The 113,848-nt window shown below is 38.3% G+C and overlaps 1 protein-coding gene and 1 long non-coding RNA gene across 18 annotated transcripts; one reads left to right on the top strand and one right to left on the bottom strand.

Moving 5' to 3' along the window:
* Window positions 1–2,590: 2,590 nt before the first annotated feature.
* Window positions 2,591–107,330, bottom strand: mycbp2 (MYC binding protein 2). 17 transcript variants are annotated; one of them, XM_015363796.2, is made up of 88 exons: window positions 107,255–107,329; window positions 105,769–106,011; window positions 105,213–105,482; window positions 97,343–97,418; window positions 86,885–87,100; window positions 85,630–85,783; window positions 85,203–85,399; window positions 81,250–81,492; window positions 80,810–80,881; window positions 80,056–80,152; window positions 78,909–78,982; window positions 75,836–75,974; window positions 74,702–74,778; window positions 71,722–71,926; window positions 71,198–71,362; window positions 70,617–70,775; window positions 69,933–70,137; window positions 68,912–69,057; window positions 67,393–67,479; window positions 65,169–65,276; window positions 63,249–63,368; window positions 62,816–62,897; window positions 62,241–62,358; window positions 61,749–61,953; window positions 61,485–61,638; window positions 59,891–60,063; window positions 59,170–59,295; window positions 58,767–58,894; window positions 57,770–57,861; window positions 56,536–56,670; window positions 56,159–56,242; window positions 55,703–55,799; window positions 55,225–55,417; window positions 53,796–54,070; window positions 52,607–52,828; window positions 50,202–50,393; window positions 49,540–49,746; window positions 48,872–49,009; window positions 48,207–48,385; window positions 47,695–47,837; window positions 47,176–47,276; window positions 46,028–46,246; window positions 45,623–45,845; window positions 44,930–45,048; window positions 44,345–44,432; window positions 44,038–44,087; window positions 43,238–43,410; window positions 42,711–42,855; window positions 41,910–42,116; window positions 40,276–40,331; window positions 38,686–38,801; window positions 38,495–38,592; window positions 37,554–37,670; window positions 36,593–36,733; window positions 35,033–35,107; window positions 33,839–34,063; window positions 32,487–32,619; window positions 31,714–31,833; window positions 23,534–23,701; window positions 22,615–22,713; window positions 19,663–21,306; window positions 19,381–19,550; window positions 18,243–18,487; window positions 17,623–17,790; window positions 17,243–17,400; window positions 16,633–16,832; window positions 16,258–16,407; window positions 15,703–15,863; window positions 15,414–15,570; window positions 14,990–15,214; window positions 14,608–14,673; window positions 13,710–13,949; window positions 13,230–13,319; window positions 12,794–12,874; window positions 12,267–12,533; window positions 11,488–11,771; window positions 11,135–11,231; window positions 10,770–10,889; window positions 10,098–10,199; window positions 9,194–9,322; window positions 8,343–8,475; window positions 7,400–7,503; window positions 6,922–7,110; window positions 6,613–6,720; window positions 6,230–6,439; window positions 5,731–5,838; window positions 5,282–5,447; window positions 2,591–3,423 (listed from the first exon to the last, which is right to left on the bottom strand). In XM_015363796.2, the coding sequence occupies exons 3-88, from the start codon at window positions 105,479–105,481 to the stop codon at window positions 3,308–3,310; spliced, it is 14,313 nt and encodes a 4,770-aa protein (XP_015219282.2). In that variant the 5' UTR covers window position 105,482; window positions 105,769–106,011; window positions 107,255–107,329; the 3' UTR covers window positions 2,591–3,307. The 17 variants fall into 17 exon arrangements, with proteins under 17 accessions (XP_015219282.2, XP_015219283.2, XP_015219288.2 ...); XM_015363797.2 differs by having other exon boundaries at window positions 16,633–16,829; window positions 105,213–106,011; window positions 107,255–107,330; XM_015363802.2 differs by having other exon boundaries at window positions 33,947–34,063; window positions 105,213–106,011.
* Window positions 106,533–111,182, top strand: LOC107079455 (uncharacterized). Its single transcript, XR_001480404.2, has 4 exons — window positions 106,533–106,710; window positions 109,455–109,541; window positions 109,949–109,972; window positions 110,924–111,182. It is a non-coding gene; the product is annotated as an uncharacterized lncRNA (long non-coding RNA).
* The last annotated feature ends 2,666 nt before the right edge of the window (window positions 111,183–113,848 follow it).

The following is a 113,848-nucleotide window of genomic DNA, read 5'->3' as shown; positions in this document are numbered from 1 at the left end:
CAACACCTACAGACCACTAACGTTCTACGCATAGGTTGTTTGAAATAACTTCTAATATTACAAGTAATGCTTATATACATATATGGTTTCAGCTGAATATGTACTCTATAAAGACTAATGGCAGTACTGGCCGTTTTTTTAATTGAGCATTTTTTGGAAAATACGGCTTGCGAAAGGTATAATGTCTTCGTGGAGAATACAAGGTGCGCAAGCTGCGACTTTAAAAGTGAAACATCATCCGAAACACTACAACTGAATTTACTCTGGTGACCTAAAAATGTGTAATGATGAATAGAAGTAGTTGACCGATCCATTGCATAAATTCTGCTTAAAGATTTAGCAGCAAATTTAGAACGATGCAATTTCGACTGTTTTTTCCCCTTTCACATAATTACTATAGACAATTATGTCTTCAGAAAATCATAAGCTGAAAAAACAAATCTTAAACATCTTACTTGCAGAGTTTTCATTGATTTTTTTTTGTACAACAGCACAAACATTCAGAAGCAGGTAAATGCTACACTGAAAGTAATATTTCATTAAATTTGAATGTGTAGAAAAGCCATGAGAGGTATTGAATCAAACTGTTGGTTCACTTCTCTACTAAAGTTGGGCAGTATAACCTCTGTTGACTGTACTGTATATACATATATACAGTATATACTAATGTGCAATGATATTCATACCCTCAATGAAAAAGGAACTAAAATAGCATTAGACAAACATGAACTCATTGGATAATGTCTTCCATAAAACAATTCTAAAGCTTTTATATTATAATTGTAATAGCATCAAACTGAGTAAGTTTATATTTGTTACAATTGCATTCTAGAAAATTCTAAAGTCACATTTATTCATGCCTCTACGTTTTCCTAATTAAAATTCAACAATATCATTCTGCTCTCTGGGAATGCAATTGAAGGCTCCAGAACTATATAGAGGCCTGCAAAGATTTCCTGCATACACAGGGTATTTTATTTTATACATTTTGTACCCTGGGGTGCAAAAGGAACGAACACAGTGAAGACAGCAGTAGACACTGTTGTGTTCATTCTTAAGACATACCTTAAAGCAACTAGTGTAGAAGCAACCCTACCATGAACAGATATATAAAGAGTATATCGCCACCATACTGTAGGTTTGAAGACTGGAAGCTTCTGCTGGAAAACTAAATTCAAAGGCAACAGCTGGAGAACTTTAACACAGTCATCTTTTGTGATATGAGGTATCAAAAATTGCCATTCTAAAATCACCTGCATGAATGTAATGATCATGGCTGAGTGGATCTTCTTCTAAGACTTAACTACACAAAAGAGGTCTCCAATTTGAAACTATCTGAATGGAATTTGGAAACATCTGTTAGAACAAAAACCAAGTTAATCTTGATTTCTCTTTACATTATGTTAGATGTAAGGTGAAGCTCACGCTAAGAAAATACTCATGACCGCTGTGATATATTGCCGAAGGCCTGTTATGTTTTGTGGTTATTTTGCATCTGTGGGTGCCGCAAACCTTAAGATAGCGGTAGCTGTGACTGCCAACACATACCAAGACATTTTGGGCAAACTCTTCTGGCAAGGAGCTCAAACTGGGCATTTTCACATAAGAATCATCCAAAGAATACATACAGTAGAAATCAACAACAAAATGGTTCACTGTACACAAATTAAATGTGTGCTAAAAATCAACTTGCCATCTCAATCTCCAAGCCTGACAAACCTGAACGTTTGTGGTCAAACTCATGAGAATTCGAAGAGCCTGGAAGAATGGAGACCCCCTACCTAAGATGTACCAGAAAACCTCCATCCATACACTAAAGGAAGTGTCTTGTCATTGTAATCTATGCCAGAGTATTTACAAAATAAACTACTAACTATAGAAATACAAGAATGTCTTGTCATGTAATGTCTTGATTTACAATACATTTTGCCCTGTGCACGTTTGTTGTTGTCCCTACTTCATCAGGGGTATGAATAAATCTGCACTTTAAATAAAGTAACAACTTTTTATAATAAATTCTTTACAACGTGTCTTAAAGGTAAAAATACAAAAATCTTTCACCGGTGTAAGCAGTGATATCAAATAAAGAACAAAAATGTCACCTATCAACAATTAAAAAGATTTAAAAACCCATATAATTCTTGAGTACACTTCAAACAAATTACAAAAACCCTGAAAGTGAAGTCTTAAAGAGGGTTTCATTTTTAAGAAAAAACAAAAAATAAACAGGAATGGAATTCATCAATAAAAAAAAGAAATCAAGGAGTAATTTTTAAATCAATAAGAGTTTCTAATATTAAAATATGCTGTATGCAAAAATGTAGTGAAAGAGGACATTTTGTACTTTTGGTGTGTGAGGACCTTGTTTTCAGAACAAACTGCAAATATAGATTAATCTGAGCATGATATTATTGATCAATCATTTGTGTAGCTTTTCACACATTGTTTACCATTTCTAAAGGTTTATTATTCTTTGAAGCAGAACAGTAAAGGACTGTGAATAGATTACCGTTTTTGTCTCTGTGGATGTGAAAAATTAAGATGCTTGCAACTCTCAAAACACACTGAACAGACTTCACAGACAAAAACATTTTTTCACTGTATAAAAATGTACAGCGGCTTTATTGACATATACATTCCATATGTTTACAGCTGCAAGATAGGAGGCACACCCAGTATTGCACTTCATTAAAAGTTCAGGCTCAAAACATAACCCAGAAGATTAAATGAAACTGTAGTGTAAAAGTAAAGTGTAAAGTAGCAATTTCAGATTACACCTATTTTTGATACCATCATTATATACAGGATGAGATAAATCATACACTATTTGCCTTCCTAACATAACAATCTTAACAGTCTCTTTTCATAAACCATACGACTTTATTTTTTTTTCCACCCATGGTGCAGTCAACAGTGGGGAATACTGTACAGAATTACAAAAAAAAAAGTCAGTTTACATATAACATTATCATTTGATTTTTAGTTAGGAAGCTGGCATTGCTGTCTTCATGTGTTTTTGTATGTTTATCCACAGTTGCCATGAGCAGGTTTTATTCTGAATGCATCAATAGGCGTCAGTGACTAGGAGGTGTGCAACGTTTATAGGAGCCGAGGGTTACAACGGCTGCATGCAAACACGCCACAAGTTTCTCTTTCAATTCCTGAATGCGCAATGGTCTGCACTCATTCAGGGCTTTGTCCGTGTCCCGTTAATTCCAGAGGGTCTTTATCTGAGCTGCCCCCAAGTAGGGAGCGCCTGAAGGCTCGAGTGAGGAGGAATGGCTCTGCTGGGGGACAGCGTGCTGCTTCAGAAGGTGTGAGCGTTTCGGCACACCCCACAGCCCAGGGCAAACTCCTCTCCTGTGGGTGGGTGCACAACGTGCAGCGGGCACTCTGTTCCCTCCAGCTGTTTACCTTTAGGACCTGTCGGGAAGAAATAGGGGTTTGAATCTGCGCTCTGTTGGGAGCTGTCTGGGACATTCCTCAGTCCTAAAGGAACCTTACTGGAGTATGTCTAAATAAGAGTAGCAAGGCCAATTATAACAAAACAATCAAAAGACAGAGAATCCAAGTTTGTTCAATTAGATAATGAGGATTTGCACTTTTATATTTTTACATCCCAAGGTAGGCCGAACATCTTCAGGATGTGCTTTTTTGTTATTGTATTTTTTAATTCGGTTGTCGTTGCAATCAATTCACTGCCATTAATTTTTTTATATACATTACAGAGACTTCAATAATAGCCCCAGAATTAGTTTACATGGCATGGTTAATTTATGTTGAAGAGAGTATCACTCAGGAGGCTACTTCTTAGTGAGGAAACTAACAGAAGTATCATGATTAAACAAAGAGCAGGAAAGAAATGCGAGTTAAAATGGAGAAATGATTAAGCAAATAAAACTGTCTGTAGTCCAAAGGAAATAGTGAAACAACCACAGTCTCAAGATATGAAACATGATTACTAATAGAACTTTGATTTATAATGAACAGCCTTTTCTAACTTTAAATATGAAATCGGATTAACAAATATAAAAGGGCACCGTGTGACTTTTATTATATAAAATCAAATATATATGTACAAACCTAATATAACACTAATTTAACTCTTCCAAACCCCTGAAGACACCCACACTGGTTGGTCTTTGTAGGCCTAGACTTACCTGCCAGGTTTTATTTTTTTAGTTTAAATTCTGGAGTCTTTTCAGCTATTCTCATAAATTTTTAAGCTCTAATAATAAGTAAAATTATTTATAAAATCCAGTATTTTTGGTTATTATATTAAATTTAAATACAGCGATGTCTATAATAGATTGCAAGTGAATTGTTAAATACAATAAATACAATACCTACACATTCAACATCACAATACATAAATCACAGCTGAATACTTCTTTCATTATAAATGTGGCCCTCCTCTTTACCAAATAAAAAAGACAGTAAACCCTCAGTTTAACAGGCTTTACTTTAAAATACTTCAGATTTAATGGACAAAATCTGCCAATGGAAATTTATTTGTCTGTAAAATCAGAAACACTGAACTTACCCCCACAATAATAAAATACTAATAATTACTACATAGGTTTAAAATTCAGGAATATCAATGTTGTGCTATAGGAATATGTAAATTGCTTGTGATGGATGTTATTTGTGTTTCCTGTGCTTAAGAGAATTGTATATATTTAAAACACATGAAATGAAGAGCTTATATATTTATAAGAAAGGCACAGGAACAATTGCAATCGACTGTGTTGAATGTAATTGTTAAAAAATAAAAGATCCAGAATGCATATATATAGTACTTCTATATATTGTCTCATATAATTCTGTATTTTGAGTTACAAATGTCATTAGTGATTTTAACAGACATTTAGCAATAATGGAAACCACTAGTCCATTAAACCAAGGGTTTACTGTAATACACTGACAAATGCTACTGTATGTGATCCACCATGTATCCATATAAATTAAAGATTGGCAGCACTGTCATGTATGTTCAAGCTTCCCTTCATTTCCTTTACAAAATGTTAATTTTCATATACATAATTACCAACACTTATGCCCCAATGCCTCCCACATCTCTGCACTCATGACTGTTTTTCCAGTATCAACAGCGTATTCTAAGGAAATATGATGGGTCAGGGTCTTTGTACAAAGTTTATCCTGAAAGTTTGAAAGTTGCCATCTTAAGGTGAAAGCGCACAGTTAATACTTCATTAAACATTTTGCCAATACAGAGCTTTAATGGTTTAAAAAAAAAATGTGCCAAGCCCCATTTCACTACCTGCAGGGCAGTGAGGAAGCTCTTCCTTGGGGACACTTGTCATCCTCTGGAAGTCATCATGGCAGGCGTTGCAGAAGTGTGTTGTTCCAAAGCAGAAGAACACGGCCACTGAGCAGCAGTAACGGCATTTGTACTCCAGGAAGTCTGTGCCATGCTTGGAACACATCTGCACAAGAAGAACACATGGCTGCTGAAGGAAATGGCACTTCTCAACATTTGATCTGTTTTCAAAGAAGACCAAGTGGTCATAACATTAGATAGCAGAATCATGATCTTGAGTCATCAGAAATGAGGAAATCCAAACAAGACTGAACTACATACACAGACTGGATGAGTATTACCAGGACCATTTCATCCTAACACACCATGTTTTGGGCCTCGCAAAAGACAATATGGTCAAAGAGCCTTATCGATGCATTATTTTAAAGCAATTTTACAGCCGCCTTTACCTGTGCCCTTGAAACATCTGAGCATGCTCCACAGATAAGCTCTCTGGGGTCATAGTCATCCCCTTGGCCAGCCTCTGCATCACAACGCGCTTCGCCACCAAAGTAGGCCTGGAGGAATTGCCACAAAACAAGCATACTTCAGGTTTAGAGCATCCATTTAATTGAAGATTTTATGTGCAATTTAGATGTTCACAAGCTTTTTTGAAGGCACAAGCACTCCTTTTCCACTCATCTTTTTCAGTTAGCTAGGAAATGAACCCAACTCAACAAAAACCCAGAGATCACTGCAGCTTAAGTCCATACAACATAACATTTTTGTTTCCAATTGAATCCTAGAGAAAAAAACACTTTAAATATTTATAAGGAGTAAATAAAAATACTAATTATACATAAAACCTGTAATTAGAGACACTTTAATTCTCTAATTATACTAAATCCTATAATTCAGGACACTTGAATTATCCAAAGAAACAACAACAACAACAGCTTTCAATGATACCTTTTTGCACTTGTAGCAGACATAATAAGCATATCTGTTCATGGCAAAGCCAGCCGGATCATTGTGGAACCGTGCACCAGGGGTAGTTATCGCTTCACTTTTGTGAAGTCCTTCATATTCAAGTCTCATTAAAGCTTTTCTTCTGACATCTTCATAAAGCTCCTTAATGGGATCCAGCAAATCCTTTATCACTTGATGATTGATTTTGTTCTGAAACAAAACAGACTCCATTACAGTTAGCCTGTTAGTAATCTGGGAACGTAATTTAATAATGTTCCCTCACACTACAAAATGTTGCATTTATGATATATAATGTTACATGAGGATCTGATGCGTCCTTAAATACCAACACATTACCAAATCCATACCATTGAGAAGTTTACCTTGCAAATTGGACAAGACATGAATCCAAAGGTTATCCTTGGTCCAAGCCAGCGATTCTCCAAAACACGTCTAGTACACTGAAGGTGGAACACATGACTGCAGTCCAACTGCAGAAAGGACACAAAACCAGTCTTTTGCTGACCCAAAGAATAGCGTCTTTGAAAAAAATAACTAAAAAGGAGACACATTATGAATCTGTACACACAGAATGCACATTTGATCTAATCTCAAACATCCTGACGTGGCCATGAAGAATTCTGCCCAACAAGTGACATTGGGAGCTGTATGATAAAGAGAAGTTCTCTTACCTGAATGGCTGGAGCCGCTGAAAGGGCCTCTGTGAAACAGATCATACACATGTCATCGGCATCCTGCTTCAGACACGAGGTGCTCTTATCACAGCCGTGGAGGCATGGCAGACACTGCTCCTCGTTCTTCACCCCTCCACACAGGTGTCCGCAGGGGTGAGTCTTGCTGCATGCAGACTTGGCATATTCCTGTGACAGAGACAGTACGGGAGTGTTACGTCTTCATAAAGCTCCTGTTTTGTTACCTTTGTTCCACTATCGTACAAGAAATTAAAATTCCCAGTTTAAGTGTAACATTTGGATCATCGTCTTGAAAAAATCTTTACTTCTCCCCACCTCCAGAAAAGACAAAACGTTACACTCTTTTCTGTCTGTATTAGTTACGTACAACTATATAAGCAGCACAGTTTCACAAAACGCGTCAAAAACAAAGGAAAAAATATGGTTCCCCTTGCAATTTGGTACATAGTTTTCTTACCTGACAGTCAAGGTCTGAACACACACTTCCCACAGCTGAGAGCTCAGTCCCGTTTCTTGTGCCACAGAACCGACAGGCCTCTGAACTGCTGGAGGCTGGCTTTCCTGGAAAGACACATGCTCCTATCAGAAGACTGACAGCGGCAGACGGCCCACAGGATGTGCGTTCAGACTGAATGATGAAGCCCTCCTTTAACGGGGCTTGTTATGTGCACTTTAATGAGCCTGTTATGGTGACCTTGGTCTTGAGATCTCAAGAGCACTCCCCCATGCCAGGGAACCTGGGGTAGAGGGTTTGAGGTTTGTCTAGGCTTTGCAGATCATGCTCAGAGGCATGCTAGATAAGGACAGCTTGAATACGGGATCTGACTGCTTGTGCTACAATCAGTAAACTGCAACTGACTTCTTTTTTTTTCTAATAATGGCACACAAATTTAATAGCACCATTCATTAGCCACAAATTTCCATCCTGAACATTTACATTGGAAAATTGAAACAATACCTTTAATAATTGCTAAACGTCTTATATGTCAATACAAGATGTTTGATATGTTTTGAACAATAAAACGACCACGTCAAACGTTTTCCAATGAGTTTTTCGTATGGATTTAACTTATTTTTTGTATTCTGCATGTCGCGGGGAAGAAAAAAAATATGGCAACAACAAATCCAACAAAATGTCTTTGTTTCCAGATAAAGGTGGTGCTATTATACCAATTATTTGTGAAACATTGACATTTTCCACAGCTCTTCCACTTCAAAACGAGCAGCCTTGACATACTGTAGATTTACACACAATTTACAATCTAAAACAGACAACAAAAACACAGCAGGCATGCGCTGTCCGCAGGATTTCCCGCTATATTCTGCAGTGGTCACAGTCTGCAACCTATTTCACTTTGGACCCGAATGCAAACGGCCACTTGCTACTGCTCCAGTGATACCTGTGTGTTCCCTGAACTCCACCATGGCTTTCATGGTTTTGGAGTCGGCGAGAGCCATCAGCCAGAAGAGTTTTGTTCTCCCACAGCCCTCGTGCAGGTCCACCTTAATGGCTTCTTCTTCCTCTTTAAATACCTGCCAGGGGGTAGAAAATAGAGATCCAAGTCTTGAGAGTGTTTCTAAAAGACTGATATCCTCATTTAACAGATGAAAAAGGCTTAAAATGTCCCTGTCCAATGTGTCAAATGGCTATCGATGACAATAACAGAAACAAAGGACTTTGAGAATACACTGAAGCACTATACAGGAGTTGGCATTTATAATATTCTAGTAATATACTATATAATATACTAGTATATTACTAGTATATAGAATATTATACTAGTATAGGTAAATTGGTATATCATGAAAACATACATAAAATGCATAAACAAGCAATCAATTGAAATTAATATTTTTTTCCAGATTTCACAAATATCAAGGACCACTTTGACATTTTGCTATACATGAAATTAAGTTGATGCCAATTAGTGCTGGTGACAGTCAGAATAAAACAAAACAAGTAAATATATTCAATACATTAACAATTATGGTCAGTTATGATTAGTCATGTATAGATCAGCTATATGGATAAGAAAACTCCATCCTCGTTAATTTCCTATTAGTTATGATCTAAATGCATAAAGCAGAGAAAAGCAAACTATTTTATATTGTATTTAGAATGGAAAAATAGTATTCATCTCACCCCACAGGGCCAGACTGAAGGCTAAATGTTCAGAAAATAAAGCCTAAATGATCATGATGCCATCTGCATTTTCAATGCAGACACCCTTAGTGGAGCTGCAGGACATACTTGTCTCTGATGTGAGCGAGTGCGCCGGTGTAGGTGGAGGAACCGGTCACAGTCAGTACACAGGTTCCCACAGACATTGCAAAGGATGATTGCAGCTGTCTCTCCATCATCATGGTTGTCACACATGGGCTATGGAAGAACGGGAAGGGGAAATATTTGGAAAAATAAAATTAGACTGCAGGAGCTTGCCTTTTCAGCGCAAGCTTTTAAAATATTTGCAATGCCTCAAAAGAAGTACAATTGTTTTATTGCAAACAACATACTAAGTGTAAACCTATAGACTTCACTGAGTTTGCTGCCGAGCAAATTAACAATTTACTGAAAGGTCTGTTTGTGTATAAGATAGTCAAAATTCAAAAGCAAGTTAGTCTTGTCAGACACTACCATCCTCACTTTTATATCTTTCATTACCCCTACTGCCTTGGAATTGTGTGGTCAGCCACCATCTGCCAAACAGATTACACTCATGTCTTCTCGCTAGTAAAACATCACACAATGTCATTACACCTGTCCCCCACACAATACAGAGCTACACGGTCATAATGCACTGCAGTTTTTCCTCTAGGTGTAAGAGTTTTTAAAACTTGGATTACAATTATATACCAATGCCATACAACAATACAAATATCAATTTAAAATTTAGAATGAATTTTTTAAAAATAAAAACTTGTTAGTCAGTTAGATTCTTTGTGCTGTGCAAGAACTGCCTGCTTCCTATATGGAATATCCTGTAATAGTTCTTCATATGTACACATATTTTTCAAAAACATCACAGCTCTATCAGTTGGCTCAGACCTGAACTGACTGATGCCAGAGATTTGTATTCCCTTCACTCAAATTCCTCAATGTTCCTGTCACTGTGGATGCGATTTAGAGCAGCCCATGGCCTGAGACTTCACTTTACCATTTGCTTCTGTTGCCCATCTTTTCCCATCCACCTTCCAGAGGAAAGCCTGTCCACGTGGTCTTGATCCAGAACACAGAGTGAAGCCAGGGCCAGCCATAGCTGCAAAAAATGACAGTTCAAATCAACTGAAGCTTCAGAAATATCATTTAGGGGCCCTTGTGGTATTCAATTCGAGTGTGCCGTATACACAAAGATCAGTCATCCAAGGCACTTTTCTATACACTCCACCAGCTATATTTCTTAACTTGCCCAGTTTTTGAATCTCCAATTGTGTATAATTTCACATCTTGGCTTCAAGTTAGATACAGGGGAGAATGACAAAGTAAATCACTATAAGCCAGTAGTGATTTAACAGATCACAAGCCCAACAGCTCCATGCTGGAGGTTCATCGTGGACTGAAGAAGGCTTTCCCTCACTGACAGCATGTTTGCAAGCACCCAGGAGGCTGCAGAGGTCGCTGTGCTTCTGAGAGAGGAGAGCTCTGGCCAGCTAATCCTACCCAACCCTCAGTGATGGCTTAGCCAATTGTGCGCTACCTGGAGACTCTTGCTTACAGTTAGATAGAGCCGTGACCTAGATTCTCTCCCCTAATCATAGAGCTCAATATTCCTAGAGATATTCGGAATGCTCCAGGCATATCTTTTAATAGGTATAAACTGCAGACTAACCCTGGTGGTGGCAATGCAGCGTGCCGGGGATCGGTGCTCCTCTTCCATTTTGGTTAAAGCAATGATGGTCTCTGCAATAGCATTCTTAGTCACTCTGGACCAGGCCTCTGACAGATGTCCCTGATGCAGAAGCACACTATGTTTACCTCTCTTTTCAATGGTATGATCACAAAGTACGAGTAAGGAAGAGCATAATTTCATTAAAACAATCAGGAAGCCTCCCAAAACACACAGACCTTTCATTTACTGTTTGTTAAACCACAGCATCCCAGTGCCATGAAGAATAAATATGCATGTGTCACAAATTAGTATTCATAGGTTAACATTCAACAGGTTTGTCTCCTAGCCTGTAGTGTATAACTTACTGCAGCCATGTCCTTGACCAGCTTGATGATGATCTCGGCTATCTGAGTGGGAGTGGACCCCTTCATCCACCAGTGACTCTCACCCCGCCTAATATAGCTGGACGAAGAAAAGGGAGAACAGAATGAGTTTACAATATGTATCCACTCAGTCTCCTCATAAGATGTGAGGAAGACATGATGAGAATCTATGTGAAAAGAATACAGGGAATTCAAAAGTAATTCATTCAATGACATCACTTCACTTCATACTGCAAAAACAGTCATTTGTGCAAAAGTACATAGAAATACACACACATTAACTCCTTGAAGAGCCTAGCCCAGGGGAGCAGGAGTGTGGGAGTCTGAGGCCCTACCTGGAGTTAAAGATCATTGGCAGTGTGACAGTTGTCACTCCTTTCCCTGCAGCTGTGCCCGCAGTCCCAGAGATAGTGGTGCCTTTGGCTTTCAGTTGAACAGTCAGCGCTTTGGCAATGCAGCCCAGGAACATGTCCAGGATACCCAGCTTGTTCCAGTCCCCCTTCTCCGTGGAGTGAATGATGTCGCTGATGTCAGCTGGGGGAAGGGCCTTCACCCCAATGATACTGGCTAGACGAGCAGGGGTCACCTCTGGAAGGACTCGCCTCAACAAGGAGGTCACCTATATGGGCCAACAAGGAGAGGTCAGCTGTCTATACAAATCTTCTGCAGCCTAAACTTCAAGGTAGTGTTTTCTAGGATGATGGCTTCTCAAATTTGTAAAAATAAAAAGACATCTGTAGTTAATATTTTAATTTTTGCAACGTGACAATACTAAATTAAAAAAGTTAACAAATTTGTTAATACAGTAATCCATCAACACGTCATCATTACAATTAAGGGACAAGTTAAGGTTAATTCCATGCTCTAGAGCCTTCTTCATGTGTCAATGTACACACAGCTAACTAAACAAAAGTCTAAAGAGTCTGCATGCATTACTACACGCCTATTACTTATCGCCTAAATACCAAAAATATTATGATGACTCGAGAACTTCAATTAAGGTTTCCAGTTCTGAAAAGAAGCTTTATGTAGGGAGCGTGGTCAAGGCGACAGCACTCAAGTGGTCGCAGCCAGAATGCGGCGATGCCGGTACGACAGTGGGGTGAGGCCTGACCTGTCTCTGCACCCGCGGAGAGGCCGTGTGCAACAGTGAGAAGAGGTCCTGCAGCAGGGTCAGCTGCTGTGCCAGGTACTGGCGCCCCACGTTGGAGCCGCTCAGCGCCAGGACCATGGACAGCAGCTCAAAGCAGTAGGCATCCGAGGCGGCGTCCTCGTCGCTGGGCTGGGAGTTGGCGTTCTCTTTGCTGGAAATGGCGTGCTCCCACTCCTCACGCACGCGCGTGGCCTCCATTCGGATTGCCTGCACGATGTGAGCACACACCTGCGGGGGGGGTTAAGCACTGTGAGCAACTCCGCCGTTTCCATTTCATTTTAATACATCCGTTTACTGCTAATTTAAGGAATCTAGATATTTACTTTAGCACTGGTCTAATCCATTACCTAGTGTTGATCCTGAACAGAGATTAAAATAATCCTGGTGAGTTATGCTAAAGCAGTTGAACTCAACTAAGAACAAAGTGTTCTATCTGTGAAAAACAATTCACATCTGTAATTTTTCCGTTTTCAGATTAGTGCTCTTACTTGTTTCTGAAGATTCGTCAACTTGCTCCTGCTGAATATAATTCCCACCATGTGCTCTTTCAAATCAGCATCGGATGGAGCCTAGACAAAAAAAAAATCAGTATCGCTCAATCTGTTTATGAAGTAAATAAACTTGCAGGGAAGAAGACATTTCAAGCCTAATAACGTGAACAGTGAAATGTTTCACATAACAAAATGACATGACTGTGTAGAGGTATTCCCCTGAATACCTCTATCTGGGATTCTGAAGGCCAAGATGACCTTTTTTGGGACAATGTAGTCAGTTCATGAACACAGCACATTACATGAGGTTTTTGACAACAGTCAATTAGAAATAACTTTATTTGGAACAGACTGGAAAGCTGGTATGGAATTTAATTTGATGTTTTTCCATATTAAAGAGTGCAGTTATTATTATTATAATATGTACTGTTACCTTGTCCTCTCCTTCAGGGGAAGATAGCAAAGCCTTCTCCTCCTGCTCCGGTGTTGGCTCAGCATCGCCACAGATCAGCTTCCCAAACACCTACAGGAGAGTGAATAAGAAAGGTTTTCAGATGAATGTGCAAAGACTTTAAAGCAGTTACAAAGTTACTAGCATTCTCATACTGTGGGGCCGCAACATGTCCTGAATTCAAAGAATTTATTGATTACAAATTAAAATCAGACAAGAGCATCAATAACGCGTTTTAATTTAAAAGAAATATGCTGATCAATACGGAAAATATGAATTTGGGGCTTCTTGATTAAAAACGGATAATATGCTTATGCACAGCTACGAAATGATTTACACAAGTCTGCAACACCAAAAGAGCACTTATAGTGGTTAAGAGAAGAATTACCAACAGAACTTCACGCCTTATTCAATTATCATTCTCCCAGATCGCAGAAGGACATGGTCAGGCCCCAGCCATACCTGAGATGTTATGAGCCGGAATACCCGAAGGGTTTCTCCCTCGCAGTTCTTCTGCTGTGCCACACTGGAAGAGATCTGACCAGCAATCTTGATGCTCTCCCCATCTTTCCAGCCCAGGACTTTGACCTGTCGCACTCGCAGAGTGTTCTCCGGTCCTTTCAGCTCAATTTTAATGATGTGGTTATCGCTTCCTGGAAGTTCACTTGTTATCCAGCCAATATGCCTTGAATCCAAGTCCACCTATTAAAAAAGAAACTCAAATTTTGGTTCCGTGGACATCATACCAAAACATACTCTAAAGTCAATGATATTTCCATCTGATCATTTTCAGGAGAGAATGTACAGTAAGCTGCAACAGGATAGCCCTGCACATTTTATAGTCATTATAGAGAATGTTTTAGCAATTAAAATCCACACAAAGGCCATACAGAAAATCCCAAAGATAACTCTACAGAATCTGCTTTTTTATTTTGAATATAAATCTTGATTCTTTAACAGTACATTACTATCCTTTGATTTTTTTTATTGCTTTCTTGTGGTATTTGCCTTAAAGTGATTGTAAATGCCACAAGACCACGCAACACCTTTGTACTGGATCACTTGAAAAAATTTGAAAGCAACAGCAATTAATACACATATCGATTTTTTTTAATGTTTCTAGAACCAATATGAATTCGTTACATCATAAACCTTTGATGTGCTCTGAGGAAATGTCAATACACTAACAGCAAAAACGATTATGCATCCTTCAGAAGACAGAATGCAAAGTTAAAAACATGTTTTGATCAGTTCTTTTTCCTGCTTTCAACAATAAATTAAGAGAATAAAATAGTATAAAAGTACATGATAAGATGATGATTGTTTGCCTTGTGTATATATATATGTAATAATAATATACCTGTTTAATTCTGCATAGATCTTCAGCTGTCTTTCCACAAAGGAAGGTCATTGATGTGACTTTGTTCTGCACAAGGAAGAAAAGTCATTTTAAGATCACAATTTTAAAACATTAGGCAAGCAAAATGAAGAACACATTTTGACTATTCATGGTTTGCTTAGTCTAACAAATTCACCAGGCTGCTGGAGTATAACGGTCCTTCACAAAGTGTTTTCAGTATAGCTCACATCAAGGAGGGAGCACAGAAGGAAAAAGAGAAGATCTTCACCCAGGCAGAGGAACAGCTAACTAGTAAAGTGGCGCCTCCAGATTCTAATTGCACATGAATAATGACATTTAAAGGCAATGAGGAATCGGAGCTCAATAAGTCAACACAGCTCACCCCGATGTCTCGTGAGTTGTCCACGTGAGCAGAAACGTAGCGAGCATTGATTCCCTTCACACAGCTGATCGTGACACTTTTGGTCTTGTTCTTGTCCTCATCCCCTGACTCCCAGAAGGTTTCTGTAGAGCCATCGGTGAGGCTGCCAATCATGGCCGGCCGGCTGGATGTCTTGATGTCCACGACGGCGGTCAGGTCCTTCAGGCAGGTGACGACACACAGCTCCTAAAACGACACACAATGGGATTCAGAGCAGCCACAACACTGAATTTAAGAAACTGGAATTTAGAAATCTCTTTGAACACAACACTGAAGACAAATGACGACCAACTATTACTTTAAGATGTTCTTACTTTACTTAGAAGAGGAATAGTGCACTGATGTGTTCCATTCTGTTTACACCCTGTTGTTCTGTTCCTTTTACCTGATTAATGGCTTCATATCCAGACTGAACACTAATGTTGAAACTCTCTTCACTGTCTCCATCGTCAGACTTGGAGAGGATGTTGTTGATATGGTGAAAGACATTGCTCTGGTGCAGAAACTGATGATCTGACTGCTTGAACTTCAGACTCCAGCATCTGCACAAAACAGTTTCCATTAGATTTTGTTACACCAGGAGCTGCTGTGTTATTTTGAAATATCGACCCAGCAGTTACTTTTAGAGGAGGTAAGAACTGCAGGGGTGTGAGACGGCTGGATTTGTACTCTACCTCAGGGCCATCTGCTGCAGAGAGCTGCCGCTGGGCAGTGACATCATGAGATCTGAGATGGTCTGGAGGAGCCGGTGGAAGGTATGAGGCAGAGGGTGAGCGGCTTCCCCTGCTATCACAATGTCTGACAGAGGGTGCTCGCAGACACGCGTGTCCTTGTCCTGCAAAAAACAAACTGTCAATTAAAACAAAAACAAGAAAAATAGCCAGCACAAGAAGTTCACTGGATCATATGTAACCAAAATCAATCTATAATTTTCCACAGAAAACTCAGGTAAGGCACAAACTACACGTGACTCCCTTACCAACTCAAAACAGCAATTGAAGAAATTAATTTTTACATTGCTGGGTTTTCAATAAACAATGTTATTTAATATGATATACACCTTTAAATCCCAAGATATGTATAACATACATTTTTTTATGAAAAAGCAAATTTGGTTACAAAGTAACCCAACTGAAAATCGAAAGGAGGAAAAAACGATTTACAAGAAACAAATCCAAAGCTGCCCGAGATAGAACTTCCTACTAAAAAAAACAAAACAAAATTAAGACCTGCTCAGTGTTTTCTTTATTTACTCTGTTTTCTTCCTCCTCCTCCTCCTCTGGTTCTGAAGGAGAGGGGGTCAGAGAGGCCACAAAGTGCCAGAGGATGTCATGAAGAGAAGTGGTTTGGATGACGTTGCACAGCAGCCAGTTAAAAGCCTAAGGGAAGAAAACCTTGTAAGATTAAAAGAACCTACTGCACAGCATCATATCTTTAACCTTCATTTTTTTATTAAAAAAAAGATTTTTTTAATTGGCGCACAAGATAAAGTCAGTTGAAGAAAAAAAAAAGGGAATAAATGCACTACGTTATTGAACACGGTGGGGGAAAGTGTAGCCGAGCTTCAAGTTAATTTGCTAACGATACGCCCCGAGCAGACAGACCTCCATGGCGAATACTCTGCAGGCAGACTTCCTCAGGGCGTGCCTCATGGCCACCTCCAGGCCCTCCAGGTCATGATGCTGGATGACAAAGGCGAGCACAGGCCACTGGAAGTTGCGCTCCCCTTTGCTGAGTGAGCCGTGTGCCGAGATGAGGCGGGAGAGTTCTGGAGAAGGGTGGCGCAGGAGGGAGGAGCCCACTTCTGAACAATACATTGGCCATGTGTTACAAACAGTAAGCATCAAGTATCTAAAAATCGTATTATTGCTCGACACAGAAATTTGTCTAGGATGTAGAAAACAGACTAGAATCAAGGCACGAGGTAGAAAAGGAAAGGGGGAAGTCAGCACTCGGGGTCTCCCTTTCAAGCCCGTGCGGACAGGATCCTGCCCGCCTATTTTAGTGTTGAATAGCTTGGGCACCAAGCTTTTAAATCATAATGTACACAAAACCAAACCCTACAGCACAATCAAGAAAAATCCACTGAATATCTAGCCTGACCAATTCTATAATCGTACCTGTTTTATTAAATGCTGCACAACACAAATCTGACATTGATCTCAACATGTTGGCATTTGTAAGTGTGCACTGGGTTAAATGTAAGCGATTCACCTGCATCGCCACTGTTGACTCTGCGACGGGGCACGGCCTTGACTCTGGCTGGTGAGGCGGAGTGCTGCTTGTCATACTCTGATGCCACCACAGAGTAGGACCTTTGAAAGACTGTGCGTTTTGCTGTATCACTGTCTGTAATGGGGCTGGTCTCTAAACTGATGAAGGCAAAACAGAACAAGCTATATAAATAAGTTCTAAAGACAATCCATTGCAATTTCTTCTTCTTCAAAAAGTATTGCTAAAATTACTTTCGCAAGAGACAAATACAAAAATAGTAAAGGAAAAAAACTGTAGACATCTGCAGCTTTATTTAAAGCTAGACCTATATTTTTGACAGGCCATAATATAAATTATGTCAGAACAGGAAAAATGTTTACCTTGGAGGCATGGATTTCATGTTGCTCTCTGGCTCCTCAAAGACATTGGGGCTGGCATCGGGAGTGACAGATATATAGGGAGCTGGGACCGAGGTTGAGCGCAGATACCGCATTTCATCTTGGAAGAGGTTGTCATCCTGATATGCCCCAAAATTTTCTGAGTGATGCCTTCAAAGGATTAAAAAATATATACAACCATAAAACCTAACAGTACACTAACTGCATATCCAACGAGTTTCAGGCATGAACTAATAAATTACGTGATTAAGTAGTTTTCAGCACCCTATCATGTCAGAGGTTTCTTTTCAGCTGTTGAAATCCTTGAAACTTTTTGTATTAAACAACTTCTTACTTTAATTAGAGCTTTAATTGATAGATCCCTGTTCGACTGAAAACCAGCATGTGTGGGGATCTTGAAGACTAGAACTGGGAAACAGTAATCTAACTATAAAAGAAAAATGCTGTACTGAGAACATATCTATAGTACATCAACTATTTAATTTACTTAGGGCTCTGTGCAGTAGTGAAAGTAAAGCAAAATGTCTTCTGCTCAACCAGTAATATCTCATCTAAAGTTTTAAGGCAGATATCTTAAGTTAGAATGTGAGGTAGCCACATACCGTGCAAGTGTCTGTAAATAGAGACAGCCAATTTTGTTGGGCAGCTCCTCAGAGACGCCCTCCTTGAGGCTGGGGAGCTGCGTGTGGAAGGGCTTGGGTGGGTGGTGACAGAGCATGCTGGGCTCGGCAGCACTGCTCAATGACAGCAGGAACAGGGCGTTGGCTCTGATAACCTGATGAGCCTCCATGGTGGGCAGAGCACGCGGGGTCTTCACCTGCATCGGCTTCTTTCTCGACTGCTTCACCTGTAGGGCAGAGAACCAGGTGACTGAGTAGTGCATACCTGGAGCCCGGCAGCAGAGTGGCGATGCGTGAACAATGCTCTTCACATTAACTGGGATAATGGAACTTAATTCTAAATTGTTTTAGAATTTCCTTATTTTAATAAGGTTTCTGAATAATTTGGGCACAGAAATACTTTTTTTCTGGGCCAGCATAAGAATGACTATCTTTTGTGAAACCAGACTCACTAAATGAAATATGTGGAATCAATTAAAATGTATGTAAAAAAATCTCATTTTCTGGTTTTCACTTTTCTTTATCATGGTAGCTACTACCACACTGTCAAAAACAAAAAGCAAAAGCTTTGAAAAAAATGATATATAAAAAAAACACACAACTGAATGCAACCTAGCATTTGGAGTACCTGTTTTATTATCAGGTCCTATAACCCTCTGCACAGGAGTATCAAACTGAACTGAAAGATTTTTGGAAAAGCTAAATGAAGGCCACTGACATGTTGATATGATATATTGTTGAAAGACCCCCAAAAAAAGCTGATACAAATCTAAGAGTTTCACCTCTAGAGCAGACACGAGCTGAAACTGAAACAAAATCTGCTACAATGCCAATTAAAGACTTCAATGTTTCACAAAAGAGATACCCATATAAATAAAACATACATACATTTCTGGAACAGATTATTTTTGGAGAGGTCACGGTAAGCCAGAGATCATCAAAAAAACAGAGCGGCTCAGTGCACAGACAAAAACCGCTCAAACATGGGAAGCACATGTGTACTCTACATAGACACATGCTGTCTCATTTAAACATGTTTTACCCTATTTTCTAAAACTACTTCTGTTAAATAGGAAAGGCAGCGCTGTTGATTTTTTATTTACAAAAGACAAACACAAACCTTTTCTCTCGCTGCAGTCTGCTTCTCACGGAGATACTTTTCTCTGCAGCGGTCACACACCAAGTACCAGGTGCTTCCACCAATTCCTCCATCTCCACAGTTACCAGCCCAGCCGCCACAAAAGTGTCCAATGCTGTTATAGCCCTGACCTCCTGCATAACGTCCACAACCTTTAAAAAAAATTAAAAACTCAGGTTACCATAAAAGATTATTTTTGTAACTAAAGATGGAATATAGAAATTACATGTTTATCCCACGATATTCTGGGTGATGGTACATTACCTGGATGAGCTTGCCTCATGTGGTAGGTCACTGGATAAGGATGTGATTCCCCACACAGCTCACAGATGGTGTCCTTCTCTGGGCCTCCCATGGCAAGCTGGGCCATTTCCCCAAAAAGATTTCCTCTTGGCCTGACCTCAGCCTTCTCCTTTTTCTTCTTCTCCTTTTTGGCCTTCTTACCATCTTTCTCATTCTCCTTTTTCTTCAGAATGGCACTGGAACCAGGGCTGGGAAAGATCATGTTCTGCGTGGCTGCCTTGATGGTGGCCATGGAAATATCCTCCCAAAACGCCACCAGATGTTGAAGGGTTAAGGGAAGAGGGGATTTGGTCTTCGTGGCAGAATGACTGGTAGTATCAAAGGACACTGGCTCAGCCTTTCCATCCTCACACTTTTCCGGGAGTGGAGGTTCCTTGAGCATGGAGAGAACTTTGTTTTTGTTGATGCTTCCCATTTTGGAAATATCAGGCCCGTGAGGGGAGATATTGAACATGTTCAGGGCGGAGGAAATCTCCAGTGAGTGTCTGTTTTTCAGCTTGTTTTCCTTTTCATCCATGGCCTGCTGGCAGTTGAGACTGCTGCGTATGGGGGCATGCTCCTTAGTCAGCTCAGGGTTGAACTTCAAGAAGGAAGAGCAGGCCATGGCATCGTGGACTATTCCTTCATGCCACAAGAAAGCTGCAAACACCGCACGGGCACATTCAGCTACAGAAGGAGACATGGCTTGCTTGGCTGGCTCTGCCAGACGTACATTCTCGCCTTTGAATAATGGCCCAGACTTCTCTTTCTTTGGCCTCACGTGTCTACCAGATGTCTTACGGCTCACTTTTGGGGATGACCTTGTTTCCAGTTCATCCTTGACGGGAGCTTTTCCTATGCTAAAGTGCACCTTTGATGATCCTTCTTCTGCATTCCTCAGGTCAGGGTTCTCATCATTGCCTTCTTCACTGTTGGATAATGTGCTAGAGGTACATATCTCCACCACTTCACTGTGCAGGTTCTCTTGCACCACATGGGGGGATGGAGCTCTGTTTTCAGAGTTGTTACTTGGTTTTCCATCTTTGGGGAGAATTTTTGGTTTCGGTGAGGTGGATCGTCCACGTAAGGGCTCATTCAGGGGAACTTTTTTCTTCCGGAGCGTATCGGGATCCAATGTGTAGGAGTCGGACTTGGATCTCTCTCGGGGCGGATCTAACCGGGATTTTGAAGATGCGCTCACTTTCTGAGGTAGGTTCCTTTCGTGGGGTGAGGAAGAACGAGGGGAACTGGTGCTCGAAGGGCTGGATCTGCCAGAGGAGGAGCCTTTTTGTTTGGGAGAAGAGGACCTGGACCCTGGGGTTGGCGATTCTGCTCTCAAGCCCGATGTCCTGCCATCTGCCTTTAGGGCTTGAAGAGTATTGTGGTTGGGAGAGAGTGATCGGCTATGAGAGTCTGACCTCAGCTTGGCTGTGTCCGATTTCAGTATCAGAGATTCACTAGCAGACATGCCTTCGTTATTCTTCATTTTTCCTTGGTCAGCAGAGCCCCGGCTGGCACGCCCATCGGGTTTTGGGGATCTGCTCTCTGGCCGGTGCTTCCCTGGGTGTTCAGACTTCCCTGCAGGTGACATTGGCCGTGCGGCAGTGGCCGCATTTCCTCTTTCACCTATGTATTGTGAGAGACTCACTATTACACAATGTGAAAACTTATTTTTATGAAAAGAAGGCATTTGGAATAAATAGAAAAGCATCAAATCCACAAATCTTCAAATTGTACTTCATCCATAAAAAGAAAGAATGATAAAAATGTATCTGGCAATTTGGAAACTGAAATGTGGAACTGGCATAGAAGAATCATGTGATCCTTTTGGTCCCTGTGATACTAAGAAATGCCAGGCCTCTTACAGATTTTACAATGTGTACTTTCCAGAGAATATCCAGTTTAAATATTTTCAATTCTGACAGAGTCAGGGTGGACAGAAAATAATTAATTTGCTTGTTTATGCATATTAAAATGATTTATATACTGTAGGTCCTAAATAAAACATTTTGATAAAGTTGGACAGAGCACTAGGTTTATGTTGTTAAATTTGGTTATGAAAGCAGAAAGAAATGTTTAGCTAACAAGTGGAACATATCAGAAGCAAGGGACCATTTAAACTCAGAGTTAAGCAATATTAATCACTCCATCTTGCTTCTCAGCAGATCTCACATTACCAGTCCAAACACGGAAAACAACTTATTAGTCTATTTACTGAAATGTTACAGCAAATTTCATCATCTAAAAGCTGCTGAAAGGGTAAAAAACAGACCCTTAAAAACTCAAGTACTCTAAACCTTTCTTGCAATTTTAAGCAATTTATTTCAAAATCCTATAACAAATGAGAAATATAATTGACATATTTTAAATAGCAGAATTGAACCTTTTACTTTGGTGACTAGATTGTAACAGACTACTGTTTGTTTATGTGAAGCATTCCTCAATATATGGACACTTGTCAAATTACACCAGATTTTTTTTTCACATCCTGTGGAGTGATGGATGAATCGTATGGGGAAGATGAATGACAAAAAAGCTAAAGTGATCTTTACAGTTTTAACCATTTGGTTAAATTTGGCCAATTTTAACAAATTTGAGAACTGCTATCTGAAGGAAGTTAAATATCCACGGGATGATTAGTGAAAAACAAGAGCACAGCTTTGACCTGGAATATGACATACAGTACAAATCTGACCAGGGCGGACACTTCTGTGGGTACCCCTGTTTTACTGGAGATCAAAGCTGAACAGGACACTCGGTTTTTCATCACTCATAATGTATCGCACACAACGAAAGGAGCTGTTTCTCTAGGCTTTACGCTGAATGCCATGCCTAAAAGTGCAAGAAACCAAATAAGTCAGGATCTGAATGGGAGCAAACGAAGCAGAGAGCAGCAGTTTTGATTTTTCGCCCTGTGATGCCATGCATACCCACCCTTTTGTTTCTGAGCTAGAGATGAAAGAGCAGTGCCTGGCCCAGCTACACTGCTTTTGTGCACACGCTCACGTGAAGCAAGGCTGCGAGATGAGGTGTCTACAGCGGAAGACAGTGCAGGTAAGCAACAGAGTTTAAATGGAAGAAAACTATTTCACAGGATATAGAGAAAAGGCAGAAAAAAAGCAATAATAAATGCATGGATTGGTGGCAGTTTTGTGTTCACACTGTGAATTGTTCATGACCTATACTGAATGACTCCACCTGAAGGACCCCCATCTATTCTAAGTAAACATGAAAAGGGTGAAATACTGTAGATCGTGGGCAATTTTCTATTTTCACATGCACTCTCGGGCACACCTTTTGAAATATTTAGCGACAGTACAATTTACCACAACCAGAAGAAGTCCTGTAACATTCAAGCGTTAATAGATGTTAACTGAGACCACAATAACGTGCAAGCTACAAAACCTTTATTAACAGGAAGTCCCAAGTAAGAATTTTTCAACTCAGGCTAAAGATACTTATGGGAAGAGTTGGATAAGAATTTTTGAAAAACGAATTCCCTTAAATCTGCTCGACTGAAAACCACAAAAACCCATGAAAAAGAAAAAGTGCATTCAAGTTGTTGTTAATTTTCGGGACGTACAGGAGTGGATATTCAGCCTCATGAAGTATAACACTCGGGCAGAAAAATCTATGCAGAGAACAGTAGGCCAATAACCTGAAGGAGGTCTAAAGCAATGTTGAGGAATTAATACAAAGCTCACAGCAAAATGGATGTGGGAATGAAAAGGGATGGTGCCGCTGCTACTGAACACAGGCAAGCAACTGAAGAAACAGCAAAGGTCATTCACCTAAAGGAAAAACACAAACCTGCAGAGGCAGCACAGACAGACATTCAGACAGACAGACTTACTCGGAAGCTGTGGTTGAGGCTGAGGCTGCTGGAAGGAAAGGGACTGTCCAAACACAAATGGGCTGTGGACAAGGGAAGAGGGAGGTTTGGCGGCTTGCTCAAATACGGAGGGAGCTGGGAGGAATGGCCGAGACTGAATGGAATTCAGTATGGCACTCAACTGGTCACCTGCAATGTGGAAGACACGGAAAACTAGAGCTTTTACTACCCTCTGAGGTCACATAGCATCCTAAACCATTTACCTCCCACTCACGGGAACTGTATTTCTGCAACTCAGGGCTTGCGTTTGGACAGGAAGAGGGACAGGGGGCTCAGGGACGTGCTACATGTTTTAAGAAAAACATTTTGCTTTCTGAATGCGGTCACAGCCATGCTCTTTTCTCATGTGATTTGCGCATTTGTGGTTTGACCTTTAGAAAAAGGTTGTATCGGAAATGCTGCAGCACCAAGTTAACATTAAATCGGTAATGGCAAATGACATTCTGACACATAAAAGAGAAAACATACAGTAGGATAAAAGAGACGAATGCCAATCAGATAAACAGGACCATTACTTTAACAGCCAACAGCATGTCCAAATTTAGTGTTGTAGCACTTTAATGAAACAATGATAGACATGTTCCAGAAAGTACGTCTTCTATATTCTATCTAATGTTTAATGAAAATAATTTTGCAAGAGGTAAAGGGATATAGAGGAATACATAAAATATAATCACTGAAACTGAACATTGGAGACAAGTCTCACACAGTAGCAGTCAGCGCTTACATACAGTTCAGCTACTGGAAAGAGCAAGGTGTAAACTTTGATGTTCCTCTAACACACACAGAGGGTGTCCTGCCCATGCAAAGAGAGTGATACTTCAATGACAAATGCATAATGCACAACAAAGAACGGAAACCATGCAGAACTCAAAATAAACCTGAGAGTGTTTTCGTGGATTTACAACAATGAACAGATGCTATTACGACCATCTCAAACTACCTTGAGATAAAACTGAATTGCCATGACATTTGAAATAATAAATGCTAGATGCAGCAACACAAGTAACACTTGAATTACTGGCATACAATGTTCAATGGAAAGCTTTTCAAAAAACAGTACCAAGGCAACCATATATTCCCAAGTAGCATACTTATGTTTTGGTCTTATAAATATTTCATTAGACTTTAGGTCTCTTTCCATTGTTTTAGGTTTAAGCAGACCCTTTTGAAAAAATAAGTACTCCACATCTTTAACCTTCATTAAAGCAGAGCCTATTTCATTTAATTTTAAGGAATGACTGCAGGCAGCTCAAACTTATAAAAGAAAATCTTAAAGAGCTTGAGAATATGGAAAATGTCATTACTGTCACCTCATAAACTTTGTATTTTACAACACACAAAAGCCTTATGTGATGACTGCAACCTCCAATGTTATTGATCTAACTCCTTTTCATTTAACATTGTGTGGCAGAGTCTAATAATGTTCTTGAATACTTGAGTCTGTGTTCCTGGAACAGAGCAGCTGGTGCGAAGTGCTGAAATCAGGTTAGACCACCAGAGGGCAGTGTATAGAGACGCACCAGAATCGAGGAAGAGCTGCATTTCTACGACGTTATTAGGGGAAGGGCGTCACATGTGTGAAGCCTGTGTTCCGGACAAAGGCTCAGGTAGTCCTTGTCTACTCAGAGGGGAAGCTAGACTAGGAATCATCTGCATAGCAGATGAAGCTGAAGCTAAGCAGGTGTGAGCCTGGTCGGTACCTGGATGAGAGACCTCATGGGAAAAACTAAGGTTACTGCTGGAAGAGGTGTTAGTGGGGCCAGCAGGGGGCGCTCACCCTGCGGTCCATGTGGGTCCTAATGCCCCAGTATAGTGACAGGGACACTATACTGTAAACAGGCGCCGTCCTTCGGATGAGACGTAAAACCGAGGTCCTGAGTCTCTGTGGTCATTAAAAATCCCAGGGTGTTTCTCGAAAAGAGCAGGGGTGTAACCCCGGTGTCCTGGCCAAATTTCCAATTGGCCCTTACCAATCATGGCCTCCTAATAACCCCCCTCTATGAATTGGCTACATTACTCTGCTCTCCTCCCCACTGATCGCTGATGTGTGGTGAGCGTTCTGGCACACTATGGCTGCCATCGCATCATCCAGGTGGATGCTGCACATTGGTGGTGGTGGAGGGGAGTCCCCATTACCTGTAAAGCGCTTTGAGTGGAGTGTCCAGAAAAGCGCTATATAAGTGTAAGCAATTATTATAATTATTATTATAGGAAAGAAGTGGTAGTCACCTGTACAGATTAATGCTATCTCGGTGGATTTCTTCTTGTGGCTGTTACAGGCACAAAGCTGAGCTTTAGCTGAAACTGGGGGAACCACAGCATTAACTCCACCCAGTTACACCAATAATCATTTTGCCAAAGTCTTGAATGTTTTGTCCATGATTTCAGTGAACTTTTGCACTTCTAATCTGCAATAGAGTACTCTCCAAAATTTTCAGATGGTGATGATTAAATTATTAATATACTTTTTGTCATGGAAAAGACAAGTACAACAAGTAAAGTCAGTTCCTAACGCTTGGGTGTAGTAGTGTTCAACCTCTTTGTATAACTCCCATAGTATTGGGACGATTGATGATTAGAAGTCACTTGTTGGATAGGATTTTCTTGGAGGTGACTAGGCACATAAAAAGCTGTGAACATCTTATTAATCTTTCTTTCTTGGTCTTTAGTGTCAGCAGAAATACAAAGGCTATACAGGGAAAATGCAAACCTCTTATCAGCACCAAGAACCCCACTTCAACTGTGAAGCAAAGTGGAGGTAATATCAAGATCAGAGCATACATGGCCTTCTTGAAATAGCTCACTTGTCTTTACCGATGACCTAATGATGGCAGTATCAGAATGAGTTAAGATATTCATTGACACTTTGTCTGCTTAAATAGAAGGAACTACGTAGAGTATATACCTACAGGGCACTGCTTGACTATACAGAACTACAATGACCCAAAACATAAGGCCAATGCAACCAATAAGTTCATTAGGAGAAAAATGAATAGAAAATCTTAAGACTGGGCAAGTGAATCTCCAGATTTATATCTAATCGAGCGTGTACTGTACAAGCTACAGAATAACACTCCAAAAAAGGTCATTCAAATTGACTACAGCAAAATTATCTGAAATGACACAAAGAGTCCAACGTGTTAAAGGGTTTGCAGACTTCATGCAGCTTTTGCCTTATAGGAAAATGCTTACTACATATATACATTTATCTTTTAAAACTACTAATCATTGAACACAATTTTTAAATAATTGTTTCTCCAAGTATCTCCTACGGCCCTGTGGTGTCTTCATTAATGTTACTGGCTGGAGAAGTGAAAAAATGATTTTATGCAACAACGTTTAAAGAAAGTCGTAACACTAAGTTTTTTTTCCCCCATCTAAAGTCTCAATTAATCCAGATTCTACTGCATAAGGCATTAAAAAAACTAAGTAAAAAAAATTGAGGATTCTAAATATAATGTAGTTCATTGTTTGTCTTATTATAAATAATTCACATTTACCTTCCTGTTTTTCCACCCACTGATGGAAACACTAATCAGGAAATATATATTACCATATCCTCTGGCTGCAATACTTAGAAAGTGTGACTTGAATAATAACTGAGGCTTAAGGGGACTAATTGTAAGAACTTTTTGTCTAATACATGTACTGTATATTAATATAGCCTCCTCCCCAGCTAAAGCAAATCACTGTCAGTGTAGAGAACTTAAACTCTCCGTCAGAAAACCACCATGAAAAACTGAACTAAATGTAATTTACTACATACTGTATACACATTACTCAGTACTTGATAAACTAAACAATTAAACCATGAGTAACATGCAATAAAAAAATGTTTCCATCACACAGATCACCCCCATGGCTCAGAACCTGTAGCATCAGCATTGCTTGGAAAGATGTACTAGTGGTATAAGAATCACACCGCAAATCAAGTTACTCACACAGAATTCTGCAGCCTGAATCCTGACCGGGTCACGTGCAAGTGATCACATTAAACCTGTCTTGCAGTACTTGAATTAGCTTCCCATCAGGATTCAAGTTGACTTAAAAATCCTCATGCTCACCTATAAGGCTCTATACGGCTTGGTACTTCAGTACCTGTCTGACTTATCTGTGTACTATCCACCTTGCAACCTTCATTTGTCTGACTGGTCCTCTATATGTCCCCCAAGCTCATTTACATTCTATGGGTGACAGGGCCATCTCGTGCTATGCCCCAAAGCTTTTCTTTCTCCATTTTCTTTTGCTCCATTTTCAAATGACCACGTGCCTTCTGCTGCACATTTTTCTGCTTGTTTCTCATGTTTTAAGTAGCTACTGTAAAGCACTTCGAGACGTGTTAATTATTATGATGATGATGAAAATGTGTTGGATACAAAATTAAAACCTTTCTTATTTTATTAGTGCATCACTACCACTATCTCCAGTGCATTGTAATGTTGTAAAGCCCATTCTGAAAACTACAGCTTTAATTAATCAAAAAAATAACATAATGCTTTAATAAACAGTTAAAGCTTCTGGTAGTTGTTGGCATGAACAGTTTTGGTTTAAATCAACAACGACACTGCTGTAATTCCTTGTTAAAAAGGACAAGCAGAAGAATGTGCTAGTGCACCTACAGTATGTACAGTATATCTGAACTGCCATAAACACTGCATGGCCTTAAGTGTCTGATGCAGGAGCACAAACATCTAAAATCCATGCATACCTTAACCTTTACTATTAATAGCTGTTCAGCTCAGATGTATTAACTGTGTGACAGCAACATACAGTACAGTGACAAGAAGGAAAAGCATATATTTAATTGTATTTGTATAATAATTTTATAATCAAATACCATCTTCATTTATGATTTAAAAAAAGGAAAAATACTAGAAAAAATAGAAATGCATCTTTAAATAATGTACTAAGAAATCAAAATTTAAACAAAAAATCATTACCACTCAAAATAAAATTCAATGGTATACAGACAACATCCCTATATACTAAAAATCCAAAGCACTGGAAAACACCTATTTAAACGTATATGCGAAACACTTAAAACTAAATATTCTTTGAAAGACTACTGAAAACCAGAATCCCAAATTATGCAATGACATTCTCAAGTCAAACAGATTCTTTAACCGCTGTATTCATATAAATCCAAAGCTACAAAGGGGGTCCAAAATTTCTAAATCTAAAAGAAAACTGAATGATTTAAATATGTAACATCAAAACAACTGCCGGCATTCACTTCAATCTAGAACATTTTTGAAGGCAAAAGAGTGAGCAATATAAAGCCAACTTGTTTCAAGGTGAAGTTAACTTAGGCAATATATGAAATGATCAGTTAAGAGAACTGATTCAAACAGGCCATAAAGAACAGCGTATGCCAAAGTGAAAACAGGATGGACGATTGACAAGCAAACCAGCTGAGACAGATAATGAAGTGCCACAAAAAACTGATTTACAACAAAGTCAGAGATGGGTATACACGTGTGGGGACAGGAAAAGAAATTTGGAACCAAGATCATAGCATTATTTAGATGTAGGTTGATCGACTCCTAGTGTGCTTTCAGATACATTTCAAGATATTCTTCAGCAGTATATCTCAGGAGCTCAGCACGGTTGGATCTGATCAGTGCAGGGATGGGAGACCTCTTAGGAAAGTAAGGTACAGTGCCTACAGAAAGTATTCACCCCCCATTGATTATTTCTCGTTCTGCTGTGTTTCAATTAAGTCAAATTAAAGCACATTTAAATGGGATTTTGTTCCACTCCAGTAGAAGTCATTCTTGATAATGTTAAAATGAAATAAAGTATTTAGATCTTCAGAATCATATTAAAAATAAAAATCTGAAAATTACTTAATTGATAAGTATTCAGCCCCTTTGTTTTAACAACCTAAATTGGGTGAGGTATTCAATTATCTTGAGAGATCACACTAAATACAGTACATTAACAAGGTACACCTGTATTTGTTTGAAATCCACCTGTGTTCAATTTCTTGACTGCACAATAAATATCGCTGACTTTTGGAGATCTTAACTAAAACAGCAGATCAGATCAGTGCTGCTGTCATGAAGACCAAGGAGCCACCTGTGGAACTTCGAGATGACGTTATTAGGAGGAAAAAAGCTGGAGAAGGTTATAAAAAGATTGGCAAAGCTTTGAACCATCCTAGGAGCACTGTGAAGTCCACTGTAACAAAATGGGAAAAAACATGGCACAACCCAGACACTTCTAAGATCAGGCCATCCTACCAAATTGAGCAACCAGACAAGAAAGGCAATTGTCAGAAAAGTGACCAAGAGGCCAGCTACAACACTGACAGAGTTGCAGAGCTCTTTGGCTGAAATGGGAGAAACTGTCCAGACACCAACAATCTCTTCAGCACTTCACAGATTCGGCATCTTTGGGAGAGTGGCTAGAAGGAAGCCACTTCTGAGAAAGGCCTACATTAAGTCACGCCTGAAGTTTGCTAGAAGCCATGTGACAAAACCTGAAACCTTTTGGAAGAAAATTTTGTGGTCTGATGAGACTAAAGTTGACCTCTTTGGCCTGACAGCAAAAAGCTATGTTTAGCGCAAACTAAATACAGCCCAACACCCAGATAACACCATCCCTACCATCAAGCATGGTGGTGGCAGTATCATGCTCCAGGGTTGCTTATAAGCAGGAGGAACTGGAAAGCTTGTTGCCATCAAGGGCAACATGGATGGAGCCAAATACATGCAAATCCTTGAGGTGAACCTGTTTCAGTCAGCCAGTGATCTGTGTTTAGGGCGAAGATTCATTTTCCAGCAGGACAATGACCCAAAGCACACGGCACAGACTATCAAGGAATGGCTTGAAAAAAAGAAGGTAAGTATTCTTGAATGGCCCAGCCACAGCCCAGACTTAAATCCAATTGAAAACCTGTGGTATGACCTGAAAATTGCTGTCCACCAACACTCTCCAACTAATTTGGCAGAGGTGGAGCAAATTTTCATTGAAGAATGGGTAAAAATTCCACAAGCTAAATGTGCAAAGCTCAAAACAGACATACCCAAGAAGACTCACGCCTGTAATTGCTGCTAAAGGACTTTTGTAAATGAGAAATGTAAGTCTTTCATTCTAGAGAAACACATGTTCTTGAATAAAAAACATTTTTTATTCATAAGTATTGCATTTATTGTGTTATTGAAGGGAGAAAAATGTATTTCAATATGTTAAAAGCTGGAGGTGTAACAGGAACATAATGCGAAAAAATTCAAGGGGGTGAATACTTTCTGAAGGCACTGTATACCAATCTTTTCTCTAGACGATAATTTCCAAACTAATGCCCCAGTATGAAGATGGGGGACTCTGTGCTGGGGACAATGTCCTCTGGATGAGATGTTAAACCAAGATCCTGATTATTAGGTTATCCCTAAGATCCTTTAGCACTGCTGGTATGAATAGTGGTGTTAATCATGGTACCCAGTTAGATGCCATCTAGGGCTGTATAATGTGGCTATCCTAAATTTTCTTCTAAATCCAATTGTGAAGCGATTCTTCACTTTTCCACTTGATCTGTGCAGTGGGCACTATACATCGGTGGTGGATGCAGTGGGTCTCGTCCTATGTGCAAAGCATGTTGGATAATTTGTGCTATGCAAGTAATTTTATTTTCCTTCATTCTTATTAAACCCACTCTGTAACATTAATTCTTCTGAAATTAACCAGAGTACTTATTGCTGATAAACGGCGATTGTCTTGGAGGTTTTAAAGAAATCAGTCGGAAAGGGAAAAGGGCATTAGGATTAAAATTAAAGTACATCCAAGAACAAGTGATTAACAGATTGAAAAAAAATCTCTGGTGATCCAGGCAGGTGGCAAAGCTCAGTGGAGACAGAGTATCGAATGCTGAATGTAGCATGCAGTACTTGAAAGGGGGTCAGAATATCAAATAAAAATATGACCTTATCAACAGAGAAATTCTCAATTTAACCAAGACAAAAAACCGAGAGCAAATTTCAAATGTTTTAAACAAAAAAATAACAGCAGGTTAAATGCCTGGTTTTAATCAAACACTTTAACCATTACCTATGAGTCCACGGTGGTTCAGCTTCAGCTTTGCTCCTAAGGTTGGATAAAAAGCTGTGGTTAGGCGCTCACGGTTTGTCCTTTTGTCTTACCTTTATTATTTGTGATCCCGTAATCGAACCCTTGAGCGCCAGCAGCACCCCTGCTGAAGGCTTGAACAGAGAAAGGACTGGGCGGAGGTGTTTGTGCTCCATGATCCAGGATCACTTGTTCTATCACAAAAAACAGCTTGCTCAGTTTAATACTGAGTAAAGAGGAAAATAAGATCTGATCATTTCATATCAATAATAGTAATGCTGTTCCTGGTTGGTCAATGCATTCTTCTTTAGATAAAAAAAAACATACTGGTCATATTACTGATACAGTAGGTTATATTATAGTGGTTTGCATTCCTTGCAGAAGTAATGTTCACAGACAAATACACCAGATATTTTTAGGATAGAAACAGACTTTAGGACAGACAGACTTTCACTGCTGGTTGATGCGTAAAAGACCTGATTTTATTACCCAGTTCCTTGTTTTATTTCATAGAATATAAAACAGATATTTATACTGTAAACTGTATAAAGAGTAAACTACTGCACATCTATTGGAGAAAGCAAGACATTTGGTAGCTAAGCACTGAACAGAAATTCATGTTTTGCTTTTTTAACTGAAGAATACATAGTCTGTTACTCAGGAACACAAAATCTTTTTGGTTATTTACACATAGAATAAAACTGATATTGTTCAAAGAAAGCAAAAATATCCAAAAGCACTTGGATGTAATGATTCATGCTTCTAGTTCCATTCCAACTACAATCCTTTAGTGCATCTACAAACAAAAGTACTGAACTAAAAGTGTTATTTAACACACACGTCTTACCCTCTTCATGACGGAGGTACTGATTGCCTCCACGATCCCTTGCAAGAGACCAGGCCTCTCCTTCATCACTCTCACAAAACTCCACTACACTGTTCTTATCCAACTGTACCCAAGTGCCCTCCGAGTTAGTCACCTAGTACACAAACAATGCTTTTTTTATGTTGAGCCACAAATGACCTGTATTCTCTGGTTATAAACACATTAATATAAAAAGTACTTAGGAAATATCAACTGCAAAGCCAAATACTATGAAGTACTTAAGAACAGTTAACAAATGTTTACAGCTGAAGTGCACATATATGTCTTTAAACTGGTTCAGTTTGGAAAAAATGTCTCTATGCAATCTTGCCCTGATTAAAAATAAGGGCATTTTAATATAGTTTTTTTTCCCCCAATACAAAACATTACAGCACCATTCATTTTAAGCAGCTCGGGGTAAGAAAGAATGATTAAACAATACATGTAGATATCTGTAACTACAAAGGAATACTTTAGTATTGCAACAGGCACATTACAAACCACTGACATTTGTCAAACATTTGCATATAAGAAACTGGAAAAAAGAACTGTTAAGGATTAGTTTGAAAAGAACCATTCAGTGAGTTTTAGAGAAGTCATTCGAAGGAACAGCATGACACACCACATCCTCAAATGAAAGTTTTAGCTGTAAGCAGCACATTTTAATACCTTAGAGCCAAAAGCATAGTCAGCATTAAAATGTGCTAAACAAAATAAACATAGCAATTCTTCAAAAGACTTTTAAAAATCTTAATCGTGGCTCCAACATTTCAATTTAATATCAATGTATCCTACGTTCTATTAATGAAAAATTTAATTGGAACATGGCAGACTTTTAGATTACCTACTGTAAGCCTGAAAAACGGCTTCACTACAAACTGATCAGAAGGCACACGTTTAAAGGCATTTATTCCCAGTGAATTTTTAATTGCTTTTGCTTTGCACAAACATGATCATGCATAACCAAAACCTATTTTTAATTCACTAATTCAGACTAACAGTTTATTTAAGACTTTGCCAAACATTTCTAAAGGAGACTTTTTACAGAGATCAAACCATGACACATGATTGCACCATTTGGAAACAATATGTTGCCTGTTTTTGATGAAGGACAAAAAAAAACTGAAATGTTGCAGCCATTTTGTTATGGACAGAAATCCATACCCAGGAAAATGAAAGAACGTACATTAATTTCCAGCAGAGAACAGTGCATTAATCTCTTGTAAAACGAATTAAAGAAAATGTTACAGAGTTTTCAGCATTAGCAACAGAGCAAAATTTGGCCAATTATGAAGTGATGATTTGTAGCCACAAGAACACACTTGGATCCATACCTCGCCTACCGCCTTGACCTTGTTTCCCAGAACTAACATTCCAATAGGGATACCCCTAAGGTTAGGGCAGCTTCTGATGTTGTGACCCGAGGGTCCAGTCTTCACTACCTTATAAACACCTGGTCCACCTCGCAGGCACAACCTGTCCTGCTCTCTCATTGGTACTTCATGGGAGCGACGGGCACTGACCTCCTTTATATACTCATCAGAGTGCGATCTGGCCTCCTACAAGAGCCAAGAGACAATAGTTAAGTCTTCATTTCAGCATGTAAGTTTAGTGTATAGGAGTAAATGACATAGACATGCATTACAAGCAATTCATCTTAATTTGCTTATCTAGAAACAACGACACAGAACATGCAAAAAAACCCTGCATTATTGTTTCTAAATACAGTAAAGAAACAAAAATAATTTCTCAACGGACTTCATAGGGCTCCTCGATCAAAAAAAACTGCAATAATTAATTTCCTTTTGACTTTCCATGGTGCACCATGCGCTACATTTACTTTATAAAAAGGTATGCGTTTAAAAATACAGTACTACTTAAACACTGTATTCAAAAAGTGAAAGTATAAGACATTAGTGCTTATATTACAATTTATAACGATACAATTCAAATTAGATGAAAGAATATAGTGTCCATAAAATAATTTATAAAATAATAATGAATGCTAGAAGAGTAGTACATGCAATTGAAATGTGAGAAAAAAAAACTGTTACATGGCCACATCGCCATTTCCACAAGTTTATTTTTTATAGAACAAACAAGGCATGCTTACAGTAATTCGAATTACTGACCATGCAACAGATACAAATCCCATACACTAAAAATATACTATTAACTGATGAAAAGCTTTTACTGGCTTACAAATCTGTCTGACCAACCCACTTTTCCCAAAAAAAATATGAAAACTAAAGGACACCCACTTCAATGATTTCTGATGTTATTAAAGGAACGCTGGGGTGAGGAAAATGAAATTCTACATTAAAAAAATCTAGTTTAATTCATTTAGTGGCTGATTCCAGTGAAAAGTAAACACAAATATCATGCAAATGATGCATTATCAAGATCATGGCTCTCCAGAGTAATCAAAGACCATAAATTCACATGGCTTTATAAACACACAAAGCACACTTATGGTGAAAGCAAAAGAAGTGCTGCAAAGCTGTGAATGTCCCTTGTGTTTAACTCACCTGTGGACACAAAGATAAGGAAGTCCAGGATAAAAAGTCGATACCCCTGACTCCATGGCTAGCATTAAAGACATTCTAAGTAACAAAGTTTAAAAATGTCAAGCACCATCAGAGCATTAATGGAACAAGAAGTGTAATTTTTTGGAAGAAGTTTTTTTTTTCTTAAAGTTATTGTGATTGGAACTTGGACTTGAAATCTATCATAAGATCGACTGCCATGACGTTTTTTTTAATTAATCCCTCCATAGCAAAATGAAATTCTGCTAAGGGAAAGGGATCTAAGCCGGAATAGATACAACTTTTACAAAGGTTTGTTTTGCCGTTAGAAAGCATGGACTCATGATGATTTCAAACATAAAGCTCCCATCGCAGCTCACCGCCAAAAAATGTTTTTATTCTGGGGGTTAATTTTACTCGTTGCCAGAAAGGAACACTTCTGTTACATCATTGATCCACGATATGAAAATAACAGAATATGCAAAAGAAGACATACTCGTTTGATAGAAAAATCTTCCAAAAAAGATGTAGTGTGTCATGCTGTTTACATTAGTACCCTGTATGAAAGCCATATAGTCCTACTGCAGCCCACTGCACCCTAGGGAATGCTGACCAATATAAAAGCACAATTCCCCAATAAAGCAGTGTTAGAACAATTATTTGTTTCACGGCAGAGTACCCTCCCAATAAACGCAAACATTGGGAGTTACTGATTACAAACAGATTTGATTTAAAGATTCAGCCCTGACCTAATTCAAAGATGTGTAGCCCTTCCTGTTAAAAGCGCAAGATATACCGTGTGCCGTGAAACAAACAAGGTGACTCAAAAGAAGCCCCTATACATATGCTTGGTGCCTTAACTTGTGAAGCAATTGTGAAAAGCAATGAAAACCAAAAGAATTGCAATTAAGCAAGTGTCATTACACCACACTGAAATTCCTAAACCAGTACCTCTCTTTTGTCATTTGTTGATTTGGGCGGCTCATTTTAACCGATTGTTTTTTTAAACAGCCAGTTGTTCATTAGCAGTTTTTGGAAGTACCCATACAGATTGTAATTTTGCTGGGACGTATTCTTCTCTTTTCAAAAACACACTGAGGCATGCGTTTGCTCTTGCACTGCACCCCAGCCCTCATGCTGTCATTTGCTTTCTTCTTAAAAAAAGTTCTAATTAGTACACTTTTTGCAATCTTTCAGAAACTATCCAAATGGATGCTTCTCTTTCAAGGTTCTTGAAAAGAGTTGGGCAAACGTTTTTTAGACAGAACGATATCCGACACATATAATCAAAGTACAGTTAAGTTACACTGCACTTTATTTCATGCACAAGACCTTTCAAAGAAAAATAAATGAATAATATATACTGATACACAGAAGTTGCATTTATAATGGGATTTCATATTTTTCATTTGCCTCAAGTGCTAATCTCACACTGAATTTGAAGTCAATTTAAGCCTAACCAAAAGAAGAGAAGAGATTTGATGTGTGCAGAGGTCTGTTTTTCTTGATCAAATGACCAGCACAGGGGCCCTTGCTATTCTGCTGAGGGTGGCCTTTACTTACGTCAACAGGGACCAGAAGGCTCCTGCCCAGATGCTGGTTAAAAGAGAGGCACCAGGCTTCAGTGTACCCATTCATGTTGGGAACATACTTCTTTACTGTCTCATCATTCAGTCTCAGCCACACACCATCATCATTGTGGATCTATGGGAAACAAGCAACAGAAACGAGCCATGCCCTCCTGTAACTGCTAAAACGCCTAGCAAGGACTCGGAGGCTGCAGGCTGCCAGAAAATGGAGGATGCAGAGTAGACATATCAGGGTAAGGACTTGCAGAAATTTGAAAACTAAGAGCAACAGAACACAGCAAAGATGAGGAAACAAGTTTTCCAAGAGATTCTGCAGAAATAGTGCAAATTATAATAAAGGCAAGGTCTGATCTAAATCACCAACAGTGTTTATTGGTGCCTTTCTGTGTACTGTTGAACAGATTTTCTTTCTATCTGCACAGGCATTTATTGCTGGATAATGTGCATCATTGTCAAAATGTCCTCTGCATGTCATTTAGTCAGAAAGGTGGATATTTCACCTGATTTGACAATATGCCATGATGATTAAGAACAGAATCTTATGTGGTAAATCTTGTCTCGAGTAAAGTGATGCAGAAAACAATCATGCAGTGGATTTCTAACACTGGATCGCCAAGGTGACAAAGTGGACGTTTGCATCACCCTCTCTATTGGGATTTGGATTTTCGTTTTCATGGGGCATTTTTACACAGCAGCCTCAAAGTTCCTTGCGTGTGTATGAAGCAAAATTAAACCAAAGTAAAAAAAAGCATTTATCACATAAATTAGGAAAAAAAATAGAGTGGCACAAACTATTCAAAAGCTTGATGATTTTTGCTAGCTAAGTATTAAAAAGTAAATCAGATTAATATCCAAATGTAGTGGTTCAGTGAAAAAATGGAAAGACAAAAATGTCCTCACTATCCCTCATCTACCGTTGTTTCCTTGTGAATTACCTCATCAATGAAAGTGATGGTCCCATTGACCTGGACTACGCCTATTTGTTCGCTCTGAAGAGAGGGGTGGCTACGGACACGAAGGCCTGCGCTGTCCTTGGCCACAAATTTGCGAACCTGAGAGAAGCAAAGGGAAACCATGAGACGGAAGAAAAGAGAGCTGGGAAAAAGCTCCAGAAAGGAAGAAAGCCACAGATCAAAACAGATGTAAAATGCATGGTTTGAAGAAAGCAGACGTATTTCCCTTTTGATCATGCCAATCTCTTATAGGTTAATATATAACAGATAGGTTAATAGTGACTGAAGTACATTTGGCAGTTCAACTATAAACCCATATAGACTGCTTCATAAGCTGCCCATATAATTATTTGACTGACGGGCATAAATTAAGAAGGGAAAGTGCTTAAAGGAGTTACAGGATAGTTGCTTGTTTCCCATTTTACCTGATTAAATGTCAGACTCCACACGATGACAAAATCAGCACAACTTTTTTGCCATATGGAGGTGAACAGATGAACCAGCCACAAGGAACTAATACATTTTTGACTCACAGCAGCACAGCACGAACATTAGATTAACCAATGAGGGAAAAAAGGTAATAAAATAATGTTAATAATATAGCTTTAAAAGCTCATGTGGCCACTGTCTGGAATATTTTTCTATTAAGGAGATTTTAAGCAAACTGTTGGTTTGGCAGCAGGGACTGAAATGCGGCATTTTAATTAAGCTACCACCCATTGTGAATCCTCCAAAAATTAAATTTCTTCTGCACTGAGGCTGAAAAATGCTGCAATTCAAAAGCTGAATCAAACAGAAAATAAAAAGAGAAAAAGCCTTTCTATTTTGGAGGCCAACGTAACAGTTTCTTTAGTGCTCAGAAACTATTTTGTCTGTCCTTGGCAGTATGTTAGTGATAGATCACACTTCTACGAAAAACTCACCTTGCTTGGCTGAGGCTCAGCTTTCGGTTTGACCATCTGTGAGCCTGGAGGAATCATACCCTTTGGAGGATCTTTAACCTCCACTTCCAGTCCAGCATCTGAAGAGCAGGAAGACAGGTTGCACTCAGAAAACTGCTACACCTACCACAGAAGGCACGTATTTATTTTGTTCTCTGTGTGATCACTGTTACCTATTTCAATGCCATCGATTGTGACGTGGATTGTGTAAAGTCCCACCGCACCAGGAGTCCAGTTCGCACTGTAGGTACCATCAGTATTAGCTCTGATCAACATATTCTCACTGGGTCTGAAACACAGGGAAAAACGGGATCAGAATGCAATGCTATACACCAGGAATGTCAAACCAAGGCCTGTAGGCTAAATACAGCCCCCTCCAATGATTTTCATCTGACCATAAAGAAGATGATTTATTATAATAATCATCTGGCCCCTCAGCAAGAGAAAATTTTATAATGAATAAAAGGAAGGTTACAAACAAATAGGAATCTAGGGTATCCAGCTTCAATACCATGGCTGGTAGTGTGCATAGTGTGTCTCCTGTTCTATGTTGAAAATGCATTTCTGTGTTTTGTATTGGGTGTATAAGATGCAAATACCATCTGTCATTTCAAGCATGAAGGAAGTGTTAAGTATTTCTGTTCTTTCGGCACTCATAACAAAGATGACGTTTACAGAAAACAGATATAGCCAACAAAAAGAAAAAACCTTCTGGAAGGGAGATTATTTCAGAAAATGTGGGAGTAGAAAGTTTTTCGTTGAGCAGAGGCCTGCGAGCCTCCTTTGATAAGATAGTTTAAGAGTGAAATACAATTTGGTGTGGTACAATCAGACTAAACAAAGAAAAATTTAGGTTTTGGTTTGAAAAGTGAAGGATGCAAAAGGGGGGATTAAGCCTTGGGTTACAGGTGCATGTTTAAAAGGACAAAAAGGCAAGAGTGACTCTGCAATAAAAGCATAATTAAAATAAAGGTATATTGTGCTGGACAATATTGCAAATTGCAATATTCTTGGCCTTTCAAAATTCATCTTCAGAGAAAGAACTTTCTACTTAAAGTTTCTTTGTCCAGAGAAAAAGTAAATGGTAGTAAGAGAAATATAGTTGTCAAGATGACATGGCTGTCTTTCTGAAAGAACGGCTAACTGAAAAAGCAAGTGGTTCCACTGAATTCTTGCTTGTTGTTGAAGACAGCATCAGTATAATATACAGAATGCAGTTATCTGTGTTCACCAGGGAGGAAATTCAGATTTCACTGCTGAAGATTTGACAGTTCAAGCTTACATGGCATCACCACACCAAATAACATTTCAGCAACAGAAAAAGATGTGTAAATTGAATTATACTGCAGTGGGAGAAAGCTTGCGATGCTGCTTAGCAATTACACTAGACTGTATAGCTATATCTAACATAAGCCTGACCACTGACAGAGCACCAATATTAAGCAACAAATAAACAGGTCTGTTTGCTCTAAAAAAACTACTTTTTAAAAAATGCCTACTGGGATATTGAAAGCATTCCACACCAGAAAGTGCATTCGGAGTAACAACAGCAAGACTACATTAAATATGTAAAGGACATAGTAACAGATGTTGATTTAATACATTTGAATCAGGAATTTCACCGACATTCTAAGTAGGTCAGAAGAAAAAATCTATGTGGCCTGAGGATAAAATCTTTACATTTTCATATGGTCTGTGGTGAAATTCAGTCTGACACACCTGTTGAGCAGACACACTAAAGACTAAAAAAAAACGTATCAAACCTCTTTGGAGTTGGAGATGCAAATCGGAGCTCCTCAAATGAATAGTTTTCGTAGGCCTAAAAGACAATTTTAAAAATATGAAAACATCCTTTTTTTAAATTTTCTTTCATGACAACCAAATCAAACCCAAACCACATGAGCCAAAAACACACGCAGATACCAGCAGACTCAATTAATTAATAAGGAAAAACATACTTCAGGTGAAATTAAGTCAGTAAATTGCAGTACTTGCAACAAACATTGCTTAAGAATTACATTTACATTTACACCAGTTTGGTGTATCGAACATAATTCTCTACCTAGCCTATCAGCTCTCTTCATATGGAATTAAAGTTGCTTAACATTTTTATCTTACTGATAGAAATAAATCATTCAATAATGTACAAAACACAAAAATAAAATGATATTGAGATGTTAACACCTTTGTTTCAATAAGCTTGAACCACTGTAGAAGTGCACTCTTTAAATCACTGCTTTTCTCCTTATTAAAGTCGCTACTTTAATATTGTCAGTTCAACACAAAGATCGGATGTTTAAGGTTTTTAAAATCCTACATTGTAAATGGCCATAAGGCGGGAAAAAAAACACAAGGTATTGGTGTAGCCTTTTCCAACAACTCTACCATTTATTCTTTCAATACTGATTAAAGTTTATGCTTAGCAGCATTATTAATCCTTCCACACATTCAGGGACAAAAAAAAGTAAATAACCAAAGAATAACGACAGCTAGGACTGGGGACTGTAAATAAACTTTAGCAGATTGCAAACTGGACCCAAGCACAATAAGCAGATCTGCCTAAAATAATGTAATTGAAATCACTATAAATGTTGCAGTTACCAGAGAATACTGGACTAGAGAGGCTCAACCTGTACTAAAATCTTTTTACCATGAGGACTGGTCTGCACTAAGTATACAAAACCATTCTCCAACACAGATTTGTCCAACAAATTGGATTATGCATAAAAAAAATCAACAGGGACAAATGTGTCAAAAGCAAAAACACATACAGTGCACCAAAATCCAGTACTCTCTCCAACATAGTCTCATACCACCACTCACTATCCTCTCAGTCAAGTATTCTCCTTATTGTTAGAATGAGAAATCTAGTTAAGACAAGTCAATTGTGCCTTTTGACACTTTTTAGACTTTTGTTTTGGTAAATAGCTTTGCAAACCAATATAAAAATTCAAATGTAAGGAGCGTGAAAGTGGCAGTGAAAAAAATAAAAAAAAACTCATAAGGTTATAACAGCAGAAATATGGAAGATGTCAAAGCCTCAAACAATTAAATCCTGAACATCCAAGTGTATGCTTTTGTCATACAACATTTACCTCCTATTTTATTTTCAACAGATCAGTATAGACTGGGATATTCATTTTTGTGTAATATACAAATAAATGTCTGACTTTACAAGGCCACGTTCACGTATCCCTGTTTATTAGATGAGGTGTCAAGATTCTCTCGTGTGGATTTGCTAAACATGCTTTGGAAGGACAGAACACCCATGTTGGACAAGGATCTACAGTTAGGTCTTTATTAAATATTATGTCTCATCTTGAATTGAAGATTGCATTGAAACCAGATGTGCGAAGACATGTTATTCATGCTTTGAAAATAACTTCACTCAACTGACCTTCATCATAGTGATAGCAATGTATCGCGCCTCCTTAACAATCATGGGCTCATAGCTGGCCTCCAGTTTGGGGTGAGGCAGTCCACCAAAGGTGAGGTCTGTCCCTGGTGGTGCTGAGGCAGAGCTTCCTGGGAGACGTTGAAGTTTCTTGATGCTCTCCTGCTGCAAAGACTTCTTCTGTGACACAGGCACTGCCTTCACCTCCACCTACGGAGACGCCGGCACAAAAGGGTTGTATTGAGCTTTCTTTCCCCATCAGGACAGGTGACGCACATGACACACAGCTACAAGCCAAGGGGCATTTAGCCATCCATATAGATAATTCTTACATTATCCCATTAAAATAACAAGACTTTAGAAATGTAGATTTTTCCTATTGTAAATTTCTTCTTGCACACGTCATGAGAGTGTTTTCAAGTTCACTCTACTTCAATTATTTCTTACTTTTCATCAACCAAAGGGCCAGAAATAAGATGAGATCATTCAGCCCAACTTGTGCATTTTATAGTAGAGAAATTAAGGCACAACGGCAGTACTGGAAGAGCAGTTGCGAGAGGAAATCGGAGAACCTAGCAAGGACCCATGCAAAAATAGGAAGAACCAGAAAATCTTCCACAGAATTGTCCCTAGGTGAAACTGAACCCGGGACCCTGGACCTGAGCAGCAGTAGTGCTCATCACCATACCACTATGCTGCCTATCATACCACTTGGGCATAAGCAAATAGATTTTCCTACAGGTTTATTGTATTTATAAGTCATTCCAGATGCATTAGCCGCTTTAAATAAGATAAAATACTGACCTTCATATTTGGAACATGCACCACATCTCCATACTGGTCTTTGGTCTGCACTACGACAGTGGTTGGCCACCCACACCTAATGTCATCCTTGTTGAGAATCAGTGATGTTTTCTGTGGGTCTGCATAGGAGTCTGGTTGTAGCCACCTAGTCAAAATGAGAATATGACAAAACTACAAACACTATCTATTACATTTTAAGGGTCACATGTGTTACAGATTTAAAAGTCTGTGTATAGTTTAGTGCTTGCAGAGAAAGATTGTGCAACTGAGAAAGATTGTATCCATGGAACACAACGGCCAAGGACAAAACGGAGCAGACTTGAGTACCATGCTGGACTTGACGACAGATTAAGAGGACTGTTAACTACAATACATCACAAAAATGGAAGTGGAGTGGGACAGTTCTGCAAAGAATTCAAAATACTCAATGGTAGGAAAAATATTATTGGTGAATTATTATTTTATTTTTGAATGATTTATATAATATAATTATTATTTTATTTTTTAGTTTATCAGCTTAACCTCACCTGGCCAGACGTCCACCACTGGAGTTCTGAACACATGTAATGAAGTCTTCCAGAAAGGAGTGCTCGTTGCTCTGCAGGTGTAGTGGAAGATTGCCTTCTAAAGCCTCCAGGATGGTGGGGGAACGCGAGAGAGCCAGGCCTTTCCCGAGAATCCCTGCATGTGCTTTACACACCTGCAATAAGATCCACAATTATTCACTCTTAACCACAGCATTGACCAAGTTTTCTGCAGGTTTTATATGAATGTCAAACCCACTACACCTGGTTATATCAATAATAGGGGTCTTCTACCCTTCAATAATGAAGCTTAGGTTTGTGTGATTTACAAATTCCAAACATTTCGTGAATCCATTTCCATACTCTCTGAAATTTCAAGTCAACAGGTCATTTAAGACACTTCACTTGGGGACTGCAAGCACTGATATGCTGCCAGATTATTAAGAATTCATTTCAGCAAGCTGGTGTGTGACAATATAATTCTACCAACTCTAAGATGGTGAAATTATTAATAAACCAATGTTAAAATCATAATTTACATTAAAACAGTTATATCAGTTACAATAATTGAGAATGTTATGAATTAGCCCACTGATGGTAACCACCAAAATAATAAATTATTTTACTCTAACATGTATTTAAATGTGTTGATTTTAGCCATTATTATGCTAAACCACTGTAACTTGTTTCTAATAGACACAATCTGCTCCCACTAAACCAGTGTACATCACTCATCAATATAATTAACTCAGTGATATCACAATGCACTAAGTATGAATAATTTAACTTTAATAACTCCGTACCTGCAAAGATGCCTCTTCAAGAATTTCAAGGTCTTCCTCAAGTTCATTGCCTATCAAATTATCAACACAAAAGGGCACTGATTAAACCTGAAGAGTTTTGTTTCGTAAACTAAACAGTACACATTAAAAAACATTGATATGAAAGAGAAACATACGGGAAATTTATAAAAGTATAAAAACAAAATGACCCTAGGTCATAAACAATTGATCAAATTAAACCATTTTAATTGACTCTGAGTTTTTTTACTCCTCGAAAGGGAGTGGGAGTAATTTTCTTCAAACTCAGCCTCAGTGTTAGGTCACTTACCAATGGGTAAGGCCAGATCCTTCTTCATCAGGGCAGCAGCACACACACTCCCTAAATAAGCAAGCTCTTTCTCCAGCTGTATGGTGCCCTGGAACACAAAAATCAGTGAATTAATACTCAATGAGTAGCTACAAATTAGGATTATTTTGAGCAACTTTTAAGTAGCACATTTTAAATACTAAAAATTATGATGAATTTCCCTAACTAAACAGTTATGTGATTGTTGTTATAGTTCTAACACTCTCCCACTTACACAAATTAAAAATGTTGTTCTTCTTTCAAAATCAATAAGTCAACATTGATCAACATACCTTAAATCATAGCTTTAAGTTTTTTTGCAAGGTATGTTGATCACTGATGACTTATTGATTAACAATCAAAATGTGCAAAGGTATAGAGTCAGTTAAGGGAAGGATGCTATGATGTAATGTATTGGTCTATACAAACCAGCAATTATACATCATTAAAGACACTAGTATTTCAAGATAACCTGAATACAAGGGGCCTGGAGCTTCACACCTTGTAATTCTCCTCTGATCATTTAAAATTGAAATACTATGCTATCACTAGAACAATGACCCATACCTCATCCGGGCCTGGGTTGAACTCATAGCCCACAGCAACACACTTGAATCCGTAGAAACATGCTTTCTCATCTTTCACATAATCTGATGCAGTCTCCAAGGAAAAAAGGGCTTCATTTCCTAAAATAACCCCCAAGCACAAGCACAGTCAGAATATCCTAACAGTAGTGGGGCTGCAGATCATGCCAACGCAACGTTGATTACTTCATAACATCACTACAGTGCTAAATAAAAACAGGGTTTCCTCATCGCATTAATAACAACCTCAATAGAGTTACAATGATGTAACATGCACAAATAAAAGAGACACAGATCGCCGCAAGAAAAAATAATATGGGCAATACTGCCCCCCTGCTCAGTAATACTGATACATACCAAGATGAAATGTCATTAAGTGAAAACCAAATCACGCTGAAATATTTGCTTTCTGAGTTTCCTCCAAATTGACCTAAACACCTTCGATTTTAACAAGCATTTTTGATTAAAAAAACATACACGGGTGTGTTTCAAGTAAAAATAGACAAACAAATAATAGGAATCTCGTTATTTTCACAAGGCAAGAATGCAGAAGAAATAAAAACAAATATACCAACATTGATTTCAGAAATAAATGGAATGCACCTTCATTGTAGAATCTTTCCCCTTGTTTCTGCACTAACTACTAATTATTTCAGTTAGGAATGATTCTTTTTACCTGGGAGCACTAGCACCATAGTAGGCCACCCATTTGAACCAGAGAACTTCTTCAGTTCTGTCCAGGTGTTTATGCTTTCATGTGCCATTTGTCTGTTGGTAAAGCCCGAGAACTGCAATGACTTGCTAGGAATCAACAAGCGCAGGACGTCCTCAGGTTGAGCAGTACCACACTGGGGGTCAAATTCAATGGTCATCCACCGTACACAGTCTGGAAACGACACCTGGGGAGGTCAGAAAGAGATGTTTTAGCACGAAGAGCTACATCAAATGAACATTCATCAAGTTCAGAACCACTTCTATTCATCTTGCAGCTCTCGATGCATGGGCTTTCCAGACCATTGGCTTTGATCTAAGGCAGTAGACCGAGCCGCACTGTTGGCGTCTTCATGTGTAGACTGCTTACCTTGTACTGTGTGACTGCAGCTTGTTTGTAGGGGTGATCACTCTCAAGGACAGCGTAGTGACTGGAGGTGGTACAGGCCGAGAGGCCCTGCTCAGGCTGGTTGCCAGTGGTGCTGTCAGTGGACTGGTTGGGGTTGAAAGCGGGTGGGGCATATTTCTGGTTCAAAGCAGACACAGCAGGAAGCAGCTCTTGGACCAGACCAAAGACCTCTACAGCAGCCTGCATAGTGGAATATAGGACACCATTTCATTTCAAAGGTACAATTCGACAATCTGATTGATGACTACACTTGAAATTAAATAAAGCATAAAAAGCATATGAAACAGACTTATTATGCAACCAACCTGTCAACCTTCAAAAGGTTTTTTGACTACTGACACAGACATAACAGTAAGAGGCCTGGGGCTGTTTCATACCTCCCAGGAGTATTTGCAGCTAAATATAATTAATAGGTAAATGCAACACTATGAAGGCTTTATACTACAATATACATTACACAAAAATATAATCATTTCCTACATTCATCTTACATTTACCTTATTATTTCTTATTTCATGTCTACCAACCAAAATGTAAAGTACAGAGAAATATCTGTCTGTACTTTGTTTAGTGTCAAAACACAAAATATAATTAAGCATCTCATCTCGCAAGTCAAATACTGCTAAAACTATCATGAATATATTGCAATATTTCAGATTCATCCTGAAAATAAATACCATAAACTGTACAGACTTCAGTATTCACAGTAGGCCGTTTATCAGTGATTGCTAATTTATTACTTCTAGAACTAAAGATGAAAGTACAGTGTGTAGGTCAACAGATAATAGTTTGCAAAGATGACAAATCTGTTGAGTGCAGGAATCTTTATTTTTAACTAATTCACATTGAACTTTGATTCTATTACTGAAAATGTGGTAAAATTTATCTTTAACACCACTAAAAGACCTCAAGCCACTTTGAGCTAAAAGATAAATATCAGAACACACAAAAGCAAAACCAACCAGCTGGATGACAAAACACATTGCTACCGTTGTATGTGCTCCTCTCTGAAAATGCACTTGACCCCAATGTTTGCTGCTGTTCATGCCCTTTTTTCCATTATATTTTGGACCTCAGGAATACCATAACTCAACTAATACTCATCTCACCTTAGGAACGGAAGCAGCAACTGGTCCAATATAAGCCAATATAAGGGGCAGCAGCATTGAAAACAAACTGGAAGAACTTAACAATTCTGGAATGTCTTCAGCTGAAACGACAAAACAAAGTTCTAAAAAACCATTGCAGAAATCACAACATATATTTAAAACCTTGCTCCAGAATATTTGTTACAGGACTCTACAGCTGGTCATCATTGGGACTTTCATTTTACTTCAGTCCTGGACTTTGTTCCAACAGTACTTTACTCACTTAAGTGGACCTTAGTGATTGAACTGACTCCACTATCCAATGTCTCTTAAATATCTCATATTGTAAAAGAAAACCGACTTGCAAGGATAAAGAATTGCCGACCCTTGCCCTGTTTTCTTTTAACACTACTGCTCTTTTCCAAATGGCTTACAACTCTTTTTAAATTCCTTGCTTCACTGACACCATACAGCTTTCATTCAGGAACCCTACGTAAAGATAATTGTGGGAGGGAAGTCGCCTCAAGAATGGTCTCTTACCATCGACGGCAAAGGCCCTGTGCAAAAGATCCTTGGCTGCTCTCACAACAGCACTTACGACAGACAGCGCCCTGCTGCAGTTCTTATCCTCCTCGTTGGCCTTACTCAGCAGCTGGGACTGCAAGTCTCCGTCATACTCACTCCTGCACCAAAACGCAAAATGAATTGAATTCAAGGACATATAATCTCTTAAATATTAAGTGTGATCCAAAATTCATCATATTAGTCTCTGGGTCTTATTCTGCATTTTCACCTGCTCCGTTATTTTAAAACTCGGCACAGGAAAGATTGGGGGAAATATCTAACCCTTTACACCCATTTTGACAAAGCTTCCCCACCTTTAAAAGTCATCTGGTGCAGTCTATCTTGTCACGTAAACTGTTTAAGAAACAACCGCAGGTACAACAAGAACAGGCCCACAGAAGGAGAGACAGTGAATCCTTCTTTCTCCAGTGTTGACACAGAATGTCAATACGGTTCTCATGTGATGGATGCAGCTGCCTCTGGCTCACCTGTAGTAGAGAATCTGTGGAATCTGCCCACGGGTCTGATTGGTTCCATTGCTGCTGAGACTGCAGGTGCTGAAAGTGAATGTCACCCCATCGGTGCACTGCACTGTTGTCATGCCTCCATCCCCATTGGCTGTACGGCTGCCGTAGTTGCGTAACCTCACTGCATATTTCACACTCTCCTGTGGAAGACAGCGAGGTCTTAGAATATGGGAAGAGCACTGGAAAATATGAAACCTTACTTAGCTTCTTAATTCTTCCTACGTTTTACTTTAGTCTTCCATTTTGAATTCTTATTTGTTTTTGCCTTACACATCTTACAATTTCTTTTTACTATTTCTGAGATGAGAAAAAGGGATTATAATGTTTAGAAAATGTTTGTTGTATTAAAATTTTAAAGCACTGGGTAAGTAATTTCAGTTTATATGCATTTAAAACAAAACCAGGTTATCCTCAAAGAGCAGAAATTCAGTTTTTGTATATTAAGATAAGGTTCTAAATTAATATTTTTTTTACTCTTTGAAAAAGCAGCATATATTTTCTTACTTTCAGAAGGATTCTGAAGAGATAACTCTGGCAGATAACCTTGCATAAACTGTGCCAAAGACCTTTGCAGTGAGGCCAGTATAGCCAAAAACTAGATCATGAAAACAAAGGGCTGAGGATACCTTCAAAGGCACAGCTTTGTCCAGCCTGATTTCAGCAATATCACTGGGGGAGTCGTCAGTGCTGTATGTCCCTTTCACCAGCTCCAAAGATGTCCATCTGTGAGAATGAGCCGAATCCCCTGGGTGCTCAGTTTGGGTCTGCAAAAAGAAGCAAAGGAAAAACCCGAGGACTGTTTTGGCACAGATGTTCATTTCATGTGCTAAATAACTGCTAGGCTATTTGCACTGTAAGGTGTACTAAACTATCTTCATTATTACAGCAGGCATGGATAAAAAAAGCCGTGTAAGTAAATTTTGCTATATATATTTTATGCAGTTCCTGTCTTTAATACAGAAAGTGATTGAAGATTCCTCATGTACTTCCCCATTCCTTTTAATTGGGGTCACAAAGCAACTACATCGGGCTTTTCTTAAAAAAAAATATTTATTATCATCCAAAAGAATGGGCACCTTTTCATTTGTTTTAATATACATGTATAACTAGATTTATTTGAAATATGGAATGAAACGTTTGAATATGATCAATGGCCTTCTTTACTTTTTTCATTAAAAATCAATATCAGGTATATTCATTATTTAAAGATACACAAAACTGGAAAAACAAAGGGACAAGAGATTAGTTTTAAGTGATTAAAACAAGGAATTATTAGAACACAGTTTAAACTTACGTCATCAGCAAGAACCTCAAGTTCATATTCATGGATCCCTCCTCCGCCATAGACACAGAAGCCCACAAGCACCACGCCATGCTTGTCGACCGAGAAGCAGATTGCATCCGGAGAGCCATTGCCAGTGTTCCAGCTCCGTCCTTGGCTTGTCTTGGTGAAGCGGTTAGGGGTGGACTTCACAGAATGTAGGGAGTTCAATCCATCAACCTGCACAAAAGTCCAGTTTCAGACGGGGTACAAAACCACAAGTCCTCCTTCAGCTGCACTCGTCAGAAGCATGCCGTTTTCATAGCAAAACGTTTCGCTAACACTGGTTTTCTAACAAGTGCTACTCATCTTCAAAGCTAGATTGTCGCCATAATAACGACAAAATGACTGCTTCACTTTATGAAAAACCCAGCTACTCTGGAAAGATTAATTGAAGTCAAATGCAAGGCCACCTGCAACAGTGCCTCGGTTTCCATATTTTAAATCATAATTGAAAAAAATATGAACATTTTTAAATATATGTAATCAATATTCCATCTAAAAGGGTCTTTGTATTTGTCTGTCAACTTAACAAAAGCAGGTTGATTACACTAAACACAGATGCCATAAATCCTATTTTTATTTCACAGAAATACAAAAACCTCGTTTGATGAACTTGAGATGCTGATATGTACCTCTGAGCCCAGTGCTGACGAGGTCAGCTCGCTCACAATGCTCGCTAGTAGGCCACACGTGTTGGAGACTAGGTGTGGGGAGAAGAGCTCCATCTCCTTCCGTAGGCTCTTCCTCACTGGATGGACAACAATCACCAGCATTTTCTCCAAAACCTCCCGAAAACTGGTCATGCCCATCAGGTTTTCTTCACTCTGCATAATACCAAAGAACAAAATCAGAACAGGATCATGAGACATTTCTCCTTCATTTGCATTGGAACACGTGAAAGGTTACAAATAAAAGGTAATAATTTGGACCATTTAGCCCAGTGGTTCTCAAACTGTGGTACGCGTACCAGCAGTGGTACGCGGAGTGCCGCCAGCTGGTACGCCATATGACCCTGGAACTTTGTTGTGTGCGCTGAAAAATCAGGACAGGTTTTCATATTTTCTATTTTAATACGTGTTGAATATACGCAGCATACGTACTACGATACAGTGCGCGCTAATACTTCAGTGGACACAGAGCTACTATGTAATTCTATACCATTCTATTGGAATGCGAGCTATGGACACAAGTGACCAATTGTATTTAAAAAAAACTTATCTCCAGCAAATAGAGAGGTAGGAGAAGGAGCGTGATTTTGGAACAATGCCAATGTTGTAAGCACAGGAATGCATAGAAATGCGTGCTAGAAACGCTGGTAATCTTTTGAGCACGGGAAAGTGTGATAGAGAACAGAAAAATATTTAAGAACTGTTCTAAGTTAATTTGAGAAAAATACACCGAGCGTCCCTGTGTTTTGCTCCCATGCGCAAAAAATAAAAAAAAATAAAAAAACGGAAATGCAGAAAAATGCAAACTTGCGGATTGCTAAAGCAGGTAAGCTCCACACTATTTTTGAAGAACCTTATTTACCGTTGGCAAAAGAGCTGACACGTATTATGTGTGGAGAAAAACCTGCTGCCCGCTCTGAAGACACAGTCACTCATAGAATTATTGATATGGTGGATGATATAAAAAGTACGCTGATAGAGTGTTAAGATGAGCAGATGCTTTTCACTGCAATTAGATGAGTCTGTAGTCTATTTGGCCAATTTGCTCATTCAGGTTAGATACAAGTTTGAGGGTACGTCCCATGAGGACTTTCTGTTCTGTAAGCCGCTACCAACAGGAACTACAGGAGAGCACATATTTCAGCTTCTGAATGAATTTATCGAAGAGAATGTCATTGACTGGATAAAATGCGTCTGAGTTCGTACAGACGGTGCTAGAGCGATGACAACCCAACACAGCGGTGTAGTTGCACGAATTAAGAGAGGTTGCTCCAGAAATTAATGGACGCATTGCAACATTCACCTACGACCTTGGCAGTCAAGAAAATGTCTGACGATTTAAAATCTGTTAGACTCTGATGTGAATTGTATCAAGGCTCGAAAAATTAATTCACATCTGCTTTGCTCAACTAAACAGGCTTTGAGAAGCCACCTTTAAAGGCGCTATATCAAATAAAGTTTATTATTATAATATTTATTATATGTATGTGTGAGTGTGTGTGCACGTGCGCTCATGTTGGTCATTGAGAATTTCTGGGGTTCCTATGAAATGATGACTTGTAATTGGTACTTGGATGCTTTGGTTGGATTAGGGGTGGTACTTGGTCCAAAAAGTTTGAGAACCACTGATTTAGCCTATTTGGTTATTCATTAAATGGTTCAGGAATTTCATCCAGCCATTTCTGGAAGGAAACCGCATGTCTACCACATGGCTGGGCAGCTTATTCCACACTCCCACAACTCTTTGGGTAATGAAGCCTTTTTTTCTTGGTTTTAAAAGCTTTTTTGTCAATGCCTTTGAGGATTTTCAATACTTGTATCAGGTTGTTGTATCACTTGTTTCACCATTTCTCAAGTTGCCTGAATTATTCTTTGGATGGTTTAAGAAACATGTAAGTATAGCACACACTAAAATGTTTAGAGGTCATTATTCACAGTTTTATATTAGTAGCGTTATTAAAAACAACAAATATTTTAGATAGGTGGAAAAGGATTTTAGCAAGTTGAGGAAGTTAAAATACATTAAATAACTTTTTGGGGAATACTGCATTCTATAACCTTTAGTGCACTGAGGGATAAAGTTACATTTTAAACAAAATCAATAAGAGATCTAAGAAGTAGAAGAAGCAAAAAAAGAAACCAAGACAAAAACATTACAAGAAACCATTTAAGTCATGTATAATCAACTGCATTTGTTCCACAAAAGATAACTGAAGATAAGCACGAAAAGGGTAATCTCTCACAGTACAACGACGCAAAAAAAAAACCTTGTTGTGGCTTGGTGTATTTCCCAATTCACATAATAAGTAGCTCCTTTTGACTGTTCATCTACTATCTACCCACCCAAGTCTCACTGGGTTCGTACTTACATGGCTGAGCTTCTCCATGTGAGCCACCAGCAGGGGGAACCTGTGAGCCAAGGCTGAATCGTTCTCTGTGCTGGCCTGCTTGACCAGGGAGCGCAGCAGCACCTCCCCATCGTAGGCGATGGGCAGAATGGATGTCAGTTTCACCGAAGTGTTGCACAAAGCTGACATCACTGCTGCAAGGAGGCGACTGCTGGAAGTGCGGAAATTTGCATCCTGGATGTCCTACAAAATAACAAAAGTTATTAACATTATGATTCTCAATTTTACAGAAATAATACACGTCTTCCCTTCTACCTCATGATACTTTATATGCATTATGAACATTTACAGTGTGCCACATTTATTCAGTAATTTTGTTTTATAAAATGTTCATGTTCAAATGACAGTGCAACTGAAATATAGCCAGAGAATGCAGATATCCAAAGATTTAAAAGAATTTAGATATCAAAAGGAAAAATGCATCTTTTTCTCTGTATTATGAATTAACGGTGCCGTAAACTGAGCTAATGTATGTCACCCATCATTATTCAATTAGCACTTTTGTGAAAACATAAATCATCATTAAAGCAAACTCCTCTGACAGTAACATTTAAGTGTTCTGATTTTTGTGACAGCAAAATGATAAAAACAAAAGGTTGAATTAAATGTAAATCTAGAAAAACAACTGCAGAAAAATCGAAGTACTTAGGTGTTTTCACAATTCAGCAGCATCTGCATGGCAACAATACTACTGCATGAAAGAGCTGCTTCCTCATGTCTCAATATGAGCTTTTACTAACAGCAGGCGTTATGCTTGATTTGTAGTCTTTGTTTTACAAGTCTAGACAGAATAAATTAAGTTGCCAAGGATATCATCTTAAGGGGAAGCTAGAGTAATTCTCCGTAGTGAATTCCTCGATGAGAAAAAGCAGCTGAAATTCCCAATTTGAAACTACAGGTTGTAATAAATGAGGGAAGCCTTTTCTGTCATTTTAATTTCACAATTGCAATTCTGAGGCAAACACACAAATGCCAAATGCTAAAATACATACACAATTATGTACTGAAAACAAAAAACATACATAATGGTCAAGATTCAGATTAATTTATTGTAAACACCTGGAATCTGATCATTAACACGTAATGAAACCATCTCAAAGAGCCAAGAGCTCTGCTTTCTGGTGATGTTGTGCCTCGTGGCTGTCCTCACCTGGTCCAGGCAGTTGAGCAGATCACAGAGACAGGCCCACTGCAAGGCTGGGGTGGGGTAGAAGGAGTGGAAGCAGGCTGTGAAAGTGTTGTGACATTCCTGCAGCACAGCTTCTAGCAAAGCGAGGGGTTGGCTGAGGTAGCCCTGTGGGTCATTGTCCAGTTTAATCATGCAGTTGTCCATTCCTTCAGACAGGATCTTCCTCAGGAGACTCCTCGTCTTCCCCACACACTCGGCCAGCTTGCTGGACTCCTCCACTATAGCCTTGGTGTTGGCTGAAAGAAACATTCAACAGTCCATACAGTTATGGGACAGATGTTCACTAATGGACCCAATTATGACTAGAATTCAGACAAAAACCTGGAGGAAAAGACCAATCAATTTAGTGCATTATTACACGCATTGTGATTCACATTAAACATTACTTTTATTTTACTGTTAGGACTGAAAGTAGTTTTAATTATATGTATTACTGCAGCGATAATAAAAGCATAAGTTTAGCCACTACACCTGTGTGAACATATGCTTTGATTAGTTAAGTTAACTAACATTTGAATTCTTAAAAAAAGAGTGATTGAGGTTGATTGAGTGATTGAGGTTTAACTTTTTCCCCCTCTGTTAATTTCCAGTTTTAATGATATGTAATAAATTGTGCCAGGGAAGAAATGCCTCAGAATACCAGAGTAAACCAAAACTATGAAGATTACAGAAGCAAGCTTCATTGTACTTTTAGTATATAACTGGTTTCAAAAACACAGTAATAGTAATGAAACATACAGCCTAAGGTCCTTTTATGTTTTTCTACAGCTATATCCTGTGGTCAACAGGACGTGTACTGTGAAAGTCACAAAATAGGAGTATGTGTGGCCACGACTGGAATTAATACATTAAAGGTGTACATCTACAGAACATGCTACAAACGAAATCTTGTAGGATTATGTCCCATTCCACTCAAAAAGCCCAGAAACGCCTGTGTCTGTTCACTGATCTCTCAAGCCCAGTTGTCACATGTTCAACATACAACTGTTTTAATGACGTTCAGATCTGATTATTAGTGTACCAATATAACGGTCTCCTAGAATGTACCAATGGGAAGAGCAGCAATGAAAGTCCCAGGATCTGACCACCATAGCACTGTGCAGTGAGGTTACCTTCAGTCTGTTGCTACAAGACACCCATTTCCATGCCATCGCACTTGTCCCCATGTCCCCATCAATCAGTCTCTCTTACACAATAGTAAACATATCATTTGGCATGTTTTAACCACACTTGTCAACTTCCATCTATAATAATAGATTATTGCAACAGCTCAGGTTCTTGCTCATTAAGTCACCTTTTGAAAGATACTATTAGACAAAATTCTGGCTGGCATCTGGGGACGTCTAAGCCAGCCCCTGTGCATACGAGATGAAGCTGCAAGCAGCTGTACCTGATATGGGGTAAATCTCACAGATGTACACTCGCAGCAGGCGCAGGCAGCAGGTCCCCACGAAGCGCAGTCGCTCCAGGTCCAGCAGGGTGGCCGTGTACTGAAAGCCTTTAAGCCCCCGCAGCTCCTCCACACCCAGCACCAGTGTGGTCCAGCTCCAGTGGAGGATGCTCAACAATGACTCAAAACACTCCTGCACCACATCAGAAGACAGTGAACCGCATTAATGTCCGTCCAACACCTTTGTTTCACCTTTTGATGATTCTTCTAAAAAGAACCCAAACAGATCTAATTCCCCTGAAGCAGCTTTGTGCTTTCCCCGATTTCTTCTCATCCAATCTTTGTAGCTAACAGGTCAAAACACAAGGCGTGATGCAGAATTGTTTTATGTTCCTTGTGCTAAAAGAATATCTGTGCCACCTAGTTACAGTCTACTAGTACAATTTCTCAGTTCTAACTTCTGAAATAAAGTGCATACCACTGATACAGTCCTTGCAAACGATCTCTTCAGAATGTGCACAGGTTCACTGGTCTGCTGCTTTCCTTTTGCAGCGTTGCCATCATTGGATGGAAGCCTGAAAGAAAAGGCAAAACGTTCAATTAGAAATAAAAAGCATATTACAAACATACGTCATCACTAAGGAAGACATTTTGCCCTGGTTTCATGGAAAGAAGTTTATAATGGAAAAGGCACAGAAATAAAATCCTATAGTCCAGGCACAATTAAACTCATTATGAACTAACTAGTGGCAAAGCCCCAGCTGTTTACCATTGTACATGGGATATATGTTGAACCATAAAAAATACTTCACTGACATGGATAAGATATGAGGAACTGAGTTATTATAAAATATGAAAAGGAAAACTTTTAGCCAAATCTTTAATCATTACATCTATGCATACTGTATATACCCAGTAGAGGACTTCCACATACCTGTATAGCAACTGAGGTATCTGTCCTGCATTTACATCCGTACCATTATTTGATTTCTTGGAGCTTTTAAACTGGAAAACCACGCTGTGAGAAAGCAAAAATAAAATATATAATAAAGGCAATCTTTCACCACCTGTGATGTAGCCTGATTATTCACACCTTTGATCACGGGTTTATGCAGCTAGAAACTTCATGTAGATGCAGTAAAATGTGTAAGAGTAGTAATGTCACTAATTTTCTGCAAAACCAAAAGTGTCAAAATAGTGTGAACAATTTTAAAAACTGTTTTGTTCACAAAGCCCTGAGACTCAGGTTGCAAAGCCTGGATTGGGCCAACAGAGTAGGAGAAAGAGAGAGGAGGCAGAGGTGACACGTGCCTGTCATCTGTGGTGATGGTGGCCTGTCCATGGGAGCCACAGTCGCTGCTTGGCCCCGACACCCGAGCCCAAGCCACGTACCACCAGCCAGACTGCAGCAGCACCGGCTCATCAAACATCATGGCATACTTCTCCCTGCAAACACAGGCCCACGTCAAGACACACCGCCAGGGCAGTCGAACACCCTCAGCTGTCACAGATCTCAGGCATGCACGTCAGGGTGGAGGTGCCAATATTTTGTTTGCAAGAAAGCAAAATAAAGTCTACAAATTAAGAAAATTACTATGTAGCACGAAATGAACTCCTGTAACATCACAAAAGATTTGTCACACTAGCAGAATTTTTATCACATTAAACCTCATCAAATACGCTGCTCAAACACCTCAAGGACTCCTGTGCACACCATAGCTTCATTCTGAGGTGGTGATTATGTGAACCTGCTAACAAAGCAGTTGTGACAGCAGGGAGAACAGCCGTCTCACTTGGTGTTACCTCCATGCTGATACTGACAAATACAAACTGACTACTAATAGGGAGGAGCGACACAAATCCGCACAAGGCAGAAAAATATTCCTGCTGAACTACAACTACATAGGCACACTATTTCGGCACAAGGTTAAAATAAAATCTAAAGATAAAAATGCTGAGTTTCCTATTTTGCTATGTAATTGATAGTGTTTCTGATCTCAATATAGAGGGATCCACATTGATCATCATCATGCAGCAACCATTATCATTTGGGTGACTTGCAACAACCGTTGAGTACCAGCAGCCCCGCTTTACAGCAAACGAGGCAGAGAAGCAAGAAACCACGCTGCCAATTGATTGCACCAGATTGCGCAATCCAGGACACTAGAGTTAATACCTCTATTCTTCTCTATGGTATCCAATATAGTCCTTAAAACTTAGTTTATTGTCTGATTTAAAGAATGACACAACCTAACTTCATGTTGTGTTGAATAAGACAAATTGGACTGCATTCATAAATCTTGCCTTTGACAATGATAAGAGAGATATCCATTTAACCCAATGAGCTCAAGTGGCAGTCAATTTATTCTCGTCATCTGGAGACTGAATCTACACTATAATCCTATAAAATGAGAAAGTTGCAGATCAGGCGTTTAGAATCAGTACTGAAAACACCTGCGCTCATTTTGTCATAGTCACTGTTTCGCCGTCCTCCCAGCATGAGGAATAAAGCATATATTCTTTCGGGAGATAATGCAAACATTACCTAGCTGCACAGTCATAAGCTAGGACATCAGTCTCAGCCAGCAGGTCTCCATCTGTTTCATGATCTCCTCCATCAGGGCCCAGCTCAAACAGCTTAGGAACAGAATTCACAAATTCCACAAATTTAACCACTACAGTAAGCCCTCCGTTTAATGGACTAATAGAGGGGAATGGGTGCCTGTTATTGTAGAATGGGCATTAAATCATGAATGAGATTTTTTCAGCCCCAAAACACAGTTACATAAGGAAAAACATACCAAAAATATATGCTTTCTAGATCTATTGACTATTTCTTCAAAAACTGCAGTCAACTCAGTAAATGAAAATTGTTCCTGTCCTTTTTTCCCCCATAAACATTTCTTTTACGACATTAAATATTTTTAACGTCGTAAATATACTGTATAAAATTTACTGAAGCATTCATAACATGAACATCACCCATCATAAACAACTTCCATATCCCTGTACCACCTGTCCTATCCCTACATTGATTCCATTAATATTCATGCATTTAAAGGCATGCTGTACAAAAGACATTTGTTGTTTTATTATTTTTGCATTTTTCAGCCATTTCTTGCAATATGTCTCATTTTCTTCACATTGGTTTACTTTAATTGCTTCTTGGTGCATTCATAATTTACTGAGTCAGCTTACTCCTTGATTCAAACGATGGGGAACTGTGAAGTAATCACTGCTCATTTCATGTACTTAAAAATTATTATACATTAAATGTATTTTGCAACTCATTTCTACCTTTTGTTCTCCCTGTTATAAAGAATAAACCAAGCCTTTGGTCCTGACTGCCCTGTACAATACTATTTAAGATGACAGTAACTTTTTAGAATCTATTCTGTAAATTATTCTGTTATATGAAAACATCATATCTGATATATCTACTTCATCAGGAGTATGAATACATTTGAAGGGCACTATATGTACACGAATGTGTTACAGAACTTAAATGACACAGCTGGCAACAAGCAGACAAGTCAATTTACCTTGATCTTTGCAGTGTATTCTCCTCTACCCCCAAAGAGCCCCAAGCCTCCCAACAGGATATCTGCATCTGCATAGAAGCGAATGGCTTCCACAGAATGCGCTGAATACCCCCAGCCACCACCATGACCTACAAAAGTAAGATTTAATTTCATGTGCAACAATTATAAAATAAGAGTTGGCAGATTTTCAGTCTCCACAAAAAATATTGTCTTCAAAACTCCAATCAATACAAATACTCTAAGCACAAAGATGGAAAAGAAGAAAAAAAAAGAAGAAATCCTACAGAAAAGGGATAAAGGAAACATTTCTTTATGACAAACCTGTCCCTAAATAAAAATAGTGGAAATGGATATGCTGGTACCTGCAGTTCCAAAATTACACACTGTGTTAAAAAGCACTCACTTTCGAAACGGTTGACAACGCTGTAGTCTTCTTTAGAGTAAACTTTCATGACTGCCTGCGTCTCTTCCTCTGTGCTGGCAATTCCCATTTTCAGCTCTTGCATGGCAGCCAATGTGTCCAGACATCCTAAGGATGGAGAATCCACAGTTAAAGCCTTTTCTTTCAAAACGCAAAAGAAGAAAGTGCTTGCTTTTATTACTTCCTGAAATTATAAGAAACTTGTTCTTGGCATAAAGCACCTGGCAATCTCAAGCAAGCCACAGACTTCCCTGTTGCAGGGATCAAAATGCCTTTCAGTCACTAGTGATTCTGCCATTTCCAGCATCCAGGATGAGAACCAAAGTCATTAATTAACTCGGCTTCCAAGCTGCACACACCAAATCCACATGGCCACTTCTACCTTGTAAGATGAGGATACCCTGGCAGACTCATACTTGCAGGACTTACCCAATTCTGCATCACCCTCTGGGAATGATGATCACAGTCGGCACATAACAGCCCAGGCTTAAACTACCAATGTCTGTCTTGCCTGCTGGGCTCAAACTGTGCTCTTTGTGACCGTCTTTATTGGTCTACAACCAATAAATGATCCTTTAAGACACAATTATCTAAATGAAACCTTACCCTTTCTGTCCATTACACAACAAATATACCCCACTTGAAATATAGTGTCAGGGAAACAAAAACATTCTCCAAAAAATACATGTTGACAATAGCTTACCTAGTATATGCAGTGCACCATGGGACCTTGTTGTGGTGGCGCATGATCCTGTTGGTAGAGCTAACTCTGGACTCAGGATACTGCATCTGGACTGAATATCTGTGGCTGAAGGCATCCGCACATCAGCAATCACAGCATTGTAACACCACATCTCCCGGGATGCAGGCAGGAATCTGAGAAAGAGTGAAGTGATTTGAATAAACTTGAGTTTGTCAACATCCCAGTAGCTGTTCCCTTTTTTATTAACAAAAGCTAAGAAACAAAAAAAAACCCAAATGGAATAGAAACACTTAAAAAATCAACAACAACAAAACATTCTAGCTGAAATAAGACAAAAGTCAAGGTCGATGATAAAGGTCATCACAGACAGTTTGGACATGTAAAACAAATCGAGAATATGCAAAAAAACAGCCTTTTTCTACATATTCAAGAAAGGGACCCCAGATCCTATTGAATCGCTCCACAGTGATTATCCCACAGAAGCAAATCCTCTCCATTGAAATTTCCAGTCTTATGAACAATTTTTGGCCACACCATTCCCAACATGAGTGCTGATAATTCTTGCTTTGCTTATCTGTGAGTTGCCTCTGAACAACCAGAGAGGGCTAGTTCAGCATATGGGGGCATATGGGGGTATATTCTTCCCAAGAATATACCCCCATATGGGTACTTTTGAGTACCACTGTAATATTGCTGCCTAAAATTTTTAAGAACTTGGGACCGAGCCAGTAGAAGCATGTGAGAGTGACATCAGAAGACCTGTATCTGTCACACAAAGGAGAGAGTGAAAGATATATCTTGTTCAATTTAGTTCCTTACACCAAGTATCTTTCAGATTATTTATCTACAGTATTTTTAATTACAATTAGAAATTTATCAGCATTGCATTTAATCTTCAATCTTACTTTCTTTTCATCTTTTTAGCAGGGAAACAAAATATACAAGATGCTCTACAAAACACTGGTAAGGCTTCATTCAGACTACTGTGTTTAACTACAAGTGCTATATAAAAAATGGATACTGAGACCCTGGGAAAAGTTCAAACAAGGGCAACGAGTTTTCTTTCTGCATTTAAAGAATGTCATACACAGTCAAGCTGTATGGACCTAATCTATTTAGTGGTAAAAAAAGATTATATGTATCTAAAGCCCTAAAAGAAAATGACGAACAGTATCCTGTATCCAAATGACAATGTCAGCATGAGTTGTGAAAGATTGACCCTAGGATACAAGTGGAAAATAAGAGTAGATACCCTTTAGGACTGAAAAAAGCAGTCAGTTCTTTACACAAGAAGGCTGAAGATATGAGACAAGCCACTGAGCCATGATGCTAAAAGCAGACACCCTGGGATCATTCAAGGAATAGCTGAATGAGATCCTTGAGGTCATTAAGTGACTAGCATCTAAAATAAGCAACATCTGCTCAAATCATATTTTATTAATTTATACCTTATCTTCTGTTAAGATAATCAATTAAACTTCCCCAAAATAAAAAACATTGTACTTAACCTAGATGTACTCAGAATTCAGGATGTCTTGATGGTTATTAGTAATCTACTATCTCAACTACATTCTTACCATTGAGAAAGACTTACCTCCAGATGACATCATAGACTGGATCCAAACACACACCAAAGCCCTGCAGGTCCTCTTGTTCAGAGTCATTGAAGGTTCTGCAACTTCCATCAACCTTATTTATCAGAAGGCATTTGAAAGGCGTGGGCTCGGACATAGATGCAGGTACCAAGCCTAAAAAATAAATTATATTATATATTTCAAACAACTTTTGATAATAAATACACATTGGTATTTGGAAACTTTCAATTAAGGGGAAAAAAAAGGCAAAAGCTGATCTTTACCTATGATGTGTTTGCTGGCAAAGATCTCTGAAGTGGCTAAGACATGCGAGTTTATTAGTGCTTCATCAATCCTTAGGAAAGTCTGGTCTCCGCTAGCTCCAATCCAGGTAGCTTTTCGCCCATACTTAGCTCCAATATTCGGCATAGGAGATGGCTTTGCATTCCAATATGGCATGTCTACAATTGGCCTCCCAAGTTGTCCTTTCTGCCAAGAGAAAAGCAATACAAGCCCATTTATGTTGAGTGTACCATGCATTAAATACAAAGTATAGTTTTAAATGTAGAAAAATGTTCATATATGTTAAATTCTGCCATTATCATTTAATGACAATGACAAAGAAATCTGAGAGGAAGGCAAGTGCATTTAAAAAGGAGAACAGGAGGCTTTTTTACACAAATGGTTGAGAGTCTAGAATAAGTTATCGAGCCAAGTTTTGGAAACTAAAAAACAGGACATTTTGCTAAAATAATAATCTTTTCGTTTTTTCTTACCGAGAAACTCCCGAAGGTGAAGACTTGACCGTCCATTAGGAGAACAGCAGTGTGGTTGCTCCCAGCAGTCACCTGGATACTGGGGCCTGGCAAGGCCTGCACCAGGGTTGGAGATCCCCTGATGAGCAATTAGAAATAACAACAATAAGAATAAACTCATTGCATATAAGCAGCACTTTTCATCCCAAGGGATCCCAATTGCCTCATATGAAGGAGAGGACCCACTTCATCCACTACTGAAGTGCTGTCCCACCTATGTCACTCAAAGGAATCAAAAGGTGCCTGCAGCCCCACTACACTACGGATCACACAGAGAAGTGGAAAAACTGCTTCATCAAAGGAATTCACTTAGGTAGGCTAGAGTGCTCAACTCAAAGTGGAATTGAGTCAGGGCAAAAAGAGTAAACACTAGCCACCACTCTCAATTACAGTGTCAAGACACCTCCTACACCTTGGCACGTGCTGAATTATTAGTTTGGGAAATTTTGGTGCAGAAATTTGGTCTACCACAATTAAAATCAATAAATATTTAAGCTTTTGCAGTGTAACTAATACAAATCTTTGCTGTGCATTACCTGGAATTAACATCTCCATGGCCCAGTTGTCCATGCTGCCCATAGCCAAAAGTATACACATCTCCATTCTCCATCAACACCACTGGAACAAAGCAAATGAGACTTTTACCTCTTTGAGGCTTAATACAGGCATTCATACATGTACAAAGATTAATAATGGAAACAATTTATTTGTTCATCAGCACTTGATGTATTTACAGTACAAGACGCACACTGCCTGTGAATATTTCTATGTTGAAAGCTTAAAGGAAAGTTTTTTATAGTGCCCTTCAAAACATGATGTCATGGATGTCATGATGTGACCCTCGGCCTACACTACATAAAATGTGACTTTACAGAAACTTAGAGCACATGTTATGTTATGCACTGAAGATACTGGCAGATTCCTGGAGGAAGACTATAAAATTCGCCTGATGGAAATACGGGTACGTACCTGAGTGATGGAACCCGCAGCTAACCTGCACAGCTCGGAGCTCACAGTCAAAGCGCACTGCCCCTGGGGGGTAAGTGGTGATTTTGCTTGCATCCTTGTCCCCGCGATCCCCACTGCCATCTATAGATCGAGTGAAAATGTGTCAGCAAAGATGGGGTCAGCTGAGACACACTGTGGACAAAAACACATTCTGCAACTGTATATATTGGAACAAAGATTGATCAGCTAACGCAGCTCCTGACACACTGCTGCCACCTGTAAAAAGAGCTAAAACATAACATTGAAAAACAATGGTGAGACAAGGTTCTGTATATATTTGAAACCAAAAACAAGTACAAGTGTGAGCCATATCATTTCCCACCAGTCTTTCACTGTAGTTAAAATGCCTTCTCTATAATTTCTGTTAAAATGATTAAGAGTTCTGGTATGTTTTGCTCTTGATTCAGGGCACTGAGACATGAGTATACGTATTAAATGCTTCTCTTTTGCAGTAGTTACTATTATTGCTACAAGCAAAGTGATTCTCACTTTGGATGAGATCACTACAGCTGCTTTAGCCACTACAAAAACAGCTCACAATAGACAGCTTGTTTAATTACAAAGAAAGAGCTGAAAGCGCATTTGTGACAATCTGTGAATGCTATCCAATTATTAGTCCATAACTTAAAGCGCCACCAAAAGCGGAAAGAAAACAAAACAAAATTCAAACTCATAACCTCATGTTATTTGTTTGAAATTTGTTCATATGAAACTGTATGAAAAGTGGCCAAAGGATGGAAACAAGTCAATTATTTTAAGAAGCGTCTTAAAAGACAGAAAGTTACTTTTTTACAGATATAAACTATTTTTCAAAAAACTTACTACAACTCAAAGCATCAAAACACAGCAAAATGACACATTAATGTCTGATATCAATACTGCTGTACTTTAAAATTATTAAGACAGAATGGGCAAAGAAAGCTCCAACTAAGGTAGGCCACAGCTATCTTAAGAACATGTCACTTGAGCAGCAAAATAGAACAGATTTGCATGTCTATGTAAAGCAAATGATGTGAAGATACCTATGAATTACTTCTATCTCCGGCCACATCTTTTTGTCAAACCCCTCAAAAAGTTTTTTAAATTATTAGGTTTCCTAGAAACATGCATAAATCAGAAAACATGGTATGTCACAAACACATTAAGTATTACATATATAACAGCCTCTCCAGCACTACTGCTACACTCTTGCAGTCAAAAAGAACAAATTTGGTGGATTTCTTCTGTATCCTGATGTTTCCAATAGAGCAAAGCGAAGATAATCAAAGTCTCCTCAATGGCAGCTCCTACAGACCCACCTGTTTCAAAATTAAATGTGACCAACATTGAATTTGCGGGCAGGAAGAGCATGAAAAGCAGTGTGATGACAAGTCTGACATGCTACAGTGACTTGTGATCGTTGTGCCACATAGACATTACAGAGGGTTGCAAGCGTTGTGTTTTCTTCTTTAATAAAAAACATGGGGGTAAGACAAAGGAAAAGGCTTCTACGATTTCTCTGTTACATTTTCCATGTAAACATAATACAAATGCTGTTCTCACCAGCTCTTAAGATTATAGGTGATACGGAAATACCACACTACCCATTACATTTGTGTTGTGTGTGTCTTTGTTATTTGGAATCATGACCCTCTTAAGACCAAACTACAAAACATTCTGCATGTAATACAGTAATTCAGAGATTAAAGTCAATAAGCAAATGGACAACTAGCTGTCAGATTCAATCACTAGCGGTTTTCTTTATCCTCAGGTATACTTTACACTAAGAACAGAAAAGAGAAAAATGAGCTTAATTTTGTGATTTTTTATAAATGAAAAACTCAGAGAACTAAAGAGACGAGCTGAAGGGCTGCTCCTAGTTGTTAATGAAGACCAAAGTACCTTTGTGTTTGTCCCGCTTATGCTTTAGCTGTGCCTGAAGGGGTCCTAGTCTGGCTATGGCCTGCTCTCGTTGATGCATATAAATGGGACCAGGAAATACAAAGGGGCCTGAGGAAAAAGAAACTTTCACATGCATGGGAAAGCTTTCAAATGAGAAAAAGAATGGTCAACAAAACAAGGCAAATTAAAAAATATGGAAAATACAACAAAGAAATAAACCATCCACAGTTCAAAAGCATTAACTTCATAATAATACCCAGTTTACGGAAACATGCTGTAAACCCATGACAATCCACTGAGCATAATGTAAATATTGCTTGTAATGCTGTCTCAAGACTAAAGAATATGCCTGTAAAGATAAAAAATTAAATTAAAGAAAAAAATTAAACCAGCCCAATTTCATTCATAATCCATAATATTTTTCTCTTCATAAAAGTGTTGGCAATTTGGCAAAGAAGAATCTGCTGAATTACTACAACTAGCAGTATTTCCAATTATGCCAGTAACAAAAAACAGATGTAGCACAGTTAAAAATTAAGCATGTTTAATCAATGCTTAAAGGCTTAACACCAAGAAATTACAATGTCATGCTGTAATTAAATGCACAAAATGTAATAATTTGTTTTTTGATTTGGTACCTGTTACAGTACAGAATTATGAGGTATCTGTGAAACAGACTTCTCTACCTGATCCAGACAAGTGCTGGTTCTCAAGTTATTGGAAGATGGGAATTTTGAATTAATGTTTTCGACATTGGAAAGCGTCCCGAATTCTCTGTTGATTTTTATTTGCATGTGCCATGCAAACAGGAAGCTGTATGACTGAAACACTTTAGAAACAATTCCATATTCAAGATAAACATTAGAAGAGATAAAAGTGAATGGAACATGCACAGCACATGTACCACAGGAATGTTCCTCCATACAATGAGCAAAGTCACTGCCTCTTCAGCAGTTCAGTTAGTGTCTCACACTGAAGTATAACATCTACTCGACTCATCCCACAGGTGCTAGACAGTGTTACCATCTGCATTGTTATACCACATTTGTATCAGGTTACACAAACAGGGGCAAGGCAGAAGAAAACAAGTGGTCAAAGTTTGAAAATAATCAGAACAATGCAGTAAATTACCATAAAAAAAGCAAAGTGACTGATAAAGTTCTGATCAACTGTCACCCATACCATTACACACTGCCACCAAAACACATCTCAGTGAACTGTTTACAACATCTCCGTCTCCCATGTATTAAAACTACATTATTAAATAAGTGAACCACGACACCCTTCCACCAATATCTATTTTTATCTACATTGATGTGCTGAGAGGAGTCTTATAGGGGTTACTTTTTATCAAATGATGCAGGAGTTCCTTAACTGGATATCAGCAGCTCTTAGCCATTTTGGCTGTTAATAGGTTTATGGATTATCATGAAGCACAATTTTTTAAAGAAATTTTAATATTTCATCAGGTTGACAACATTATTGTTTTTTTGTATTGTTTTTGTATTTGTATTGTTGTTGTTTTTTTGTACTTCTTACCGTCTGAGAGCCAGCTAAATAGCATTTCGTTACACCATATTTGTATATGAGTATAATGACAAACTTGAACTTAACTTGAACTTGAGGTAGTCTCTGATGGGTTGTTACACATCATTGACTGGGTCTAGGTTGATCACAAAAGCTATTAAATGCACTAATTGCAACATCTCTGGCAGCAAAATGCACACAAGCATGGATCCCCTTATTCACTAAGACAAAAAAGCCCGGAGGCACCATTAAAATATAATAAAAACCATCAGACTTTTTATGCTTGCAAATATCCCATTTACATGTGCAAAATCGAAATCATAGGTATTGTTAGTTATATGATTTCCATGTGTCACATTTAATGTCATTTTAAACTTGGAAGGTAAAAGAGGAATTAAAAAAAATCAGACATCAGCTCTTACCATCTCTACAGCCATATCAGAACTTCTTAAAATGCACGAACAGGTACGAATATGTTATTATGAGTAATAATAACTGGGGTTATAATGTCTTGTGTTTCTAAAGTGTTCCAGTATATTTTCAGACTTCACCACAAATGCTCAAAAGTAACTTTATCACCTATGGTTAAGTTCTCTACCATTTCTTTCAATGCGATCAACACCCAGCATGAGAGAGAACTTTCCACCTGAAGTCTGTGCACTCAGCCTCTTCATTGAACAAAAAGGGATCGACATACCTCTTCCTTCTTCCAGCCGGTGTCTGCGGTTTATCCTTTGTCTCTTCTCCTCTTGCCGTATTTGGATATGCTCTTCAATATTTACTCCTGGAGGGACAGGGACAGCTAAAATAAAACAGTTGTGGATTTTGGGGGGAAAAACATACAAAGATGAATGATGGAGCTGACAAGAACTAATAAAATTCAATTTTATTAGATTTCTAAATTTAGAACTGTTAACCAATCAGCATGGGTGGAAATAAGAACTGTGAACACTCCGCTGAAATGGAAATATTTTTGCCATTTTGCACATTATAAATCACATAGCATCTGCAGGAGAGGTTGATTGTGCTCACTGTCAACACTGCAAGCTCACAATAGTGTAGCTACTGCTGTCCAGTGCATCTCATCACTCTGGGAATCCTGTTTATATTCAGCCTGAATTCAGACCTCCAACAACTGGGTTAAAGACATATCCTGCACTCCAAGAAAGTGCTTTTACTAGTCTGGCCAAGTTACAGCACTCAAAAAAAAGAACACTTTAATGATTAATCTTGGTATATCTACTATAATCTATGTAGATTTAATTTAACCAGGAACTCATTGCTGGAAACCCACTGAAGCTAAGCAAGTGTGAGCCTGGTCAGTACCTATATGGGAGACCTCCTGGGAAAAACTAAGGTTGCTGCTGGTAGTGGTGTTAGTGGGGCCAGTAAGGGACGCTCACCCTGCACACACCAGTCTGTGTGGGTCCTAATACCCCAGTATAGTGACAGGGCACTGTACAGTAAAAAGGCATCTTCCTTTAGATAAGTTGTAAAACCAAGCTCCTTACTGGTCATTAAAAACCCCAGGGCGCTTCTCAAAATAATAGGGGTGTTACCCATTTCCCATTGGCCCTTACCAATCATGGTCTCCTAATAATCCCCATCTCTGAACTGGCTTCATCACTCCATTCTCCTCCCTACTAATAGCTGATGTGTGGTGGAGGGGAGCCCCATTACCTGTAAAGTGCTTTGAATGGAGTGTCCAGAAAAGCACTATATAAGTGTAAGAAACTATAATAATAATAATAATAATAATAATAATAATAATAATAATAATATGCAGCATTTAAAGTTAAATTAAAAAAACTGGTAGCACTTTTTATTCCAAATGATCCCATAGTGATAGACATTTAGGATGGTACCCGATTCCTCCTCCAACTGGACAACACACGGCAGCCAACAGCCCCACAACACAGTAGGAAATAATCTAATTGATAGATTTTAATTAGCCATTTTATTCTGCAATATCCAAAAACAAATTATAAAGGATGGCTGGAAACACAAAGGAATTTAAACAAACTCCTCTTCTTTTAAATAAAACAAACTATGAGAAATATAGAACTTGCATATCTCAAAATGGTAGCCTTGGGAACAAAGGAACCTAGACTGCCTCACACGGAAAGCGCTACATACAGTATTACTGGAGCTTGTATTTTCTGGTCTGAGTCCAGATGAGGGGGAAGGGCAATGTATGATGTAATGTCAGGCTTTACCTAAAAGTAAATCTAATGGGATCATCTCCTTCACAGCATCAAAGATCCCTCTCTGCCTGGCCTCTTGTCCATCCAGCTCTCTGGCACAGGCCTTGCAGCAGCCACAGGCCGAGCAGCCCGACTCCCCGGAGCCACAGCCACAGATGCTGCAGAGAAGAGCACAGAGAGCAATCGCGATCAGTTTCCCACTTTCATAACTCAGGCCGCGACAACATCGGCAGCCGGGAAAGGTCAGCAGCACCACCGACGAAAGAAAAATATGAATAAAAACCAACACCAGAGCTGTAGGTTCTTAAAACAGCGCTTACATTTACAGAGCTTCTTTAACGCAAAAAATACCAATAAAAATCCACAAGTGTCTTCTTTATATGAAAAATTGTTTATAAGTCATCAAATCAGATGAAGGATATTTGCCCACATTTGCTACAGTCCAGTGCCTGTCTTGAATGTACAATATGCCTGATTGGATAAAAGTCTCAGGTGATATTAAACAATAATGACACAGGCATGCTAAAGCTGGCCCTGTCTACAAACGTCACTGAGCTAACTGAAATCCATTTTTCCTTGTATCTCACTCCTGTCATGTCTCTCCCACATCTTGCTTCTTCCCATCAGACTGCATCCCTCCTCCTGTGACTCTGATCCCTCCATTTCCACACCCCCCTTGGCATCGTCCAGCCCCACAGCCTGGATAAACAAATCCCACAGTGATGACACTCTCCCCAATAAATAAAAACACCATCCCGCTTTTTAAAATGTCACTCCCCATTTTTCTACAATGGATGCCTGTATAATTAATCACACTTCCCCATTTAAAGAAAATATAAATGACTTCAATAATTTGGAGGGCATATTAATGAATGAGAAACTTTTTCTTAGGAAAAGTGCATTTCATTAGATCATACATGGAAATAAAAAGCTTAATATGCTTCGCTTGCAAAAGTCTCTGCAGGAATATGGGTGAGGTAAATGGACACACACAAAAGAAGTCGAAGGTTCAGAAGCAAGACGAAGCACTCACCCTCCAGGAACTCGGTCCGGCCGGCCACTGCTCACACAGCTGGCCCCATAGCCCGTGCAATCTCCGCACACTGTACACACCATGCACTGGTCCAGCTTCCACTTGTGCATGCCAGGAGCACACATCATGGACTTTTCCTCCTTGTCGTCCAGCTCTTCCTCCAAGTCCTCATCCATTGCAGTGGCCATATTCTCCACACCAAAACCTGTTCAGCCACATGGATGCGCACGTCACTGCTGCAGCCTCATTCAAGACACTTCAAATTCTAAATGAACTCAAGAGTGCACAAAACTGCTCCTGCCATAAGTAATTGTCTAATATGGTAGTAGATGGGCAGCTCTAATCAAAGGCTGTTTAAAAAGCTCACTGTATAGCTGTCTAGACAGGGCTTACAGTCATAGCCTTGTGCAGCACAATGAAAAAAATTAAATTGTCCAAACATATTAAATTGCTTCTGGCTCACTCTACAAATCACACCCAAAGGCTTTCATAAATCACATAGAGAAATATACCAATTTAAAGGTTTACTGCGCACTGTAAAATTGGAAGCACAAGTTCCTTAGACAACCAGAAAACAAAGGTATACCAGCCTTTCCCTCAGGTTAATCACAAGTAATTAAAGTAAACAATCAAAAAAAGGCAAGCCAAGGTGTGGTTTGAAGTAGTGTTTTCTCATGCTCTTACCTTTCCCAGCTTGGCTCATTGACCCAGTGTCTCGGCCACATTGTCCTTTGTTGTTGACACCAAAAGTCCACACCTCTCCATTCTTTGTCAGCACACATGTGTGAGCCTTCCCCATAGCTACCTGAGTTACGAAGTGTCCTTTCAAGTCTGTCACCTGGCCTGTAAGGAAGCGTACCATTTGTATTTTGCACACAACACTAATACAAATACATTCAAGTTTCTGGTCTTTCGGAGAAGGCTCATGGGGTGAAAAAAACTTATTCCGCATGAACGTATCATTTAAATATCTATATTTTGGGAATACTGAAGATACAACACAACATAACACTAAATGCAATGCCCTAACATTCATATCCAAACACACAAAGTTGACTCTTGTCAATCGCAAAGAGATCAGAAGTTAAGCGACGCAACAACCATAGTACTGCATGAGCTATGAAAGAGTGGTTACTGGGGGTATGTCAGATGATCTTCCAAAAATATCACCTTACTGTCCGACAGAAAAAGAATAACCTGTTACTGACTCTCATCGGCTCTCACGCAAGGGAACCTAGAACTACTGGAAGGCGGCTAGTACGTACAAGTACTGTCACTGTAAACAGCATCCTTCCCAAACATGTACAGCTCGCCATCTTTCGTCACAATGCTGCTGCTCCCGTTGTTGCATGCTGTGTAGACTGCCATTTTGCTCTCAAGTTTAATCATTTTCTTGGGCTTGTAGGGCTTCGGTTGTCGCCTGCTTTTTGCTGGACATACAAAAGAAAAAAACTCTCCTGAAGAAAATGATTTCAAACCATACAACACGAGGTCTCATAATATACGAACACAGGCAGCATGTAAAAAGTTGTGCATAGCGGTAAAGCGTTTCCTACAGTATGTAGACAACTAAGGCAGGAAGGTTCTACTCGTATAACCTTTAAAAACAGGACTGCCTCAATGACAAAAAATCTGCCCCAAAAAACAAAAAGAATGTAAGAAAGGCTACAAATAAGAGGTGACCATTCATCAGATTGCCTGCAAATGAGCAGCTAATGGATCCAAGAATCTACATGCAACGAAAGTTTAAAGCAAGAAATCCTTCAACAAATCTCATAAAGTCAAGTACTTGATTCTCCATCCTCGCCCTTGCTTGCAGACCCAGTGAAGAAGACACTCCCATCTTCAGCCACCAGCAGCGCGTGAGAGCCGTCGTGCCCGACGGAGAACTGCACAACCTTCGGGGACTTGGTAATGGGCAGCTCCACCCACTTCCCAGCTGAGGGCCCGCCTTGTTTGATCCCCAGGCTCTGGTACTTCCCAGTATAATAGATCTGAGAAAAACAAAGGGAGAAGTAAATCACTAACATGACTATATAGACGAACACCAATTTTCACATAAGTAACATTAAATCATTCAATCATTAAAAAGAAAGAGTGGAGGCCATATGGCCCATCTAGCTAAGTGATTTGAGAATTATTGAGGTACTAATAGCCAAATCATAACTTGCAGCATAACTTGGGGTTTACCACTCAAAATAATACTTCTTTTTAAATATCTTGTGTGTGTTCTTAGCATTTATATCACAACAGAATATACAGCAAATATCTGAAAATGCTAGATATTAGAGTACAAGGGCTGCAAATGAGAGAAGGCTTCTTGGCCCACCTGGCTTGTTTTGTGTTTTTGATATATCAGGATGCTTCTTGAAAAAAACAATCTGGTATTGCCTTTGAGAATATGACTATCTTGTTGTAGATTCCTATAATCCTTTGTGTAATAAAGTTTCACTTGTACTCCGACTCTCATGCACCACTCCGGTCCACTCTGCTTAATGATGTCTACCGGGTTGACTTAATCAATGTCTCTGAGGAATTTGAAAACTTGAATCACGTCCCCTGATAGTGTTTATTCAAGACTGAATAAAGATTTCTTTCAGCCCATCAAAGCGGAACATGCCGCTTTGAGTCCAGAAATGTACCCGATCACATTTATTGATTCCATAACAGCAAAGACACTTATTTTCATCATTAATTTCATCACCCTAATTGTAACATTCATTCTTTATGTTTCCTCTCCATTTAGCAGGTCAAATTAAGATTAAATGCCAATTAGAGAATTAACCACTAATGAAAAGCTTCATCAAAGTCTTCTGAAAATCGAAATGTGCCATATCATATGCTCATTTTGTAACCATGACTGTTATCACATTCCAAGAATGCTAGCAAATTAGTTGAGATACTTTTTCTTAAATCCATACAGACTGCCCCATAGAGGACAGTATCCATTTAGAGGGTCAACTAATTTAGTTCTAATTATAATTTCTATAACAAGTGACAGAAGTAAGACTTAGTGTATAAATACTTGGTTGCCTACCGTAAAACTTTTTTATGGATAGGCTCTGTATTACCCACTTTCTAGGGCATAAACATTACCCTGATCAACAGGACAAACCCCTAGCAGGTCTGACTTTGACTTTCAAGGTTGTTCAATTTTGATTCTAAACTGAATTTGCCCTCTTATAGGGAATGCAGGATATCCCAAATAATCCACAAGCTCTTTTTGCCAAATCACAGGTCATCAGTTTCTATTTTTGTTAGGTTTACAAATCCAAAATAATCCCTAGTGTAAGACTGTGATTACATAATAAGAGAATAAATACAATGGTTAATAGCTTTTACACTGAGGAATTTTGCATCCGATATGTACATCTAATAATCTGCAAATAAGTGCTTCATTTAGCCAGGTCACAACACTTCTATCAAGAGGATACAACAACTACCTATTCCTTTTGAGTAAATATATAAGCCCAGTACCTCTTAAATATTTAACATGTTAATTAACACTGTATATCAGAGACAGTTTAGAACATAAGAAATTACATATTGCAAAATGAGTGGATGCCACATGGCCCATCTAGCACATCTGGTAACTAGCAGCTAAGTGATTTGAGAATTATTTAGGTATTAATAGCCAAAAGTGGAATAATTTATTACATGATACAGTCAGAAAAAACAAAACAAAACCACTATAGTTGTTTGTACACAGCTTCCTTAATTTTAGAATCCAGCAGTGGCTACTGCTAATTGCTAAGCAATATGGATAAAAATAAAATGTTTCCAGCCATTTAACTAAGTTATTTGCTTCATTAGCAGATCATCCTGCCTTGGGTCAACATGGTGAGCTACTATTCGTAAATCTTCATGACTATACATTCATTAATACCTTATTTCACACCCACCTTGGGCCAGGACTCTACATGTGTTCTGCAAAAATAAAAAAAACCTAAGCCATAACTGATCTAAAGAGGTCTTATCCTCTATCTATTGGGCCATGTACGTAACCGTGAAATAAGATCAATCTTTTAATCACCTTTTTATCTCCAAATAACTCCTAGAAAGCCAGAAAGATGTTACGCAGTCACACAAACTCACCTGGCAACTACTGTTTCAATATTTGGGTTAATCAGTTTCTGAATTTTTAAATATTCATGGAAGAATGTCTCAAGATCTACTTAGGTTTTCTGCCTACCCATACCTAATGGTAAACAAGAATATGTTTCTATACTGCAAACAATAACTGGTCAATTATTATGTCACCAGTGTTATATCTTTGAACTTCAACTCATTTGAGTTCACAGTGCACATTTATTGGCACTTCGTTTGATACTTTAACTGATTCTTCCAGGAAAAAAGGTTAAAGAGTAAACTCTAGTACATGCAGACAGATAAAATGCGAGAAACTATTAGCAAAACACGCTTAATAAAACCAAAAACAACTATATAGAATATTTCCAAAATATCTTTGCATCTCAGACTAAATGAGATAGTTGTGTTTCTCCAAGTGAAAATAGACATACCAGTTCCACCAAAAAGGCAAGACTTGCTGATGTGATATACTGGCTGTAAGCCTAGTCTGGGCATGACTAAATAACAGCACATGATCATCAGTACACAATGGGAAACTCACTTCAGGCAATCAAGGAACAGGACTGACTTGTTTACACAGAATTTCTTTGACATTATTAATAGCTTGTGAATAATTAATTTGACACAAAAAACTGTGCGAGTTCCAGGGTTTCAGAAAGAGCTAGTGTCTAATCCAGTACCTTTCCAGATGCAGTTTTCATAAGAGCAAACTCCCTGCCAGCTCCCAGTACTGCGGCTTCCTCATCGAACCCTGTACCTGAAGAAAGAGGTCAAGACGGATTTGATAAATAAGTCTTAGCAATAGAAATCTAGACAGCTCTGAAACCTTAAAATGAATTCCTAGGTTCATGGCGTATTTTTTTTACTTAAGCCGTACAAAATACTAACATTTGATCTAAACCCGGTGTCCTGGCCAAATTTCCACATTGGCCTTTACCAATCATGGCCTCCTAATAATCCCCATCTATGAATAGGCTACATTACTCTTCTCTCCTCCCCACTGATAGCTGATGTGTGGTGAGTGTTCTGGCGCACTAGGGCTGCCGTTTCATCATCCAGGTGGGGCTGCACATTGGTGGTGGTGGAGGGGAGTCCCCATTACCTGTAAAGCGCTTTGTGTCCAGAAAAGCGCTATATAAGTGTAAGCAATTATTATTATTATTAAACATTTCAATAAAATCATTAATTCCGAAGAAATGTCTTTCTTGATTACCATCTGTTATCATTTTTGTATTTTAGGATGATATTATTCTGAACACTATCATCTGTTAGTCTGCAATTCTTTCTTAAAGCTCATTGATGGAAAACTTCATCACTTCAGATAATAATAAACTACTTTTTTCCACAGCAATACAACAATACTAGACTATTTAAAATAGTTAAATATGTATTTAATAGTATGCTTTATATATAAATATCTTTCAAGACATTTATAGCACTTAAAGTGGCAAAAAGGACAGTGAATCCATTTATATTTAAAATACTGTTTTAAAGCATAGTTCTTAAGACAGCCAAAAGGGCACCTTAATGAGCACTTTAAAACAAACCTAACATTTCAAATGAAACATGAAAGAACATGTTTTAATGTTACCAAAAAAAGTACACCAGAATTTCATGTAATTAAAAGTGCCCATGCCGTCTACCAGCCATTATAGTCTGCTTTAATGTACATGGTAAAAACAAACAATTTCTTCTGATACACGGCAAAGTGAGAGACAAAGGAGGAATGGCAAATGAGAACCAAAGACAACAAGAAACATATGAAGCAACTATCATTGATTAGCTGTGACAAGGTTCCAAAAAATAAATCTTACTGATAATATGCAGGTCTTTCTCCAGGTCAAAGAGTGAGATGCCACATGCATGGAGACATTTTCGGGCCAGTTTAAGCTGTAGCTCCTGTTGCAGTGCTGGTTCAGTACTTGTTGCATAGATTCTCACCACAAAGCCATCCTGGAAAACAAATGCAATCTATGATCATATACTGTATTTCTGTGAATCACAGCACTTAACTAGGAGTCCAAATCATACCTGCAGCCTTTTCATCTTTATACACTCCTTTAACTGGGTGCAAATTAGGGTGCATGAACCATTTTTTGCCCTCTTGGTTTCACAAGTTGGTCAGAATACTTTACCAAACATCTTTCAGAAGTTTAAGAGGCCGTCATAGCTAATAGGAGCTACAGCACTAATCACAGCCTAAAAGCTGTCATAATCACAGCTACTGGTCATAAAATACTTTTTGTACCAATTTTTACATGACTGGAAAAAACTTAACTGTTGATAATTTTACCACTTTTTGTTTAATTTTTCTTATCTGAAAAGTCATTTTTGTCTCTCTCTTCTATTGTTTGTAATGCTAACACAACAATTAAAATGTATTTTGGACAGTAAATCCCAGAGGAAGAATGACAGATTTGGTTTAAGAAGAAAGTGTTTTTGTTAAATAAAATGAAAATGGGAATTTTATTTTAATCTCCCATCTTGGATAATAATGACTACAGGGAAAACAATAAAAAATTGTACATTAATTGGTGGAATTGACATCCATGGCAGATTTATTTTGGATCGTCACTATTATATGGAATTAAAGAGACTCAGAATCTGAAGACCAGAAATATAACTATTACTGCACCACAGCCTGGATATTTAAGATGACAGCCTTTGAGGTTAAGTCCACAGAAAACGTTTATCAAGCTCTACTTTTAGTGGGGAAAAAAACTGACACAAGAACAGACTCAAAAATGTCTGACATTTCACATAACATTAATGCTTCACTTAAGAATATTTAAATCTCCTATGTGCTGCTATATTTCTGTAAACACTTGACGAAGAATTTGGTCTGACGTCGCAATTTATGTAGTGCTTGTTCTGTAACAGTGCATCGGTTTCCACAATTGATACAAATGTACAGTGTGTTGAAAGGAATCAATTCCCCGTCAGGCTTTTTACAGCAATGCAGAGAAGAGTCAGAGACTTCATAGTGTGATACCACAGGGAGGGAGGAGAGGGGTAACAACACACAGTGAAGTAACAACATATACTGAAATCAGCCATTCTGGTCACAGTAAAAACACCCTTTGGAGCCTTTTAATATACAGTCCTTGGTTTTGCAGTTTACAAGCTTCTAGTTCTACCACTAAAATCTCATTTGTCCCCATAAGGGATCCTCCATCAACATGGAGGCTCTTCACTTAGGTCCACTTATGAGGCTGGCTCAGAGAATTCCACAGGCTTACTTCTGAAGAAATTCCTATGCAAATTATTTCAAAGCAGATACATGAATTTCAAAGTTCTCCCTTCCCCCACTTTCCTTTCTGCATAACAATTTTCTGTTAAGATGAATCAAGAAATATTTAAAATGCTTCCTGCCCCTCCCCCAACACACCCAGGCTTTACAGCTTTAGCATGATGCACTGCCTCACTTAGCTCCCCAAGCACAACATCAGGTAGTTAACACGGTAAAAAGAAGATGTCAAAGGAATCAGGCAATCAAAGAAGGGTCAAGAGAACAATTATAAAAATGAGATCTGAAAACCAAAACCAATCTAAAATATGGGTGTATGGGCAGTTGTGGACAATGTGTTTCTTATCATTACCAAGAATATAGTGCATCCCAGGGTGCCAAAGAAGATCCAGCTATATATTACACTCTACAATGTTTGTTTCTTTGAGAGGTTCCGGGTTATTGTGTGACAATGGTCACAAGTTATCTTAATGTCAATAAACTGAAAAGCTTAAAGCCCTCTTTTTTTCTTTCCTTACCTCCACATAGCCAAGCACACTCAATATTTTTCAGTATTGACTGCTTCAAGCTGTCACCTAGCAACCTGCCAAATCCCTCAGAGAAACCAGTTCTTGTGTGGATGTAACTACAGGAGCTCAACAAACTAATGTCCTTCCGTCTCATGCTTTATTCAATAAACCTACATGGACTGACAGAACAAATGAGTCTGAAATTAATGCAATTCTATTTTAAGACAAAAGGTTTATAATTCTTGACTTTGCCTATAACTGGGAAAAAAGAATCCACATACACTGCTACCAAATTGGCAGAATGAAATAAATCTATTTAAAATGAACATATGCAAGACTGGTTTAGAAAATAAATCTGTATTCACCAAAACAGAAAACATGAATAATGCAGATATTGATAGATAACTTGATAATGCTCCTCACAGCAAATCCTCATGGTCCCTAGTATTTCCTTCAGCCATACACAGTATTGTTGATAAAATTCATGATTAGACGCATGTTCTTTGCAGCTGGAAAGGAAGACAACGGCTGCATAAGCTTTTATCATCAACTACACTCACATTGTTGGCGGCATAGAGATTTAGAACAATGCACAGTAACATGCTGCTGTGAAGTGTCAAAACCTGTTTGAGGTGAAAACCTAAAGATAGCAATCAAATCAGTTCAAAACAGCCCCCAGGAAATTCAATTCACAAAGGTCCATACCAAGAGCATAGTTTGCACTCTGTAATCTCAACATCACTGGTTATTAAGCTAGCTGAGTTCAGGACTCCTCAAACTGCAAAGCATAATTGGCTGAGTCATCCAGGGTTGCTAAGCAACTGTGAACCCTAGGGCTTGACAGCTTGCACTGACATCAGCGAGAGACTTGCTGCTTCTCTGATTGCTGAAAACTCTCCTATAAGGTACTATGGGGCTCTCAGCTGTCAATTGCAAGCGGCTGAAAAAAAAGTGAGCAAGTTGAGTGACAGAATTCATATTACTTCTTACTCCCATACTGGCAGCTGTTACAGTGGTTGCAAGGACAAGCCAAAATAAACAGCCAATTCTGATCGGAAGGGTATAAAAAGAAAAGGACTTCCAATACAAAAATATGAAGTGGAAGTGAATCAGATTTTTAGATATTCTTACATCTCTGCATGCTGCAATTTGATTGACGTACTCTCCATCCGTGAAAACAATGTTCTGCGCATCAGCTTGGAGCACTGAGGGAAAAAAAAGGAAAAAAAATCTGATTATTACACATGAAAAGTGCAACACAGGGATCATAAGTGATATATGAATGCTGTGATGCCACAAGGGAGCATCCCTGTAGGGCATTACTTTCCCGAGGCCTCTTTGTTTACAAGCTTTACCCCTGCCCAAAAAGGGCAACAGGACATGTGGTATCCACGAGGCTGGACGTGAGGAATCACCGGAGCAGGTATCAGCTGTGCACCCTGCTCCAGTACACATAAATAGAGCTCCGAACAAGGAATAGAACGAGGCATATGGGAGAAGAAGCCAGAATAAGAGTGACACAGGATCTTCACATCAGCCTCTGGTAACACACAGGCTGATATACCGCTAAGCCAGCCACCAAGCTGAAAACTCAAGCCACTCAGCTCCTCCGGGCTGAAGACAGGCTGTGGAATTGCCACACCAGCCACATTATTGCTGCTGACATGGCTAATAGGCACGCCTTCAGGCAGAGGACAAGCACCTCTGCTAATCACCTTGGACAGAATTACCTGCCTTTGTTGCTGTGGTAATATAAATAGTGCCTTTTAAATAAACAAGTTTCATTTCAAACCTCAGTCGGGGTTTATCTTTGGTCAGGGACCCACATAGAACTGTTGCCTCTGCTGCGAGTTGCCCCAAGTGGCATCAGAATGTATTTTTCTCTTTTTAATCTTGTTACTCTTATTTGCACTTTCTATGAAAATGTTTTGGCAAGCCTTTTTGGCCTTTTCACCATAAAACAGGAGAGAAATGTATCAAGATATCAATGTTACCAATGCTTTATTTCTGGAGCATTCCAGAAACAGAAACTGAGAAATACAGGTTTAGGTAATGTAAAAAAATATATATAACTAATGGATTCCATTTTAAAGTGACATAACAAACTGCTATGTGGTACTTAACATTAATTAATAATTAACAAAAAAGACATATAGGAAGTTTAAAACATTTAGCTAACTTGAGCAAAACTACACTGTGACATGTTCTCTTTGCACATTAGCTAACTGGCTACAGAGGTGAAGATGACTGTAAGGCTCCACAATGAAGTGCTCCATACCAGGCATCGTGATGGCCCCCTCCTGCTCCAAGGTCTCAGGATTGATCTTGATAGCATTCATGCTATGGCTGTTCATATCTCTGTACAACAAGCAGCCCTGAAGCAGCACAAGTAAAAGTGTTACAGAAAGCTGTAAAAATATATCGTCCAGTTATGAATTTAACATTGTTTTTCCCTAATAGAGCCAATAACTTTCAGTAAAAAATATAAAACGGCATGCTGCATTTGCCCAAGCTACAAGTCTGTGACATTTATGAGCCTGAACCATTTTCTACTCATGTGAACTCTATGCCAAAGCTGATGATTTTAATATGACAAGGCAGCCACTACACTGCATTCTAATGACAAAAACAGTGCTTGTGCAACAAGAATTCACATGATTTTTCACCAATATTGTAAGAGGACATTTACTTAAGTAGATGATCAATAAATTAGAAATAATTGATAACGAATTTAAGAATTACTAATGCTTCAAGTATTTCTGCAACAAGTAGATGTTAATTCCACAATCAAATTAAATAAGGAAGAAAAACAGCAGTTCAGCTATGGAGTCTTTCTTTAGGTGTGGATAGCTCCACGGCTAAAATGCTCTCTTTTTTCTTATGTTGGAGAGCGGATTTAAAATGTACTTGTTCCAATGTAGACTAACGCAGCTCCCTGCTCTTATCTCTTTAAGCAGATTTGATGTTTAAGTCAACAATGAAAAAACTCAATTACAAAAGTAAATGAATTTCACTGAGATTGCAGTATTTACCTGTGCAAAGCCCAGCCATGACTTCTTCTCTTTTCGGTTTCTTATGCGAGAAGTAGAATTATATACGTGGCCCTGAAAGATTAATGATGTTGAGTATTATTTGACAGGTTTTCCTCACAATTATTCAGTTCCACCAAGTTTCACATTGAAGAGCAAGATCAGCTAAAACTGAAGACAAGCGTCTAATTTAAAACCACAATATCCAATGTGAAAAACATTTTTAAGAGACAGGGGGTGAATTAATATTAAATGTAAATATTACCCTATAAAATATAGGCCTTAAATCTTAGTTTAGTAATGTAATCTAACATGGGTTAGTAATGTAATCTAGTTAGTAATGTAATCTAACATGGGTATCAAGGATGAACTAAGAGTATCTTTCGAAAGACATGATAATATTCAGTTGCTTTAAAGGCACGGTAATATTCAGATGCCCCTACCCTGACTGTTCCACTGTATCCAGAGCCTACTTTATACAGCCCATCTTTGCATAAAAGATAGAGAAAGGAGCCATCAGACTGCAGCAGGCATCGTTCATCTTCATCTATGGGGACCTCTTTCAGGACCCATTTGTTCATCAGAGCTGCTTTCTTGATGCCATTTCCAAACCAGTCCTGGATCTGGATTTTTCCAACCAGCACAGCTTGAACACTCCTCTGGAGGGCATTCAGGATGGTGGGCACCTGCAGGAAAGAAAGGCACAACCTATGTCACACTGATGGCAAGCATGTTAAAAAACCAAGAACTTTGTGCCGATCTATTTTAGATAAAAAAAGCATATGTGAGGAAAAAAAAACAGTCACAAAAAAGCCCTGCAGAGAAACTAGATTTATAATAAAGGGTTATAATCTATTAAATGGAAAAAGTGAAACAGAGATCTGGAGCCACTAGACTTTCCCTTCTGAGGTCCTGCAACAACTCAAAGCCAAATTGCAAAAGGCGGAGGGGGGTCTGGCAATCTTCCATGAAGAAAAACACTTTTGATTTATGGAATTCAGGTTATAAACTTTCAGTTATCGCTATAACAATAACAGGGCGTTACCAAATTCAAGGTCATTAATACATCCAATGTATTAATCCCTCTCATTCATTCACTTTTGGGGAGTAGAGTACAGTAGTCTTGAGGAGAAACAAAGAGCACATCCAGGGAAATCCTACCTTGCAAATTGCACTCCACCTGTAATGTGGAGATTAGAAGTATTCATAAATTTGAGGGAAAATATTTTCCATGTCCAAAATTAATCTAAAGGATCCCAAGTTTTAATACTACAGCGGATTAAGTAGAATAATTTGTAAGACAAAATTTGCATGCTTATGGTGACATACTCTTTAAATTTCATTCATTATCATAGAGCCAAAGGCTGCCTGTATTAAAAACTGTTGTTAAAACAGTATTATTTAATACTACTATATCCATCCGTCCATTTTCTGACTGCTTTTTCCAAAACAGGTTCACAGGGGAGCTGATGCCTATCCCAGGAAGCAACAAGAACAGGGCAGGATACACCTTAGATGGGATGCCAGCCCATTGCGGGGTATACACAAACAGAAACAAGCAAACGCACAACGGGGCTACTTTTTCCAGAAGTTAATTAACCTACCAGTATGTCTTTGGACTATGGGAAGAAACTCTGGAAGAAAACCACACGAATAGGGGGAGAACAAAGTCCAGGCAGAGAGCATCCCTGGTCAAGAAATGAACCCAGTACCCTAGTGTTGTGAGGCAGCAATACTAGCCACTCTGCCATCCAATACTGCAATACATTTATAATTTAAACAAGAACTTAAAGATGCAGTGCTGATGTTAATATTAGGTGTTTAAACGCTTGGCCATTTTAAATTTTAATACATTCATGTTTTGTTATATTGTAACAACATTTTAAATCATGTAAACCAAAAAAACATTCAAAATGATTTGTTTTTAGATTTTGGATTTTAGTAAAGTCCATGACATTTCCCCAAAAAATTTAATTTGATCAGGTCCTAACCTATCCATAAATACTCTAACAAACTAAGGTCCAGATATTATTACATAAACAGATTTCAAGCACAATCTGAAAAATGTAAATTGTATATTTATGTTTTTTGCATTTATAATTAGCATTCGACTAAACTTATCTATAAAATAATGTGACGAGAAAATATAGAACTATGAACCAAACTAATAGTAAAGGTAAAAATGCAATATATCAATGTATATAGCTGGTAAAACTCCAGTAAAAGAACCCGCACGTTTATTGACTAATTACACACTGAGGTAATATGACAGCTGAAGCTAGAGAAAGCTGCTGCTGAAATCATTCAAGTGGATTAAAGCAGAAAACCATCACATACTCCTAAAAAATAGCAATATAAATCTATATCCCTGCCACTAATGTGAATGTTTAACACCTGATAACCACAGAGGACAAAAAATAGTTTCTCTTGTGGCATTTAATGTCAAAATACAAGGCTTATTACACTACACACATACAAATGACAATGGAGTTTTAATGTTCTGCACAAAGTACCAATTACCAGTGATATCTAGGGCTAGAAAACAATTAAAAATGTAAAATACAAAACTCTAAGCCAACAAATAACAGATATTGCTTCCTTTAAGATATTTACTAATGTTTTTAGTTTTTTTCCCCCTCCATCGACACAAAAAACCCTTAAAACAAGTGACCCAGCGAATTCCAGATCTTCTTTTTGTTAAAAAGGTTAAACAAGGGATCAAAATCAAGCTGCATTGGCTGTGACTATATAACTGCCAATGTATAACTTAAAACCATTTTAGAAATTTCCAAATTGTAAAAACGAAAACAGTAAGAGGTAGGCAATCTCTCTCAAACAGTTCTGGGAAGTAATGTTCTTTGATGGCAATAGTATTACCAAAGAAGAAAGAAAGGATATTTTACCACTTTAGATTACTGCATGGTTTTTATTTTAATAAAATTAAATGTCAAGAATCAGAGAACACTACTACTGAGTGGCTAACTAAGCACTCCACTGGCTTTACACTAAGTGTTATTAGCCTCAGAGCTCTTGAGATGTCAATAATGCATTCAGTATTAATAGATGACAATATTATCAAAGAGCCCTGTAACCACATGCTAGGGAGTGTCACTACTTGGGATCTTCCCATCCATATTGCAAATGTCTTATGGAGAATACTAAGAATGGGCAACTGACACACCAGAGTACACAGAATTCGGGGATGAGCTCACACTCCATTTTAAATACATCAATCTGGATTAGTCACTATACCATTGAATTATCAAATGCGTCATTGCAGGTAATTTAAAGTTCAAAATGTAACATGTATGACAGAACCAAAGTATAATTTAAAAGTTGTACTTTCTCATTTTTATAAATGCAACAGGTACGCACATTTCATCCAGTGAGTGGCTTATTTTTTTGTGCAATAGGATACCGAAGATGGGTGAACGCAATTTCTACATCTGCTGTATTTATATCTTGTAGACTTAATTTTGTCTTAGCACAGCATTATTTTATAATGCTAGGCAAAGACGATCTAATAACTGCACAATGAACGCAAGTAAATATAAATTCATAGCCTTCCCTTTTAATGTGCAAATTAGTAAAATATGCAATCTGTGTGTGGACTTCAAACAATCGTTAGATGAGGAGATCATGTTACATCATGTAAATGTAACCCCAGTGATAATTCCTCAACTCACTGTAACATAAAATGATTCTTTCTTCAGAGTTTTTCAGAGTGAGCTTATGATCATTTTTAATCTCTTTAGCTCCTTCATTTTAATAGGCTATAAATTAGACACTTCGCTCAAGCTCAAATCTCTTATTAGATATAGACAACTTTTACTTTTAATATTGTCGGCTTTTTAATAATTTATTAGGACCAAGTGCCTAAGAAAAATAACACCTTATTAAAGTTAATGAGCTTTGTGGGATGTTACGGGCTGCTAACAAATACCCATCACTGTCTTGAAGTAAGGCTCCAATCGTTTCAGAAATGTGGTGCTGAGAGCACCAGTGTCATTTCAGAGTTGACTTGAATACAAATCCATGGCCTTGGATGTCTGGTACTACAAAATGGTTCCATTATGTTCCAATAGCTCTTATGTGAAAACCAGAATACTAGCAAACATTTAAATCCTACCCTTAAAAAGACTGCAATATTTTCAACCATAGAACTCTTACTCCACTAGTAATGGATCATGGATAATGTTATGAAAGTTTACTACAATATTTCCATACCCTGTTCTGAATTTTCCATTATAAAATGCATTTACTTTGACATGGTTTCCCACTGTTCTCATCATGCTTTTTCTTCCTTCACCCCCATTTACAATGCTTTGACCAAGTACCACAGTCATTTATAAAGAGAACCACATTGTTGAAAAGCTCAAAACGGCAAAGAACTTACCTGAATGGTCTGGCAAGCATGGCTGCCGTTGTTGGTGAGGATGGCAGAGACAGCTTGCAGGATCTTGCCTGTGTCACCCCAGGACACCACCAGGCTGAACAGACAGGCACAGGAAAGTGCCGTCAGAGCCTGGCCCGTGGTGTCGCTCATCCCTGTACTTCGGATCGTTATCTCCAGCAAGAGATGGAACAAGGATTCTGGGAAGCAAAAGCAACCAAAAACGGAAAAACAAGAAGCTGGTTAGATAATAGTACAAGGATTTATGCTTCTTTCCGGATGGATACTATCAGAAAGTTTTTCAAATGGTGCTTAATTCAAAAGGAGAGGTGTAAAAAATTCCTGTATAGTCATATGACTGGTATCAGGCAATCAAACCTGCCACTTGATTTGTGTAAGAACCAGAAACTTTGGGTTGAGAACATCGTACCTAGGACCTCAGGGGGCTCAGTCTGGAAGCCTTCTGGCTGCTGGCCTTGCAGCATATCCAGCAGAGCCTGCAAGCTCCTCAGACACAGCAACGGATGGGAAAACCTTGTCTCCTTTATCAGCTCAAACACCCCACACAGACCAATCCCAATAATCTGGAGGAGGAAAAAAAAAATGTTTCTAAACATCAAACCATATCTCTCTAGTGGTAAAGAAAATGAAAGGCACCATCATTTCTTTATCAGCTAAATCAAATTTAAATGTTACAGCCGTACGGTAAAGCATGCTTCACAAGACACAAATATGAAAGGCTGAACATACGCCATTTGCTTAATCAAATAGATTTAGCAGCATATGCCAATTAAATCTGACAATTCTAGATATATCCAAGAAATGCTTTGCAATAATGGTTTACATGTGAAGGTCTACACTTCTAGGTAAGTAATAACGTTACTTTAACGGCTGTCTTTGGCGTAATATTTGGATGTTAAGGCTGCTTTTTGTGTATTTATTCATGATTTGTGCTGAATAACTGCAGAATCTGGGGCCACTGTCTTATCAGCTTTGATTAGTGCAAACTTTCAGCTGTCAGTGTAGAAATATTTCTTATTAAACAGTTCCAGAAAGGCTTGCTGTTTTAAAGTTGTCATTCTGACAGCAGATTATTTTTAAAGTACAGAAGCACCAAGGTCTCAAGAAAACAGGAGACTTTCATCCTTAAGCAAAGCTTCCCGTTTAAAACAATTTCAAGCCCAGCTGCATGCAGGTATAACAAGCATACCTACTGTATATCATAAGAGCTGTTCTAACTAGCATTTGGAATAAAAAAAAAATTGAGGAAATGATTCCATTCTGCTGTCAGTAAGAAATATTTTCTTTTACTTTATAATCTCCATATATACAAAGCTGACAGACACTCCTTCTGACCACAAGCCCTCCTGACAACTAAACAGGTGATCCAAGTGATATTCCCTACTTTTAATAACTAAATATTTCAACATCAGTAAAAGCAAACAACAGAAACCACAAGGAAGTGAGCTTATAATCATGTTAGCAGTCAGAACTACCATGGGTAATACTACCAATACCTTTTTAACTAATGCTAAGGTATATTTACCAAAATCATTCAAGAATTAATCAGATCTGTGAGAACTAAGTGAAATCCTAAATAGAAGAGTATTGACTAAGCTGTTAAGTAGTGTATGCGCAATCCTTGAGAGGTGTCCCTTGAGGGCCACGGGAGATGGCACACTGACCTTCGGCAGTTTAACCGGTGGCTCTCTGGACTCCTCCTCCTCGTCGCTGTCCGAGTCCCCGCTCTGCACCGAGTTCTTGGAAGCCAAAGCCAGAGAAGTCTCTTTTTGCTGCCATTCCAACACACAATGGCGGACATTGCAGTACACGTTGAATGCAGATGGGTTGCTGTGCAGTTTGATATCCGGCACAGAGAAGGCTCCTTCCAGATTCTCGCTCTGCAAAGGAAGAACCATAGTCATTAGGGAGGAAGCAAGTCACCAGACTGCGATCCACGCTCCATGCTCCCCACCAAATGTAATCAGTGCTGTGCATGTGCAGAGCAATACATTTTTACAGCCAAGGACATTATTGATTTCTGAATGACAGAGAATGGGATTTGTGCTTTAGTATGTTACTCTGGTTTCAGGATACAGAATTACCCTGTAGATACAGATACATGTATAATTAAATGACATCCATATACAGCAAAGACTTTATATGGATGCAGATATAAAAAACAATCAAATAATATTTGTTTTATGCTTCTGTTGAAGATCCTTGGAGCACATTCTGCCTACAAATTCCTACTAACATTATTCTGTTTACTTAAAAGAGAACCGCAACGCCATTTTATTCTTCGGGGTTAGAAAGAATCGGCATTGATGAATGCATTTCAAACCATAATTAAAGTAAAATGTACACAGTAGTGTGTAAAACCTCAAAATTTACATCACAAAACAGCATTAAACTTTAACAATAAAATAATCAAATTTCCAGGTGTGCGGAGCACCATATTCTGCGTTTCAGAACGACGCAACAGTACTGTACTGTAGCGGACCTATTACATTATAAATAAGCAGGCTTGTGAATACATCTCTTTTAACCCAACAGAAATATTGCTCTCGACTTTGAGAAGGTTTTGCCAGAAATACAACTTTCTTGTTAACCCTGCATCAAGAACCTGTTAGAACATTTCTGCATTGAAATGTCTGCTGCACAACTTGTACATCATGTTAACCTGTGGTGAGACCGTGGGTTTGCAACAACATGGTCGCCATACAGTACTTTCACAAAGTTCATGATTTAGTGCTTAATTTGGAACTTATACATTTTTTGCCCAATATGGCCAATTAAATTATTTTGTCGAGATTTAATAACCGGTCTGAGAAATTGGGCCTGCAATTCCCCTATGAACACTTTTTTGCTTCAGCTGCTGAGTTTTGTTTTTATTAATGGGCTTTTTTTTAAAAAAAAGACAACACATAAATTTATACCCTGATCACACACAGTAAAAATAGCAGGGGCCAACGTACACATTCACACATTATAAGACAATAAGGTCAACCCCCTGCTTACAACCGAAGTCAAACATGATATGTAGAGTGTGTGAGTAAGGCCTACCCAGAAGGCCATTCCCCTGGCCTTCTGGAGAGGTCAATCAATACAGTACAACTCAACTGTGGCACTGTAGGAACAGGCAGATGTCAATTCAGTGGAATGCTAGAACCTCTGAAGTTCACTAGCCACAGACCAGTAGAATCTTGCCCCACCCATGGAGAGAAAGAACAACATGGACAAGCTAACAAAAACCAATACCAGGACATGTGGTGTGCAGATCATTATTAAGGCAAAACAAACTTTTCCTCTTGCCTCATTTTTCTCTCTTGCTTATGCATTTTTAGCTCATGCAACCTTCTTAGACTGTGACAAATAGTCAAATATGTAAAACATGAAAACATTTTCTAAATAGTTCATCCCCCCTCTCCGTTCTGAAAATATATTTGATAGAAAAGAGTGAAAACATTAATTTTTAAATGGCTTTTTTCAACTCATAGGTCCAAGACAAAAATTCCCCCTGTACTGCTGTAAATCAGCACGCAACTCTTCCATTTCACTGTGGAAAATATAACCCTAATAAAAATACAAAATATTACCCCAATTTAAAAACAATTACAAAGACATAAGAAAATTAGAAAATGTACCACAGAAGTCAAATTGCTGGACAAGGGCCCAATCCAAACAATTAAGGCATCTGAAAATGGACAGGTTACTTAAAAAATTAGCAGACCAAATCAAAAGGATTCATATGCTTATAATCCAGGTATCAGACTACACCCAGTAAACCTAGGCCTCAAACAAATAAATGTAATCCACTTTAATTTATAAAAAAAATGTAAATAAAAGCAGCAATTAAGTATTATTGTTATTCTTAATACACATGAAAACACTTAATTAAAAATACTCAAATCTGCCTCTGTTGGAAAACAGTAAAATACTGTATTCAGCAGTTTTGCACAAGAGGTAAATTTCCCACTATGCTACTGTAATAATCTCATTCTAAAATGAGACACTGTCAGTTTAGATAAGGACACAGACTTCAATTTCTTTCCTTTCCAGTGAGTTCAGATCTTGTGTTAAAGAAATGAAACTACACATTTCCTGACCTCATGCAAATCTTTTTTACAGATGGTCAACCATTATTGTCAGGTATAAGAGACTTAACTGATGCCTACATTAAATTGCAAATTAAGAATTGGGCAATTCACTGCAATCTAATCTAGAAACTCTAATAGCAATTTTGATAGAGTCCTGGTAATCCTGCAAGTGCAGCGGCAGTTCATGGCTACTATTTGGAGTTTCACTAAGCAGAGATGCAAAAAACAAAATGAGGATTTGGACTTTTGCAGTTAAGTAATTAAAAAGATGAGGAGGAAGTAATGTGTTGGGTAAATATCAGTCAAATACATGCAATACAGACAATGAACTTACACTTGATAATATACCATCAAGCATTACCTGTCACTTTATTTTGAAACGAAACTTAATTTTAAATTCATGCCTGGCTTACACTTTTACACAGTAAGCTGTGGTTTTGTATAGCACGCATCCTGGCACAAGTTGTTCGACGCACACCTCAAACCCAAGAAAACACTGAGGCTGTGTCTTCATCTGCCACTGACAGCCATTTGTAAGTAAGCCACAACCTGGCTGCAAATACCCAAAAAAAAATATTTATCTGAATGTGGATTAGGCTATATAAGAAATTAAAACATCCTTTATCTCTACTTATTTGATGGTTGGTATAAACTGTATTGTATAATATACTGTAATCATACTAGACTGCATCAACTTCAACATGATGTGTTTTTAACTTCTGCGAACTTTCAAAGCCAGATGCCCTGCTTTTCATGACTATGTGAAATCTGTTTGGTCAATCACATTCATCTTCACACAAATCTCCACGTACAGTATGCTGTCACAAAGTACAACAGGAATTTAAATCCTTCCTTCAGTGCAAGAGCTCCATCCTGCAAGGACAAGATCTGGAACAAGATCAATTTACAGCTCTTGTTTTTTACAGGTTTTACAGCAAATTCCTCTGCCAAAAACCTTAATATGAAGTCTTATTAAAGAGCCCAGAAAGCAAGACCAAAAACATACAGCAGAAAACATCTGAATGCATTAATAATAGATAATGATATTAAGATTTAAATCTGAGGTCAAGATACAGTTGCAGCTGGACTAAGGGGGTTCATATTGTTACCGCTTGGAGGAGTTCAATTGTACCCATTTGCAAATAATAAATGTTGCACCTGGTCTGGGGTCTTGTTGCTTCTATACTGGAGTCCCAGAATCCTCTTCTGCAGACTAATCTGTGTCAACAATCTATCCTCCCCAGCTCTACCAAAATCCTGCTGCTGTGTGGTATTCTCTCTCACTGCTTCTCCTAGGCAACCACTACCCCCGACTCTTCACTGACCCATCACTCTCATATTCAAGATTTTTATCCTTTCCTACTACTCCTTATGGGGGAGTTTCCATGTGCCTTTTACATTTGAATGATTATAGGATTAATCATATGAAGTAGGGGTCGGGGTGGCACAGTATTTGACACTGTTGCCTCGCAGCACAAGAGCCCTGGGTTCAATCTAGGATCTGTGGTGCTATGCGCATGGACTTTGTATGTTCTCCCCATGTTCATGTTGGTTTCCACTGGGTGCTCTGGTTTCCTCCCACAGCCCAGAAGACATACTGGTATGTTAACTTTTTTCTGACAAAACGGCCCTGATGCGAGTGTGTCTGTGGTTGCCCTGTGATTGGGAGCTCGCCTTGCGTCTGTTGCCTGCCGGGACGGGCTCGGGCCCCCACACTAAACCCTGAAACTGGTGGAGAAACACGTTTTCCAATAGAAATCATACAGACTAAAAAGGAAAGTTGGGGGCTTAGATGCAAATCAGCCATATGCACATACCTAGAGTAGTTATGCCATTTTTGTGCCAACAGTCAGTAAAATGTGATTTCCACAGCAAGCATGAACAAGTGACAATCACGCTTAGATGTGTGAAGATGTAATAAAGTTTGAATCTGCCTTGACTGGTCATTTAGAACACTTCTTTTACAAAATTTGCCTAAATATGTCACGAGAGAGTAATGAATTTCCTAATTATTAGCCTGAAATTTTGAACAACAGAACAAATAGATAATTCAGAGAGACAAGCTCCCCAAAAGCAGCTATTTTCAGATTCCCACGGGTGAAAATCAGCAGAGATGTAGAACTAGTGAGATCCGAGTGATACTCCATTCACTACGCATGCCCCGAAGAGTATTCACATTTTCATATGAAAAACACAATTCCATGCAGAAATGGGTTGTGGCACAAAGTAAACGTAATTAACGGTATTACTCTCTGTGGCGATTGTCCTGAATTTTTTCCCCAAATGTGTGCTTCACTACTCGCTGATAAAATAATCATGGAAGCTCAACCAATGACTCCTCCCCCAGCCCCATCATCCTTTTCACTCACACTCTTGGCTATAGCTTCCCTTGGTCTCCCTCACTGCGAACTATCGACAATTGCACATTAATATTGCAGCAAACACAGTGAAAACAGCTTAATGTTCTTTAAGTTAATCTTTCCTAGAACGCTCCTTCACTTTTCTGTCTGTGCCTGTAATGGAAACACCAAGGAAGGACACTGATGGATTATAACTGTCTGGAAACGGAAGCAGCACAGTGGTAATGTGTCTGGTTCATATCACGAGATGATTGTGTAGATATAAAATAGCAAAACAAAACTCTGACAATGCCAATGATAACATGGCGCAAACTGAGCTCCGGGACAATTTAAAATCAATTTGTAAGCTCAGTTTCTACTTCAATGACAGCACAACATTAAAAAGCAATGTTAAAAGACTCTCGTGCAAATGAGAAAAGCAACAGTCATTAATAGTAGATTGTGCATTTTGAAAGCAGCCGATATCCTTAATCATGGAGTTCACACTTGGAAGGTTTGAAAGTCTGTCTCTGCACGTTAATGCTTCAGGACGTTGAACTTTCAAAATTTTCAATTGAACTTTTCAAAATTCAAGCACCAGAAAATTATAGAGTGCAAAATGCCGCAACTTGAAAAACATGTCTCCAGTGCAAATCATGCTTCATATTTTCTAACTTCAAATAAATTCCAGAGAAACGTTTTATAATTTATTTATTGTAAATCAAAAATACATAATCTCCCTGGTTTAACCCATTTTTATGAGACTAACCCATTCTTAAGGTCAAGAAAACATTAATCAAGAACAAAGAGTTCAGAAATTCCCCAAGTACAGAAAATCTGAATTGAAAATTGCAAGTTTCATCACATCCTTGTTTTAAAGAAAACAAGGATGTGGCTTTGAGTTTTCTGAGCACCCACTGTGCCTCAGCTATTAAAGTTCTATTAACATATGTACCACAGTAAGTTTTATTTTCACCCCATCTAACAGAAATGAATTTGTTTTACAATAAGCATTGCAAATCTATTGTCACAGCAGAAATAAAAATCAGATAGCAGATGAGATTTTGAGGTTCTTGTCACTATGTAGATGTTAAAGAGCTCCAGCTTGACTTAATAAATACTGCTTCTTCCAATGTTATAACTTTAATCTGACAGAACCTAAGACTAAACCAGTGTACAGTGTGTTGAAAGAGAAAATGTACTGCAGAATGTTTTAACTACTAATATAGAAACTGTTTGGGCTGGGGAAAAAGGCCTAGTAGTACCTAAACAATATGAAATAACAAGAGTACTCTCACATCACAAGCAGGAGAACTTGGTCATTAATCTTCTGAATAAGCTGAGTGAAAAGAAATTAAAACAAGTCTAAATTGTACCTGAAGAAGTGATAAAAATGCAGTTGTACCTGGGATTTTTTTCTGTCTTACACCAGCAAATACTGCAACTTCATAATGCAAACATAAATGTTAGGAACAAAAAGCTATTTAGCTGTTTTTTCTCAATTGATTGCAGCTTATTGATGTGAGGATCACATCTAACCTTTTCTTGAGAATCTGCATCAATGATACAGCTAGATAGAGTATTCTGGATAATTCTTTCTACAAAAAGGTTTCACTACTGCTTTTTCATTCCCAAATTTGCACTCAAATCCTTGTTACGCTATTGGCCTCTGGGCTAACTACCAGTATCTTGCAGGTTCTAATATTTTTTAATCAAACTCTTGCATTGTCTAATTTCTGGACTACAATGATTAAATTTCTCAATGCAGTGCCTGTCTAAGAAGGCTGATGTGCAGGTTTTCATTCCAGCTCAGCTCTTAGTGACCTAAATCAGATAATTAGTGGTTTAATGGGATCCATTTAACAACTTCTCCCAGCCTTTATGTTGCAGGTGCCTTAAAGTGCCCTAGAAGATCTGCAGACACCCCAGACCTCCAGGATGAAAACTGCCCATTTTGTAGGGCTTATAGTTAACCCTGTTGCTCTTCTTTTATCAAATTGCAAAGCAGTAATATAACTTTCTAAGACTGAGATGAAAACTATACTCAATATTCTAAATGAGACTTCAGCAGACGGTTCTATAATCGTAATGCAAGTTCTCTCAATTTATATTATACATAATTTACAATACCCAAACATCTTGTTCTTAAAGCCATTATTGATCCTAAAGGCTTTTGTATTGTCTTTATAAATACCCAAATCCTCCTTAGAAATTACTTCTTCAAGATAAGGATCTCCGTTCAAGCACATCCTTGTTACCTCTATGCAATATTCTGCAACTGATTTAACTGAATGTTATTCCTAATTATCAGCAGTAACTTTAGCTCCTGTAAATAAGACATTGACAAATCTGTGGATGAACTATGACAACCTAAAATAGATCCATGGGCAAAATTGTAGTAACCACTTTTTCATCTTTAGTAATGATACATCTTCTTGTATCATTATTTCAGGCTTATTCAGATTAGTTCTTGTCCATAAAACATTAAAAGAGTGCTGCAAAGCTATTTTAATATTTCAGGGTTAGAAAGAATCAGTATTGTTGAGTGCATTTCAAACCACAATGAAAGTAAAATGTACATGGCAGCATGTAGAACCTCCAATTTACATCACAAAGTAGCCAAAAGTTCCAGGTATGCGCAGCACTACACTCCGAGATTCAGAAAGAGTCAACAAAACTTCTGCTGACGTGAAGTGGCCTTCTGACATCGTAAACAAGCAGGCTTGTGAATACATCTCTTTAATCCAATACAAATATTGCTTGCATCTTCAACACCGTTTTGCCACTGCTACTTACAGTAGTTGTTAACTCTACATGCAGATCACATTGGAACATTTCTGCACTTATTCACTTGTACATTACATTACTCCTTACAGTGACTTGCGAGCAGGAAGGGCTGCTTCACGTCTCAATTTTTGCAAACTCTCGTTCTCGTCTCATGACGAGACCAGGGGTTTGCGACAACATGGCAACTGGCAGTATTTTCACAAAGTTTACGATTTTGTGCTTAATTCGGAATTTGTAAAAAGTTTGTGACATCGTCAATACATTTATTTTGTTATCGGGATTTTGTAACCCGTCGGAGAAATTGGAAGTGCAAGTAGGTCATGTCATTTTCCTTTTTCCAAACCTTGCAGTAGGATGACTGGTTACTACTGGTATATGCTGAAAATCTTCAACGCTGAAAACTGAACCACCTTTAATTTTCATTTCCTCTATCTAAAGAGGTGTTATAAATTGCTGGTTCAAAATGTATGGACCTCATATTACTTATACATCTAACTCAGATGCACTATTACAGTTGAATGATAGAACTGAAAAAGTAAAATCAGTTCAGAGCATTTACAAACAAGAAGAAGCTATTTAGCCCATCAAGCTCATTTGGTTATTAAAAGCTAATCTGAGGATCACATCCAACAATTTCTTGAAATTGATGATGGTGTCAGCTTTGACAAGATGGCTGGATAGTTTGCTTCAGACTTCACCAGGCCTTTAAGTAACATTGTGCATCCGGTCATCCATTTGAAATGAACATTCCCTTATTTTGTGACTTCATGTTTCACTATTGATTCTGAAGGAGGTCATATGGTTGACTTTGCCAATGCCTATAAGGATTCTGAAATCTTGAAACTGATTCCCTTTGAGTCTTTTCTGTTCAAGGCTAAAAGGATTTAGATCTTTCAACCGGTTAGTGCAGTACATTTCATTGAGCCCAGGAATGACCCCGTTTATCGCTGGATAGAGTTCAGAGCAAAAATTATTTTTGTATTGTGGTGACCAAAACTAAACAATGTTTTAAATGGGGAGTTACGAGTGTCCAACTTAAACATAATATCCCTTAATATAAATTCTACAATCTCAACTATATATCCTAATGCCGATTCCTCATATTCAAGAACTACAAAAGGTTGACAGACACCTACGTCTTTTACATAAGTAGCTTATTTAATCTTATTCTTATTTTTTAATTGTAGTTTACGTGTTTGGTACCTGCATGTAATATTTTGCACTACTGTCTACCAAGTACTGAATTTTATTCAATATCTTTTTGAATTTCTATGGCAGTTCAAAAGGTATTTTGAGCATTTGCCAATATTCATATAAGGCCCATCCTTAACATAAGGCATATTGTTAATTCTTATATTTTTAATGCATTAACATACTCATTTAATACATGTTATTCCCTTTTCATCCTCTACAATTATTCACTGTATGCTTTATGTACTTTGTCTTTACTGTACATTCACAGTTACAGTAGTGGAAAAGGTTTGCTAGCTACAGCTTCCATTCGAGTGCTAATAATCACTCCTCGGTCTGGTGTGTCATTGCCTCTCCCACTTTTCACTTCTCCCTGGACTCCTAATGACTGCATTAACTGTTCACTTATTTGGCCTACAGTACATTACCACTAGTTTTACACATTGGTTTTACACAGTGGTCCACTGTTTGCGTTCACATGACGACGCTTTAATCCTGCCTTTGGCAAATTCCATTTCCCGATTTAAAACACAAAACATCTGCTTATTACAAAGCAGGGCGAGCTGGTTATCACTTCCCCATTACAGGGAGGGCTCCCTCTCTGTCTCAAGCACAGTCCACAGGTTATGCCAATCACTAATTCCAGAGCCTGTTTAAATTGTTTCAATCTTCCATTTTAGTTTACATATATATGGTTTTACCTGCATTATTCTATTCAACAGAACAGAGATTTCCATAGCATTTAACCACAACTCCATTATTTAAACTAATTCTGCTTTAAAAAGTGCTGCTGTGTCCAATGGACAATAAACAAATATAGCTAAAGCTGGAAGCAGTGAAGATGCAATTGCTGCTAATTGTCTTTTGAAGACGGGTATGTCACTGCAAAATAAACACTGAATAACTGCAACACTGATTATAGGTTACCTATCAAACCTGACAGACTGCAGCCCTCCACGACCAGGCATTATGTATGCCCCTGTTCCTTAGGTGTGTGTGGTCCTTAGGGTGCTTGGTATTTTAAACTGCTGGTCCTGCAGAATGTGATTTAGTTTAGGTCTCATTCTTTGAAGTTAAATTGCTAATTCACCCCTCAGCATCTCACACTATTGCATTAAATTGTTTTAAAAATATGGGCTTCTTGCTGAAGAGGTTCAGTTACATTTCTGTCCAGTATCAAACAGCGACATTTAGCATTGTAGAGCCAGAATGATGTTTTTTTTACCAAAACACAAAAATTTAACACTTTCTTTAAAAAGGGGGCACAATTTCAATCTGTTCTGTAAAACATCCTGCATTTAAAACTAACCAAACTCATAATAATGTTTTGTATATTATTCAGTATTAATCTGTACTAATTTACATTCTTGATTTTTGAGGAACATTTTTTAAAATTAAACTATCAGAACTCTTATGGTTGTCATAAATATTCTTTTTGGATGGCACCTGTCTATAACACTTGATTCAAACACTAAAAAGACCAGATTTTAATCAAATAAAATTAGACCAGAGCAAAACCGCAGTATAAATGTTTCGCAGACAAATGTCTTTTAGTCTGCCTTACCTTTATTAAAGGCAAATTTGTAGATCATCTGTGATTTACATATTAAGTTGAGAAATGTCATATACTACAATATTTCCTTAACTACTGGCATACCCTTTAATTTGTGTTTTGATATTTTAATACATTATCCACAGAGACAAGCTTCACAAACACTTGACTTACCTTTGTTCTTGATTTAACTTTTGATTTGGCCTTCTGTTTTCTTTTCAGCTTCTTCTTGCTTAGTGCTTTCTTGCCCCTGATGTAACAAAAGAAAACACTGTTAAAACCTCCACCGTTCCCAAAAATATTTTATTTTAATACATAACAGGACATAACATAAGGCAACAAGGCAATCTTAAATGCAAACATCAGACAGCTGTTCTGGAAAACACCTGGATTTCTGAACATCAGAATGTATATAAAACTAGTAATTCTGTAACAAAAAAAAACTGAAAGGAAAAAACAACACATTATTGTTACAATGCTGAAGTTGCCTTTGAAGCCTAATGGGTCAGCATCACGGAGAGTTGCAGCTGCATAGCAATACACCTCGCACACCAGCTGGCACTGGTTGATTAAATACAGGCCTTATGCCACCAAGGCAAGTCTTCAAAAACATTCAGACCACAGAATGCCTTTCAGAACCCAAACTGCAGTAACATCTGTCTTTAGTAAAGGAATGACTTTCAGATGGATGTTTGATGAAGTTCTATGAATTTCTCAAATGTTATTGTGCATCTCCTAACAAAATAAAATGCCTACTTTTTTTTTTTACACTCAATTTTTATATGACCACAGTCTCAAAACCCTAGAGCTCAGAGAGCACCGCAATGTGGTGAAAATGAACCTGGTACCCTTTAATTGACTGAATTAGATGTGATCTGAAATTAAGAAAATTGATTTCTCAGTGCTTTCTTTCCTTATGTCTTGGAAGCCAATGAAATACTGTAACAGTTATAGCAGAATAAAAAATCCCTACGTCATTTAATTGAATAGCATAAAAGAAGGAAGATTTTTTCTGTATAACTGTGCACTGAAAGTTAAATGGGTTTAGGGGAAGTCCCTGACTCACAGACTGAAGAAACAGAAATGTTTTAGTCTTGTGCCTTTGTAGTCTTTTCTATTCATGATACAAGAATCAAAGGCAGTGACAAAGTTCATTTTTTGGATTTCGTCAAAAATAACAGTGAATCAGAGGGCACAATTTGTATTGGAAGTTAAAGTTTAAAACTGAGAAGAGAAATCACTTTATCCTAAGAGTTGTAGGAGGATGGAACAAGCCAACTTGCCTTGGCGATAAATGTGACAGACTGGCTTATTTTAAAAAAATGTTAGAAAACCAAATGGGCTAGAGAGGCTAAATGAGCCTCTCTATGTAATGTTCATTATTAACAAGTATGTAATTACTAATATGTACTGTCATAGCTGAGTAAATTAACTCAAACCAATTGTCGTAGATCTCATATATTTAAGGGACCATTTCAGTTTGTAAACAGGAGCATATATTTAATAACATTTCAATATAAAGCCACGACACCACAAGATTATGTGCCTCAGAACCACTCGATGGTGTTGCACAACACTGCAAAAATATACCACATGCTTCTTCTCCTGCAAAAACCATGAGTCACTGGACAGTCGCACTCTATTTTCCTGTGCTCTGGATTTGGTTTTGCTTTACAAAACCTTTGAGATTAACAATGCCAAAACTATTTAAAACAGGACTACAAGTAAATTACTGAATGGCCTTAAAAATTCAAACCGCCTTCTACTATAATAAGCAAATTAAGGATCAGAAACCTGTTATTTCAGAAATATCAGGAAAAAGAAATCATGAGAACTACTTGATCAGTCATACACAATGAAGAGCAAAGCAAGCGACAGGCAGGCAATGATTTCAACAAATGACTGAATCAATTTTGAATTATGAGGTTTCCTTGAAAATAAAAAGCTTCAAAAGCTTGCCACAATTTTAAATTTGCCCACATAAGTAGATCTCTTTACTGTGGAAGCCCATCTTCGCATGAGATGTGGAACAACCAAAGCCCTTTGCATTCATAAGACGTGTCCCTTCAACAGACAGGCACTGACTGGAGATTTCAACCAAAGGCATCCTAAACAAATCTTGATCCTTGATACAAGACTAATGCTAAAAAAGCAAATGGACACGCCATCTAGAAATATCAAGGTTTTGGTGTCGTATGGCAACGTAATTCCTCCTTGTAACATAACCACTTAGACAAGGCCATAGAAGTGAACAGCAGTAAAGGGCAATCCATTTTACAGACAGTCAAATGTGATTAACATATCCCATTCTGCATCTTTGGAATGATGACACTGGAAAACGGGCTGCGGTGAGGTATGCGTTCACAATCATAAATCCTGTCCACTGCAACACGGTCACAACTAATTCGAGAATGGGGCTTTTTTGGCGATGGTTTTACACGTTAGGTAAAATAAATGCCCGTTTTGAAGTACCACAGCGTGATACTAAAACACTCAAGGTTTACATCATGAAGGATTCCAAAACTGGCCTAGCTAGACTACAAAATGAGTCAGGTCTGAGTCATGTCCTGTTCAGAGGTATAGGGGAGTATGGCTCAGAACACTGGTTTAAAAAAAAGAATGGGTTCCTTAATTCCTTTTTTAATTCTGCACAACTACGTAAATAAATGCATCTAAAAAGGAAGTCAGCTTTTTGCTGTAACAGAATATACTGTCCTCTGAAGATTACAAAATTAACATCATATGAGGTTTAGCCCTCAGTTAATTTAACAATGTGATCACTAATTATAACACAATACATTCAGAAATGCACTGCCTGCTAACTGAATACAAATACATAAATGGAAAGATTTCATTATTTCTCTTATGCGAAACTGAATACTACATTACAGGAATGTCCTTGAAAGGGTACAATGGATCAACAACAAATGCGTTACTGTCCATTAAAGCAATTGCTCACCTAAAAATGAAACAAAATCATCATGCATTCAGTGCCGTGTTACACTGTTAATCCGCCACTAGAAAAATATAAAAGATTAGCACAACAGGCACAAATCAGTTCAGCCTCTACACGGTGGGCTGTGCTACCAGAACCTATTACAAAACAACTCAATAGCCCTAAACCTAATCTTAGTTCACAATATATAGAACACAACTTAATACGTTGTAACTATCAAACATCTCAGGGGTCCGGTTTGGGTGAAATATTTGAATTCCTGTGGCAATTTTAACCGGATTTAGGGTTTTTTAAGTAAGCTGTTCCATTTACAATATTTGGACAGCATAATTACAGTCCATGGTAGGTTAAAGGGTGTTCCACAAAGCCTGTATACTGGCATAATAAAATCCGAAGCATCCTAAAAACAGCATAACCAACGCAGAAACACGTTTTATAGCCATGACTAAATAATGCGTCCTAAAAGCTGACGTGTAAACCTTTTGATCATCTTCACTAATTTCTGAGCCATATAAAACCGGCCCTGGGGTTACTACGTGTTTGTGTTTATGCGTTTGCCTTGAGATGGACTGTCGTCCCATTCTGGGTGTATCCCATCGTGAACCCACTGCTTGCCAAGATATGCTCCAGCTCCCCTGTGACCCTGAATTTGATGAAGAAGTCAGAAAATGGATGGATGGTAGCTTTTTATGCGTCAGTGTTAAGACGGTCAAATATCACAGTTATTAAGAAGGCTATTTGTTTGATCTCTTTAAAGCACTGCCTGTTGGAGTTCTATCAACAAAGGTTTGTGTTCTAAAGGTATTACAGTATATCATGCAATAAGGAAAATAGTGTGATATTATAAGCAAATGTCAACATATTCAGAATTGGCATGTTCCATGACCACTCCTGTTCCCTTGTATTTCCTCTGTAACTGTAATAAGACATTTTAAGTATTGTAGAGCTGTTTAGCCACTCCCAATTCATGCAATAATTACACCCTCTCTCATTTTCAACCACAATAGCATCCAATGGCTCCACATCTTCAATGGCATCCGGACCATCAATCAGTGTCCAAATGATTCAGAACAATAACTCACTGTTTGATGGCACAATATCTGGATTTAGTTTACGAAGACTTTGAAAACGTGGCTTTAAATGAAGGGAGTTTTTACGATGATAACACTTTCTCCGATTTCTCAGAAATGTGTCTTACATCATGTTTTGCACTAAAAAACGTACAAAAACACAAACAGTACAAACAAACACTAATTTACATAACATAAATCTACTCAAATTCATTTCACACCACTCCTATCCACACCCTAGCACTCCTCCCACAATTACACCAGGCCCATATAATTGCACATTACCCCTTCATTTTCACAAATAACCACTGCTTGTACTTCCCCATAAACCAATAATCATTTACTGTGAACTCATGATTGAGCAGTTTGACTGAATATGGATAAATAATACCTATTAAATGTCAATCCAAAGGCATGAGTTGATAGAACTTGAGGATTCAGGGGAGATGACAGTCTCAAAATACTCATCATATAGTCAGTCTGAAAACTCAGCTCAAGCTGCCCCCTATCTTAGAACACATCCTTTAGAGCCTTTTGTTGCACAGAAAGTGTTATACCAGCCGGTTATTCCATACTGCATTACACCTGGTATCACAGAACTGAACAACATGGACAGAATCTGACTAATAGCACCAAAAACATGTAACCTGTGAAAAATGTAGATTTACTTTTGTACTTCATTACAAATAAATGTAACGTGTGCCTTCAAAGACACTGTTTTCCGCAAATAATACCCAGGCTTTAGAGACGCACCTATTTTTAACCAAAAAAAAGTGCAAAGTAAGAGCTCTTAATCCTTAGAATACTCAGTTCTCCAGAGTGGTAGTCATTCTTTCTCTTAATTTAGAGAAACTCAATAAAGTGGAAAAAGATATGCTTTAGGTCTATTGTGTTGACATGTCTGTATCCTTATTTTCAATAATAACGTACTGTTCTCAGCCTTAATTCAAATACTGTTTAAATGTGTATTTCCACCAGAGATGTGCAGAGACCTTTTGGTGGGCAGTGGCTCAAAAGGTGACAAGGGGCCCTTTCCGGGGCAGGATCTGTTACAGAGTATCCTGGACACTAATCAGCACCCGCTTGTATTTCTGTGTTTCTTTTAATTTCACAGGAACTTTGGATTTGACTTCAATGGCATTATTATATTCACAACCTTGGCAAAAAAAAAAAGGTTGTCCATAATTGCTGATTATGTTTGATTAACAGACAAGATATTACTACATTTTCTTAAGGAAATCTCAAGTCTAGCTAGCCAGGTAGCCATGCAGACAATAGCGTGGCGAGTTCGTCGGCTTGCAAACTTAGAATAGGTGCGTGGAAATAGTCTGTCTTAAACAGAAAGTTCTCAATCAGACACCCTTGGTGTGTTACTTTTGTACCATCCTTCAAAAAACTCTGTGTATCTTCTCACCGTTCAAAAATGGTGATCACGCCCTCCACAGGTGTAAGTAGCCTACGTTGCTTATCACTGCTTTTTTCCTCGCTTTTTACAATGAACAGGAGGCGGGCACTTGTGCTCGGAAGAGATCAGCTAGGTGCAACTTCTTTTTTTCTTTCTAACGGGAGATCCGTACTAGATACAGAAGCAGAATCATCAAGTGGCAAAAAAAATAAATAAATTGGTTGGACTTTTTCTACAAGCCAAAAACGGGCACTTGGGCCCATGAGGGCAGAGGGGCAGGGGCTTGAGCCACTGTAGCCGCCCTGCTCTGCACGTCGCCGATTTCCACTTGAGTGAATGGGAGGTCTCCAACACAGATCACAAGCATAGTATAACCCATTATTAACTGGGCGAGCTCTCCCCACGATGTAGACAAATATGTTAAAATTCATAAGAATTTAAAAGTGGTTCAAAACAACTGGAGGCCATTTAGCCCATCTAACATCTAGACAAGATGCCAGCTTATCAGCTTCAAAAACATGGCTGTGTAGCTTGTATCACACTCTCACCACCCAAATGCTTCTGGAAATTCAAAAGAATCTTCCAGATCATTTGATTAATGTTTGGCTTTCATTTATAACACACATGCAGCGGGGCATTAACACTGCATTCTGGTGTATTTTCATAAAGATTTATGGTTTCAACGCGTTCTGAAAATACTGTAAATAACAGACTAATCTAAACTGTTTCACTATAAACCCTTTCTTCACGTGATATTCTGCCAGTTCTCCAAAAAAATTAAACCCTTAAAAGTACCAAAAGGAATCAAGCCAACCAAGAAGAAAGTTAAGTAACACTTTCAAAATACAAAAGTATAAATGTTTAAGTAAAAACAAAATGTACTTAAGAGTGTATTTAAATGTAATTATGCTAAATATAGCAATTATCATCAGACTCGGAGTTAATAGTCTTAGACCATGTAATATTCCTTTTAAATTAAACTTGTCCTAATTGATCTCACACTTCAATCCTGATTATTTCTATTATAATAAGTAATATCTGCCATGCAAAAGACGTCATCAGTCCAGACAGAGTAGCGACAGCAAAACACTCAGATACTCAAAAAAGAACTATAACTTTTTAACCTCGTGTTTACATCATGCGACCAATAAACTGAATCCTCAAGCGTGCGTTTAAATTGGCGACATGCAATAATAAATGATACCATTGAAAAGGAACATGATGTAATTCCATTAAATTTCATTACCCTCATCCCTATAAGAATTGGTTTAGGGTAAGGTATTACTCATCCTTAGAAAAATTGGGCAAGATATCCACGAACGGCAAAATCAATAGAACACTTATGTAACGCACAATGGCCAAGTGCAAATTTAATACACTTGACAGGGCTTTTCAAAATAAAAACTCCTCATTCGTATGGTTTTCCAAATGCGGTAGGGGTTTTATGAACTGATTCCACCTCATGCCAGTAACAGGCTTCTGAAAAGATACCACTTGCCTTGCGCAGTTCTGTTTAGCAACACATTACACTCGGGGTATAGCTATGCAATATTAAGAGGGAAAAAAAACGGAAAAAAGCTCCACCCAAATACATGTTCTGCATTTGGCTGAAAATAAGGTGCAATTATATTACGATATACTCAGTGTTTGTCGTTATGCTTAAAGGGTCCCTGGAATGTAATTCATAAGGGGAAAAAACTGTTTTTATACAGGAAAGAGGGGGGATTTAGAGCACTATTGAGGGTACGCTGTCATAAGCATCGTTTTTCACGTGATGATGTAGCAGTCATCTTGCGTACCGATTATAACAAGAGCAATCGATTTGCTCTTTCCTTTCACTAAACCCCTGACCAGAAGCACACAACGGTATGAGGTGTGCTGGAAAAGCGATCTAACCTATTGGTAACGACGAGGATATGAATATACCGTAGCTTTCTCTTTCCATGGGACGGGGACTTTATATTCCCATTTGCCATTCGAAAAAAAAAAGGCCTCGTTTCATTTAATAGTAATAGAAACTGAAAGCTTCAAGCATTTCAAGGGGGTTGAACTAGAGCCTCCTGAATATGTTTTTGTAGTCTGCGCCCGATTCGTACGCTAAAAATACCACCGTGCGTTTTGAAAGAAACACATCCGTTTTTAAAGCCCCGCTTTAGTTGCACTTAGGTTTCCATTACATTAACAAATTCCAACAGTGGAACCATTCTCTCCTGTCCCCGCATGGCTCCGTCACCGACAACTGCTCTCATGAAAGCAATCTGCGGGGCAGGGCTGGGAACTCCGGCCCCATGATGTTGGGCCCACACGACTCAAACCGCGGGCACCTCGTCAAGACCGTCACAACCCGGAAGATGCTAATTACAACTGACAATTACACAGCACCGACCCAACACTTGTCATTTTGTAAAAGAGCTAATCACATTTGACATGACCACACACCTAAAACAGTGCAATGCCGTGCAAAATAATACATTCAAAAAACAAGAGTAAAAACAAAAATGCATGCACAGTCAAAGCTAAGTAAATGGGAATTTAGCTGCACCCGAAAGGAGAGGTAGTCTAACCGCACACGAACGTATCCGTAACGATATATGTTCCAACATCAGAACTTACCTCCCCGGGTTTATCCCCTGCTCTTTGTCACTGATCGCTGCGGTGTAAATCCGCCGGTATCTTTCCGCCAAAGCTCTCCCCGAGAGGAGTAATTGGTACCGGCTCCGACAATCTGACTGGGTCCCGGGACCGGGGCACGAACCCATACTTGATCCAATCCCAGAAAAATCCGATCCGACTCCAGAACTGACCCCGACACCCAACCCCACGGGAGGAGTAGAGGAAGACAGCAGCCCACAGGCACCCGCTGCCGCAGCAGCACACATCATCCTATTTTGGAATAATTCATATATATTACCACGAAATCATTTATAAATAATTATTTCCCTCTGTCAACAAAAGCACAGTACATCTAGCGGATAAATCCTTTGAACACAGCGACAAAAAAGTCATTACATCCACAAGCTCCAATTTGAACAGCATAAAATGTATATACACTCCCTGGTGCAAATGCGAAATACCCTTCCTTTTTAGTACGGTAATTCATTCATTGACTCCGGGTTTTCAACATTTCAAGCCATATTGTTCTGTTGGGTCGGATGACAATTCCTATTACTTTTTAATTGCGTGCTATGTCGTCCTTTGTTTTCGTTTGCTCCTTGTGTTTTTCTTGACCCCGTACAGACTGCACCCTCAGTGCTGCCATCTTTGCTTCATCGTCCTTTCCTGCCTGCTGTCAGGCATGCTGGGATAGGTTTCTGTCCAGATCAACGTAGTAAAGGGTGTCGTTATTTCTAAGGGAGGCTGTCGATTTGCTGAGAGCCTGGAGCACAGATGTTTTTCTTTAAACATGGAGTTTCTTGAAAATTAGAAAAAAAAACACAAAACTGACATATTACAACTGCTAACCGGAAAAGTCATTACAACAGAAAAACGTTAGGTGATTAATATAATATGTCCCGGCATTATCTCGCACTTGAAACCTTCAGTTAAACTGCCTCCACCCCTCTCGCTGGAAGTAGTGGTAACAGTACTATGGAAACCACAATCATTTTTAATCATCAGCGAAATTTATCTTTAATTCTGCTATTCTTGTAATGAAAATTAGGCAATACAAAAGTTGTATCGTTTTTTTCTTATACTGCTGAGTGTGAAGTTCAAGTACCTTGAGGTCCACATTTAAGAAAATAATTTAAAAGCCTACAGATATTTTTTTCCCTTATGCAAATTTAAAAAAGCCAGGTGCTGATGAATCTTTACCCCCAGAGAATACAAACACTACTCTGTATTTTATCTATGTTGCCACCCAACCTCATTAAGTACGGTATTAATAATATTAAGGTCTCCGAAGAAGATATCACGTCTTAACTGCCAGTTTATGTCGGAGAGCTTTTCAGAGAGAACTAGTTGAATATTGCCCAGATTGTAACCTGATCATCAGGTTAGAACATAATGCAAATTTAGCAAAACAGTATTTAAATAACCCCGACTCAATATCAGGTAGAAACCCAAGTATACGCTGCATCGGGTTCAATAACATTGAAATACAAAGGAAGAGGTAATGTGTTGAATTTGCCAGTAGGGTCAATGTTGAAATGTTGCATCAGACTGGTTTATTAATTTTCTCAGGGCCAATTCAACGATCAAGTTGTGAAATGGTTATGGATTTAGCAGTATTAATCGTATCATTTATTTGCTTCTTAGTTAAATCTTCCCTCATCTCCTCATCTTCTGGATGAGAAGATTGCTTTACTTTTTTATACTGACAAATTAAATTACAACATATCACCGTGTAACGCTGTTTTTAAATGTGTACGTGTAACCAATATAGAGAGGTAAGAGTTCAGGCAATATCAGCTCACAGTAAAATAAAACGTCAGTAGGCCTCCTAGACTACTTGCTATTATATAATAAAAGTCTGGTAAATGTATACACTGTATCACAAAACTCGATGCCGTAGTTTGATACGCATATTTTTCGACAAATTACAAAAACATACATTGTCGTTACCAAAATACAGTAGTCGTTACTTCAGATGTCAATATGTCTGCAATACACAACTGTAGTCAAGCACGATATGTGCATAGCCTGATTATATTTACCTCTTTAAGTCGCGTGAATATTAATTATACACAGCGGTTTAAAAAGTTGTTTTATTCTTTAATCTTAACCGCTGCTGTAAGTACGTCTTCGGAATGTGTAGAAATGGCAAGTACTGTATTTTGGAAAGTCACCTTTTGGAAGAAATTGACTAGTAAGAAATATAACAGCAAAACAGTTCTTATCTGATCTCTGAATGAAAAATGTCCACATCTTTATGGTACAGACACCTCCTTTTTCGCTCAGATAACGTTTAGTCGTATTTCTAAAACGTAAACTTTAAACTAGTAACAGAACCAAACATTACTTTTCGTTAACAAAGTTAAAATTTCACCAGGACAAGCAGACTTATTCTTTTCAGCGCTTTTACTTCTTTATGCAGAAAGACACCTTGTAAATTCCTGACTGAACCTTAAGTCGTTTTGATCTAACACTTGTTCTACTTAATGGGTATGTGGTGAGGAATTTACTTTAAATATTACTAAATAACTAGCTTGTTTTTTTTCTCATCTAAAATGTCAACGTTGTTATACAGTAACTAGTGGGGGATTTGAGTAAATAGTTTGTGCTTATAATATACATATATTGCAACAACTGATGCAAAATATGTCCTCACTATGGGGTTGTTTGTCCTTTCACTGATGCATTTTTTTATTTTGAGGAATTTGTAGGAACTGCTGGTGCTTCACAGCTCAGGATCCCGGGTTCAAAGTTTACATGTTCTCCTTTTAGTTCAAGTTCAAGTTCGAGTTCAAGTTTATTGTCATTATACTCATATACAGGTATATGGTATAACGAAATGCTATTTAGCTACCTCTCTGACATAAGTAGTACAAAGAAAAAACAACAACAACAATACAACTGTATAACAAAAGAAGGACAGAGACAACAGGTGATGTGCAAAAACAACTACAGGTGATGTGCAAAAACAACAACAGGCAATGTGCAAAAAACAACAACAGGCAATGTACAAAACAACAAAAAGGTAACAGGTTATGTGCAAAAACATGCATCAACAGAATGAAATAAAGGGATAGAAATGATGGGGAGTGAGCGTTTGACATGTATGGTAGAGGTAGATTTTCAATGTATGTTTGGGTTTTTGTAAGAAAGAAGGCACTGTGAGGTTCAGATCATAGGTGAGAGGTGAGGTGAGAGTGAGAGAGGCTGGGAGTTTAATAGTTTGATAGTGCGGGGATAAAAACTGTTTCTGAGTCTGGTAGTCCGGACCCGAATGCTCCGGTACCGTTTTCCAGATGGTAGCGGATCATACAGTCTATAGCTGGGGTGTGTGCTTTTAAAAGCTCACTTTTAAAAGTTATTCCAGGTGGTCCAGTTTCATCCCACAGTCCAAAGACAGGCTTTCAAGGTAAATAACCCCACCCCCCATGAGAATTAATGTGAAATGTGTATGTGTGTGTCCTGTGATGGTGTTGTGTCGCATCCAAAGTGTAGTCCTGTACTGTGCTGTGTGCCAACCACATAAGGCTCCAGCTCAACATGATCTAAGGGTAAAGATGAATGGAGAAATTTCCCTATGCTTTGCATAACTAAATGTACTGTATAAACTGGGTATAATGTTATTATATAAATTCCTTTTGGAAATCTTACCCTCTGTTGCTGTTATCTGCATTTACATGAAAAGTATCAGACTAGAGCTGGACATCCATTCAATGCATTTTCCTTGTTTGGTTACATCTTATAAATTAAATTATTCTTTAAACAATGCCAGACCTCCATATTGTCTATTGTATAATGTATAAACAAATATGTATAGATATCCCAGCATACATTTTGGAAATGTTAATATGGCAGATTTGTGTTTTATTTTGGATTTTTTTCCCATTGTTTTACCATGCTTGTACCATACATTTACTTTGTCATAGTTTCTTGCATGTCAGGATTTACTTACTGTACTTTTCTGCCTTACCTTGGTTTGAGCACAACTGGAACATAAGAATATGAGATGGGTTTTAAAAAAATGAGAGTCCCAGCCGGCTCTTAGTAGCTACAGTAACTGATGAGGATCAAAGTATTGGCTTCAACAACATGATTGTGTAACTTGTTCCAAAGTCCCACAACCCTTTGCGTAAAGAAGTTCTTCTTGTTTTGTGGTATAAAATGCACTTTCACATAATTTAACTTTGCTTTACTACACATTCACTGTAATTCTGTTTGTCTTTCACTGTAATTAACTCCCAGAGCAATCGGTGCCTAGGTAGACGCATCCAAGAGCAGGGGGATACGTAGCTGGCCCGGAAACTGCAGATTTCAGGTTACAATGATCAGGTAAGAGTGAGTGAGAGTGTAAGTCATTAGAGAGTGCTTTACAGATTTCCCTTGACTTAATCTTGCACGGGCTATAAGAAACAGCACTTCTGCTTACCAGATACATTTTTAATAACTGTTAATACTGCAGGAAAAAAATGTAAGCATCACATGGTTCAAAAAGGGGAAATCTAAAACTAAGTTGTTGCATCATCAAAATGTGGATTTAGGTAACTATATTTAAAATGATTTAATCAATTTTATACAGACTTGCAAATGTCACCTGTAAATAAGTGAATTACTGTATGGTCTAACTTAAATACAAAATGTTTATTTCTAGGCATACACAGATGGCTGTCTTATTTCATAATGATGGAAAATGTAATTATATATATTTTTATTTTGCTATTTGTTATTGTTCCTCACAGTGTCTGGGGGACAGCTATTGACCTGTGAGTAAAATGCTTGCCAGAATCATTTTTATTTTGAGAGAACAGAAGCTAATCATATGTAGCCTTTATGTTTTCAACGGTAATCAAATTATTCAGCTAAATCAGTCTGATGTTGGGTAAACGAAGGACTATTTTCAATAAAAAGCACTACAATCACCACTATAATCCTTTGGTTGTGTTACAGTATGTCACCTTGAATGTAGACACAACAAATTGGAAGATAAAATTACAAATCTGCTAAAGAAAGAAAAACATGTCATGTTTCAGTACTGTGAAGGTGATCTTCCAACATTCTGTTATTTTTAATTCTGCATTCTTGAACATAGTACCTTATTTCAGAAGTTCAGCTTCAGTTTAAAAACAGTGCAATTCCCAAGAAAATTGAAATTGAGCCATAATAACATAAAGTCCCCCAAAATCTGCCAAATATTTTCAAGTTGCAAATTGAGAATTTATTCTACTCCAAAACAAGAACTTCAAAATGTGCTTATTTATATAAGAGTTGCACCTTAATCTCATTCTCGTATGCTTTCAGCTTCATCTTTTTATGTCTGCTATTTTCTCAGGAAATTCTTAACATATTATTGTATGTTACCATAATTTATTGATGTCGTAAAGTTAGTATTTGAACATTTGTTTACCTGCATTTCATTCAGTTTTTCATTTTATTTTTTATTGGATGGATCAATTATATATGATTTCTGGTCAAGTATATTTGAAATGATTGTCAATGCAAATATAGTAATACATAACATTTCTATTCTACAGATAAATGCCATTTAAGAGGCAGAAAGCCTTTAGCACAATGATGAATGTCTGTACTAATTCTTTTTTTCAAGAGGCTTCTTAACTGACAGCTTTTTGACTGACATCTGTGAAACTGATTTCTACAATAATAATCCAGAACACTGAGCAACGTTTCTACAGCTAGTATGGTTTTATCGCACACAGCTTGACCAAATGAAGCACATAGTGTGGACAGAAACTGTAGACATCTTGTATGTAATCCTAGAGATCTTTGTGCCTGCTGTTGAAAACTGCATGGGGTTATTCAATCACAACTCAGCGATTCCATTCCATTAAGGCCAGGTGGGTGTGAAGACGCGTGTGCCTTTGATCTGATCTGCAATGCTTCATGGGTCTTGCTTGCATTCATGTCTTTTGTCTCTGTTCAGATTCTGATTTATCACATGGAAGCTCTCATTACCTGTTTTACTCATAAAATACACACATAGACAAAAGGATTTATGCTCCTTATAAAACAATGCAAAATGAACAATAACATGTTCAATGAAGATAAAAATAAAAAAAATGTGTACGATTCCAGTACTTTTCACTCACCTATATACATTCAAATATACACGTATGCACATAGATGTTTCCTAGCAAATATTAATATTTTATATTCATAAAGTAATATATGTAAAAATATATATTGTGTAGACAAATGTATACACTATTCAGTGGTTTGCCTCTGTAAAACAAAAGTTAAAGAAGGTGTAGGTGATCATTATTGTAAAATAATCCACTTCATTGTGATGTAGGCTATGATACAAAACAAACAATAACAAAGTTTTGTAACTAAGACAGGAGCTAAGAGTTTATGAATGTCAACCTAACTACAGTATTTTTAAAATGCAGAACTTCCAAAAGTTCAAAACAAAATATTCCATAATTTTTCTTGGAGCCAGTTTCATATTTAATTTAATTTCGCAAAGATCTGCTATCTCCAATAGGCTAACACAGAGCTAGACTCTGATGGAACAACCATCATGTATGGCAGGAGGTACAATCAAATTGGGTGTTTTTTGGCTTCTGTTATTCAATTCTAGCACTTTGGTCCTACATTTGTAAAAAAGTCAATTTTAAAGTATAATTCAAGAAGATTATTCTGTATGTCTTTGACATTGCAGAGGGATTTTAATTACTTTCCACACATAGTATTTCTTTTTTGAGGATGAGGTCTAAATGTACTTGTCCCTTATACAGTAGATCTCTGAATTTGATCGCTCTTTAGTTCTAGTGGGATAAATAATTTCTGCCAAATTGCATCCATTCTTCCCTTTGTTGATGTAGGAAGGTGGAAAATAAGCTTTTCTGTAATTCAAAATGGAATGTTACCAGCATTTCTCGAAGATGAAGAAGAAACATCTTTAACTATCTTTAAGATATTATTGGAGATGTGAGAATCCATTCGAAATATGTCACTTTAAATAAGAGATACTGCTATTTGAGGGTTCATAGACATTGTCTCGACAATATTTTTTTTTTATCAGGGTTAAATTGAGGACTCTTCTAATGAGGCAGATTTCTCATTAAAATTAGTCCCATAAACAACAGGGTTACAGTAAAAAAAAAGCTGTATCCAGCAGCCATATCACCCTGCAACTCACAACTGGCAACCCACTAAAGCTAAGCAGGTGTGAGCCTGGTCAGTACCTGGATGGGAGACCTCCTGGGAAAAACTAAGGTTGCTGCTGGAAGAGGTGTTAGTGGGGCCAGCAGGGGGTGCTCACCCTGCGGTCCATGTGGGTCCCAATGCCCTGGTATAGTTACAGGGACACTATACTGTAAACAGGTGCCGTGCTTCGGCTGAGACATAAAACCAAGGTCCTGACTCTCTGTGGTCATTTAAAATCCCATGGCGCTTTTGTAACCCTGGCGTCCTGGCCAAATTTCCAATTGGCCCTTACTAATCATGGCCTCCTAATAATCCCCCTCTATGAATTGGCTACATTACTCTGCTCTCCTCCCCACTGATAGCTGATGTGTGGTGAGTGTTCTGGCGCACTATGGCTGCCGTCGCATCATCCAGGTGCATGCTGCACATTGGTGGTGGTGGAGGGGAGTCCCCATTACCTGTAAAGCGCTTTGAGTGGAGTGTCCAGAAAAGCGCTATATAAGTGTAAGCAATTATGAATTATTATTACTCTGTATTACTTAAATATCTCATGAACAAAGCCTGTGATGACACACATATTACTGTGTGATGCTGTTTTCAGCAAACTGTGCTATACTGGAGAAACCAGTTCAAGTTCCTGAAATACCATGAGTTGTGTTTCTCAAGCTGTTTATGGGCATGGGGATACAGCTTTGCCTTGAATTCCCATGGGCTTCTGGGAGATGATTAGTCACCTCCCTTAGCGACCCCTGTTGTCTGGGTCCAGCAGAGCTCGCAGTCTTTCTGCAATATGGAAAGGAGCGAAAGCAGATTTCAAACACATCAATATGTGGCAGAATTCTGTTTCCCATAGGCTGCCTGTATGTATCAGATTGAAAGCCACTGCCAAGTACTGGGTGTTGTTTATGGTCAAATTTTTTTCTTTACTTTCACCTCTGTGAGGTGTGCGAGGTATACTGCATTCCTTCATACAATAGGTAGGTGATGTGCACCAAGATCTCATTAGCAGGAACTTGCTTGATTGCTTTGAGTTTAATACAGGCTTTTCATTTACATTTGATGTAAATCAGAGGTAGTATTTGCATTAATTTTCTGTATTGCTATCAGAGAATGTTTACCTTTTAATCAGTGTAAGGTACAGTCCGCACGGTAAATGAAATTACAGGAATGAATGCACTTATTTACATTTTGTTTTTCAAAAATGTAATATATAAATGTATTCAGGTTCCAAAATGTTTGGGACCACAGTTTCCTTTAAATCTTTCCAGCTGGATTCAAACAGACTGCCCTTTAAATTACAGATGCCATGGCAACCATGGCAAATGGGACATAATTGGCTATTTTTTTCAGCGCCCTGAAATGCATTGTGTCCTGGTAATTTTCTGTTTACAGAAAAAAAAAACCCACTCAAAATGTGTTTTTTTTTTCATACTGTAGATTTTTTTCTATTGAAATTCACACTCACCAGTGTCGGG

Source organism: Lepisosteus oculatus, chromosome 15, assembly GCF_040954835.1.
Source record: "Lepisosteus oculatus isolate fLepOcu1 chromosome 15, fLepOcu1.hap2, whole genome shotgun sequence".
NCBI lineage: Eukaryota > Metazoa > Chordata > Actinopteri > Semionotiformes > Lepisosteidae > Lepisosteus > Lepisosteus oculatus.
This window is presented reverse-complemented; position numbering and strand designations above follow the sequence as displayed.

Bases quoted from the DNA above. Each gene is read 5' to 3' on its own strand.
- mycbp2 (XM_015363796.2), bottom strand. From the start codon at position 105,481: ATGATGTGTGCTGCTGCGGCAGCGGGTGCCTGTGGGCTGCTGTCTTCC. The intron at 63,369-65,168 runs GTACTTTGGTCT...CTCGATCTATAG, and splicing joins TAAGCGGGACAAACACAAAG to ATGGCAGTGGGGATCGCGGG. The intron at 48,386-48,871 runs GTATCCTCAGCC...TGTCTTCCACAG, and splicing joins ACAAAGCTGTGCCTTTGAAG to GAGAGTGTGAAATATGCAGT.